Source organism: Thermobia domestica, chromosome 13 (genome assembly GCF_964235325.1).
Source record: "Thermobia domestica chromosome 13, izTheDome1.hap1.1, whole genome shotgun sequence".
Lineage (NCBI taxonomy): Eukaryota > Metazoa > Arthropoda > Insecta > Zygentoma > Lepismatidae > Thermobia > Thermobia domestica.
Window position 1 is genome coordinate 180,456,409 of NC_137466.1, and position 103,081 is coordinate 180,559,489.

Here is a 103,081-nt window from a genome sequence, read left to right on the forward strand (position 1 = left end):
TATATATATATATATATATATATATATATATATATATATATATATATATATATATATATATAAACAGAAATACATAACAAGACTACTATGCAAGCCCTTGTTTTCCGCTCTTGCTCAGGGTCGAAATTTTTGATGAATCGCTTGCATTTTTTCGCTCCCAATAATAATAATAATAATAATAATAATAATAATAATAATAATAATAATAATAATAATAATAATAATAATAATAATATTTTTCCAGCATTTCCTTGGAACACAATTGTGCTTGTTATTTCTAGGAGTATCGTTCTCATCTTTCTACGAGTTTAATGTACCATAGTTGTGAACAATGCTTGTGTGAACAATAGTTGTGTATGCTCCTACACAAATTCTGACTACGAAGAAGAAAAAGTGTGGCATCAGAGGTTATTATATAGCTTCATGGTTTAATGTGTGCTTCTGTTGTGTTAATCCGATAATGGACTCTAGAACTAAATGATGACATGCGATAGAAAAGTACAATCAATGGAACATAAACACGTTTACACCAAAAGCAAGTATGATTCAGATGCTGTTGCTACATGTAAGCAACAGGTGTAAACACTAATCTGTATTTTCTTTGTCTAGTTATTGTTGTTTCTTCCCTGTTATTTTTTTAGATTTATTTACATAGTTTATGCGTTGTTCAATGTGAACATATTGCAAAATATATTAAGATAAATACACAGTCACTTTGCTCTTCTTTACAGAAGCATTATACGTAGATCTTAACAGTGTATATGTGTATGTGTATGTCTAGTCATTTATTGTTCATTGTGTCTTGTTTTATAGCCTTTTCATAATGTATGCTCTAATGTAATAATATATTGAAGAGGTAACTTGTTTAAGAAAAAATAATTACAAAATTATTTTTAATGTGACATGATGGGCAATAAAAAATATTTAGATGTAAACTGTGTGTTACATTGCTTCGTTCATTGTAAAAGCTTGATGTATGTAAGCAGTTTCAGTGTAATACATGGTTACCAATTTTGAATTGTTTTCGGGGGTATATGAACTAATTCTCCGCAGAGGTAATCGATTTTGAATTTATGGTCGTGTCATTATGTATACAGTTACTTTTTCGAATTAAGTTTATGTATAACAAATTATTCATAATGAAGTCATTACGATATTCAATTGTCTAGAGACCTAGGAACAAATTGAAAAAATATTATTCGTGTTTAGGCTAAGATATTGTTTGATGACCAGCATAAGGTAAAACTACTCTTGCTAATTGTAAGTATAGTACAAGTTTTTATACACTAAAAAAATATTCAAAGTGAAATATCAATGGTCAACATTGTATTTCGTGTCGAGCAATATTCTGCTTTAAACAGGTTACAATAGTGACACTAAAATCTGTTGTAGTTAGTGAAGAATGTTCTGCATTAAAGAAATTCCATATTATGCAAGTTTAATTTTTAAATGTTTCTTATTTTTGATTTTCAAATATTGCATAAGAGCTTTCTATCAACAAGAAATAATATACAGTGACATGTTAATCACATCATCAATTTTATTAGTTCACTGACCAATTAAAAAAAATACTATAGTTCTTTATTAAAAATAATTTCTGCTGTATAGATAGTGATCAAATTAACACTTGGGACAACTTTCAGCCCTCACCCAGACCAAGTTTGTAGACAGCAGGTAACAGTTTAAGCGTGTAGTAATTAGGCCTGACGTTACAGAAATTTAGGAAATTATCTAAGCCCGTTTTGTACACATAAAAAACAAAAATGAATAGAAGTTACCAAAATATTAAAAATAAATAAATGTGTACCTCAGCGACGCACTGACGTGGAGAAAATCATGGAAAAAAATTTCGCTGAACAATGTTTGACTGAAACAAGCAACTGCTTTAATTGAATGTATCCAAATACTTCTAATGCAAGTAATAGTTCATATGAATAAGTTTTAATACAAATTTTCTTAATTTGATTAACTTATACTTACCTGCATCATGTAATGATCATGGATATAACGACTATCGACCAGAAATTCCAGTTCAAAATCAGTACTTGACAATAGCTTATTTTTAAGTTCAACATCATTGTTAACACTGTCTATTCATCATGCTTCTTCTTGTCTTGTCTTCTTCACTGTTAGCAGGGGTTGATAGACACACCAGACTTCAAAGTCCACGTGTGCTGAGAATGCAGATAAAGATTTTATATTACTTCTTTAAAAGAAGATGATTGAGGAAATAGCATTATTAATTTTATTGAATTATATTTCGTTTGATGTTACTAATTTTTTTTTCGCGACTGTATCCTTGCTTTCCTTAAAAAGAATGAATTGAAAATATTCTGTTTACAATAATTGATTTTTTAAATATAGATTTAGTCCTGCATTCAGTAAAAATTGTATCAAAATCTTGATTGAAGTCCAGTTACTACTAGCCAGAATATATTTATAGGAGAGAGGAGAGTAACCATGAATTTGTTGAAGTTGAGCAATCAATTTTGGCCTGGTAGATTGAAAAAAAAAATCACATTCGAAAATTAGGTGGTTGAGCGTGCCAATGCCTTTATCACACCAACAGTGATAGGCTTCTTTTTTCTGTATTTGAAATAATTTTGGAGTTAATAACGTGCCAAGTACTAGTCTATAATAAAGTAAAATTTCTCGTCTGGTCCAAATTTTTATGTATGGTTTTTGTGTACTAATAAACCTCGTGTTATCTTGAATATTATTCAGAATATCCCAATAAAGTTGTCCAGGAAGCTGTTGTTTTCTGTCTTTCCAGGTAGTTAGATCTGAATGGTACTTTGTCGTAATTGTATTCTATAGGTTATTTGGTGGTAACTTGAGATTAACGTATTGTCCTTCATTACATGCAGTTGTTTGTAATTAAGCCGTCAACAGTTAATCAGTTAAAATTTCGTTATGCTTTAATTCAATCAAGTAAATGTTTCATGAGTTTTTAATTGATAATCGTTTAAAACATTCGTAACTAATTAAAAGTGAAACTTTAAATATTTTCTTAAAAATTCATATGAAGTGAATAGTTCTGAGTTTTATGATATTTTAATCTTACTCTTTATTGATTATAAGTTTTGTTTGAAAACAGTAACTTCTCATGATAATAGAGTAATCTTCGCATGTCCTTAACTTTATCTATTGATTTTTTTCATTGACCTTTACAACTCTAAATAATTTTCATTGTATAGTAGAGAAAATTGTCGTTTTAATCTTTGAAGTTAAATTTAGTTTTAACGATACTTTTCTTTCCGACATTAAGTTTTAACTTTATCAGTTATATTTTTGTAGGCTTAATCTTTACCGGTATTTTTAATATGTTAAAATACTTATTATGCTACTGATACTATGCTACTGATAAATTTACTAATTCCTATTTCTAATTTCTTCAATCACTAGTCAAACAAAAAATTATCTTGAATATTTAATTGTAAAAATGATTTTGGCGAATTTATAAAAATAAACTATCTTTGGTATGCACAAAAAGATGCACAAGTAGTCTGTAGAATTCCACATTAATGTATGAATAAACTAAAATTTTAAAACATTTTGTTTAGAGCTCTCTCGCGTGCAGTGTACCACACATATTTTTTTGGGGGGGGGGCTACTGGCCACTGGCCAAAATAATACGTCTATAATATAATAATAAATAGAATAATGCCGTGTGAAAATAATATGTGCCCCTTCGAATACTAAGTGTGCCCCCCGGAACACTTTTTTCTGAAAGAAACACTGCTCATGTCTAAGCGATTAGCGTAGACGCCTTTGAGAGGGGAGACCCGGGTTTGGTTCTCGGTGGAGGTCACGTTAGGCTTGTAGGTCCACATCTTAGCTGAAAGGGACACTAAACTCAAAATTGTATCACATCAAAACAAAACTAGACGATGATGTTTTCTGAGTATGATTTGGAACCAGTTTATATTTAATACTGTAAGGTTCGCTCGATCATTAAGAATTCCTACACCCCCTCTCTCAGATGCTCGGTCATTGAAAGGCACCTATCCAACACACCTTAAGACGCCTAGTCATTGGACCCCTTTTACTTCATCAACAAACCTCCAAATAATTAGAGGCACTTGTACTTATTTGTAATATTTTGTATTCAAGAGAAAATTTTTATAATAAAAGGTGACAGCAAAGTCCAAACTCCCGTGTATCATCTTTTAGCTTTGCCTTAAAAGACAGAAAACTTTACAATACATACTTAAAATTGTTATTATTGATTTTAACTAATGAATGCATGTCTTTCATATAATGCAAGGTAATTTCAATGCTTGGCTGTGTGTTATCATTAGGAATAGGTAAAAAGCAATATATACATTCTAGTACTCAAGAGTGTATTTTCCAAATGTACAGCAGTGTATAAATAAATAGTCGGTTAGAGAAAAAACAAACAAACAAAAAAAAAAAAAAACGATCAATTATTATGGACAACGAAAATGTCTTTTAGTGCCATAAAATGAGTTTTTGTTGGTTTAATCAAAAACTACGGATAATTTATCCTTGAGCATTTCATTTTGTTGTTTGATGCAATCTATAAATTGATATTATATGAAAGTCAATAACAATGGATATGTTTGATTCCGTTCGGATCAGCCCAGTTAAATTCGTACGATATTCAGCGCCCTTAATTTGTTTTAGGGAAAATTATAATGAAAACCTATTGATTTAATATTAAATAAATACGTTATTATTATGTTTATGGCTTATTTATTTAATTGAATATCCTCAAACAAAAAGAGTACCTCAAGGATCAATATGCGTTCAAATATGTGTACAGTCAGCTACAAAAAAGGTTCTTTCCGTTTGATGAAATTATTTTTGTAAATAACTTCAGAATGGAAGGACAATTTGAGTACAGTTTTCAATAAATAAAAAGGAATGTAATTCTCTGTTCCAAAAATACCAATCATACCACCGTTATTCCCAAAATATATATATATATATATATATATTTTTTTTTACCAAATGGAAAGAACTTTTGTCGCTGACTGTATAAGTTTAAACGATCATAATGTCACAACTATTCTATTAGTTGGTTGTTACCAATTACGTAGATTAATGGAGAGCAAGAAATTCTTGATAATTTTATTATTTTTAATTTAACGTCACACACCTGAGCATTAAACTAAAGAAGATGGATGGTTAATGGAAGTGAATCATTATGAAATAATTTATGAGATGAAAATGTGGGAGGAACAGGCCCGTATCCACGGGGGGCTAGGGGGCTGGGCGCCCCTAAACTCTGGCTGACCCCTAAGAAAGTTTCACGGTAGGCTTGCAAATGAACTAAGTATTATATGATGATGAATTATAATATGATTGGGACGGCCCCCCCTAACTTCTACCGGCCTCCCCTAAATTTTTGGGCTGGCTACGGGCCTGGGGAGGAAACGAGAAAACCCCTTAAAACTTACTGAAAAGATGTTGTTAACCAGAAGTCCACATAACCTCGGTTCGAACCAGAAACTGCTCGCACCAGAGATGAACGCTCTTCCACACTGAGAAAAGAAATTGTAGGTGGCGTATTTAAAAAAGGTAGTGTACATGCGTAATTCCTGTAGTTTTTGGACTTAACGTACAGCTGACGTAATAACTGAAAACGTTTGTTTTATAATACTTTCTGTATAAGTGTTCCATCTGTACGTACTTTCCGTATGAAACAATATAGGTGGTCAGGATCTCACATACAAATGTATGTATATAACATATAGCTGAGGAATGTAACGTAAGTATATGCATGTGATATACGGAAAACTGTTAGATGCCAGACATCCTGCAATGGTATGATGTAACATCTAAGAACAGTGTGTATGTAGCATATGAATAACGTATGCTCCATACTGATTTCTGTAGTAAACAAGAGGATTCCGTATAATTCTACAATATACCGCTGTCCGGAGAACGGATTTTTCTCAGTGCACTCAGCCTCCATTTTTGATACTTATCAAGCAATTTAAATGAATTTAATTTTGTCTAAAGCGATATATGGAATTTAATTATATCTATATTACAGTAATTATGCTGTAATATCAAGATGCATTGACTGATACTATATATTTTTCAGTCAGTGAAATTTTCCATACAACATCATATACCCATGATTGCAAACGTAAATTAAACATGGTAGAGCAAAGTATTTTAAGAAGCTTATTGAAACGTTGGCTATGAAATATGTTTACGAGCTCGTAAATTTTAAACGAATTTTCTCACGTTCTAAGAAACAAATGAAACAACACGGTTCTTTCCGTCAGTGAAGATTTTTGTTTCTTTGCTAAATGTGAAGAAATGTCATTAATTTTGTTACAGACATAGATATTGGGCATCCTTGTTAATTTTTAACCGTCAAAGCTCTATTTGTCTATGTGTGTATCTGAGGAATCTATTTAGCATTATTCTGTTTCTTGTTTCCTTTTATGTCTCAGTTACTTTGTTTGCAAGTGCAGACAATGAGAAATCCATAACAAATTGTTATTACTAGTTGAAAAGTAGTGAAAAATTAGCCTCAATCTGACTAAAATCTTAGCTAGTTACTCACAGACTTTTACGAGAGATAGAGACAACGTATAATGAAAATAATGTTAGGTCAATAATTTAATGCTAAGGAAGTTTTAATGTCATTAACATAACTATTCTCAACATAATGAATATAAATATTGTGCTTGAATACGAGATACGAGATTTAAAAACAACCTGAAAAAGTAATATGTAAAGACACTTATGTTGTGATTCATTGGCAGACCTTAGTACAAATTAGTAGACTTTAGTAGTGATTCATTGGCTTAGTAGAGCTCAAAGAAGAAGTCACTCCGAAAGTTCGTGTATCTATAGATAAATTTATTTATTTCTAGACACAACAGACTACATAATCCAATTACAGTGTCCGTTACATGCATTAAGCATACACATTCATACATTCATATTATAATACACTTACAATGCGGTTGCAATATAATCTACTATTATATTTTATTACATTACAAAGCACTATTGTAAGTTGAGTTATGCTGTTAATATTAATATCCAAATCTATTCTGTATTTTGTTAACCTATTGCAGGTTGTACTCAATCTCTATTATGATGACCTCTTGTTTGTATTCGTGTGTAATATGCTGCAGTAAAAGAAACTGAAATCTTCAAGACGAGTTATATTTCTAGAAGTGCGTATTTAAATTATTGAAGTAAATTGGTGCAGTCAATTTTATTCAATAACTTATATACAAATAGAAACAAATATCATGCATTATTCGTCGCTGTTCTAGACTTAATGTATTGAAGTTTAAATTTAGAGATTGACTATCGTATGTTTTCGGATATATTTGTGTTTCCCTATATACCACTATCTTATTCTGAACTTTTTCCTATAATTTATGCTTGTTTTTGGGTGAGGGTTCCATGTGGTGCCTGCGTATTCAACCTTGGTACAAAAGTAGTGCTCATATAGCTTTTGGATAACGGTAATACTGGTAAACTCTTTACTAATCTTGATAATAATTCCAAAATTTCTGTATACCTGGTCAATCATGTGGTTTATGTGATTCTTAAATGTTAAATTTCTATCATAGGTCTACACCACCCCTAAATCCTTGACAGTACCCGGGGTTGGTAAAGTAATGCCATTCATCTTATACGAAAATTTCTGAGAGATTTTGCGATTCGTAAAGGACATCACATTTCATTTGTTAATATTAACATTTATGATGTTCTCTTTGCACAATCCCATTAGTTCATTGAAGTCATTCTGAAGCATTTTACACTCTTTTAATATTTCTATTGTCATATATATTTTTAACATGATCTGCAAATATCAGCGTGTGAGAGTTTTCGAGGTAGATCATTGACAAACAGTAGGAACAACAATGGTCCTAAGTTTGACCCCCTGTGGCACCCCTGATAGTTGTACATACGCTGGAGACATACAACCTTTGTACACGACGAATTGTTTTCTATTTTCCAAGTAAGATTTAAATAGATCAATAAGTTCGCTTCTGAAGCTGACTGTAATTTACACTGTCGAACGCTTTCGCGAAATCTATGAATATTACATCTACTTGTCCCTCCAAGTCTAGTTTTTTACTTTTGACCTGCTGCAAGGCAGGTTCTCTAGGTACAGTTTCCTTTGTTCGTTGTACCCGCAGCACACCAAGTGTTGGCAATACTGCGCAAGATTCTCATTAACAACTAGTGTCTGTTCTTGAACATCTCTGAAAAATAAATATTTTTAGCCCTTTGGAATATTTTGTTGTTCTTTTTAAAATTATATTGAATGTATTACTTTCATTTATTTCTCACCTTCATTGTTACATTGCCTTAAAAGTTCCGTGGGATACCGGTTGAGAATCACTACTATAGACTAATGGTAGATTAAAGTCGAAGAACGGATGGATGACTGAATCGATACCCCTTTTATATGAAATGTTGGAATGTGTTCCACATTCATTTCATATTTCCTTGTTTGAGTGTTTTTCGTTTCTATCTGGTAGAACAAAACATGTTTTGGGCATGTCTCAATAATCCGAATTAGAAAACAGCCCTGATGTAATCCATTCAATTCAGAGTGTTGGTATTTTCGTATTTAAGTTAGACTTAAAATACTTTCGCAAATTTACGAAATACAAAATTAAAATAATTGTGGTGTTTTGATTTTGATATACGAGTTACCAACAAATGGTCAATTTTGCTGTGTAGCTTCAAATTACAAAGAGAATAGTCTAATACAGGGTTTCTCAGCCTGTGGTACTCAAGATACAGCTAGTCTGTGCGAAAATATCCTCTTGTTTGAGGTAAAAAGCTGAAGTGTGATCAAATCGAACTGAAGTGCCATAATCAGAAATAAATGTGTATTCATTTATTTTAGTTTCAAACTTTGGTATATTTTAATAAACAATCGATTATAAGACTTAACTTGATTTTTCAATATGTGTCTGTATTAAAATAACAACAATAACAACTAAATCTTAGTTTCTTATTTACAAAGTACAGGTAAGTCAATACTTCTCTAATTTTGACCCTGGGACAAAGAAATCGTTCTTTTCAAAATAATTTTAACGACTGGTACATTAATCTCTATTATAATAAATATATTAAATATGGTGTTATTATTATTATTATTATTATTATTATTATTATTATTATTATTATTATTATTATTATTATTATTATTATTATTATTATTAAATATTCTGCCTGTTGGCAGGTTCTGGGACTAATGAGTTTTTCTTTCTTAATTTTCAGTTTAGGTTTGGAAATGTTTCTTCCGTGTTTCTCGATTTTCAGGTTCCTCTTTTAACTCCTAACATTTTCTTCTATTTTTCAGATCATCGATCACTTGTGTTCTTCTTCGTCTTATTGCCCTTGCATTCCTTCTATGGTGGTATAAAGAAGACAATTTCTTCGCAAGATGTGTCCAATCCAATTGGCGTTTCTACGAAGGATGATGGTTAGAAGCGCCCTGTTCTCTCCTATCCTTTTTAAAAACATCTTCGTTTGTTACTCTTTCTGTCCATTTAATGTTCTCCATCTTCTTCCAACACCACATTTCGAAGCTCTCTAAATATTTCTTCTCTAACTTCCGTAAGTCCAAGTCTCTGAACTATAAAGTCCAATCTTAGTTCAATGTTAAGGCTTCTGGTTAAGAGTGATCCTTTCTTGGTGAATGCTTCTTTCGCTATGGCAATTTTACACCTTATCCCTTTGGTGAAGTACGTGTTTTTCGTCAAAATACTTCCCAGATGTTTCAAATGATCGACTTCTTCAAGTTCTCTTTCTTCTACTCTGACCTGTAAAGAGGGCATTTGCACAGGATATTCTCACGACCTTCGATTTTTTAATGTTGATTTTCATTCCATATAGTTTCCCAGTGTCAACTATTTTGTCAATCATTTCTCGTAGTCTTTCTTAGGTTCTAGCTATAATAACCGTATCATCTGCATACCTGATCTTGTAATATGGTGGTACGTCAATAGAAAATGTTGAGAACCCCTGGTCTAATACAATAAGTAGGTTATGTATTTGGTTCATTTATGAATATTAATTTTACAGTACAGATATAACAAGCAAGCGTGATTTCGTTGAATACAATATTGAAATCACGTGATAATATGATCACTTAACAACAGTACTTAGACACGATATTAAAACGAAGACGGTAATAATGAGAGAGAAAAAATAGCTCAAATAAGAAATACAATATTACCCAAACAACCAAAGATTCTTGAAGAAAAATAAAATTAATACTACCTCTAAAACAAATGTAATAAGCCATGTAAGAGGGTTCATATTAAGCTTTTTTACGAGGGTAAAAATTTATCCAGATATATAACATGAAATGGAGGAAATATATCCCTAGCAACGAAGAAATTCTTCTTTGACGAGAGGAGGAAATAATCCCCCAACTCCTGTTGATTTGAACCCTGTAAGCCACCTTCTAATGGCCTATACACAAGTTATTGCTAGTTATAGAATAATAGCCAGGCAATTCTGTGCCTGTTATATAGCTATTACTTTTATTTTATTGAAGCTTTCCTGTTGATTTTTGCGTGATTAGTTTTTACCAAAGTAGACTACTAGGTCAAACGGATATAGGTTATAAACAAAAGAAATTACAAAAACTACGCACGAAACCAATATTGATTAATCGATGAAAGAATGGAGAAGAAGAAGAAGAAGAAGAAGAAGAAGAAAACGATGTAATACACATTGATTGTCTTGTTTGGAAGCCAAGGCTATTGGATGGGTGACTAATTAGCTTTTTTTTTTATTTATGGTTCTTCCTGTCACTTCTTTCATTAAGAGGAAAATAAAACTTCCGCTGCTTATATGAAGGTTCTCTTATTAATATTGGGTACTTATTTCACGGCCTTAAATAATTTTCTTATTCTGGTAATTAATTGTTACAATCTCCTACCGTACAAGTAAAAATTACTTCCGTAGGGTAAAGAACATACTACTCTAACAAAATTACAATATAGATTAACATTTAACGTTTAACGTTTAACAAAAAAAAAAAAAAAAAAAAAAAAAAACTTGAGAACTGTACAAATGATTGAGCTGAAAAAGTGATTTATTATTATTATTATTATTATTATTATTATTATTATTATTATTATTATTATTATTATTATTATTGTTATTGTTGTTATTATTATTATTATTATTATTATTATTATTATTATTATTTAAAACGTCTTCGTTTGTTGCTCTCTCTGTTCATTTTATCTTCCTTATTTTCCTCCAACAGCACATTTCGAAGCTCTCTAAATATTTCCTTTCTAAGTTCCGTAATGTCCAAGTCTCTGAACCATACAGTCCAATGCTCCATACATAGCACTTGACCAACTTCTTTACTACTTCAATATTGAGATTGCTAGTTAAGAGTGATCTTTTCTTGTTGAATGCACCTTTGGCTATGGTAATTCTTGGCCTGATCTCTTTGGTGCAGTAAGCGTCTTTCGTCAAAATACGTACTTCCCATTTACTTGAAATGATCGACCTCTTCAAGGTCTCTTTGTTGAGCTACTCTCATGATTTTCGATTTTTTGATGTTGATTTATGTTTCCCAGTGATATATAGTTTCCCAGTGTCAATTATTTTGTCAGTTAGGATATCTCCTGTAACCCTTCTTTGGTTCTAGCTATAATAACCGTATGATATGCATACCTCATCTTAACAAGATCATCAAAGTGATATATATTAGTGTATGAAGATTCAGGAGTATTTTCAAGAAAATTGATTAAAAAAAAAAACGTAATCCTAATAATTCATTCTATATATTAAGGTAAAACTGATGCTGCAGTACTGTATATTCTCATTAGATGCTTCATTATGATGCTAGCAGGAGGACACTACATAATATGATAAATTGGATAAAACCCAAAATTATCAGCAACTTTTGAACTTTAATTTCTGTTAAAATAAAATACCGGTATTATATATATATATAACTCTATGGCCTATGGAACCCGGAGGTTCAATGCCGCGTTCACAAAAGCTCTCGACTGACTTCTATCCTTAGCTAACTGCATCCAGTTTGTACTTTGTATTCCAGTCTCTGCGAGACCCATCTTAATATTGTCCTCCCTTCTACGCCTAGGTCTTCCTAATGGTCGTTTTCCGATTGGTCTTCCAGTCAAGACTTTGAAAGCGTTTCTACTTTCTTCCATTCTAGCTACATGACCTGCCCATCTAAGCCTCCTAGACTTGACGACCCTAACAATGTTGGATAAACCGTATAAATTATGTAGTTCCTCGTTATGAAGTTTCCGCCATTCCCCATTCCCGTTCCTCTTGGGTCCGAATATTCGTCTCAGGATCTTGTTCTCAAATACTTCCAGTCTATGTTCTTCCCTCAGAGTAAGCGACCATGTTTCGCAACCATACAGAACAACAGGCATGATTATCGTTTGTATATTTTAAGCTTCAAATTCCTCGACAGAATTCGCGGCGACAAGAGATTTTGAACCGAATAGTAACACGAATTCCCTGCTTTCACTCGACATTTAATTTCTTTGTGAATATGATTTTCGTATATTAACATTGATCCTAGATATTTGAAACTATCTACTTTATCAAAAGTATTATTTAATATTTTAACACATCCATAATTTGCCGTATTACGGTCCCGACGCACTTCCATGTATTTAGTTTTCTCTGCATTTGCTTCTAAACTCATGTCCCTGCAAGCGTTTAATAAGATCTCTGCATTTCTTTCTATTGTTCTCCTATCATCCCCTATTAAATTTACATCATCAGCATATGCCATAACCTGGTGAGTACCGTTCAACTCTAGGCCCTGGTTGCTATCTTTGATTTTCCTTATAGCGTATTCAAGAACAAAGTTAAATAATAATGGCGACAACGCATCTCCTTGTTTCAGGCCATTTTCGACGTGAAAGCTCGTGGACAAAATTTTTCCTACCCTGACTTTACTTTGGGATTCATTTAAACATATCTTAATTAATCTAATTAGCTTCTTATATATATATATATATATATATATATATATATATATATATATATATATATATATATATATATATATATATATATATATATATATATATATATATATATATATATATATATGCGTTTTTTATTTATTTTTTTCACTTCGCTTTTCGGAATAGCAATTGTGAAACCAACTAAAATTTTCGTCGCAATTTATAACTTTCGTAGAACACCTTGTTAGAACTTACTATTCCTTCCGATTTCAATACTGATTTCCGTAGAGAAAAAACGGTGAGAGATCTGGAGATGCATTTTTCAGCCTCACAAGGCTATATTTTTTCGTCCTCCTTTAACCACGTATTCAGTCCGGAAGTGGTTCAAATTAACGGTTTCTGGTTTTTAAATCTTTATCGCCATAGAACAAAAACAGTAAGGCATGGCGAGTTATGACTTTTTAATATGGATTCATCAGCGTCCGAGGAATAGGTTCTATGTTTGATCTTATTAATCAAATGCAACCAGTAATTATACATGTACTACTTCGAGTCTTAGTATTGAATTTCCATAGTTTGGAACTCTACTGGAGTTTCACACTATTATATGAAACTCACTTATTATCGGAAATAGGAATAGTCATTGACGGACGACAAAATGTTTAATATTTCAGACTTCCGTCCTACTTGATTTTGTTCATTGTTCCTTCAATTTTTACCTTGTCTCCGATAAAATTGTGTTCGAAACAATTCTGCTCTATTACAGAACTCGTAACCGTGCTTGCCAGAGAGTGATACACAAGAAGGATTTTTCCCCCTCCAGGCATTCGGGGAACAAAATATGTCGGTTTGTTCTTAAAAAAAAAAAAAAAAAAAAAAATCAAACTTAAATTCATCAATCTAGACTACTTTTTCTAGTGGTGAAGATTCCAATTTTCATGTCTTTTCGACCCATCATTTTTTGTCGTTTACCTTTCTTAGTAGAGACTCTTTTTTTCAAAGTTGTCACTCTATCTTGGAGATCAGCATCTAAATGTTCTCTGTAAATACTGCTATCGGATTTAGTCTTTACAAGATGGAGCAGGTACGGAACGCCATCAACTTCGATTATATTTACACGCGGTAATGTGTCGAAGAAGAAAAAAGAAAAAAAGAAAAGAAAAGTATTCAATGACGACGCGAGATTCGCTTTCTCGGGGGTCAAGGGGCAGGTATGTTACTTGATTTACCAAAAAAGATTATACTGTATTACTTGTTTCACATTAAAATAAATCATGTCTGAGGAACAGGGTTAGCATCCGGGGTGAAACCCCCTCTTTGGCGTCGTCAGTGTTCAGCATGGGTATAGCAGTGTGGATATTTTGTGCACTGATGCTTCTAAGCTACAAATAGGTAAAAGCTGCAGTTTTGAAGACCATAGCTCATTATGCATTCTTTAGTGAAAAGACTAAATTATATGTAAATCCAATTGTATTAATAAAACATTTCCTTCGTTTTACAGTAAAATGTTGCAGTCGAGTATTTGGCAGTTTGGTTTTCTTATTTTAATTTTGTTACTTGCTGTACCTTCAAATGCTGTACTTTGTGAATGTAAAAGAGCCTTGCAGAGGATATGTGGAACTGATGGAAGAACATATAGGAACTTCTGTGTTTTCAAATGTGTTCGAGCGAAGAAACGAGGTAGGTAGAATTGTTAAGTTTTTGAAAAGAAATACATAATTTTAGATGTAATACAGAATGTATTTCTTTTAACTTCTTTTAAATAATAATAATAATAATAATAATAATAATAATAATAATAATAATAATAATAATAATAATAATAATAATAATAAATATTTTATTCTCTCTGGATTTCGGAAACACTCCTTCCATCTTTTCTTAAAAGGCCCCATCACGTCGAAGTTAAAATATCGCTAATTTTACAGTAATTACGTGATATCTTCAAAGAGATAAAAGATAATCGAAATGCGGAACAACAGCGCCCTAGACAATATTATTTTACATGAGATAACGTTATCACGACTCACTTATTTGCTTTCGATTTCCAGCCATTTAGAAAATCAGCGTTTATTTTCGCGTTTCTAAATGGCTGCAAATAGAAAGCTACTAGGTGACTCGCGATAACGGTACCTCATGCAAAATAATATTGTCTAGGGTGTTCTTGTTCCAAATTTCAATTATCTTTTATCTATTTGAAGATATCACTTAATTACTGTAAAATTAGCGGTATTTTAATTTCACAGTGATTAGGCCTCTTAAGGATGTTGCTTACCTTTGCCATGTTTGCTTCTTTGTCCATTGATTTATATGGATTATTTAAAAATAAATTGCAATGTTAGTGGTTGGGTCTTCCTGATTTTTCCTTTAAATATAGTTAAAATCTCTTGGTTTATGAAAATTAATTTGTATTCTATATAAGCTAGTTGATTCGCCCGAGAAATAGGTAGTAGTAGTCTCGTCTCGTCTTAGTTCTGGGAAATATTTTCTCGTCTTATTTTGTAAATTTATGCCCTATTTTTTTCTTAATTTCATCTCGAAGTTATCAAGAATTCTTTAGCATTACGAGAGGTCCATGAAGGATGTGATCAACATTTAAATCATATTTATTATTGGAGTGTATTGTATAATGATTTACGTACCTTTTAACGTTGATTGTTTGTACAGCAACTTTATTAATTTGTATTTTTTTATACTATAAATTATGTAACACGAAAACAGTATTTAAAATCTAAGACTTGGGTGAACTAGATTTGCCAACAAGACTCGTGAAATTCCTAATTTCGTCTCGATTCTTATATCGAGAAACGAGACGAGAACTGCCTATACAGTATACGCCGTACGTATCGAACATAGTTCTTTCGGTTAAATGAGAACTCATGAAAATATATCAAAGTAAAAGGTACACTCATATAGGATTTCCGAAACTGTACACCACGTCGCTTTGACAAAGGCACAGCGAAATATTTGGATTTTCACAGAAACGGTACTGAAGCTCTACTGTTTTCGAGCTCGGCTATGTTTTACACTTAAAAAGTATTATCATATTCGTGCATTTAAAATACGTTCAATTTGGTATGCATATAGAGATTATATATCCTACATATTAGATATGCCTATATTCTGATTTGGAGCGCCGTCGAAAAATTGTGAAACATTAAGAGCGCCGTAAATCGAAATGCATTAATCTATTAAATGTGCATTTGTACCGAATAATACTCTACGTTATTATTCCAGTTGTAGCGGGTATTTTAATGTGAATGTTTGTCATTTGTCTTATGAAACACTTCCAATGAATAATTTCTTGATTTTATGGAAATGAACATCATTTACCATGCTTTCGTGGTTAGGAAGTTAAGAACTTTAAATTAATATGAAATGGTATGCTGCAGCTTTAAGACTAAACATGACCTACGTAAATAAATTTTGATTCAATAAACGATTCAAAATATGAAGTCTAAATAAAATGACTATTCTCAGTACAGAGACTAAAGTATCTTGCAAGTGTATATATATATATATAAAGTTATTCATAACAAAGTCAGATTAAAGTTTAGAAAGCTAGATTCTTTGTTCACGCCGAAGCACCACAACATAACGAGGATCCTTTTCGTTACGCCAAAACCCAGGCTGAAAACTTGGAATTAAACGACCTTTTCATTCTTTTTCTGTTTTTCATGCTTCCATTGATTACCTCTTCACACTGTTCCATGTCGAAGCCTGCTCTTCTTCCTTTTTTTCTTTGAAACAATTGTGCAGCCCACGTTAAGTTAAATTTATATTGCAACCAAGTTCCGTTTCGGTTTTATATATAACTAGTTGGAATGATCATTCGTCGCACGGGGAAAATAGAATTATAGAAAATATTTGAACCTCCTCCCTCTTTAATATGCTCTTTTCAATGAATGTATAATTATAAAAACCTGTAAGGCAGGCTTTAGGATTTTTATTTTGAGTAGGCTCGCTCCCTTGCTTATGGATACATATACACTTTTGATTGATTAATGACAGTAGGAAATTGTTTTTACAATAGTGGTTCATGCTATTTGTTAAAGAATTATCTAACACTAATATAAATAGTGGAAAATATATTTACTCTTTATTGTATCTTTTAGGGTTTATATATTTTTCAAAATTTTTGGGTAGGCCCGTACCTACGCAGCCTACCCGCTAAAGCCGCCACTGGTATAAGGTACTCTACTTCTGGCATACATTTTGAACTCCTTACTCCGTTAGGATACGCCTGTTAATTAACGTGTCATGATAAAAGCTTTGAGGGAAGAATTAACTATGTTCCAAGATCCATTCCAAATGGATAAGCCGTTCTCCATGATGTGATCAGAAACGACAGGCAATATCTATTAGAATGTCACGAAAAAAATACAGAAAATTGGATCTTTCACCTTTTAAAACATGAATTTTGGAAAGAGCTAGGCCACGTGTCCACTAATTTATAATATGGAGCTTATATACATATTATCATCTTCTTAACTTGAGGCGTTCATGAGCTACTCTATTTTCTCATTAATTTTGAGCCTTATACTCCTTTAGGGCACACCCTTTAAGCAAAATTATAATTAAAACATAATTCGAGATAGATACTAAGTATCTTCTCAAATTCATTTTAAATTGTTAAGTCATTTTCCGGCGATGTAATCACAAACATCAGACATCACTTTCATGCGGAGGAATAAAAAATAATACAAAATGTCACTTTCTTCTTAAAATGGGAATTTTTAGAAAAGCTGGGACACATGACCGGTTATGAGAAATTTATATGCCCAGTTTCATTTCCCTAACTTCAGGGATTTATATGGTAGTCTATTCTAGGCAAAACATTTCAATTCCCTTTACACCTCTTAGCATACTTAGGCTAGTATTAAAAAAATCCTTTCTTATTAATTCCTGTTGTAAGGAAATGAGTTTTCTGTCCAAATGTCACGTTTCTAGGCATATTAATATGCCATGAAGTTTCACTGAATCACTTTCACTCTAGATAATCATACATATTTCCCCCTTTCCCTTCCAGGAATGGAATTTTCGAAACGCTTAAATATGTTTCCTTTATTTTTAATTAAGAGTTTATATAAGTTTGATGTGTCAAGTGCATAAATTTACCATTAAAATAGTTTGATGTGTGAAGTGCAAAAAACCAATAACCTTAGCAATGATCTACTTCACATTTCGTTACTCTACTAATATTATTTACTATTTCCAATGCGCTCTAATATTTGAGTAAAATACCGTGTTTATGCATGGAAGACACTTTCGTATTTTTGGCACACGTTTGGACGCTGTGTCCTCCTGTAGAAGAGGAAGTATTGAACAGTACCGCAAACGTTCCGACATGTTTTTAAGTAGGCAAATTGCCTGCGTAGTTTAACAGCCGATAGCGCAAGTAGCGACATCTATTAGCGTCAGGAGGTAGCAGCATATATTAGCTCGACTGCCCTAGCAACAGAGACAACTTGCAAACCGCTTGATGTAAGCTTGAATTGCAAGTTAGCCATGCTTGCATCCAGCTTGATTGCAAAATGTGCAAGCATGCCGCAAGCTGGATTCCAGTAACGAAGTTACATGGGGCCAACCTTGCATAAGTCAAGTCAATAGCCAGTGAATGGGCAGTGATGCTATGACGCTCTACGAAAAGTCTAGAGCATCGCTTGCAATTAGATTAAAAGGCAGAATGTATGAAAGCATGCGTTTTAAGCACGCGCCAATTGCCCGAAAGCTTTCTTGCTTCGGGGCTATTAGCGTGACACACGGATTGAGTGATATTAGGATATTTGCATAAGAGACTTCATATTTTAACAGTATCCAAAGGACTTACACACTGTTTGATTTTTTTTTTTTTTTTTTTTTTTTTACGTCAGTGCTAATGATAGCACTTGTATCATGTATCATAGACATTTGTGCCACGTGAAAATTTTTTTATTCAACTCTTGGTGTGTATACATAAAATCTTACTTATGTATATACTGTGTATCAATATTGTGCTCACACTAGAGGGTCAATCTTTTATATTGTGATTTGCCTTTACAATTTTTAGCTATTGTATTCTCGAGAATAATTTAATACAAACAATTTGAAGAGAGCCGAAATTGTTTTTGGAAACATTTACCACAAACATAGTAACATTTTATGAAAACATTGCTTTGTATTCTGTCATTTCCTAACCTTGGATAATAATTATAATAATTACGAATGTGTATATACTTTTGGTAGTTCGTACACATCTTTGTGGAGGGAAAGACTATTCAAACACTTAAACAGAAATTTCCATCGTTGTACAGAAAATAAACATTACACAAGAAAATAGTATGTACAGTATTTTCTTCTTCTGTTTCAATGGTCTTTTTCACTTGCGCTTCACGTGTTCAGTTGAAACACTTGTTTTCCTTGTATGATTTTCTCACTGGAGCGAAAATTGGAAGGAAATGGGGTAGTACTGCATTCAAAGATGTAAAAGTTAGCTTCTACCCTATAAAATTTCCCTACCAGTGTAAAAAGCCTGTAATTACCTGCCATTTTAGAGTTAGAGTAAAGATACAGTTTGTGCCCATACATTTTCTATTAACCTCTTAAAGTTTATTTCGCAATGTATGGCTCGTGTTCAAAATTCTGAACAGAAAATTAGTGAAATGTCAAAAAAAAAAAAAAAAAAAAAAAAAAAAAAAAAAAAACGAGGAAAAGCTCTATTATTATTATTATTATTATTATTATTATTATTATTATTATTATTATTATTATTATTATTACAGTTCCTCTTCTCTTGTTTCATTCAGTAAAATCTTTAATTAAATTAGACGGAATGAAGTTTGACTGGTAGAGTGTTTTTTTTTCTTTTGTGCGATGTCTCCTTCCTGTAAACCTTTGCCCCAGTTAGAATACGTTTGTTTTGTCTTGGCACGCTTTCCGCCTAAAGGATGGATCTAACTGCAGCACGTTGTTACTACGCTGCAGTTAATTTGCGAGTTACAATACGCTAAGAAACAGCAAAACACCACACCACTCACAAATCACTGTAACACACTTGTTCGCGTGTGGCAATTAACGGGATGATCTACCTTTTCTCGGCACAAAAATTTTTATATTGGACCTTATGGGGAGAACATGGCTACCGAATTTCCTCAGTTTTTAAGGAACTAGGTATTTCTAATGGGAAAGAAACATTTTGCAGCATTCTACAGAAGTTTATTAACAGGTTGAAATACTTAAATTGTATATTTGTCTGCTAGTTTAGCAGAAATAAATCATTAAAAAATAAATAAATTAGTTTCTTTTTATACAAATTATAATATGTCTAACTTTGGAACCAATTATGGTAGAAAGATCAACTTTTTTTTTGTTTTATTCCTTGAGAAGAAACGACTCAAATAGTTTTAATCACAACCATATCTGATACGCCAATTAAAAAGTAGTATTTTAATATAAGTATTAAAGTCCACCTGTCAAAGTTTGACGAGGGTAAGTCACGCCCCACTCTAAGCTTGGCCGCGGAAAGGGCGGGGATTGGTGAAATGGAGGGGGAAGGGGGTGGATGTCTGAATGAAACAGGTTCTCGACCAGTTTCTGAGATTACCTGTCAGCTGCCAAATACTGTTAGCTTTATAGAGTTTGTCTTACAATGGTTCCATACTAAGAGACTGGACGATGTGGTGTGAAGTATCTTCTTTTCCCCGTTACCTCTGGAAGTTCATCAAGATGCATTCTAGAGTGCGCAGGAAGAACAATATATATCAGAAAACGCTGTTATTTTGGGATTTTCCCCCTTCCGGACAAATATAGCATACAGTAGTGGCGAAGGGAAGGGGGGCAGAGGGGTGCCCCCACAGGATTCCGACAATGTAAAGTCCTGGCCCCCATATATAGGTGTCCGTAAAAAAAAAGTCCCCTAAGTTTTTTTTAATAATGTCTTGGGAATATATTTCAAATTTGAGGTGTTTTCCTGGTAGCCGTCATTTTCCAATATGGCCGCCGTCCTACGTAAATCTCTATCTCTCTCTCTCTCTGTATATATATATATATATATATAAAGAGAGAGATCGTGAACCAAGGCACTTAGAAAGATAATTTTGGCGTCAAACTATAGGTTTTTGAGGCCGATGAATTTAAATATGGCATTGTTTATTGCCACTTAGAAACCTTACAACCTGGCAACACTGTTGTCTAACGATTAACTGTACAAAGTTACAATTGTATATACACGCATTACTCTAGGATGTAGCGTACTTCCTCAGGACTAAGCGAAACCTACTTTTTCTGGTAGCTTTCATCACGACAAGACATATTTTACATGGTAACATGAGAGAACATTTGTCTAAATCCAATATGGCAGCTAATATGATGGCTAATTACTAGGCAACCAAGTAATGGACTTATTCAAATGCCTGTCAGTCCTAATTGGCCTAGAGCCTAGAGAATGGGAGAAAGAGGCAGGATACGGTCTCATTAAAGAAGCGTCTCCTGAGGGAGCGAGGGAAATTTAAAATACTCCAAATTTTCTAGTAATGCATTCACATTGAAGGCTACGTCTTTGAAAATAATGTTGACAAATTACAAGAATTCTTTGAATATGTTCTATCGACTTTTTTTTCTGTAATAGACTATTGTACGTGGTAATAAATAGCTACAATAATATTCCAGGAACTTTTTGACTGTCCCCCCGTATAATCTTTATTTTCTAGTAATGCATTCACATTGAAGGCTACGTCTTTGAAAATAATGTTGACAAATTACAAGAATTCTTTGAATATGTTCTATCGACTTTTTTCTGTAATAGACTATTGTACTTGGTAATAAATAGCTACAATAATATTCCAGGAACTTTTTGACTGTCCCCCCGTATAATCTTTATTTTCTAGTAATGCATTCACATTGAAGGCTACGTCTTTGAAAATAATGTTGACAAATTACAAGAATTCTTTGAATATGTTCTATCGACTTTTTTCTGTAATAGACTATTGTACGTGGTAATAAATAGCTACAATAATATTCCAGGAACTTTTTGACTGTCCCCCCGTATAATCTTTATTTTCTAGTAATGCATTCACATTGAAGGCTACGTCTTTGAAAATAATGTTGACAAATTACAAGAATTCTTTGAATAACTTCTATCGACTTTTTTCTGTAATAGAATATTGTACATGATTCTAACACAATTACTCAACTATTGACACTTGTAATATCCTACATTTATAGGGTAGCACTGCAAACCTTTGATCACGAAATTAGTTTGAGGTTTCTCATTTAAACAAGCGCCTCTTTTAGGGTCTCTTATCTTTTACATTCTTGAGTTTCTTGAAGGACCTGCAGCTCTAGGTTTCTGCTCTATTATCTTCTCCACCAAATTCAAAATAGAGGTTCTTCTACTCTTATGTTTTCCTGTGACAACTCTCTACAATATCCAGGAATTTACAGCTGTTGTATCCGTACGTGCACTAAGAATCGTCTTGAACCTACCCGAATGAAGCATTCTGGTCGTTTTGGTTGAGTATGTCAACATCATGTTATGTTGCACAACAGCTCTCCTTCCTTTTTTCCTTCAAATGACAGAGTTATGATACATTTCAACGTAGAGTATTAAGGACTAGCATCAGGGGCGGATCCAGGACGGACTTCTGGGGGGGCGGTGGGTTGTAATACTGCTACTTAGAGGTACTTTTAAGAGCTCCAAACTCTGGGATGAGTTTTATTTATATATATAAAATAAGAAAGTTTCCTCTTCTGGGGAAGGGGGCGATCGCCCCCTGGATCCGCCACTGACTAGCATATATACGGTATATAGCTAGTCGTGACAAAAAGTATAGACCAACTCAAATTTTCAGAATCCTGCGATATACTTCCGCAATGATTTTTATAGAGGTAGTTGGTGACTACTTCAAATTATATGCCCGTAACTAAAGCCCCTCTATAAAAAAATTGTTGCGTGAGTACCTCAGGATTCTGAAACATGTATTTTTGGATAGGGCACCTGTTAATTCCTAAGTGGAGTCTTGACCCGACTACGGTAGGTCCGATAATTATTTCTTGTGAAAATGTCATATATTACCTTTTACATACCGTGACGACAGTAAGATTTCTGTGATTCGGCCAATCCCTGTTCCTACTTGCAAATGCCTGATTTATAGCATTTACGCTATTAGTAAGCGCTAATGAGGTCAATAAGAGTTGAATTAGATTTTTGCTAGGGGCGCATTGTTATAGCATGTTTTCTAACGCACAAAGGGATGTTCTGAATGGGGGCAGCTATGTGTATGTTTAGCCAATAGAGTTATTGGTATCTTCGTGGCTTTGCACTCCAAATAATAATAATAATAATAATAATAATAATAATAATAATAATAATAATAATAATAATAATAATAATAATAATAATAATAATAATAATAATAATATAACTTTTGCCTCCTGAAAATAACCAGATGGTAAAGTTATGGTCGATACATTTTTAGAATTCGAAGGCATTTTAGAATGCTTGTCTATCATCTGACTATCAGAAATAATTGATCACCATTTTCTCTACATATCTATAATTTTCTTACAGGGTAGAAACACCTCCTCGGACGAGAGAGAGAAAAAAAAAGAGAGAGAAAGTGGTCGAACTTGGGCTATTGAACGTGAGGACAGGATGTTTACATTCGCATTGACACCTGCTGTGAAAACGGTCTGTGTACATAGCTGAAAGAGATTTGTGAAGACCCTTCCCTTCATATCTCTCAGGACGAAAACAAAAGAAAAGGGTGGGCGCGGATGCCTTACCCTCGTCAAACTTCTTGACAGGTGGACTTTAATACTTATATTAAAATACTATTTTTTAATTGGCGTATCAGATATGGTTGTGATTAAAACTATTAGAGTCGTTTCTTCTCAAGGAATAAAACAAAAAAAAAGTTGATCTTTCTACCATAATTGGTTCCAAAGTTAGACATATTTTAATATGTATAAAAGGAAACTAATTTATTTATTTTTTAATAATTTATTTCTGCTAAACTAGCAGACAAATATACAATTTAAGTATTTCAACCCGTCAATAAACTTCTGTAGAATGCTGCAAAATTTTCTTTCCCATTACAGATACCTAGTTCCTTAGAAACTGAAGAAATTCGGTAGCCATGTTCTCCCCGTAAGGTCCAGTATAAAAAAATTTGTGCCGAGAAAAGGTAGATCATCCCCTTAAGCACTTCAAATACCCGCCAAATAGCAATGACCTCATTTGATGGGCTGGCTGACAATTAACATCACCTACACGACAAAGCCAATAAGACGTCTATTGGATTAAAACGTTAACGTGAGTGGTAGCAGAAAATACTTTAAAAGCCAACCAAGTGCGCTGGCGGGAAGCGTGCTAAGATAAAACAAACGTGCTCTAGCTGCGTTCGGCTCCTCAGATCACTGTTCTCCACTTGTTTCTATTTTGTATGATTTCCACTGTGGTGTATTACATTTTACCATATCATTCTTCACAAAATCTCTCCACGTTTTCTTTTTTATCGGCCTCGAGTTCGCTTCCCATTGAGTTCTATGACATCCACTCGGCGTGCTACGTGTCCCTAAGGTCTTCTTATATCTCCAAACCATCGAAGTCACCTTCCTTGCAGTTTTCCTACTACTAATCTAACCTTTACTATTCCTCAAATCACTTCATTCTTAATTTTGACCTTCCTCATCACTCCACACATCCACTGCAGCATCTTCATTTTCGCAACTTACTTGTACAACTTCTGTCCCTCTCTCTTCTTCGTAGTACAACATTTCGCTTCCTATAACATGACAGGTTTCACTAACGTTTTGTAAAAATTACTTTTAATTATTGGTACCCCTACAACCACACAATACGGAGTCCAGTTTACGAGGTCACTGAGACGAACAGTGACATATTCGATGCCACTTAAATCCAAATTCAGCCTTTTAAGTCCAAAATGAAACATGTTCTTCCCTTGCGAAGAACAGGTATTCTGCTAGTTGATATATATAATTTGCTTTCGAAAAAAGAGTAAGGCGGTCTATAGAGCAGTGGCGGATTTAGAAGGTAAAAACTGGGGGGGGGGGAAGCCAGTACCCAGACTATGATAGGTATATATAAACTTTCAAAAATATATAAATAATAGCTTAAATTATTTTGTTACTGGAAAAACTGGGGGCCTAGGCCCCCCGGCCCTGGCCTAGATCTGCCACTGCCATAGAGGTTTATGATAAAAATGATTTCCACTTGAAAAAAGTTTGAAAAGCGCTGCTATAGAGTTAATCTTAAGATGTTAAACTAAATATTTGATTTGATTTTCCTTTCCAAAATTACTTCCTTTTTTTTCAAATTATCATTAATTATTGATACATTACAATACCATACTACAAGTACCATATTAATTAAACTACATTGGTCTTTGTCCACTTCATTAATTCTTTTTTTTTTTTTTTTTCTAGGTCTGAGAGTAGCCTACATGGGACCTTGTTGATAAAGAAAATGACAGCTTCGATATTTATGAAATCAACATCTGTAGATAATATTAAAGACCATGGCTTTTATATATGAGTTGAACTTACATTAACCAATTTCTCTCTTACTGTTAGTAGTGACACGAAGTTGGAAAAGAAATGTGTATAAAGTTATTGTTCGCATACACAAAACAATGAATTTTACATGTAACTCTCCTATGTATAAATTATATTCTTAGCTGAAATTGATATATTATTTAATTGTAAACATCCTGGCCAAATAACTTGTCTCATGTGTTAGTACTTCTACACTTAGCTCGGAATGCAGCTTCAACGCGTCGAGGAAATGATGCAATAACGTCATGATATCTGTCGAGTGAGATATTGTCCCATGCCTGATGAACTGCTGCATGCAAATTCTGGGTAACCGGTCAAGAAGGTGTAGATGGTTTTTCAATTCATTCCGCAAGTTTTCAATCGGGCTCATGTTCGGGATGTTTCCACGCAAATACAAATGTCCAAACAGTCCACTGTTATCCGTAAACTACTGTTGAACAACCTTCGATCGTTCTGGCGTTCCGTTGTCGTCCTGGTAGATCCCATCACTATCCGGAAATCAGTCTTCCGTTAAGGACTTGACAACACCCTCCACATGTTCCAGTACTCTTCGCCAATTCTGTGACTTTTAAGGGTAACTAAGGGGCCCACACCATTCAATCCAGACGCTCCACAGGAAAGCACACTGCCGCCACCAGCTTCCACAACAGGATCAATGCAATCTGAAATGAAGAGCTTCGTGCTCTTCTTGTCGCACTCCTCGTCTCCTATCACAGTGTTCTAAACACAAGATTGTAAACAGTGTAAATCTGCTCTCATCGCTCCACAACACCTGTTTCCTTATTTCCACATCCCATTCACAATAGTCTTTCGCCCAGATGTGGCGTCGCTTTTCATTTGTCATGATCAAATACGATTTGCTTGTGGGGCAGCGACTTGCAAGCCCCATAGCTCTTAGTTCCCATCGCATTGTACTTTCGGAAATTGCTGTACCTCGGTTCTAATTAAATGTCTTCATGATCTGGAAAGTTTCGTGCGTCTGCTTTCACGATTAGCCTTCACCAGTCTCTTTACATGATGGCGATCAGGAAGCTAGTTTGAGGGAAATTTCCCTCGGTGTAGGCAGATTTAGCAAAGAATTTTTTTAAAGATGGTTAAAGGGAGATTTTACGAATATCAGATAAAATGTAGGGAAATTTAGCTTTTCAACAAATGTTATGTTACTAAGCACCAGGCAGGTAGCCAGCCCAAAAATGTAGGGTGGGGGCTGAAGTTAGGAGGGCCCGATCCAATCATATTATAGTTCATCACTATATTATAGTTCATTTGCAAGTCTACCGTGAAAATTTTTAGGGGGCCAGCAAAAATTTGGGAGGAAGCTTCCCTAGACCCGCCTGGATACGGGCCTGCTAAGCACTGCAGCAGTATGACGAAAAACGGTGACATTCTTCCCAGAATCACACACACAAAGTTACAAACTTATTTTTTGGCAGAAATGTATCGCGTTATTGAAAAATGTTGTTGCTAAGGTACGAGTAAATGAAACAGTACAAATTCTCAAAAACACTAAATTCTCTATTCTCGTCGACCAGAGTACAGACGTATGTTTATAAAAATATCTGTGTGTTTTGGTGAGATACGTTTCTCCCCTTAATGAACGCGTCAGAACAGAACCTTTGGAATTAATCCTTTACGTGTAGCTGATTTTTCTGCAAGTTTTATACAATGCCTTCAAAGAATGCTTAAAACCCAAAGACATTCCTATGAATAATATATTAGACATTACAATTGATGGAGCTAGTGTAATGATAGGAACAAAAAAATCTTTTTTTCATGAAGCTTCAAGAGGATGTTGAAAAGGTTTTGTGAATGAAATATATTTGCCATTCTGCAGCATTAGCTGGGAGCAAGACATGTTCAAAATTGCCGAGATCACCAGAAGAACTCCTTCGAGGGATTTCAAATTACGTGTAGGGTATTGCTAACAATATTAACATCACAAATGTATGTAATTCGCAATAATGCTCTCTTTAAACAATGATTTACACGTAAAATAGGGAAATTTTATCTTAAAAAGGGAATTTTTGAGCATTGTTGAGGGATATTTTAACTTGAGGATCTAGCATCATTGACCAGGATCCAACTGGATTTTGGGCCATGGTCACGATATATTGCTTAGTTTTTCCTCCATCATGTAAACCTTATGTAGTCTTGATGTCGTTGATATGCTTAACTCGGGAGTTATGTCCGACACTTTCCTTCCACATTGTTTCACAGCGGCAATCTGGCTTCTTTTCAAGTCATCTATTATTAAATAATAATAATAATAATTTCATGGGTGCTATTCTGCCGCGGCTGAATATGGTTCAAAAAAAATTCAACCTGTAGCCCAACACACAGCGTATGCACCGAATGGAAAAAATGAAATCAATGGTAGGATGAAGATAGTGAGAAAACTCCGAGAAAATCCACGCACAGAGTTTGTCCACCAAAGTTCACTTGGTATGAGCGGGAATCGAACCAGGGACCTCACGCACCAGAGTTAAATGCTCTACCACTGAGGCACCGTGGCACCGAGTGGAGTCCCAGTGAAATACCATCGCAACATCGCTACTACCACCTATCGCTACGCACACAGCTGGACGAATGACTTGCTTTGAACACGTTCATTGAATTCGTGCGCTATGAGACAAGTTATTTGTCCAGGGTGTTTATAAGTTTATGAAGAATAAGGAAAGTGTTTTGCTATGTATGTGAAACTTACCTAACAAATATACCTATGTCTTAAGATACTAATGTGTAATTTTTATGTGTCTAACTTCTAGAAGTTTGAAAGTATAATGTTTGAAATGAATGAATGTCGAACTGTGCTCATCCCTTTTCAGAAACAGCAATAAGTTGATTGTGCACCCGAAGTGTTGACCTCTTTCTGTCTAATAAGAACTCTCGTGCTGTGACCATGAACAAGTGTTGAGCATGTCACCATGACCCAGAGACTAAAGTTATAAACCCACTATAGCGATGAGATTTTAGAATTAAATCATTAGCTAAGTTTTCTTCCCATAGATTGTAGCGATGAGATTTTACAATAAGATCATTAGCTAATTTTTCTTCCCATAGATTGTAGCGATGAGATTTTAGAATAAGATCATTAGCTAATTTTTTCTTTCCATAGATTGTAGCGATGAGATTTTAGAATAAGATCATTAGCTAATTTTTCTTCCCATAGATTGTAGAGATGAGATTTTTAAAATTAAATCATTAGCTAAGTTTTCTTCGCATAGATTGTAGCGATGAGATTTTAGAATAAGATCATTAGCTAATTTTTCTTTCCATAGATTGTAGCGATGAAATTTTAGAATTAAATCATTAGCTAAGTTTTCTTCCCTTATCTTGTAGCAATAAAATTATAACTTTTTATTTTTGAAAATGTGACTTCCCTCATGAACTGCCAATGACTGAACTACTTAATCTAAGATATAGGTATTTAAAGAACAGTACTTAAGTAACGTTTTTCCAGAGTGAAAGTATTAATACATTGTTTAGGCATTATATAATAATCTGTGTTATACTTAATTTAACAATATGGCATAGATAACTTTGGAGCATAGATAACTTCTTGAGCATTCCTATAGAAACTTGATTCCAATCAAAATTTTTTGTATGTTATGGAGCTTTAATTATTTTTTTCTTTAACAAAATTGCATATTTTGGTTTAAAATTAAATTTCAAGTGTGTATATACAGATTCCTATAAGTTAAGTTTATTCTGTCAACATGGCTTGCCTGTGGGATTGGTTGAAATCAAATATTCCATTTCCTTCTAGCAAAAGAGATTCCAGCCAAAATTCGGCCCAAAGTTCGGACAATGCTACAACAGAAGAAAAGTTTAATATTTCTGATTTACCAGTAGATATCATCAAAAAGGTTTTAACTTACGTCGAATTCGAAGATGTAAATAAATTGCGAAAAATGTATCCTTCTTCCAAAGAAATACTGGCAACAATTATTGATATTGAGTTTCAGAAGTTCGAACGGCTTATTCAATTTCAGTTGCAATGTGTACAAGATCAGCTTAATTGCAAACAACTATTATTTGGTGAAAGTATAAGTGTACACCGTAGGGAAAATTTGTTGCAGCTACTACAATCAGATTATCGTATAATGAAAGCATTGTGTTGGAAATATATTGAGTACGATGTGTGCTTGCATTACGCTACTCAAATATTGGACGAATTTAGTAACATTATGAACTTGATTAGTAATGAAAAATACAGCTGGGAGCATCTTGGTTTGAACGTTGTCGATCACCTTCTTGAATTGGAACAAAAATTTGTGATGTGTCTGCGAGAGATACCGCGTAAAAATCTTATCCATGAATTAGTTGATGTACTAAGTTGCTTTGATGATTGTAAAATTATTGACCATGAGGTTTTTACCAGGTCTAGATGTCATGTATCTAAAATATTTACTGTAGAAGGAGCATTTATACTTTGGTACAAATCGATTCAAAGTCCAATTGTGTGTGATCTAGCAGGGTTGAAAAGTGCTTTAGAAGTGTTAACTTTTGTTGTACTTAATACTAACAGAACACGATTGATGATCAAATGGGACAAGTTTGTGAAAAATGCCACTCATAAATATGACGACTCTAATGTGATTTTTCGAATTTTTACTTCCCAAGAAAAACATGTAAGTGGTTATATAGAATACCCTTCTAAAGAGGATATAGCTGCCAGAGACATTTTTCTAGAAGTTACTGTTCAAGTGGAACCACCTACGAGTGCTTCTGATTCAAACCCAAATTTCAACTTATATTTGCAAAACATAAATAATGCCTCACTACCAGATGGTTGGAATTTCGTCGTTAATATGCAAAGCTATGGCATTTGTTCGAAGGGTTTGCGTACAAAGCACCTCATTTATGTGAGATCTCATCCAAAACTTACGAGAAAGCACAAATTACCTTTGTACTCAGAATTAGAAGAACTCAATCAACAATTTAAGTCAGTTGGAGTCTTGATTAAGTCCAATTTAAATATAGATGACGCAGATAACCAACCACCGGCTAAACGTCAACGTGTACAAACGCCTACAGCTGATTCAGGCAACTTCGATATATTAGCAGTCCAACAATTGCAGCCTGTCGAAGCCTCAGAGTATGAGTCAGGTATCACGTTGCAAATTATTAAAACAGCATCTTACGGAATAGTCTTTCACCTGATTGCACCTAAACTGAAATAAGAGATTCTTTGATGTCACAAACGGTTAAATTGAGATTTAATTTCCTGTTGTCTCACAAGTGACTATTGGTTTCAATAAATCTTATGTATTTATGTTCTTCTCAATATTTCTTGACATAAATAAGCAAAATACTGTACCGTGAGTAGATGATACATAAATACATACAGAGGGGGAAGAAAATGTCTTATTCTTCCCCCTCTTCTAAATCTTTTCTCTCACAAGTAAACCTTACGTTTGGGTGAACCGAGTAGCTGACTGAGACACATATGAGAAAGTAGTACTAAATGTGGTCAGTATTTCAGTGAAGTTGCAGGTGCGAAGCTCCAGGGGTTTAGGAGATACAGCTACCAGAGCATCACATGGAAGTACAGAATAGTCTTCATACAGTTGGAGGTAAAAGCTCTACAAGACCTCTTGTAACGACAAAAGGTGAATAACAAATATATGGGTACATATTAGGACTAGGGGGAAGTCATATAGTAAGGGTATACCTGACGGCGGCCATCTTGAAATCCGCCATTTTAAATTAAGGTTAAGTTTTAAAAATAGGAATAGGGTCATGTGATACATGATTTAAGACGCAAATTTAATCAGAAGAACAATGGTGACGTTGATTTTGATTTACGCGCAATTGGTAAAAAGTTACAGGGAAATTAAATATTGTTGCAGCATATGTATTAGTCCTTTACCCACCTTGTAAATTTTGTGTTAATGATAATAATTAAATAAAAAGCAGGTGGATAAATATTAGGTCTATGGTAAGAGTTGCCTTGATGGTGGCCATGTTCAAATCAGCCATTTTGAATCAGACAAAAGTTTTAAACAAAACGCATAACATTGACACCTTATTAATAGCAAATTTTACCATAACTCCAACGGTATAACCATTTTTGCTTTATCACTAACCAGCACAAAATTAAATGGAACGCTCCTTATGACTACTGCTTTGACGGAATTGTTAACGACAAATGTGTCAAGTATAACTCGATTCCCTTTGTCAGGTGTGCTCACTGTGAGCAGAGCATTTGTGCAAGTCATGCACTCTTTTCTGAACTATATATTGAATGTACTAATTGAGGACTTTTCTGGAAGAAAAACCCAAGTTCAATTAAGACTCAATTCCACTTTGGTCATTTTTCCTTAAATTAGCAACTTGTTTATGCGACAACAAATGCTGGTTAATGATAAAGCAAAAATGGTTATACCGTTGAATTTATGGTAAAATTTGCTATTAATAAGGTGTCAATGTTATGCGTTTTGTTTAAAACTTTTGTCTGATTCAAAATGGCTGATTTGAACATGGCCACCATCAAGGCAACTCTTACCATAGACCTAATATTTATCCACCTGCTTTTTATTTAATTATTATCATTAACACAAAATTTACAAGGTGGGTAAAGGACTAATACATATGCTGCAACAATATTTAATTTCCCTGTAACTTTTTACCAATTGCGCGTAAATCAAAATTAACGTCACCATTGTTCTTCTGATTAAATTTGCGTCTTGAATCATGTATCACATGGCCCTATTCCTATTTTAAAAACTTAACCTTAATTTAAAATGGCGGATTTCAAGATGGCCGCCGTCAGATATACCCTTACTATATGACTTCTCCCTAGTCCTAATATGTACCCATACATTTGTTATTCACCTTTTGTCATTACAAGAGGTCTTATAGAGCTTTTACCTCCAACTGCATGAAGACTATTCTGTACTTCCATGTGATGTTCTGGTAGCTGTATCTCCTAAACCCCTGGAGCTTCGCATCTACAACTTCACTGAAATACTGACCACATTTAGTACTACTTTTTCATATGTGTCTCAGTCAGCTACTCGATTCACCCAAACGTAAGGTTTACTTGTCAGTTAGCTGGAGTCAACTTTTCGGATCGCTGTCCTTCAAATCAAACTTTTATTGTTACAGATTAAGGGAAGAAAATCTTTGTAATGTACTAGTTTTTGTGCACAAGCTTTTCCCCTCAGTTTGCTGCAATAAAATTCTAATTCTCAGCCATGTGACTTCCATTAAAAGTCGCCTCTGTACGATATAAGCCGTAAGTAACTTGCAGACAGCCCACTTCATTCAAAAATTCTCGCAGCATTTAGTGGGATGCTGCTATCAATGCATGTTCTGACGTGCACTTTTATTTCTGGAATACCTGTAGGAACAGAAGGAACAAAATCATTATCCTTGACATAATCTAGCAAAAAATCTCATGTCAGAGCTTAAGAACTAGTAGGCGAGTAGAAGAGCTTCTGGTTATCCTCAGATCCACGCCTGATCCATCATTGCGCTGAACACTGCTTCAGAAATGGGGTGGGAATCCGCCCTATATCCTGTTTACATTTTGACCCGCCGCCATATTGCATAGGGTTATCGTAGAGAATTGAGACTTCCTCCATTTTCTTTCTTTTCACAACAGCTTTCAAACGATGCGTTATTTAACCTCCCTTGCCATTTGAAACTTTTGAGTTGGACCCTGCGTTGGACCCTGGGGCAAAACTTTTTACAACAAAAAGTGTCCCTTGAAAATGATGGTATACGTGTTCGACGTGTTTTCCATTTACACAACCGTTTTCGAACAAATGACTCGGTTCAAACTGTTCTGCATTTTTTTTTTTTTTTTTTTTTTGTAGCTTTTACATTACAAAATATGTTGTAACTCACGATATCCCGCCCAGTGGCACATATAACTTTGGGATTCGTCTAATTATAACATATCTAATGTCAACACAATTGTCCCGTTCGGATCTCAGCTGAGCCACTTAGTGACTTTCCCTTGTCAGTAGCTAGTATTACTATTAATAGAAGTTTTTCCGCAACCTACTGGACAAAAAAAGGGAGGGTGTAAAAATAAACATTTTTCTTTGTTGTTTCGTTTTCGTTTAGATAAAAATATTTAAAGAAAATTTGTTAATAGAGAAGAGTAGAAAAGAAAAGTCAGAAAAGACTAGTGTTGCCACGAGACGAGACGAGACGAGACTTCAGGCTGTCTCAACTCGCCTCGTGTCTCGTCTCGAAAAAATGTGCTCGTCCCGTCTTGTGTCTCGTCTCGTGAGGTTCTATCCGCCCCGTCTCGTCTCGTCTCGTTTGTCTCGTTTTGTCTCGTCTTGTCTAGTAAAAAATATAGCAGCATACCATGGGAACGAAAGTAAACTGTAGCAGGCTGCACCATGCTAATCAAGATACAACTAAGTTACAATTATTACCCAGAACACACAAGACAAGAAATGTCACGGTAGCTACACCGTGAAGCCTTCACCTCTGGTGTATGTGGTAGTCGGTTCGATCTCGGTTAGTGCCATGTGAGCTTTGTGGTGGACAAACATTGAATGTGTGTGGGAACCGCGGTGGCTCAGTGGTAGAGCGTTCACCTCTGGTGCTTGGGGTCTCGGGTTCGATTCCAGCCCCGCCAAGTGAACTTTGTGGTGGACAAACACCGTGTGCGTGGGTTTTCTCGCCGTTCTCCCGTTTCCTCCCACTTTCTTCATTCCACCATTTCATTCATTACTCATCAACACTGTCTCCTTTAGCCTAACCGGCATAAACGTGGGACGTAAAACTCAAAGATTTCATTTCATTTCATTTTTCGAATGTGTGTGTTTTCTCGAACCACTTTCTTCATTCCACTAATTTTCCCATCATCCATTCGGCCAAAGTTGCCTAAAGGTCTTAAAAATAAATTCAAATAAGCTCACAAGGCAAGGACAAATAGTTTACAAAATAATATATCTCTGCTTCTCGACCCTGGCTTTTTTTTTTTTTTTTTTTTTTACATTCTGAAACATTGAAATTTGTTTCACCAGTTTCAGTACACGAATATACAGTAAATTGCTCATAGGTACGTCGAAGATGAAGACACTAATGTCAAATAATGTTTACACGACAAGCAAAGTTCGATGTAAAGGTGTCACCATCCCCGACACTATCGTATACTATCAGCCTACTTGCTTTATAGTGTCTGTATATATATATATATATACAGAGAGATATATATATATATAGAGAGAGAGAGAGTGAGAGAGAGAGATGGAAAGATATATAGATAAATAGAGATAGATATGTGTGTACACTTTGATTTCATATATTCCAGCCTTTAGGTTTCACAGTGTGAACCCATACCAATTCAAAAACTACTTTCCGTTTTAGCATGTTTAGATTTGTTGCAATTAGTTCTTTTTAAAAAAAGCTCGGAATCAAATAATTTTATTGAGTAATGGAAAGTATTTGATTGAAATTTTATATGTTACTGCACAGTAAGCTCTACTTAAAGTGCCATAGTAATGGGAGCTGAACGACACATCGGACGAAAGAATGCTTGGGGCCAGTCTTCACCTCCATGGTTCAAATCTGTTCCCATAACCGCCGGGTGTGTGCTACTATGTGGTGGTTGCCCCGTTTGTGTAACAAACTCATGACAGTACACCCAGATTAGCTAGTGGTCTAAAAAAAAGTTGATTTTTGGGTGGTCATTTTGGATTAAACTTTTTTATATTGTCGTGATCTATTCGCAATCATACAACGTACATCTTCATACCAAGCCGAGAGGTCTGCGGCGATAGACCATTGAAGGCCCCGGGTTGAGTCCCGGAAGGGACATGTGTATGGATTTTGACAGCATTTGTTTTTTCGTATTGTATCAGGGGGGAATCGTACGGGATAAAAGGATTTCAGTCTGAAAAAATATCCTCCCGAGGATACTTTCATGGGAGTAAGGAATTAGTAAAAATATAGGATACATTTTATAGCAGATTTAAAAATATGGTTTGGGTATCCTATTTCTTTTCTGTTAATTATGTTCTTCAATGTTCGAATTTTGATCATTCTCATAATATTTTCTGCTTTCAACGGAGTTCCATGAATATTATACCAAATGTTCTTTACACTCTGCAAGAAACCATTTCTGAAGATAATCCAGGTCCTAATGAATATTATTCACTAGGAAAGGGTAGTATTCCCCTCCTCTCAACATGGAAGCAGAGGGCAATTTCGCACTCTCGTTAGATCAAACATTTCCGCGTAACAAAACGAAGGTCCCCTTGTAAAACGTCTTTACCTAAAGTGTTATTATTAGTATCATAAATTTGCTGAAAGCAAACAATTTGAAGGGTTCGTCAATAATATCTTTGCTTTCTTTGTCCTTCGCCCGCCTTCCAAACGAAGAGGTGAATTTTACATGACTGCTGTATAATAAGCGAGCGATTGGTAAAATGGTAAAAGTGTGTTTTTATGTGTGTGTGTGTGTGTGTGTGTGTGTGTGTGTGTGTGTGTGTGAAAGAGAGAGAGAGAGAGAGAGAGAGAGAAGACACAATTTTAGTTGCAAGATGACATACTTCTATCGGTTCATATAGCAAAAAGAATGCCGCCACCAGAGAATAAAGACAAGTGTAGTCAGTTCTGTTCTCTTCCGCCATCTCAGCCAGAACTTTCCACTACAGCCTGTAATGAGTGTAGACCTTACCCAGTTTTCAAATTGACTAGATGGTGGTGGTAGTTCGGTTTCTTGACCTTGTAAAAATCTTCCCTGTCTTTGATTTTGTTTGTCATCATTCCAGCCAGAAATGAAAAAAATGAGAATTCCTCAGTTTACAGCAAGGGGAATATGGGACAAGACATTAAGGAAGATATTCCTGGAAGCTCATGTATCACGATTGTTTTATTCAATAGACAGAGGACACTTTTCTATGAAGGCTTTTCAACATGTTTTCTCACAAAGGAGATTTTCCTTTTGCAATCTATATGACTACTGGCAATTTCAATCTTGGCCATTCCCGCCAGCGTTTTCATTTTCAAGACACGAGACGAGACGAGATATTTCACGAGACGTCCCGTCTCGTCTCGTTTTCGAGACGGGACAAGTAGTCTGTCTCGTCTCGTGGCAACACTAGAAAAGACTTTTAGCGTATGAGCATGTTACAACAATCTTTGATCATTTCAGTACAGCCGTCTCTTCTCCCCCCCAAAACACACTTAGAATAGCTGATCTGCAAAGGCGTTTTCACATCTTCTTGACCGATTTATTATTATTATTATTATTATAACACCGTGTATAAACATGAAAGATAGGTGGTTTTTATCTGAATACTAAAAACTAGTTGACTGCTGACCTCGGTAATCGTGAAGTCTAGGAAGCAAGGACATTGTTCACGAGGTTCTGGCTTAGAGTTCCGGAAGAGCAAGTATTCGGGCTCGAACCAAAAATCGTTAAAAGTTAGAGGTCGCCGGTTACACATGTTCAAAACTGCTTGGTCCGAGTTTAGGGTTCTCAACGGCTCGAACGGCTAAGCTCACAGCTCATTCCCTATCGAGCTGAGCCAACAGCTCACCCACCCAACCGACACGAGCAGAAACAAATCGAGCTGATGGCTCACCCCAACCGAGCCGGCTCGAGACGATGGCTCACCTGAGCCGAGTCGTTGCCTCATCTCAACCAAATCGGCTCGAGCTGCTCGCTCAGTTGAACCGAGCTAAGCCGGTTAACATACCTACACGGGGTGGGCTTCTGCTTCGGCTCAAAACTTTCATGGTGCAGGTCTCAGACTTGGTGGTGAGAACTACAGTATATAAAATTATGTTAGTGCTCATGACATTTGAGGCTGTCTCGTTATAAAAATCTATTGTCGTCTTGTTAATCGAGAAGAGGCGAGATGCAAGCAGTGTCTCACGTCGTGAGCAACACTAAAAATATTCCACATTACTGCTTACATTTCTCATAGCTTTTGCTTTCCAGTCTAATCAGGCAATGATTTGAAAACGGGTTAAAACGAGCTAAACGAGTCAGTCATTTTTCAAACTCGACTCGACTCGAAACTCGACCTCAAAACAGTGACTTGGTTCGGAACTCGACTCGATAAAATTACCTTTGAATCGACTCGAAATCCCTAATCTTAAATTAATCTCCAATACTGAAGGTAATCTTTTTCTTACCTCTGATTAATATAGGTTAAGTGGTTCGGTAAATATTCTCCAAAATGCAGATTTCCATCAAGATTTTTCTTCTTGTTGTCTCATACACATATCCAGGTTGTTATGCAACCGATACGCGCAGAGCGCCAGTGAGAGTTATCTATAAGCAAGAATATTCTATAACTTCTAAGATATAACTATCTGATAATATAAGAACCGATTTTTCATTAGTATTAAATGAAGAAACACTGATTCGTAGGGCAACCATAAAGCTTAGAAAAGCATAACAGAATATTTCACTCATGGTTGGTACCTTATTTGTATAGTTCTGACAGTTACTTATGTGTATGCAAGTTTGATATCTTTAAGAGCATAATAAAGCATAGTGTTCCAAAATAAAGCATAAAGTATAATGCTTGATTCATTCATTTAAGAACTGTGTTCTCCATTCCTTTCTACAAAAGAAAAGTTTATTTAAAATGACTTGGTAAAAATAATGCTTCAAAGATAGAAACCAAAAGTAGACACAAAAACAAGCGAAAAAAATGTATTACACCGAAGTCAAAAGTGGCGTTCTTTCCGAGTTATGAACGCAGGAAAGTGCAGAAAATTGAATTCTGAGCATAAACAGCGCAAACACTGATAGCGTTAGAAGAAACAGTATGGTGAATTTCAGAGGAAACACACTTGTGTTGTCAAGAAATACCAAGTTCAAGAGAATGGGGAAAGTAGATGCATAATTTCACAAAGTAAGTTAAGATCTCATAGATGATTCTGGATTGAATGGGGCAAGGTTTAATTAAATCTTCCGCAATTTCCCGAATATCTTCAATGTGACTTTTTTTTTTTTTTTTTTTTAAATACAAGTATGATTTCGTCTGAAATTTCACCATACTGTTTCTTCTAGCACTATTAGTCTTTGCGCTATTAATGATCGGAGTTCAATTTTCTGCACTTTCCTGCGATCATAATTCGGAAAGAACGCCACTTTCGACTTCGGTGTAATAAACTTTTTTTATTATTATTATTTTGCCTGTTTTCATGTCGACTTTCAACCCTTGTAATAAGAATTATAAAACACATTATATATATATATATATATATATATATATATATATATATATATATATATATATATATATATATATAGTGTGTGTGTGTGTGTGTGTATGTATGTATGTGGGTGAGAGAGCGAGAGAGAGAGAGAAAAGATGGAGCGTATACCCACCTAAAAAATTAGCATTACATCACTGCACATGACCCCTTTCCCGTATATTTTTCTTACACTATAGTACTCGCGCCGAGTCGTGAAGCTTGGGCTCTAAACCAATCATAGAAATATTTTGCTTGAGCTCTAACACATCGGAAAACTTCGGTACAATTCGTGGAGCCGCTTCCCGAGCGCACACTCGGGGAAACGTCAAACAGCTGAAATTCACCAACAATGTTGCCAAACTTTGAAGATATAGTAAACGAGTATATAAAAAAGGCATTTAAAAATTACCAATAATAACACTGCACAACAATAACTACTTCTAAAATTGTAACAATAGCACAAATAGTAACAACGAAAATATAACGCAACAAAAAAGAATTAACAAAACGGAACTTGACGCCAATCCGACAACACTGTACTCTCGGGAGATGTTTTGTGTGTAGCGCGAGAGACGACACTGACAAAATTTGATGGGTGGGGGTTGACGATCGGAACATTTTTAACATCATTTTTAGCAATTGAATTTACCAAATCGGAATGGTCCCTTGTTAGTTCCTTCTCAAACGTACTAACATTATAAGTTATTGTAATGTATGTTTTAACGTAACAGTTAAAACAAAATAAACCATAAAGTAACATTCACTTTCAAAGTATTAATTTTACGTGTGGTTAGTAAGGGACAAATCTAGGAAATAGCTTCTTGTCGATTTTCTTTTTCGTTTTCAAATTGGGCTATAACTTGCTTAGATTTGCAAGTTTCACTTACTAAACAGACTCAGGATTGAGTAATTTGAAAACATAATACTAGCATGTAAGTGTATGTGTACACAAGTAAATGCTTTCTCTCTCTCTCTCATTTTTTTTCTTTTGATCAAAAGATCCAATACATTTCAATCAAAAAATTTCTTGTAGGTCTTATATCAGGAGAACTACATATAGTGTAGCCGTGTAGCCAAACCCAAAACTATTACTTAACTCAGTATGATGTCCTTATTCCGAAAAAAAAAAGGGCCGTTTAAAAATTTTGTGTCCCCTGATCCAAAAACTAAATATTGACCAAGATCGGAATCTTTTGAACCATTCTTTTTATCATACCTAAAATTCTTGTATACATTTGAAATGATAAGACTGAAATGTTTAAGGAGTAATATTTAAATAAAGGGATGACTCAGGGAACGAATTGCTTGTGCCATTCAAATATATTTAAGTTCTAGTTCTTCTGCAAATATTACTAAATACATTCCAAACACGATAAAAGCTTAAAGTATGATCAGTGTGATCTTGAATGAAGAGAACGTTTTGGTAGAAAATCACGGAAGACAAAACATAGTGATTAGAATTCATGCGAGCCCCGTTCCATACCCCTCTTCCAATGGTACGCATCTTCCATCTCTAACCTTCCTTAAATCTGCAATGACAAAAAGAAAAGCCACAATCAAATTACTTATGTTAAATAAAATTTATTTTTTAAAAAATCATGTGTACCATTTCCATTATTATTATTATTACTATTACTACTACTATTATTATTATTATTATTATTATTATTATTATTATTATTATTATTATTATTATTAATGGTAAAAGTTTCCATTGTAGAAGCGAACAATACTCCCTCTTCCTTCTCACAAATTTCAACTCCAAACTATACTACTAAGTCTGTAAACGTTAGGCCTATGTTTTATAAAAATTGAAGTTTTTCTTTTTTTCTTTTTTTTTTACGAAATTGTCACGAAAATATTTTATTTACAACCGGAAGGAGGATTCCCTCCCTCAATTAATGATCAATTTCCAATCCAAACAGTAAAAAGGATTGGAAATCTTCAGAAGAAAGTTTACCGGTAGTTTGTATTCGAACAAAATTGAATGATTTTATTTTATTAAAAGCTATTTATTAACATAATTTTATAAATCATAGAGTGTTTATGTGTGATGTGTAGCGGGTTAAATTGACTCCTCAGTTTTGACCGACTTCAAGAAGTGGCGGTTGTTTGAGGGCCTCTATAAGCATACACATCATACTGTGTCAAAATTGATTAATTTTTATATAAGTTATGGTTAAACGTATGTTTTAGACCAGGAGAGAGCTCACTCTCGTTCCCAGCTGATTTTAAATCCAAGTAATTATATAGCTGAACGGAATCAATAATGAGAGAGTGAATTTACCCCCCCCCCCTTTCCTGTTTCTAGATAAAGTATTTCCGTCAGAATTTTGTAACTACCTCGAATTTTGTGGAACATGTGTGTTTTGCTTGATATTAAGACTTAGTCGCATAATTTGGTGTTGGAATTAGTGAATTAATGAAATTGAAAGGGTGGATCACTCGCTTCAACAATAAACAGCATGACTAGTTTTTACATGGATTTTTGTATTGGAAAATTATCTTGTATGTACACATGCAAATTTGCAACGTGGGATGAATTTTTCCATCTCTTACCTCTTATTCTTGATGGATTGCAACCCCAAACAATAGGGTTATTTATGCATGTTGAAGAAACACACAGAATTTAGTTAAAATAGAGTGAATTTTATGAGAGTTGCCGTAGAAGAGAAGCATGGACAGACCGAGAGATAGCCAGATGAACAGACACAAAATGTCATTCGAACCGAATGGTAGAAGCTTCGTTAACGTTCGCTTCAATTACCCTTCAGTTATAAAACTGCGAGAAATTGTAACTACAACTACCAAAAACTATTGCTGTAATATACCAGAAACAGACGAAGATTTTTTTAAAAACAAATTCCCACAACTACGCCATTTTAAGCGGTATAGCAATCTCTACTTAAACCATCTATGTGATACTTATCTAATCACTTTTCGAAATAAAACATTTTGAGGAAAGTTACATTTTCAATTCTTCGTAACTTGGTTCCCACTAATTCGAAATATTTTATATCATTGTCATTTGGCACCAAGATGCTTCCGATGTGCGTTGGTACGCTCTTCTCACTTGCGTTAGACATACCGAAGATACCTTGCGATCGAGGTTTAAGTCGCGGTCGCTACCACGATAATGGCACAAACACATGGATTCAAATGGGTAAGCGCATGCCGGAGAGAGATGTACGCTACATCGCGACCTAGAGGTCGATCGTGATTATGAAGTGGTCCCGATTATAAACAACCGAGTTTCTTTTTACATCGATGTTAAGCGGAATCATCGCTGTGGCTTGTGTGCTCATTAGTTCTCCCTGAAGCGCTGCACGGAATAAAGTCTTCATTTGTTCAGAATTTCGTCTGCAGAGGATTATGTCTATGCTCGGGAGGTTTTACTGCACTTTAAATTTGACTATGAAAGACATATTAGTAGAACTAATGAGGAATGTTCCAAAAATATGGGATAAGAGACACAAACATCATAGTAGGCACGTTTTAAATGACGAATGGAAGAAAATAGCAATTCAAATGGGAATGTCAGATAAGTTATTCATATTTATTTGAGAATTATATTGTAGCTTATTATTATATAAGGCAGTGGCAGTTAGAGGGAGAGGGCTTTCGGGCTGAAGTCCCTAAATTCCGGAATTTCTAAAGAAAAAAGGAGCTAGTGTTAATCATATCTATACTTAAAAACTTCACGCCCCCCCCCCAATTCCGAGATTAATAAAAAAGAATATCTTCTAAATTCGTTACTGAAATAAGGTAAAGAAATACCTGTAAAGACAGGCACGTATTCATAGAGAGGCAACGTCGAATAATGGAGTTCCAGTGACGAAACTTCATTTGATGAAGTGAATACCCCCTCCACCTCGAAACCTGAAGACACAGGCCTACCTGTTTTTTTTTTATTGTACTGGGAAATGATTTCCCGCCTGAATGCTGAAAGAGGGTATTTCTTCACAGAAACATGAAAAAAAGATTTATTGATAGAGATGACAAGAGATAAGACTCAAATATTTTTGCGAAGCATGAGACGAGACTTTGGCATTTCTCATGTATCGTCTCGAGTCCATCCCTATTTATAAACTATTTGGTTATTTAATTTCAAAATGTGGTTTCACGGGGTGTTTTATGCACCTACGGAATAATTTCAAATGCGTCACAGTCTCACAGTAATGTTTCTCCTCGAACTGAGAACTTACAGCGAGGATGCAACCTCTTCGCTATGTGCGCTCTTCATCCATCGCGACCTAGACACCGAGGTAGCGATCGCGACTTAAACCTCGAACTCGATCGCGAGGTATTTTCGGTATGTCTTTACCCTTATTACTTTTGTAGAGACCTTCAAAATGTGGGTATTTACATATGTTTGTAACACTATAGCGTCCTTAGTTTGTAACATTGAATACTAAATATGGTTGAACATGTGGAGTTGAAATATGTAATAACCTAACGTTGTACCACTTAAAAAATGTATCTTAATGTTGGATTCGCAACACTGATAACCATATGATATTGCAGAGTATGTTGAACATTCTCCCCTGTCAATGATTGTATGTTACAAAATTTCATCGATTTTTGTTGACTAGTTTGAAAATTATGAGAACGTTTCAAAATTAATGCTTTACCCTGTATATTACTGACCTATGTTTTATATTTACATACATACATATGTGCATATTATAACAAAATACTTTGGATTGAGTAATAATTACCTGTACCTTGGGCAGAAAGTGCTCATACATGTGCACTATACTTAGTAGAATGTTAATTTCATATTAACAAAAGAAGAATGTTTTTAAGATATGTAAAATATTATTATGGGATAGTTGTTGCTATGTACATGTTTATGGATACCTAGTCAGCAAGTTTGTGTGCTTGACAGTTTTAAGGAAAAGATATTATAAAGTATATCAACTAATAAACCATTTTTAACACAGTTCACCGACTTTATGATTCTAATAGTAAAGGTGAGAATAATCGTATATAATTATTGAGGATAATTTTTACACGCAAAGAAATACTACCACTCGAAATTTGTATATCTTACTAAGCCGAACTAGGTTAACGACTACTCTTAGTAAGTCGTTGTAATATCAGTCACATCGTTTGTACGAAATTACTTGACCCATCCATTGTAACATCTCTTTTATTTTCTTTTATGAAAAATATAATGATTTTTAGGCTTGAGTTAGAAGTTATGCGATTAACTTAAGTAGCCTTCTTTCTGAGTAATAAGTGTTGAATGTTCTAAAATATATGATACAACCAGTGGCATATTTACGATTTTGTTTCGGGAGGGGCTTTGCTAACCTTTGGGGGGGGCTTTGCCTAAAAATGTGAAAATTCTGCAAGATATTTCATATACTTTACTATAGTAAATAAGGTTTCGGGGGGGTTAAACCCGGAAGCCCCCTAAATACGCCACTGGATACAACATAATGTTCACATATCAATAGAGAGGCCCTAATCTATTTTTGTTTACTACCAAAGTGAAGCAATACTATTTTATGATCAGAGATTACAAGAATGCGCATTCCACCATCTTGGATTACTGAAATTAATTTAACTCTTATTTAAATACTGGTACGACTTATCATGCAAAAGACCAATATGGCCTGTATTGAATGAGCTTTATATTTTTGTCACTTGATTTCAGTTATTAAACCAATATTTTGAAAAGAAATTGTTTTAATTATCTGGATTAAATTTCTTCATTTTTACATACTTATTCATTTACTAAGACATTTTACTAAGATCAAAACAATGTATACTGTTAATTACAACAAAAGTATGATTTCAAATTGATGTTTTTAATTTTTCTTTTAGAAACTAACTAAATTACATTAATTTTCCTTCTACCGAGATTCACCTAATGTACGGATTTTATGAATTAACCTGATGGGTATTCAGATTGAATATTAAGTACGAATTCTGACAAGAGGTACTGAAGTAACGCTAATAGAAAATGGAATTGGAAACACATCATGTTTCTAAATAATACAGATGATAAGCGAAAGTAAACGATGAAGATAGAGTTGGAGCAATGAGAGACTTAGAGCAAATGGGTCAACCTATACAAAGTACACAAATCCAATTATATACCATTAGCGTCGCATAACCTGGCTCCACTGCACTAGGAATAAACACGCTACAACTGGGCCACCGTGAAGTATCTTTATCCTTTAAAAGTAAACTTAAAATTTAAATCATTAAAATCTTAATATTAGAAGTACTTGAAGAGTTGGAAGAATACTGTTTTGTTAATGTTTTAAAACTGTAATGTTCTTTCCTGCACTTTATTTTCAATAAATCACGGAGACAAACTATTATCGTCAGAATAATGCTCTCGCACTTTCCCTGGGCCTCGTATCTGACTGTGCCAAATGTTATAAAATAAGCCAACGTAATATACACCCTGTTTCAAAAAGAATATACGTATTTCGAATGCATATATTTATTAAACTTTAAGACGTACGAATATGAAATTTTACACACATATTTATGAACCTCTCAAGTTCAAATTACAGTTCCAAGTTCAAAGTACAGATGTTCAATATGTCCTCCATCAGCGATACGAACAATATCACATCGATACTCAAATTCCTCCCATACTCGGGCAAGCATGTGCTGCGTCACTGATGTTATGGCAGTATGGATCCGGTTCTTCAACTCTTCCAGGTTCTGTGGGAATGGTGGTACATAAACGTTGTCTTTAACGAGACCCCACAGGAAGAAGTCACAGGGTGCTAAATCCGGTGACTGTGGAGGCCAGCTGAGACATGCTAAGTCGCCAGCTCCTTGACGACCAATCCAACGAATCGGTAGAGTTTCATTCAGATATTCAATCACTTGGCGACTCCAATGAGGGGGTGCCCCGTCTTGTTGAAAAATGAAGTTGTCTTAGTGCAGCCTCGGAAACAACCAGTTTTGTAACATAGCGAGATACTGCTGACTGTTAACCGTGTTTCCATTAAAGAAGAATGGGCCGTAAACAGATGATCGGGATATCGCACAAAACACATTGACTTTGGGCGAATCTCGTACATGTTCAATGACTGCATGTGGGTTCTGTAGGCCCCAAAATCGAACATTTTGTTTATTTACCTGACCACTAACACGGAAAGTCGCTTCATCACTGAACACGATGCGTTGTGCAAAAGTGTTATCATTGTCAATAGCATCCAGAATCTCGTTACAAAATGCCACACGTTTGCGTTTGTCATCAGGACGCGGAGTTGTAACAGCTGTAACTTGTACGGCTTCATAACCAACCGACGTCTCAAAACACGCCAAATTGTTGTTGTCGGCACTTGTAACTCCTGACTGGCACGATGAGTTGATTTTGAAGGACTACGTTGGAAAGCAGTTTGAATTCGTGCAACATTTTTTTCAGGAACACGAGGGCGGCCAGGACTCTTTCCTTTACATACACATCCTGTATCTACAAAACTGTCGACACCATTTGCGAATGTTCCACCCATTCGGAGGATCAATTTGGTACCTCAACCTGAAACGTCTTTGCACTGTAATCACGAAATTGCACTTTGCAAACTCGAGAACAAAATGATTTCTGCTGCGTAGTAGTCATTTTAAACATATGACGGTTATCAAGCAAAAACAGAAGACAACTGACATCTAGCGGCTATTAATTTAAACTAGACTATGTATTCGTTTCTCCAATAGCCGAGTCGAGGCGCAGCGATCGATAGTTTGGACAAAATAATTCTTCGTTATACGTATATTCTTTTTGAAACAGGGAGTATATTTTTAAGAATTATGGTGGAGAACCTGAGAAAAAGTTGTGGAGGATAGACGATTGAGGAACGCAAAATTTGTGTTACTGGCATCATATTGCAAATTTACAAAATCAATACCTGGTACACTATAGTGTAATACAGTACAAATTTTATCTCAAACTGAAACGCAATTTTTCAATTTACGTTGACGCAAAGAAATATGTAACGGAGTCACAGATAAGTGAGGGCATGGTGGTACAGTGGTAGAGCGCTTACCTCTGATGGTGGGGTTCCCGGTTCGATTGCCATGCAAAATAAGTTCGTAGTGGACAACATCGTGTCCGTGGGTTTTCTCGGGGTACTCCCGATTCCTCCCACTTTCTCATTCCACCAATTCTCCTATCATTATTCACTTACCCTATCATTCTCCCTTATCATAAAGGACATAACCGTGGGACGTTAAACTGAAAGATTTCATTTCATTTCATTTCCTTCTTGATAAAGGATGACAGTGATTCTCCATTTTACTTACCAGGCTGGCTATTTCTAATCACACAGTTTAGTAGGCATTCATTGCTGTAAGTCTCTCCGTTAGATGCACATACTGGTTGAAATGGTGCTGGGTAAGGGCAGTCACATTGTCCAATGAATTCCTGAGCTAAGGTTGCAGATGCCAATAACATCAAACATATCAGTAGCTTCAACGAATGTTTCATCATTCTGTAAAAGAACAATTAGCAAATTAAATAACTGACTTATACTTAAATAAGTAATGTGTATGTAAGATTATTTCAGCAAGTGATCTTTTATAGAAATTACTGGAAAATTTCTGAATTTTCCCAAACGAATATCTATATTTATCAAAAGAAGAAATAAATGCTCTTCTTTTGATCAATGACTCATTTCCCAAACTTACAAGTTTAAAAGCATTCTTTATAACTTGTCAAATATTACGAAACAGAAACTAATAATAAAGTTATTTGAAAATACACGTGAAGTTACTTGTAATTTGTTACTACAGTTGTAATTTTGTGATACATACAACTGTAAAAATATTTTAAGTTTCTTGGCCATTGTAGAATGCAAACCTTGTACACAGGCTCCTATTAAGGTTAGTGTAAAGGGACAAGTTTTGCCGATAGATGTCACTACAATCTTCGCATCTCTCCCGTGTAATTTTTACCTTTCACGAAAATTTACAATTTCTTTTACAAATTTCAACGTAGAGACTTCAAATTTTTAGAGAAGGAATTTCATAACCTATTAAAGGGAACAATCCGTGCCGATTTTTTATTTAGAAATTTCTTCATTGTTGAAACAGTTCCATTGTTAAAGGTTCGGATATCCGTTTCAACAATCAAGCCATTTCAACAGTGAAGAAAATTCTAAATAAAAGATCGGCACGGATTGTTCCCTTTAATAGGTTATGAAGTCCCTTCTCTAAAAATTTGAAGTCTCTACGTTGAAATTTGTAAAAGAAATTGTAAATTTTCGTGAAAGGTAAAAAATACATGGAAGAGATACAGAGATTGTACTGCCATCTATCGACAAAACTTGTCCCTTTAAACCAACCTTAAGGTGAACTATTTAGACAATTCTTACCAGACCTTTTAAAAATAAATAAATAAATAAAACAAAATAAAAAATAAAAGCTTTGATATTGGTAAGAAATACATAATACCAATTAGGTTTGTGGTGTAAATCAAGTGCAATAAAATTATGGAAGGGAAAGCTACGTATAAAACGTATTAATAAAATGCTGTTAATACGATTAGTTTCTTGTAAAAGAGGGGGCACGGTGGCTCAGTGATAGAGCGTGGTAGAGCGTTTATCTCTGGTCCATGGGTCCCTGGTTCGATTTCCGGCCAAGTAAGTTCATGGTGAACAACATTGTGTCCGTGGATTTTCTCGAGGTACTCTCGTTTCTCCTCCACTTTCTCATTCCACCAATTCTTCCATCATCATTCCTTAGCCTAAAGTGGATAATCCTGGGACGTTAAAATGAAATATTTCATTTCGTTTTCTTGTAAAAGATAATAAAGCAAACTTGAAAAACTTAAACTATTAAGCTGGTCTCATAAAACAATTTAAGAAAACTTCAAGGAGACCTTGAAGCAGTGGCGGCGGTTGGACGTTAGAAGTGGGGAGGGGCAAGACATGATCTGAACAATTGTATATCAATGTTAGATTTCCTGATTGTTTCTAACACTGTTTCATGAAAGATTGTATAACTAATAGGAATCTAATAGGATACTATCTTTTTTCACTTAAAATGACGTATATCGTATTTCTATTTTATTAAGTAAATTCATAAGAGCAGTACAGGTAGGTACTAGCCCTTTATACTCTTAAACAACGAAAGTGTAAAAAGAGATTTGAGTTCTTGCTCATGAACATCTTAAAATTCTGTCTGAAAAATTGTGTGATCAGATTATTTAATAAATTTGCAAAATAAATAAATAGAAGGGATAATATTAATCATAATAGTAATGAATAATGACGCTTGTTTTGCACAAGTTATATTGAAACTGGGAATTAATGAACAATTTATACTTTTAATTCCACACATGCCATTAAATGAATGTTTTTAGTCTTAGAAAATGAAATACAGTAAGTACTGCAAGCATATGCTATGACATTTAAAGAAATATGCAATTGCAATATTAATTGCTTTGTATTGCAATTAAAACGCAATTCCTGTAGCTTTCTTAACTCTATGGGAAGACAAATAACCAATACGTACTCACGCAACGGCAAATATCATATGGCACCATTTTTTCTATGAAACAGTAATACATACAAAACCATTACCAGGGTGTCCACATTCTGGAAAATAAGTGAAAGTCAGAGAAAGGTCAGGGAAGTAAAAATGTATCAGGTGAAGTCAGGATAATGGCAGATTGGTCAGGGAAAGTCAGGAGAAAATCGGTTTAGGTGCATTGTTCAATTATTGAATTTATGAAATAGGGTTGATTCTTTACTGTTACTGGATGCAAAATGTGATGTTCTCAATGGTGATATTGAGGGAGTCAGTGTTCTCTGATATAGTCGTTGAAACTAATTTTCTGGGAAAAACACATCTAACTACATCCTGGTATATTTACTCAAAAGGGTAGACGCTGTTCTAGAAGAATTGCATGGTGCCAAGAGAAGATCTGGACAAATGCCTGAGAACGCGAAGAAATAGTATCTCCAGCTCACAGTGAAAGCTCAGACTGAAGATTTTAAGGAACACTCGAATGAATTCATAGCCAATGATAGAGATGGTATTGGACGTGATGAGTTTTTTACTTAGTCTTAGGAAATGGGAAGAACTTTGTTGACTTATGATCAGTTATGAAATGTTTTATCTTCTTTCACGGAAACGCAGTTTTTGAAAGTGGTTTCACAATAAATAAAATTCTCATTGTTGACAACTTACAAGAAGAATCTCTGGTGGCTCAACGGATCATATATGATTCTGTAATCAGAATAGGTGTATCAGCAGGATTAATTATTACAAGAAGTATGATAAATTCAGTGAGAAGTTCAATGAGACAATAGGTGTATTTGGAAGAGAAAAGAAAAAAATAATCCTGGAGACGAGAAGAGGAGAGAGAAACGGGAGATTCAGCAACAACTAAAGGAGCTGGAGGAAGAAAAGAAAATTAACCTGCGAAGACAAGGACATTCAGATCAATGAGAAGAAAACTATGCGAGAAAATATGAAAACAAATTTCTAAATTTGTTGCATTTAACAACTGCACCAGCAAAAGTATGTGTTACATAATGTGTTTTCTTTTTTTAAAATAATCAGTAAAATCATGTATGAACTGTTTATTGCTATAGGCAATATTATAATGCTGTGTAATTGGTATTATAATGTGTAAGCATATAATGGGTAATTTTTTCATATCTTAAGTATTCTGTATGCTGCACACTTTCGTTTGTAACCTTACATTTTGTGTAATATGTAGGCCTAATCAATATCGGCCTAATGCACATGTTTGTAAATTTACATTTCTTTGGAAAGAAAATTGGAAAAAAAGAAAGAAACAGAAGCGGAAGAGAACAAGGCCAACTATGGGGAGTGTGGAGGCTGGGTTTCTTTTTTCTTCTATATTTTTAAGTTATTCAGGGGTCAGGGAAATCTGCAACTTTTGTCATGGAAAGTCAGGGAAAAGTCAGAGATCTTTTCTCCAAATTGTATGGACACCCTGTTTACATTTCCAAATGAAATTATATAAATTAGGGCACTTCAAAAAAGTGGGGGGCAACTGCCCCCTCTTGCTCCCCCTAATCGCCGCCCATGCCTTGAAGGTTACTTTACTTCTAAATTTGTAGATTATAATGGTCAGATATAAGATAGATATGGTACAATAAATTTTTGAAAATCATGATTTGAGACAATAGTACAACTTTCTCGTAAGTCCAAATTATCTTCTTAGCAACTTTGGTAAGAGTATACACTATACAGGAAATTCTCAAACGTTAATCAATATCATTAACAGATTATACAGTGTTTTCAAAGCGGAAGGAACTTCGACGTTTTTATCTGACATTACTTCAAATGATTATTTTAGAACGGTTCGTTTATCAAATTAATTGTTGAGCCCATTAAAATACATCAAATGTATCTTTTATGTACTTATCTTTAATAAATAAAATGGAGAAGTGTACATATACTGTTTACACAAATTTCTAATATGTCTGCTTAACCCACTCAATAAATCTATTTATTTTCGGTTGTCCTGACAACGACATTCCAAAATCCTATTATTTAAAAACATTTGAATATCTTTTTATAGACATTTTATCCAACTTATTTCTTTTTCTTTCTCTTTTTCTAATAGTAGAATCAGCCTAGTACATATTTAAAATACCTTACGGCCCAAAATTACAAGTTAATAATTGTTACAAGTAAAAATATACAACATACCGTTGTAATATATCCCGACCAGAAATGTCTGCATTGTAGTGAAACAAATGCTATATGAAAGTGTTACCAACTTTTAGTGATGTACCAGAAAATAGGCTGTACAATCTCTGACTTACAGATGCTAATAGTATTAATATAGACAAGGACGAACTTAAATAGTATGTGTGGAGGAGTGCTGGATTTGGAAAATCTGAGAAGGTGATATGCTTCAGGGGTAAAAGTGAGGGGGAATGCGGGAGGACGCTCCCCCACTTGCAAAGAATATCTATGGCGTCCCTCCAGTTCCTAAAAAAAAAATATAATGGGCAAAGATAGGCAAGAGGGGCGGTGAGACGTCATGCGTCCTCTTACCTTTTCAGATCTACTTTTACCCCTGGCTTCATTACAATTCAGAGTAAGCACATCTCCTTGTTTTCACAGGACGTTAAAAAAGGAATCAGAAGTAGTGGTATCAGCAGCGCATATCTATTTTCAACATTGTGGGGGACGGGTAAGACCGTTCCCGCAATTATTTAAGCCATGTTCAAAATATTTATGAAGTTGAAAAACAATGGTGTGGAGGATCAGGGGAGCAGAGTTGTCTTCAGCGTTGGGAAGCGGCAGATTTGAGGCTTATTCTGGGGAAGGAGATATCAATTTCATCTCAGTTTGCTTTGTAGCAATCGGACACAATTCATCACATTTCTCCCCAAAAAACACATTTCGGCACGGATTATTGGGGGGACAGTCCATCCAGTTCCAAAATTGGAGAAGGCATGCCCCCCTCATACCCCCGGGATTTGGGCCAGTGAGTAGTATGCTAATCATAACCCTCCTAAAGGGAAGCATACCCACGCATACTTCCACTTCAATCACTGGTGTGGGGATGCAACTCACTCAAAATGTATTCGACAAATTCTGGTTTCTGGACAATGAAACGTTAGAAAATGGAATGCAAACGAACACTGCGCTTTTACGTTTAATCAGAATCAATTTGATATTGATCAAGAATAATATATCGTTTCGTTATCGTTATAAATATACAGATGTGTTAAATTTATTGTCAATTCATCAAGTACATATATATGTTATGAAATGTTCTTTTTGTTAATATACACTGTGAAACAGTTAATTAAGCAAATCCATATGTTTGTTGGGATTTAAAGGATCATCTCAAAAATTAATTATGTATTGAAACAGAGGATCATAATACAAACTATATTCGATACTTAAACATGAATAAGAAATTTTTGTTTTCATTCGTCAAATATATCAACATCAAGTCGTTTTGCTGCACCAGAGACGGAAATACAATACTAAAATTAATTAAGTTTATTATGTCATGTTGGCACCGTCTGTCACTGTCAGACGAAGGTTCAGTATTTGTACTTAGCAATGCTGAGTTAACATTGTTAATATTTAAGCAGCCAAATATCTTAGAAGGAAAATCTGAAGACGTAAGTAGAAATAGACAAATCTTTTTTCTCAATTTTCAGGACACTCATGAAGAGGTAGCATATTAGTATTAGCCGTGTTGAAGAAGCATTTTTTTTTTTTTTTTCAAAAATAAATGTCGAACAGATTTAAAATTCGATGCTTTTGCAGGCCTATTGGAATTGGAACATACTCAGTGCAGTGATCAGTACGTGAGTGAAGTATTATTATCAAGAGTAATGCGTAAAGTTAAAAATATGAAAAATTATAAACGTACTACGACTGGCAAATAGCCTTTGTCGCTTTGTTCTTACAGCCCCAACGTAAATCGCATCTAATGGATATCCATGTGTTTTCTCGGGATACTCCTGTTTTCTCCCACATTCTTATATCACCAATCTTTCATCATCATCATCATCATTATCATCATTCACTTACCTTAATCACTTCTTTACCCTTAGCCTAAGAGCATAAACGTGGAATGAAAGAGGATTCAACAAATTAAAAGTGACATACGTACGACACGAACGAATAATCGACTGGATCTCCTTATGACGCTGTGTACCGAGAAGAATATTGTAGATAGTCTTTGTTGTAGATAGTCAGATTGTTCACAGTTGTTAAAATAAACGTATAATTTACTTCATTTTATTTGCATGTTCGCTACAATATATTGTATACATATATATTTAAGTGTAAGAACAAATATTATATATTTGTTAAGTGTAAAATATAAAATTTCGTACGGTAAGTAAATCCTTGTTTGGATCATAATGTTTATTCAACTAAGAACATTTCTTTATCTACAATTGTATCATGTGAAATTCATTTTTTATGACAAAAAAGTAGTTATTGTTATCATTAACTTAAAGAATATACTAGCTACGAGTTAAAAAATGAACACAATTTCCCAGAAAGAAATACCTTATTATTATTAAAGTTTTATTGTAATTTTAGCAATTTTCATTTTCATTCGCAGCATTCAAGTATGAGAGAGACAGAATAACGTTCTGTACACGTTTCATATCTTGGCAATAAATGAATAATAATCTTCAGTAAGAGGATATTTTACAAATCAAAAGTTTATAGTAAATTGAAAACAGAGTTGTAATTGCAGCGATTTTTTTTATATACTGAATCCTGATGTATGTATTAATATTTTACATTAGCAATGTCTCAGAAATGAATTACAAATCGCAAGAATAACCACGTCCAACTTAGTTTGCAACAAATTTCAAATTTCCAACGCTCTTTCCTAAGATCTTTTTTTAAAAGTCCTTCAAATGTGAATTATATTATGTAAAGGGATTAAATTTTCGTAAAGGTCTGCATATTAGTATACTAACAATCATTTGTTCTCACACGTGTCAGTGCATTCTTTTTGGGGGGTAGGAGGAACTTATTGTATCAAGAATTATCATATAAAGAATTAGTCAAAAATGAAAAATAAATACATTGGTATTAGGAAAAGTGTATTGCACTTGTATAAATCTATATAATAAAAATTTGAAAACTCATTCTGTAATATAAAATTATGAATTATTGATGGTACAAGTTATAAGATTGTTGTAACTGCAGGCAAGCGGAAAATACTCCAGAAAGTCTGAACTGGGGATCGAACCCGGGGTCTTTCTATTATACAAGACAAAATATTTGATATTGCATCTCGTTAGTTGGTATACGAGTATACATTAACCCACTTTACCTTATAAGCCTCTGAATATAAATGAAAGTAGTTTCCTGAAAGACACTTTTACCTCAAATTTAATAAGTTCTGTATTCACGTCAGAGGTCTGCACGGGCTAGGGCCGAGCATGCGGACTTGAGCCCGACCCAGCCCGCGGGCCGAACTCGGGCCTACAAAGTATATATCACTTCGGACCCGCGACGGGCTCGGGCCGTAGATTTTTAAATATACAACCATATTTCTCGGGCCTAACTTTGTATTACTTCGGGTGTACTGTACCAGATATTTATTGGACGTTTGGACCGTTTTTTCCGGAGAACTTTTAAACCACTGCAAAATTAAACTTCTAATTGCTGTAAATAAAACTATAATTTTGCGTAATTTAGCGTAATTGAAGTTTCTGTAATTCGGGTTTATTTAATTATTACACGAGCTCGGCCCGGGCTCAGGCCTAAATGCTAAAACATATTTCGGACTCTGGTCGGGCCTCACATTACAAATTAACGGGCCGGGCAGGGCCCGGGCTAAAAATTCCGGCCCATGCAGACCTCTAATTCACGTTCTATATGATATGACAAGTCAGCGTTGACATAAAATAAAATTTTCTTCAAGCAAGTTTGTAAATAATTTTCCCAAACAACTTCTCTACAATCACATCAAAATGTTTCATACACACAAAGATTATGCGAATGAATAGTAAAGTAACCGCCAAAGAATCAAACTAGAAAGAGAGAGTCAAATGAAAATCACTAACATACATCGGTTTCTATTATTTGAAAACACAAGTCTCTACTGGGTTGGCAACAGTGAATTATCTATGTCATTTGTGAGCCTAACCATGCTTCAATGCCATCTGCTAGCGAAAGGCTGAACTACGTCCGGCTGTGACCCCTGTCTCTAGTAGCTCGTGACTCCCCAGTTTGCCTCATGACGCTAGGTGGACTTATTGGGAAGTACCGGCCGGGAATCGAACCCGGGACCACGCGGACATGAGTCCAACGCTCTAACCACTTGACTACGATGCTCCCCTAATAAATATCACACAAAACCTAAAATTAAGTTTATTTTAGCTTGAGCAGCTCATTCAACAGCAAGAATATGTGAGATGTTGATCTACTGCTAAGCATAGAGTTCGAACCATATGAAATGGAGCTTCCACTGGAAATCAAACCAATCTCACACACCAAAGGTAGTACGCTATCCACATAGCCACGAGCAGTGGCGGCGATTGGACGTTAAAAGTGGGGGGGCAAGACATGATTTGAATATTTGTATATCAATGTTAATATACAAATTTCCCTGGTTGAAACTATATACATTAATAGGTCATTTCAGAAAAGTGGGGGGCAACTGCCCCCCTTTGCCCCCCCTAATCGCCGCCCATGGCCACGAGGGAGTTCCCCAACTTAAGCGAATCCCAACACTAAGTAATTTTTAAATAAAGACAAATACGATTATTACATAAAAGTTTCCCTTTCTCCCTTAGGAGTAGAATTTTCGGAAACACAGAAACATGTATTCTTTCATGGTTAATTAAGAGTTTATATACTGAATTTTACGCCCTCAACTTAAGCGAGTCCTCACCTTTTTTATTTTATTAAAAAGGAAAATGGAAACTTCAGTATCATAGAAATTTGCCCCTTAACACGTTCGCTGCGGTAGTGTAAAACCGAGTTTCGATCTAAGTGATATACGGGTCACCGTGTGTTTCGTTGAAGGTTTGTCCGTGGATGCTAGTCATGTTAAAAATCTTTACAAACGGAAATACCAGAAAAATACAATTAGTCTAGGCTCTGTCCATAAGAGCTGTAGACAACTCGGGGATAACAGCAGATCTCTTCAGAACCTGTTAGAGGGTGATCAATTAATGAAAAAAATCGAAGGTAACACTCCCGTAACCGGGGCCTTCATTGTGAAATTCAATATTCAAAATGGCGCCCGCGCGCAAGTACCAAATTATATTTGAACTGAAATATCTTCTCACAGAAACAAGTTAGAAATATCGTTCTTGTTCCAAATTAAAGATAATTAATAGTAGAAGAAAACTGGATACATTGTTTACATGTTGCCGCCATATTTAAAAATAACGGTTATTTCGGCCAAAATTAGTTTTTCTCGTTTCTCTTTCTTCATTTCATGACAAATAACTATGAAATTATTAAAAATATGAAAACTAATTAAAGGAGCATAATCTTAGCTTTCTATCGTTACTAATATATTTAGTAGATCTTTAAAAATGACGGAGCTATTCAAATTTAAGTGGCGCAGGATGTAGCGGTTTCTGAATTGTTTAATAAATTACCGGAAAAACACTCACTACGCGCAAAACTTTCAAAGCTATTAGTTTTCAATAAATTAAAACAGTCAATTCATTTTATCAGTAAATTAAAGGTGATAGGTTGCTGTGTCGTAGGAAATGAAATAATAATGTTATTGCATTTGTCAAATATTATTATTAACATGTTTGTTCATATAATATGTAGCTAATGTTGCAGAATCTAATATGGACAATGGAATAATAAAAATCCATAGTTTGCACCAATATCCTAAACAATGACTATAGAAAACCTGTTTGGCATCTCCCTATTCCGAGACACATCTTCCTCTGCATCCATATTAGACGTAAATACCTGCATCATTTGCCAGAATCGTGACAAATCTTCAGGTAAAACAATGTCGTCTTTCCAAGGGAGAGATGATGTTATAGCTGCGGCTGAAATTCGCAAGGATGGTTTTATGAAAAGACTTAAGGATCTTCACTGAGGTGCATAATTTGTGTATTATTGTAATGACGCATAATACATGTTATATTCAAACAAGAATGTGTTGTTACGGAAGAAAAAGAAAAGAGAACGTAGTGAAACCGAGGAGCAGGATCAACGTTCAATAACATCTCAATCTGAGCCAATGGCAAAGAAAATGAGAGTAGATAATCCAGTTTGACAATTACCATTTTCAAAGAAGAAAGCAAGAAATGTTTTATGTGTAGTATGTGGGAAAGAGAAACATAACGGAACTAAACAAAAGTACAGAATATGTGAATCAAATCGTTCAACTACATTTTTATCCACAACCATGTTCTTTAAAGAAGACGGGTTTACTAGAACTTGTGACATGCTCGAGAAACTATTGGATAAGGTTTGTGGATTGACATTGTCGGAAATTCGGGACTTCATTAATGAAAACAATGAATTGACTTTTAATAATAACGAAGTTAAACTTTGGAGAAAAAGTAAGGTTTTCGAAGTCTTCGAAATGAAATAAACTGATTCTAGGTTTCAACTCATTATTTAGTGCCGAAGAAGTAGCTGGCAAGCTGAGATCGATTAACATACTTACGAGTGAAACGAAAGAAGTAGAAATGACTCTCCTTCACACAGATTTCGGTATTGAAGGAGAATTTGGGGACAGTCAGCAACTTCATAAGTATTGACCAACAGCTAGAATTCCTCAACCTCTTTTGGATTTCCTAGAAGAAGTGCTACAAGTGGTCAAGCTGAACATCATATCTGGGACACAAGCGATGATCTATATATCACTGACGAAGACAGTGAAAATGATCTTGAAGAATTTTCCGACCAACAAAATCCAAATTTTCAGAATTTATTGAAGTCAATCTTTCAGACTTTATTCTATAATGTATATCGTAGTAGGAAAGCAACCCCCATGTGGCACATTCAATTCTCTATCGTAGTAGGAATCTCTTTTCATAGAAAATTTTTGGGTCCAAAGTAACCGAGAGTATTCTAAAGGATACTATCTACGTTAGGGCAGTGAGTGGTATGTTTATAATTGCAGATATGTTTATGCCAAAGGGAAGGCTTTCCTGAAAGAAGGTGAATATTATAGTCTATCATCCAGCAGTTCGTTGACACTATGACTATTATGAAAGAAAGACAAGCTTAACGTGCTCCTATCAGTTCATGGAGTTGGTCATTAATTCAGATGAAATATCGAAGTTTCGCAGAACTTTTCAGAGAAACTCAGCTCAATCTCAGAGCAGTGACGCTGCCTTGAACAGTTTCTATGTCTTTTATTTTTGCTAAGAAGCGTTATAAGAGCTGACCGAGGAGATTGGCCGCTGCATCTATATATTGTACAGCAGTTGCTTCTGGTATTCATGACATTCAATCGAATCAATTGCCTGCGGTGTGCATCCCTCTATCTTGAACAAATTAGGAATTTGAAGACTCAACACCCGTAAATAAATGCTCAGTTCATGAATGGTCACTTCGTAGTCAGAAGAACTAACAATGAATTTAGCGCAGTTGGTGCTGATATGATACTTGAACAGATTATAAATAGATCTAAGAAATCATCGGAAGGAATTATGGATCAGACGCGAAGAAAGAACTATATTACTGATGCCAAACCTTCAGTCAGATTCTTGGTACATCACAAACAGACCATGAGTTCCTTGGTAACGTACGTGATGAAGTTCGTAATTCTGTTAACAGAATGGTAGAATTTTATGGAGCCCAGGGAAATCCCATACAAAGTTCACAGTCCTGTGAAGTTGTACCATTTGATGTCGCATGAAGATAATACCACATTCTAATGCAGAAGAAATCCTGAATTACCTGACACGTGACCATGAAGCTTTTGTGGCATTCCGAAACGAGCGATTTTTGTACAGAACAACTCCGTTGTCGAAGACCATTCACAGACGAAAGCTTCCACTATTTCGTCAAGCAAATAAAATAGTCTACTTTGTTTACTTTGCAAAAGTTGTTGGGACCGTCTGAGTACGTTTTCGAAGGACATTCACCAATGAATACAGCAATTATTGCTGATGTTATGAACAAACTTCGTAAAACTCGAGTGAAAGGTTTACAAACATTTGCTGATCTGTTTGATGTATTCTTCAGGAGCTGCAGCAATGTTTGAACACGCACCTGCAAGGATTTTATGTTTGATAACTATCTAACCACCTCGGTTAAAAATGTGGAAAGACAGCAAACGGTAACCGCCTCACCTATACTACTAACTAATCTGTCACGTACCACAGTCCTACCGGTGCAAATGGAGAGACTTTGGGCTTTCTCGGAAAACAAAATTGAAATTCAAGAAGCAAAGTTTATCCTCTTTGAAATGTATGTGAGTGGATTACTGCTTGAAAATGGTGCTACTCCTGCTATATCTGTTACTGCCTCTTCAATTGTCCCCAAAACTACATGAGTGTTTCATGTTAGGTGTCAGTAATATTACATTATGCTCTGAAAATAAATATGTAAATATTTTCTAAAGCACAGCTAAAGTCATATTCGTAAAAATTTTGAAACTTTGTAGAACATCTTAGCTAAATATTACTAGCTCTCACAAGCACACATGATATTACCATCAAATTAAAGTAAATTCTCATGACATCAAAGGAACTCTATATAACGGAAGGTTGTTAGACTCTCCCTCTCGAACGAGTAACTGGTTCAGGCGAACTGATTAAAACGCCAGTCACAACAAGAGGAGCTCACCTAGATTGTTTTTGGTGAAGAATAGGCTGTATAAGCATATACGCTTAACGAGGCCAAAACTGAGAAAACATTCGGGCGAGCATTTAACAACTATGAAAGGCGTGTCCTCGTAGTTGTTAATCTTTTTCTCTTTCCAGGAAGAACACAGCGAACCACGTAGAGTGTCGAGAAGTTTATTCTTGTATATTTACAGGTGTAGCAGAGAGAATATACGGCCCTTTTTAGAGCCACAGCAGATCGTCAGCAACAGAGGAGCCGAGCAGTGAGGACCAGGGACTTGTCTGCCCAGAACTGAAGCTTTTTCCTCTTTCTTCTTTTCGTTACAGGTGCAGTTCAGCGAGTGGCCCTTTTCAGAGCCAGCAGAGATTGTAAGTATCCACGATAAGCCACATTCAGGCGCCCAACTGCAGAAATTGCTTTTTGAAGGTTGTGTTAGGGTCCGCAACGAAAGCATTCGGTGACAAATCCTAAGATTGCTGTAGCAGGGATCTCCCGAAACAACCCTCATTAAGCAAGGACTGCAGGGAAGTCGTCATTTAGAGCACTTGGGCATTGTGCCCACATCATACTAAATAGCGTTACAGGCCTAGCGCCTGCCCACAATTAGTGAAAATCCATTGAAATTGTACTGTGCTGACAGAGTTACGGTCCTTCACAGGGCCATAGTCCTCAGAGCACACTCTTTCCATTGGCGACAATGGTTAAGAGACGGACGAGGAGGACAAAGCGGGATGTTGAGTCCCCCTCCCCCAGCAGTGAACCGGAGGCATCTCCCTCTAAGAGCAAAGGAGAAGAAAAATCTCCAAAGAGGCTCGAAGTTCACTCAGCCCCATCATCTATAGACTCAGACAACGAAAGCTGTCAATCAAATAAGTCATACTCTGATGCTGTGAAAGCAGTTCCAGAAGGCATAGATAACACACTATTACTCAGTAAGGGGTCACTTGAAACAACACCTCAAGCAAATAGAGATTCAGACAGCTCTTTGGCCACACCCAAGAGAAAGCGATACCCTCCCATAACAATTAAATCATTAACAGATTACTTATACATTAGTAGAACCTATGGTGAAATAGAAGCCCGCTGTACCCGGGGAGAGGAATACAAAATCACACCTCTAAATGAGATCACAAACACTAGCATCCTCAACTACTTAGAGAAAAAGAAGATTGAGTTTTACACTAACTGTCTCTACAGGCCAATCAAGGTGGTGATTAGAGGGCTCCCCCGGGAACTTGCCTCCGATGACATCCAGGATCATCTTAGACAGGTATTAGACTCCCCTACCCTCACTGTCTCACAGATGAGAAAAACAACGAGCGCTGGAAAAGAGGCTTTGCCCCTTTTTCTTTGCACGGTCCTGGATGGGGAAACTAAACAGCGACTCATGAAGGTCCCTCATATCTTCCACATTCGAGTAAGAGTTGAGGAGTACGTTCAAAAGAGTGTAGTGGTGCAGTGCCATCGTTGTCAAAGATTTGATCACGGCAGCACGAACTGCAGGCTAGCGCCTCGCTGCGTCAAGTGCGCAGGGAATCACCTGACACCTGATTGCAAGAAAACCCGCGAACAAAAGCCTAAGTGTGCTAATTGTTCAGGAGAGCATCCGGCCAGTTACAGGGGCTGCACAGTTTACAAAAAGATTGTGGAATCGAGGCAAAGAGGAGCGACATCCAAAACTAACGCAGACAATCTTGAAAAACGAGCAAACGCAACGCACAACATAAACAGGAAGACAACACAACCAACACACACAACAAGACCTGCGTTGCTACCTACCCCCAAGCCTGGACTGCTTCCCACTCCACAACCTACATCTTTACCTTCACGTACCTTAAGGGGCACTCCCCAACAGTCACCTATCATAACCAGAAACTCACGTACAGCTCCATCTGGGGTTGTGCGAGAACCTATCCCTGAGGGTACCCAAGGTAGCAGCAGAAACTTACGCAAAGACAAAAACTCAGAACATACACAACAACAAATACACTTTAACACAGACAGTGATACATTTTCACCCACTGAAGCCACCACAGACCCAGAACAGAGGAGGAAAAACATTAGAATACGACAACAGCGCGCCAAAGCCATAAAAGATAACGCAGACAACGCATTTCGGTCACTGCAACCAAGTTTAGATTCACTTACGTTAATGCTTCATGATTTCAGTGTTCACGATGACAGGCGTAAAACGCTGTTTTACGTTCAACGTCTGTTAGAGTTTTACGCTGAGAACAAGCATGAATTCTTTTTAAACGTCATAAACTTCATAATCAGAGTCGCCCAAACCGCTGATGGGGCACCGCGTTAGGAAACAAACAAAAATATTAGCTTGGAATGCGCAGGGCATCTCCGAAAAGAAGGACGAATTGGAAAGCTACATAAATGAAAATAGCATCTCTATAGCTTTTGTGTCAGAAACACTGCTTTCAACGCATCACAAATTGTATATTCAAGGGCACCGTATTCTCAGACATGATCAATCAAATACAAATGCAGGAAGAGGAATCTTGGTAGTGGTAAAGTCCGACTATAAACACGAGTACGTACCCATTCCCCAATTAAAAACAATGGAAGCCATTGCAATTAAAATATTCGTTAAAAATACTCCGGTTGTATTAGTTGGCATATATCAATCACCAATACAATCATAAACACAAACGATGTCACGCTTCTTTCCCGCCTGGGAAACAGAGTTTTACTAATTGGAGACTGGAACAGCAAGCATTCTGTTTTCAAATCAAAAGAGCTAACGAAAATGGCAAAAAGTTACAAAATTATCTTGAAACATCAAGCATTGAAATACTCACGCAAAATGAACCAACTTACTATCCTCATAATTGCAACAGTAATCCAGATATCTTGGACTACGCATTATACAGGAATATTCAATTACCGCTCTCAATAATTGCTGATGATGATCTCCTTTCAGATCACACAGCAATTATTGTCACAGTAAACTCAGAACAAGACAAAGAACCACCACTAAAGAGACTAAATTATAAGAATGCTGACTGGACCAGGTTCCAACAATTAATATTAGAAGGACTAAATACAAAGATTGAAATACAAACAAAAGGAGATATAGATACTGCCGTAAATTTCCTCACCACACTTATTAAAACTACTTCAGAAAAAACTATACCCTCTACAACTAATAAGATAGATTTAAAAACACTACCCCCGAAAATTTTAGATATGATAAAAACGCGGAACCGACTTCACAAAAAATATAACAAAACTCGAGACCCACTTTATAAAGCGATCGTAAATAGATATAGAGTATGCATAAAAGAAGAAATATCCGCGTATAAAAACCGCATCTTTGAAAATAAAATCTCAAAAATGTCACTGAAAGACGGAAGCGTCTGGAAACATACAAAAATTTAACTACAAAAAACATTAACACGCCATGTATACATGGAAAAAACGGATTAGTCTACTCCTCAGAAGAAAAAGCTGAAGCTTTGGCTGACTTCCTGGAGGGCTCATTCAAACCAAATCATGAACTAGAAGATCGTAGGCACGATGTAAAAGTTGAACGAACAGTAAGTGAATTCTTAAAAACACCCCCATTAGACAAAATTAGGAAAACTAACACTACAGAGTTAAATTGCATCATAAAACGGCTTCGGCCACTAAAAGCACCGGGTCCTGATCAAATACAGAATATAGTTTTAAAAACCTCCCTAACGAATGCGTATCATACTTAAGTTACATCATTAACAACATAATGAAACTTAGCTATTTTCCTAATGCATGGAAAATAGCCAAGGTGATAAGCATTCCTAAGCCCAATAAGGATGCTAAATTTCCTCAGAACCATAGACCTATAAGTCTTCTGAACACAATGGCCAAAGTAGCCGAAAGCATAGTGTTCAGAAGACTCAGAAGCTTTCTCTCAACACATAATATAATCACACCTGAGCAATTCGGATTTAGAGCACAACATTCCACGACACACCAATTAGTGCGCGTAATAGAATTTATCACAGACAAATATAATAAAAGACAAATAACAGGCGCGGCCCTGCTAGATGTGGAGAAAGCATTCGATAGGTGTTGGTTCCCGGAATCATATATAAAATGATACAATATAAGATTCCTGACTATCTAATTCACTTTGTGCAATCATATCTTAAGAATAGAAAATTTTTCGTTGAACACGAACGGAAAACCACAAAGGAAAAAGATATTAAAGCAGGAGTCCCTCAGGGATCCATGTTAGGACCACTTCTGTTTCTAATATATGTTAATGATATACCAAAAACTACCAAAACACAGATAGCAATGTATGCAGATGACACAATCGTGTATGCATCATCATTCTTGCCAGATCAAGTCACAAAATACATACAGAATCACCTGAACGAACTCAAACCATGTTTAAGCGTTGGAAAATTAAAGTCAATGCTGAAAAGTGTGAAGCCATACAGTTTACTAAGAAATACAAACGAAAACCAAACAACCAACTAACTCTATATAACACACCAATAGAATGGAAAGATAAAGTTAAATATTTGGGAGTAATACTAGATAAAAGGCTTACCCTTAGGTACCACATGAACTCCCAAAGAAACAAGGCTAGTGCTAGACTGCGAACCCTAGCCGGACTTTTCCGCTCACCTGCCCTCAATACGCAGAGCAAAGTTATATTATATAAAATGTTAGTTAGACCAATAGTCACATACGCTGCGCCAGCATGGGCTTTCTCCGCACCCTGTTATACGCGGGCTCTGCAGAGACTTCAGAACAACGCTGTGCGCATAATAACAAATTTACCCCGATATCTGCCTGTTCTACGCCTACAGCAGCGCCTAGGGCTGACTCTGATTGAAGATCATATACTGTATTTAGTAAGGAACTTCTATCAGACTGCGAAAACAATAGACAACGACCTTGTGAGTTCTCTGGGTAGCTACACGATTCCAGAAAGCTACTACAAATACAAGCGCCCGCTTCATGCGCTGAAATAGAACCAAACGCAAGACACTTTCGAGAATCTTAAGAGAGAGAGAAAAAAAAATGTAAATATGTAAATAAAAAGGTATGACGAGGCCTGTTAGGCAGAAACGTAACTACTACATCTCACTTAAATTATTGATATATCACTAGTATGAACAAAATTGACAAGTCCAATAGGATACTGATATCAACCATATCTCACTACATAATCGTATACATGTATATATCTTAGTCTCATTTTAGATTGACGCAGTCCAAGGGTGAAGAAGACAACAGACTTGCATGAAAAAAAAAATTAACAAAAATCCCACTAACAAAACTTCTCCACCAAACTACAGACAACTTAACACAATAGTATAACTCACACTTGACTCTTTACGATAGGGAACCAATACAGACAGTAAAGATGCTTTTACATGGATTTTACCACCCCTTCATAGTGTGGTTTTGCCATGTAAATACTTGAGCACGAGCATGACCGATAAAGGGGGTTTTCCTGGACTCCATGTGTTTCCGGGTTTTTCCTCCTACTACCCAAGCCAACTGTGAGGCGAAAAATCTTCACGGGCTTTCCTATCTTCTATTTTACCCTTCTTTCTTTCTCTAATACACACTGTCCGGTAAATGTCTTTGGATAAAAACCGTGACGCGACACAACACTCGACATGCTGCTTTAGATCTCTAACTGCATGTAGGAGGTGCACGTAGATATAGGTTGGTGCATCACTCAAGGGGGCGAGCTTTCTTGCTAAGGGGCCCTCTTTATTCTCTAATTTATTTCCGTATTTCCGTATCAAAGTCTGCAAAATAAAACAATATAATAATTACATTAGCTACATATTATATGAACAAACATATTAATAATAATATTTGACAAATGCAATAACATTATTATTTCATTTCCTACGACACAGCAACCTATCACCTTTAATTTACTGATAAAATTACTGACTGTTTTAATTTATTGAAAACTAACAGCTTTGAAAGTTTTGCGCGTAGTGAGTGTTTTTCCGGTAATTTATTAAACAGTTCAAAAACCGCTACACCCTGCGCCACTTAAATTTAAATAGCTCCGTCATTTTTTAAGATCTACTAAAGATATTAGTAACGATAGAAAGCTAAGATTATGCTCCTTTAATTAGTTTTCATATTTTTAATAATTTCATAGTTATTTGTCATGAAATGAAGAAAGAGAAACGAGAAAAACTAATTTTGGCCGAAATAACCGTTATTTTTAAATATGGCGGCAACATGTAAACAATATATCCAGTTTTCTTACTTCTACTATTAATTATCTTTAATTTGGAACAAGAACGATATTTCTAACTTGTTTCTGTGAGAAGATATTTCAGTTCAAATATAATTTGGTACTTGCGCGCGGGCGCCATTTTGAATATTGAATTTCACAATGAAGGCCCCGGCTGCGGAAGTGTTACCTTCGATTTTTTTCATTAATTGATCACCCACAAACAGGTTCTGAAGAGATCTGCTGTCATCCCCGACTTTTCTAAGCTCTTATGAACAGAGCCTGGATTAAATGGCACAGCACAGAAAGGAAATATCCCACGAGCCACCGGTGACTTGTAACGCAGCGAACGTATTAGCAACAGAATTTCCGAAAACGATAACAATCCATATTCCCTTATCAGGCTTCCAAACTATCCTATGCATAAATGTCGGAACTCGTATAAAACAGCTGCATCCGTCCGTCTGTGAACAGTTATCGGTGCTAAAACTATAATAGATATCAGAGGCCACGGTGTCTCAGTGGTAGAGCGTTCACCTCTGGTTCAAACCCTGCTCCCGCCAAGTGAACTTTGTGGTGGACAAACACCGCGTGTGTGGGTTTCCTCGGCGTTCTCCCACTTTCTTCATTCCACCATTTCATTCATTCCTAATAATCACCGTCTTCTTTAGCCTAGCCGGCATAATCGTGGGACGTAATATTTCATTTAATTTTTGTGAGATATCGAAAATCTTTTTTTTATTTGCAATCAATTCAGCAGTCCAAGAACAGGTTACATCTTTTTCATTTACCTTTTAGTCAAACCGGAAGTGGTAGAAATTAAGAACTTCCTGTTTCAACTTTTACCGCCATAGAACAAAAACGGCAACAGAAAGCGAGAATTGGTTTCCTGGAATCGATTCAGTATCTCAAAGGAGGATAGAGTCCTCATTTGTATCTTTCAACTAGAACCGGAAATAGTAGAAATTTACAACTTCCAGTTTTAACGTTTATCGTGATAGAATTAAAACAATAGCAGATAACGAAAGCGATTTTATACAATCGATTGTGCGTCACATTAAGCTGTAAGTCTACGTCTCATACCGCCTCGCTGTTGAACGGCACGCTAAACTCAAAATCCAAATCCTGTTACTTGTAGATTCTTTTACATGTCTAAGCGTGTGTGTTTCCACATGGGGAAGTTAACAACACCAAATGTCTCATTGAAATTTTAAAAATGCCTCATTGAAATTTTACGGTAAAAAAAAAAAAAAAATTCAGGCATTTGAACATATTTGCAAGGAAAATTTTTTAAAATGTGTAACGTTTACGTAAATAATTTTAATGAAAATCGTCCCACAGGAGTAGAGATCCGAACCATTAACCGAATTAGCGTCTGTTTAACACTGTGTGAAAGATTAAGAGAGAGAGAGAAATTTAATAAATCACTAAATTTACAGTCCTGGGAAAAGAGGTATTTCATTCCATGTATTTTGGAGAATTGACTTGAATAATTTTTCAACACAAATTATTATTGAGGTCTTAATACGTGAATTCCAGAATGTTCAAGATTAAATTTCACTTATAGGTTTGAGTCAATTCCAATTGTGCAATTTAACAGTTTTTACTACATTTCTTGTTATCATTATCATCATTATAGATATTTTGCCATTTTTATTAAATCTCTCGCCGCAACGGAGAAGCTTTCATGCTATACATCTTCAGCTAACTTCTTCGTCTTCACTTATGATTTTTCTGAATGTGTAATTAGGGCCGCAGTGACTCAGTGGTAGAGCGTTAACATCTGGTGCTTGGGGTCCCGTGTTCGATCCCAGCCTCCGCCAAGTGAACTTTGTGGTGGACAAATACGATGGTGTGCGTGGGTTTCCTCGGGGTTCTCCCATTTCATCCCATTTTCTTCATTCCACCATTTCATTCATTACTCATCATCATCATCTCATTTGGCATAACCGGCATAACCGTGGGACGTAATTCAAACATTTCATTTCATTTCATTTCTGAATGTGTAATTTTATTTCTTGTGAGGATTTTTTTTCCATTTGTAACTCTACTGAGTCAAGTACATGAAAGTAAGTCATTTCACTCTCAAATAGAACGTAAATTTTATTTGATAATATAATTATTAAAATAATAATAGAACATACTATAATCAATTACCCGTTTCGCTGGGTTAAATTAAGAAAAAATAGTGATATGTTCCGTTACTCAGTTACTTTCTACTATTACTTAAGCGCTCTCATATAAGTCATCTTCGATGATTTTTATATTTCTCTTCCCTCATCTCCCCCACGTGGCGTGCCTGAATTTAGATTTAAACGGCATTGAAAATGTCACTGTTGTTCACAGCTACCCCTAAAGCTATGGATTCGACACTGATATTGGTAATTTCGATAATTTTTATATATCTCTCCCTGCCCGTCCCCTAAGTTGCAGGTCTGAATTTGGATTTAAACGGTATCAGAAGTATCACTGATCATCTCACAACCCCGAAAACTTTGGATTTGGCACTAATATAGATCATTTTCGATGATTATATATATATATATATATATATATATATATATATATATATATATATATATATATATATATCCCCCTACCTCTCCCCATGTTGCGAGACATGGCATTGGAAGTGTCACTGTTTATCTCAGCGATCCCGAAAATCGTGGATTCGATACTGATATTGGTCATTTTCGAACATTTTTATATACCTCCTTCCTCCCCCTCCCTCAAGTTGCAGTGCTGAATTTGGATTTAATCAGCATCAGAAGTGTTACTGTGCATCTCAGCGACCCCGAAAACTATAGATTCGACACTAATATCGGCCATGTTCGATCGTTTATAAATGTTCCTCTCTTCCCCTCCCCTAAGTTGCACTGTCAAAGTGATATGACAAAACCATCTGAGGTCTGAACCTCATCTATGCTGAAAATTTGATCGAGATCGGTCGGCTGGTTCAAGAGTTAAGACATATATATATATAGGGTAACTTCGGCAAATAACACCAGTCGGGTAATAACGCCATTTAAAACTTCCCACTTTGCTAGCATGAACATATCGTTCATTAGGTGACCACTTACGGGTGTGTGACAAAAAGTGATGCCTGTCGCCTCTGTAGACACAACGACTAGAGGCAAACCACTTGTCAATAGAGAGAAAGCAATGAGCAAGTGTTGACGTGGCAGCCGCGGAGCAGAGGAAACAGCTCCCAAATTTTTAGTGCGTCAAATGAGGTAGGCGAATTGTTTGCGTAAAAGTAAGGTTTTACTCTTACTAAAGGTAGACGTCGATAGAGCCATACTTGCATAATAGTAGGATATAGATGATATATGCAGGACCGATATTCTTAGTATGGAAAGAATGGTTAAAACAAAATCTATTGCTTCTGAAATAACGCCGCTATCGCGTCGGGAAATAACGTCACTCCATCTAATCGCTAATCGAAACTAATACTTGTGTTAAAAGTTTGTTTCTTTATCGAAGTGGCTATGAAATGTGAGACTTCTGATGTTTTGTTCATTTTCTTTTCCAGATGGCAAGGAAATATCAAAACATACGGGCCAGGTAATCTGAAAATTATTTACGTCAAGCTATCACGGACATCGAACAGAGTATGAAAATTGAAAGGGCTGCATGTGGATTTAACATTTCTCGCAGAACGTTAAGAGACTGGGCGCCCATTCGAAAACGTGGTCGGAGCTTTGTATTGTCACAGGAACTGGAAGAAGAATTAAAACAGAGAGTAATTCGTTTACAAACAGTTGGATTTGGTTTAACTGGAAAAGATGTTCGTGAGGCCGCGTATAGAATATGTGAAGAGAACGCTATGACTAACCCATTTCGTAGTGGAAGAGCCGGAAAAGACTGGTTTTATGCTTTCATGGCAAGACTGGTAAGGTAACCGAATATCGTGTGCAGAAAGACGGAAAATTTAAGCTATGGTAAACTCATGCGTTTCAACAGAACCATAGTGAACGAATTGCATACGCTATTGGAAAATACACTTGATGCTTTGAACTTACATGACAATCCTTAATTTATTTACATTGTAGATGAAACTGGGCTACAAACTAACGTACAACAGCAGCCTAAAAATTCTGGCAAAGAAATGGAGCAAGTGAGTACATAATGCCACACATGGCGAAAAAAGTGAAACTGTGAGTGTTATTGAGTGCACCAATTCATCAGGTTCAAATTGGATCCCTCCAATGTTGTTATACAAGGGAAAGTATGAAAAAAAAAGAGTTTGGTGATGATCTTCCTCCAGGTAACACATATGCAATAACACCTAAAGGCTATGTTACAAAGGAAGAATTCTGTATATTTTTGGAACATTTCAATAGTCACCGGATCCCTGGCCGAGCTCTGCTTATTGTAGATGTTCATGGCAGTCATCTTGATATTACCATTTTAAATGCTGCTGAGACCATGGATATTCAACTCTGTGCTTGCCTGCACATTGCATCCACGAACTTCAACCGATCGACAAGAGCTTCTTCAAATAGTTAAAAGTGTACTGCTCTGAAGCAGTTTACTATTATCGACGAACACATCCCGGAAGAACACTTGGAAAGCTACAGTTTCCAAAACTGTTTTTACAGGCATAATGCCGTTCAGCAACACCTCAGAACATAATTTCAGGCTTCAGCGTTACAGCACATCCTTTTAACAGAATTGCTATACCCGGTGTCACTTTTGCCCCAAATAATGTCTCAGAGCAAGAGCAACCTCCATCTCTTCTTCAACACTACCTTGTGACCACTCCATTCACGAGCTTCTGCCTACACATAAAGTAACTAGGATAAAATCTCATCCCAGGAGCGTTCTCTTACTGCCAGAGGAATATTTGCAACCTTTTGTTCGCAACAGATGGCCCTTCCACTTCTTGCAGCATGAAGAAACAAGCATCCTCTAGAAAGAAGAAGGATGGAGACATGTTCCGTAGAGACTGTGGAAGATATTACTATATTCCCAGGAGTCCAAAAGCGTGGATTCAGTGTATTGAATGCAAGATTTGGTTTTACGAATCATGTGATTCTGGCAGCATTATTGAATGTGGCTTGTGAACATTGTGTGACACTGGTTGTGCATTGTTGTTTGGCTCCGACGAGTAGTGCTCCATATCACTGCAGCTATCATGTTAAGAGGTTCCCAGTCATCACTAGAGTTACCGGTTAACGACATGTACTATGACTATGAGTTTTGTGTACTAGCGAAGCAGGTAACACGTTGCCAAGAACATTGTTTAGTTGTGTTCAAAATGTATTTCGTTATGATTCTAACACCTTTCCGTTGTTTTAAAGCAAGTGGCGTTATTTTCCGACACGTCTGGTAATAACGCCATCTCATACTCACTCCGGTTCTCAGTGCATTATGGTCGACATTGTGTGTGTAGGATCTTTGTTTTCTTGTTGTATTATAGCGGAAGGTTCACTACATCTTCTATGTAATTTGCACGGTTCTAGATATAAACACACTTGAGTACCAGAACAATATGTTGAATTGGTGGCGTTATTTGCCGAAGTTACCATATCTATATCTATATCTATATCTATATTTATATCTATATCTATCTATCTATCTATCTATCTATATATATATATCTATATATATATATATATATATATATATATATATATATATATATATATATATATATATATATATATATATATATCAACTTCCTCTCTCTCTCCCCGAAGTTCTACCGTGAAAATGATATGATGAAAACTATCCCAGGACCGAATCTCATCTATGTTCAAAATTGATCGAGATCGGTCTGGCGGTTCAAGAGATTAAGAGTCACAAATATAGTCACTTTCAATTTTATAATATACATGTATTTCAATTCTTAATTCTGACTGCCTTTTGTATACGTACAACTAATGTTACGGTACATTACGTTCCATCTTAATATTGAGCTAATACTTACGTCTTCCTAATGAATATATATATATATTAAAACACAGTTACTTAGACATATGACAGAGAGATCAAAGAGAATTATTCAGTTAACTGTGCACTCGATATTTCTTTGAAGTTTTGGAAATATCTAGAGCATATTGGTGGTTTTATATAAAGCAAATGTTATTAATATAAGACTATGACAAAGAAATGCATAAAATATTACTGTAGCTTTATTCATACAAAACCCAATTATACACTTATTCTGTTTGATGTATTTGTTAAATGTTGAATTAAGCAGAAAAAAAAAACCACCTGAAAATTAATTCGGTACTTACATGAAGAAAGGGAAACAAGAAACGGAAATGGAAAACAAAATTGACAATAGCAAGAATAAATAGCAAGAACTAACTATCTGTCAACAACTATTGAAACAGTGAAAAACAGCTGAAGTAAACACTGGCTTTTGTTTATTCGTTGAGACTTTTATGGCTAATATGAAAAAAAACTTAGTTCAATTACAATAGGCTATATTTTTTGCTCTTTTATTCATTTTTTGCACTGGGCCATTAAGAGATCTCTTCAATTCACCGTTCTTGCCATCGTAAAAAGTGGAAAACTGCACTTAATTTATGGGAAATAGCCTGAGTCTCATTTTCCAATGCGTGATGTTTTTGATTATTCACATATTAAGAAACGGCTGTTTTTCTAACTGCTATAATTAGCACGTACAAAGATTACTCGTAAATCTTGTTAACAGTACTGCTTAACAACAACATAATTTGTATACTAACGTCAAAAAGAAAATCCCTTTTGATTGATCTAAGGAATAATTGCGTAAATTATTGAATCAATTTGAGTTTTCTTCAACTGATTTAAAACATGAAATACTGAGCTTGGGAATAAGTGCCCAGAACATAGAAAGCTTTCAGATTTGACAGTATTTTGTTTTTTTTAAATAAATCCACATCTGGTTGTTTAAACCTAAATAACTATACAAAATTTCGTACTGATCAGGCGGGAAACTTCCAAAACTTTTAGAACAAAGAAACGCGATTTTTCTGAAAGCTAAAATCATTAGACACATGTATAAGGAAATCAGCGAATTTAAGAAAGGCTATCAACCTCGTGCTTATATATTAAAGAAAGCTGACGGAACAGTACTCAAGAATACACATAGCATCTTAAATAGATGGAAAGATTTCTTTGACGATTTTCTTAACACGCAGCCAAAAACTAATATGCGTGAAGAAAGGGAGATACGCGTCGCAAAACCGTATATTCCAGAACCCAACCAAATAGAAGTAGAGACAGCTATAAAGAAATTAAAGAAGCACAAATCTCCGGATGTAGACGAAATTCCGGCTGAGTTAATTTTAGCTGGAGGCTAAAAATTGTGGAACAAGATACACAAACTTATTCTCCTTATCTGGAACAAGGAAGAATTGCCACAAGAGTGGAAAGACTCAATCATTGTTCCAATTCACAAGAAAGGCGACAAAACCGACTGAAATAATTATCGAGGCATCTCTCTTCTGTCAACATCCTATAAAATCTTTTCAAATATTCTATTAGCAAGATTGACCCCATACGCAGATCAAATTATTGGAGATTATCAGTGCGGATTTAGAGGAAATCGATCAACTATCGACCAAATATTTACCATTCGCCAAATACTCGAAAAGAAGTGGGAATACAATACCCATCGATTTTAGAAAGGCTTGCGACTCTGTTACAAGAGAAACATTATACAACGTCCTTCAGAATTTGGAATACCGAAAAAGCTAATTAGATTAATTAGGGTATGTTTAAATGAATCCCAAAGTAAAGTCCGGTTAGGAAAATCTTTGTCCACGAGATTTCACTTCGAGAATGGCGTGGAACAAGGAGATGCATTGTCGCCATTATTACTCAACTTGTCCTGGAACAAGGCGTCTCTGGTAAGGTAAAATTGGGGGGGGGGACGACTAGAAGGCTACTAGACGCAACTGAATTTAAGTCAAAATTATGAGTAAATGGTAATTAACTTGAATTATGAGTTAACTGCATTCTCATAATTCCTTTACTAATACAATCGATAGGTTAAGCATGACGTTTATCAGCCAGTATTTTTGTTCATTTGTTTCCGATGGGTTCCAAAGTCGTGAACGGCATATAGAACTTACAATGATTATATTTTACATTGACTTATAAATATCATAACGAAAGAGTCACATTTAAAAAAAAAATCTGAAAGAGAGAACTTTGAACTCCAAATAGATAAAAGATAAGTAAGAGAAGAAAATTTATTTGCATAAAAATAAAGTAGAACATCCACCAGCCTATACTTTAAGTACGAACCAGACGTATTGTTTGGAACAGAAAATGTGAATTTTAAATCCTTGCACTTAGGTCTAGTGCAGTGGTGATAAAATCACCATAATCTTCTTCCAATACTACCACAAATTTAAATTTACATATAATATGGTTTTTAGGTAACCCCTTTACCTTTACATAGGAATTATACTCTTAATACTATCCACTAATTTATTCTTTCTCCTTTCTAATTTATTCCTTGTTTTCCTTCTACCATACTTCCTACATGTCATTCGGAATATAATTTATTCTCCAATTATGCCTTAATATCTTCTTAAGAACTCCACTTATATTCTTTTTACTCATTATTCCCAGTATACCTCATTAGTTCATTGTTCCAAATTTTACGTTCACCTCAAAGTACAAATTTCCAGAACTCGAGTATTTTGTGTTTTCTTCTCGTAATGCAACGTTTCTGCTTTTTACAATGCAATACCCTTCATCCCAGTCCTTTCAGTGACTCACACAGTATGTTTTTAATCACAATCTTCTTAAGGATTTTTCACCATTTTCCCCGACGTTTCTATTTAAAGTTTGCATTTTATAACTACGTTACTGATACTACGTAGTATTGTAATAGGCATCTAATCTACTGGCTTGCTCAGACGTCTATCACGGCATCAATCATCTATACACTACTGATTTAATCTGTTTCATATTTATTTTCATCTCATATTATTTTCAGAGCCTTTTCTTATGTTCTCTGGCATCATGTTAATTTTCGATTCAGATTCTGCGGTAATGACCTTGTTTCCCCAAACAAACTCTTATTCGAGACTCTTCTAGATAGTACTCGTACATGATGTTACTGAGAGATGAAATTTTTATCATATACTTCTTCCCATTTCGTCATCCTATATTATTTGCAGTATTCCAACTTTAAATACTTGATTCATACGATTTTTTCGAAACTTCGATCCTTTATCCTAAGTTTTGTTAATACCTGTATTCGTGTTACTTGCTGGAATTCTATGCTCTGTAATATATATCAGGAGGGAGCGGATCTAGGCCGGGACCGGCGGGGCTGGGTTCCCAGGTTTTTGAGTGACAAAAATAATTTAAGTTATTATTTATATATTTTTGAGAGTATAGTATACTCATAATATAATTACCATAGTCTGGGTTTGGGCTGCCTTCCCCCAGTTTTTCCTTTCAGATCCGCCTCCGGAGACTGCAGCGGCAAGGCAAATGAAATATTATGTGCACTGAGAAAAAAAAATGTAGGTGGCATACTTAAAAACGTAGGTTACATTCGTAATTCCTGTAGTTTCTGGACTTAACGTACAACCGTATATAACATCCTGCAGCAAAGGTATAGCTGAAAAAGTATGTATTATACGTACTGTCTGCACAAGTGCAATGACGTCATTCGTGTGACGTTATCTGCAGTAACAAGTATATACGGAGGTAATATCTAGCTTTGTGACGTCAGGGTCGTATGTAGCATGTGGGTTAATAATGACGACATACACTGACTATCAGGACGGAGCATGATTTCAAGAAGTATGCAATATACGTTCTGTACGTATGTTTCTTGCGTTCAACCCCGAGACAGCATCTATATTGTACTTGTGCCCCATACGTACGACTAGATACAGTATACGTATTGTACGTATGTATTATACAGATTTTCCTTATGTCGCACACAGCTTGTCCAGATACAGCATACAGAATATCCGTATGCACCATACAGAGTGCATATATGTAGCTTACAGACTGTCTGCATGCAGCATATAGATTATACGTATGTCGCGTACAGGTTGGCCATATGTAATGTATAGATTGGATGTATATAGCTAATAGGTTGTCCATATGAAATATACAGATTTTACCTGTATCGAATACGTATTGCCTTCTTGTAATGTATGGATCGGACATATGCAGGATCTAGAGTGTACGTATAGTGCACCATTATTAAAGTGCTGCAACATACTGCAAAGTGCATGATACATTCTTACTGTAATGTTGTCAAATATTGTTTTACTCTGTATGAAAACAAAAATAGCTTAAAATATGGTTGATCTCCTTTGTGCCAATAATAATAAAATTAACAATACTACACTTTTCAAATCTTAGTTTGGAGCAGTGAAACTGTCCAAAGAAATGCATTTACCTGCAGGGTGTCCTATAAGTTTGGGCTTCCTGCTAATTCGTTGGAAAGCTACTGCAAAGTCAAGTGTTGAAAAGTGACACAAGCGTTAATTTTAAAATTATGGGCACAAAGCAGGGGCGGATCCAGGACGGACTTCTGGGGGGGGGCGGTCGGCGGTAATACTGCTACTTTTAAGAGCTCCAAACTTGTTATGGATGGGTTTATTTATATATAAAATAAGAAAGTTTCCTCTTGTGGGGGGGGGGGCGATCGCCCCCCTCTGGATCCGCCCCTGGCACAAAGGAGGTTATCCATATATTAAACTATTTTCGTTTCCATACAGAGTAAATCAATATGTGATATATTACTGTAAGAATTTATCATATGGTTTGCAGTTAGTTAGTTGCAGCACTTCAATAATAATGCAAAATGCACAGCCTTATACAATCCTATATTCAAACTCAAACAAGATTTACGTACAATCATTTATTAAGCTCTTATCATCCACTGCTTGTACGATATAAAGATTATTTTACCTCATTCTTTTCCTTAATAGTATCTTCTACTAAAGTGCAGTTGTTACCACAAGAGGCCTGAATAGAATTTTCCAGAAATAACTTCTCTGTACATTTTAATTAACAGGTATGTCTTTTTTTTTTAATGTCGCAATAATTAAAAGTGTGGTGTCAGCCGGAAACGTATTCGCTTACAATATGATTCCTACTCAGTACTCGCCATTAAAAATGCAACACCAAGAAGGAGACTGGGTAGATGCGCCAAAGTTCCCAGGCCGATACCTAATAGTAAGTGCAGAATACTCTTAAACGTCCGCTGTATTCGCTGTGTGACAGCGGAGGCGTTGTGCAGCCATCGACTAAACATATTTATTCTTCCCTGCTATAGACATTCTGCAAATTTGGACTTTCCTGGATGCATCCTTCTTAGTGCAACATTTTACGGAAAGAGCAATTTAACAGTCTCATACATTGCTTAAAGAAAGAGCAATGATTCTCAGAATTACTCGGAAGATATATATACACAATAATTTAAAACGGTTATTTCAAACTTTGCAATTCAAAGCACGAAAAGAACTATAGATAAAGGAACACTGATTTTAGCCAAATAGTAATTAGTAAACTCAATCACACTCAGTACCATTAGTTGCTTGGTGTTATCCGTAAGTCAGAGATCACGGTATCTCATTTCGTGTAGATTTTTGCATTTGTTTAACGCTAAAAATGTATTTTATCGCTAATTGAACCCAGTACCATATATATACCGACAGGACGTACCTTAGTCACAAGGTGACATGAGTGAAACACTAAACTATTCGATTGACACCTGCGGCCTTGTCAACACTAGAGAAAGTTAGAAAGTGATTAAGTAAATACGGAACATAGTTCATACAAAGTATAGCGATGTATGAAGTCTCTGTTTCATACAACTTGGATAAAGGATACATCTGAAATAGCAACAAAGAAATATATAATGATTTCTCTGGATAATTTGGATTAGCCCAGAATTCGAACACACACACGCTGGTAAGTCCAACATTTTTTTTTTACTTCTTTCTTCGGATTCCCAATAAAGTTGACTACTGAAAAGCTGAGTTATAGATTCTGTATTAAAACAACACCTTCGCTAGACATGTTCAGTATACACATTGTCTTACATACAGAACAATACATTAGTTATTAATGCATGTCTGAAATAATAGTGCTTCGTATAGAATTTTACTTCATCCAATCGCAATAGCACAAAGATAAAAAATATTGCGAGGGATAATGTTCTTATTACAGAGAAAAAGAATTAAAATGACTTAACATTAACAATCATTTTCTTTAAACAGAGATAATATTTTATTATAATTTATGGAAGAAAGAAATAATTTGTAGTACAGTATCTTTATTAGGGTTATATATTCGTACAAAATAATGTAAGTACAACTGAGTCTGTCTTCAGAAAGGGCGTACTTTTAGCCACAACCTACACTGCTTCTTTTGACTGTCTTTCAAGCAGAATCCTGGTTTGATGCACGAAATACCTGCAACAAAAATCAGAAAATATTTAAAATGTTATATTCAGTGTGCTTAATTTGGTTGTACTTAACAATACAAAGTATCTTAACATTTTTGAGATTAAATGGACAAAATCTGTTCGGTCAGGTATGGACTTTTGGGTTGCACGTAGAAAAACTATGAAGTGTTTATTGATGCTGAACAACAACTCAAAATGTATTACCATTCAAAAGTAAGTGGGTACCTCAATGGTGTTCGGGCTACCATGGGGTACCTAATGTCTGTATTTTTTAGATATATGAAAATATATGTCTCTAAAATGTAAGGAACTGACATCTGTTTACCGAAAACCTCAACTCGATAAGCCTTATGGATATCGAGATATGGGAAAATAAAGAGCGACACTACAGAACTGTGGAGTTTGCGTACTAGATGGTGCAGTTTCGGAAACGTAATTACGAGGGCTTACAACAACCTCAAAAGTAGTTTCAATTAAATACACTACACACACGCCCTGATGGGGGTTTTCGGGTACCATGATATTCGCAGAACTCTCATTTCTAAATATTCTAAAATATGTCTTAATAACGTTTTAAAGAACGTTAGAGGTGTGTGTTTACCGAAACCGCAAGTCGGTACGCCTAACAGTTACCGAAATATGGTGAAATAAAAAGCGACACCATAGGTACGTGGAGCTTGCATATTAGACAGTACAATTTAGAAAATTAATTAAAATATGACTATCAAGATATTGTCAAATAAAGGGAGGATCCATATAGTTATGGGGTTTTCGTGTTAGGTGGTAAAATTTCCGAAACCGGTCATGTAAAGTTAATAAGCATCAGTAGCAATTTCATCTTAAAATAATTAGGTATTTCCATGGAGTTTAAGAACATCATGGGGTCTACCAAGATTAAATTTTAAAAGTTTTGTAAAATATATTTTGACATCTGTAAAGAGTATTAGAAATATGTATTTACCTAAAAGTTCCAGCTAGTACATCTAGCAGCTAGAGAGACACCATACAATAAAAGCGTATTAGATCTTGAAATTTCAGAAAACAATTATTGATCCTAACAAAAGTTAAATAAGATGGTACTTTTATGGGTTAAGTGAGTACCTCAGACTCGTCAGTACAATTTCGATCGAAAGATTATTTCAGCTCTAAATTTTCTTTGGACAATTCCAAGCGTTCATCGGGCTCTGAAATAAAGTGAACATTTTTTGTCAATATCTAATATAGCAAGCGAGATATAAGGAATTATGCATTTTATGACGTCGTAAAAATAGAGACCCACATGGATTTGTACTTTTGAGTATTTGCTGTAAGAAGAAGAAATTTCAGAAAACAACCGTATATACCTTAATAGACAATTAAATGGGCGAGGGCACGATGGCTTAGGGGTAGAGTGCTTACCTCTAGTGTATTGGGTTCTTGGTTCGATCCACGGTCAAGTCAGTTTGTAGTGCACATCGTATTCGTGGGTTTTCTCGGGGTACTCTCTTTCCTCCCAACTTTGCATTCCATCAATTCTGTCAACAACATTCACTTGCTTTAATCATAATCTCCCTGAGACTAAAATGCATAATCGTGGGTCGCTACACTGAAATATTTCCTTTTATTTAATTTTAAAATTAAATAGGGAGTTAAGTATGATCGTATCTCTACAGGTTAAGTGAATACTCCAATAGTTTCTGCAAAAAAAGATTAGTTAAATACCCTACCACTAAGCTACTGTGTCCCCGCCCACTGAATTGTCTATTAAGGTATATACAGTAGTTTTCTGAATTTTTTTCTTATAGGAAAGAGCCAAAAGTACAAATCCGTAAAGATATGTATTTTTACGTCATAAAATATATAATTCCTTATATCTTGGTTACTATCTTAGATATTGACAGCGAATTTTCATTCTTTTGCACAGCTCGATGAACCCTTGGAATTGCCTGAAGAAAACCTAGGACTGAACTAATCTTTCGATCGAAATTGTACTGAGGTACTCATTTAACCCATAGAAGTACCATCTTATTTAATTTTGTTGCCACCAATAATTGTTTCCGAAATTTCAAGATCTCGTACGCTTTTATTTCACAGTGTTTCTCCAGATGTTAGATGTACTAGCTGGAAGTTTTGGGTAAACACATATTTCAAATACTGTTTACAAATGTCAGATTATATTTTCAAAAGCTTTTAAAATTTAATTTTGGTAGACTCCATGATGTTCTAACACTCCATGAAGATATCTAATTACTTTAAGATGAAATTGCTACTGGTGTTTATTAACTTTCCATGACCGATTTCGGAAATTTTAGCATCTAACACGAAAACCCCTTAACTGTGTTGGTCCTCCCTTTATTTGACAACATCTTGATAGCCGTTAGTCATATTTTAATTCAATTTCCGAATTGTAGCGTCAAGTATGCAAGCCCCACATACCTATAGTTTATTTTCCCATACCTCGGTATCCATAAGGCTTACCGAGTTGCAGTTTTCAGTAAAAAAAAAAAAATCAGTTCTTTACATTTTAGAGACATGTATTTCCATATATCTAAAACGCAGAAATTAAGTACCGCATTGGAACTCCATTGGAGTACTCACTTACTTTTGCATAGCAGGGTAAAAACGCCAGTGGTTCTCACTTTAAGGTTGAAAACATACTATTTTGTCTCTTCTCTGAGTATCGTGAATCTGTCGGAGCTGTACCATAGTTGGAAAGACTCACTGATCCTTCCTATAATGACCATGTAGTTAGAATTAAAAAAGGAGTAGCCGTTGGAGGAAAAACAATATTTTAAAATCCTTGCACCAGTAGTCGTCACCTTAAAATCAAAATGTTCCAGTAGTAGTCAGGATTTTCTACCAGTGTTCGTCACTCAAATAACTTGACATAATTTATTCAAAAACGCACTGTGTATCAGTTTAGGGTTAAGAATACAATATAAAGTAGTAAGCTTAATAACTTTGCATCACTTTTAGCACTCAAGAAATAAAATAAAAACGTTTTTACATACTTTTTAAAGCAATTTCAGAGAGAAAAATGTTAACTGAATTCAAAAGTTAACTGTATATCACTTCCACGTTAAGAGTACAATATTAAATACTATGTTTAATAACTATACGTCACTTTAAACTCTCAAGAATGAAAATAAACGTTTGTACATACATTTTAAAAACAATCTGAGAAACAAAATAAGTTAACTGAATTCAAAATTTAATTATACATCACCTTAAGCTTGAGAATGCACTATAAAATACAGAGATTAATAAAAAATGAAATCTTTAAGTTTAACGTCCCACGATTATGCCGGTTAGGCTACAGGAGACGGAGATAATGAGAAATGAGTGAAATGGTGGAATGAAGAAAGTGGGAGGAAACGGGGAACCCCGAGAAAACCCACGAGCACGGTGTTTGTCCACTACAAAGTCCACACGGCGCGAGTTGGGATCGAACCAGGGACCCCAAACACCGGAGGTTAACACTCTACCACTGAGCCACCGCGCCCCCCTGAGATTAATAATAATGCATTACTGAAGAATGAAAACAAAAATGTTTTAGCTACCTATATTGTATTTACATGTTACCGGTATTTCTCATTAACTTTTTTTTTTTTGATACCTCATGATCAAGTGTAGGGATGCGCAAGAGAAAAGATTTGAGATTGTCTCCTCTCGAAAAGGTGCCGCGAAAGTTATGTCTCGTCTCGAAAACTGGATCCGTTTCTATTGGAAGAGCTCTATCTCGTCTCGAATTTCGTAACAAAAATTCTGTCTCGTCTTGTCTCGTGCGCATCCCTAATCAGGTCCATAGCCAAAAACTTCATTTCGGAGGGGGTTCGATAGGGCTTTGGGATATCCGAATTTAGATATAGATAATCGATATTGACAAACTATCTAAACTTGTTCGAAATATCAAAAAATACAGCAATATCGAAATATAAACAATATCAAAAATCGAAAATATAGAAATATGAAAGAGATCAAAAATATGGATATATCGATCAAAAATGGATATATGATCTTGGAATACGATTTGATGGAATAATGAGGGAGAAAAATAATCATTGATTAAATATTAAATTGAAAAGAAATAAGAGCCTGACGCTCAAATACTTATCTATCCGGCACCCATCTTGATCCCCATAAAATATCATGAAGTGCTTGATTGATTCTAAACCCAATAATAGTAATAGTAATTTAACAACAAACACAGAATATATAATTTACGCACCTTGAAATGTAGAAATTAATGATTGTAATCCCCAGCTTTCCAATAGACGTTTGATTTCTCCAAATGAAGATTCGGATATCTTGTTTCTTCTCAAGCAATAATGGGTTACAATAATCAGTTGCAGTCCAAAGCCAAGTCACTAAGTTAAGCATGAAAATAAAGAATTCATTAGTTAGATGCATACAAAATCCTACGCATATAAATCCGAATCTACTTGTATTAAATTGTAAATTTAAACAAACTAAATTATACTACTTTGGAAAGCGTCTCCAAATATAATGTTTTCATTCTAAAGTGAAGGAATTTTTAAAATCGGATGACCCGTTTGCGCTGTACACTCGCTATGCGTCCAATGTGAAATGAAAATGCAACATTGCCATTTACCTGGACCCACAACGGAAGTGAGTGAAGTTACTGTCTTTTACGCTAACATGTCGATGGCCAGCCCCCGTTTCAAACAGTAACTTCATTCACTTATGTTGTGGGTCCAGGTAAATGACAACGTTGCATTTTCATTTAAAATTGGGTGCATAAAGAGTATACAGCACAAACATCTCGTCCGATTTTTTTTAAAAAGTGTTCACTTTAGATTGAAAACGTCATATTTCGAGATGTTTTTCCTCTTACATTTTGTTGTAACTCTGATAATAACAGAGTTATCCTATGTCAGGGAACGTTTGAGACATCCTGTATACATCATAAGAAGTTCCTTTCTAAATTCTACACGGATGTGGTTTCATTGAATGTGAGGTGGGTGATACACATTAGGCCTTTTGGGAGTACGTCACACGAACGACCGTAATTTTGTGTTCAAAATTTTTATGAATTGATGGGATATGTGATACATATGGCCACGGACTAGAATTTTCTCAGTATGTCAAATATGCAATCAGATTTCATGCAGCTTAATTTGGTGAAAAGCTATTGCCAATTGAACGTTACATTTACCTCTTTCTTGCAGATGTTGAACCATGCCGTTAGCACGTGAGGAATGGATCGAAATAATCAAACTGTGGGGCTGGAGGAGTATATGTGCAGTGGTTGCCGATTGCAGTCATCCACAATGTGACTCTGTGTCACATGTTTCAGTGTCACAGTAATTAACTAAATTTGAGAAGACGGGGACATTCGTGAACATACATCGTAGCGGTTCAAACTCGCGGAACCTTTTTCCTTCCCCATTTTGAACCGGTACATGAAAATGCCATTTTCTCCATGTTTGCCTGCGCCGATTTTGAAAATTCCTTCACTAATCGATTTCTCTCGTCGAGTACTACAAGAAACAGTTAAAATCTCGCGGGCCCTTTTTTCTTCCCCATTTTGAACTGATACATGAAAATGCGATTTTCTTCATGCTTGCCTGCGCCGATTTTGACAATTCTTCACTAGTCGATTTCTCTCGTCGAGTACTACAAGAATCAGTTAAAATCTCGCGGTTCTTTTTCATTCCCCATTTTGAACCGGAACATAAAAACGAGATTTTCTCTATGTTTGCCTGCGCCGATTTTGAAAATTCCTTCACTAATCGATTTCTCTCGACGAGTACTACAAGAATCAGTTAAAATCTCGCGGAACCTTTTTTCTTCCCCATTTTGAACTGATACATGAAAATGCGATTTTCTTCATGCTTGCCTGCGCCGATTTTGACAATTCTTCACTAGTCGATTTCTCTCGTCGAGTACTACAAGAATCAGTTAAAATCTCGCGGTTCTTTTTCATTCCCCATTTTGAACCGGAACATAAAAACGAGATTTTCTCTATGTTTGCCTGCGCCGATTTTGAAAATTCCTTCACTAATCGATTTCTCTCGACGAGTACTACAAGAATCAGTTAAAATCTCGCGGAACCTTTTTCCTTCCCCATTTTGAACCGGTACATGAAAATGCCATTTTCTCCATGTTTGCCTGCGCCGATTTTGAAAATTCCTTCACTAATCGATTTCTCTCGTCGAGTACTACAAGAAACAGATAAAATCTCGCGGGCCCTTTTTTCTTCCCCATTTTGAACTGATACATGAAAATGCGATTTTCTTCATGCTTGCCTGCGCCGATTTTGACAATTCTTCACTAGTCAATTTCTCTCGTCGAGTATTACAAGAATCAGTTAAAATCTCGCGGTTCTTTTTCATTCCCCATTTTGAACCGGAACATAAAAACGAGATTTTCTCTATGTTTGCCTGCGCCGATTTTGAAAATTCCTTCACTAATCGATTTCTCTTGACGAGTACTACAAGAATCAGTTAAAATCTCGCGGAACCTTTTTCCTTCTCCATTTTGAACCGGTACATGAAAATGCCATTTTCTCCATGTTTGCCTGCGCCGATTTTGAAAATTCCTTCACTAATCGATTTCTCTCGTCGAGTACTACAAGAAACAGTTAAAATCTCGCGGGCCCTTTTTTCTTCCCCATTTTGAACTGATACATGAAAATGCGATTTTCTTCATGCTTGCCTGCGCCGATTTTGACAATTCTTCACTAGTCAATTTCTCTCGTCGAGTATTACAAGAATCAGTTAAAATCTCGCGGTTCTTTTTCATTCCCCATTTTGAACCGGAACATAAAAACGAGATTTTCTCTATGTTTGCCTGCGCCGATTTTGAAAATTCCTTCACTAATCGATTTCTCTCGACGAGTACTACAAGAATCAGTTAAAATCTCGCGGAACCTTTTTCCTTCTCCATTTTGAACCGGTACATGAAAATGCCATTTTCTCCATGTTTGCCTGCACCGATTTTGAAAATTCCTTCACTAATCGATTTCTCTCGTCGTGTACAAGAATCAATTAAAATCTCGCGGTCGTCTTTTCTTCCCCATTTTGAACCGGTACATGAAAATGCGATTTTCTGCATGTTTACCTGCGCCGATTTTGAAAATTCTTTCAGTAATTTATTTCTGTTGTCGAGTACTATAAGAATCAGTTAAAATCTCGCGGGCCCTTTTTTCTTCCCCAAGCCAATATTTTTGTATATTTTGAATGTATTCAAGTATGGAACAAAAGTATTATATAATTCCCTTAGTAGGTTTCTCAACTTCATATTTTTCAACTTAAATTTTATTTATTTTAATTATTTATTTTCTTGTGACTCAATATTTAATTGCAATCGTTCATTGGGGAGAAGGGTGGCCATTCTCAAATATATAAATATAGTATTCTTAAAATTTATGTGTTCTCGTACTATTAGTTTCTTCCACTAGACCTGGAAATTGAAAAATTAATACCTGGAAAACCTGGAAAATTCAGGGAAATTGAGTTCCATATTTATGTATGAACACTGCTATTTACAATTTTTTTTTCGAATAGGGAGAACTGTACAAAAGGGTGTTTTGGGAATGGTATAACAATAGGTTTCTGGGAGTGTTGTTCGAAATGAAATCTTTAAGTTTTACGTCCCACTATTATGCTGGCTAGGCTAAAGATAACGGGGTGTTGTTCGGTGGGGGTCAATGTTGCCAATTTTGGGTAAAGTCGCTAAATAAGGGGAATTCGACCTCAACGATAGCGTAGGTTGACCATAAAATTTTCAGTTAAAAACGGGACAGGTTCTTGCAACCCTAGACTTTTAGATCTACCTTTGTTCTTATCAGTGCCTTGATATCAGATTTCCTCCTCTCTCTCTTTGTTACAGAGCGGGTACTTATGAAAAAGGAAAGACACGTTGAAATTTGTTCAACACACAACCAACTGCTAAAACCTCTGCTGCCTTTCGAGCAGTACTGCGAACTATAGAGTATGTTTAATATAGGGAATTTCAGTTCAATTTTTGCCTCTTTGTTATTATTAATTATTAATACTTTTAAAAGGAGTAAAGATACTGGGTTTGTTATTTACTTCTTTCATTTACATAGAACGGGACGAATACTAATTTTTCCATCTACTGACGGGACGGCCGGGACACGCCACTAAAACGGGACTGTCCCGGTCAAAACGGGACGTATGGTCGCCCTACGATAGCGACAAAAAATATTTTTTTCCGATTGGAGACTTTTTTGGGTGATTTTTAAATGACGATTTACCTACTTACACATTTAGCGACTTTTTGCTCCAAACAAAATGTTCATCTGTAGAGAAGCATTATTAGTTCAAAACAGTTTTTACGTTCTTTTTTTCTGTTTGTTTGTTTTAATCAGCGCAACTGATGAACAGTTTGGAAATACAGCATACTCACTGCCCCACAATCCTGCATTGTTATGTTACCCTTGCCCTCTAACGAAGAACAACTACAAACTTGATGTCCTTTAGTTCGCAGAGTTTCCGTTGAGAAACACACGTAATACATCATTACCGATAGCAACAAGATTAGCTATAGATTGCGTGAATAAAGGCGAAGAAGATGTTTGTTATATTTGTCCTTTGGGGTCTTTTAATTATTCTGCACTTTTTCTTTTACAAAAAAATTGCTTAACGTAAGTACTGTAGTGTTAATTATTTCGGAACTATTTTGACCACAATATGAACAAAAGTACCCGAAACAACCTGAAATGATCCCTGAATTAAAGGATTGGTTGCGCCCTATTTACAAAGATGTGAGTAGAACCAGCGGCGCAAATCTGTCTTCAACATTGGGGGGGGGGTAAGACCGTTACCATACTTTTTTTGGCGATGTCCAAAATACTTATGAAGTTGAAAAACAATGTTGTGGAGGATCAGAGTTGTCTTCAGCGTTGGGAGGCTGCAGATTTGAGGCTTATTCTGGGGGACATCTATTTTATCTCACGTTCCTTTGTAGCAATCGGACAAAAATAATCAAATTTCTCCCAAAAAAAACACATTTCAAATCGGATTATTGGGGAGAAGTCCCCCTCAGTTCCAAGATTGGAGGGGACATGTATCCGTCATCCCCCCCCCCACGGATTTGCGCCAGTGAGTAGAACATATTGTTTAGTTTACATCTACAACTTTAAAACAATGCTTATAGACAATGAATTTCTCTATTATTTTTTATAGCGACTTTTCACCCAAAATTGGAGTCGTCATATCCCGTTTCGCAAACTTATTGCCAACATTTTGGAAACTGGTTGCGAAGAGAGCTACAATGGATGAGTCGAGTTATTTCGTCGCTTCCGCTGTGAACCTAAGTACAAGATTCCAAAGAGATTAAGAAAAAATGAAATGAAACCTTTGAGTTTTACGTCCCACAGTTATGCCGGTTAGGCTAAAGGAGACGCTGATGATAAGCAATGAATGAAATGGTGGAATGAAGAAAGTGGAAGGAAACGGGAGAACCCCGAGGAAACCCACGCACAAGGTGTTTGTCCATCACAAAGTTCATTTGACGGGGGCTGGGATCGAACCCGGGACCCCAAGTACCGGAGGTGAACGCTCTACCACTGAGCCACCGCAGCTCTTAAGAGATTAAGAGTCACAAACATAGTCACTTTCAATTTTGTAATATATATAGGTCTATATATTGCATCACTGACTAATAACTAAAATCCTTGGATTGTATATATAAAAGTCGCCCGCTGCCCGTAAAAAGCTTCATTCGAACTCGGAATCGAACAATTGCATCTGTAAAACAGTGCTGATTTGATTTTAACGTTCCTTTCAGCAGCAAGGCTGTATGAGACGTGGACCTACAGATTAACGTGGAATCCGAACCACATAAGCTCCGGCCGGGAATCGAAAAAATGAAATGAAATCTTTGAGTTTTATGTCCTACGGTTATGCCGGTTAGGCTAATGGAGACGGTGATGAGTAATGAATTAAATAGTGGAATGAAGAAAGTGGGAGGAAACGGGAGAACCCCGAGAAAACCCACGCACACGGTGTTTGTCCACCACAAGGTTCACTTGGCGGGGCTGGGATCGAACCCGGGACCCCAAGCACCAGAGGTGAACCTTCTACCACTGAGCCACCGCGGCCCCCGGCCGGGAATCGAACCCGGGTGTCCCACGCCAAAGGCGTGTTCACTAACCACTTAGCCACGAGGGAGCTCATCTATAAGGCAGTGTAAGCAAACAAAAAAACGCACACTGGATGTTTGCGCAACTGAGGATCAAAACATTCTCAATGGAGTATGAGAAATAGTTAACGCCAATCAAAGTGTGCTTTTGCTTATTTATTACTTCGTTGGTAATAGTATACAAGAGGACCTCATTATGTCCAGTGCACGTGCATACTTCCTACTGTTGCACTACGTATGAAAATGATTTTATTACATGTAGAAGTGGTAATAGAACACGCAAGAGACCCAGATCATGTTGTATTCACATTCCAATATGAAGTGTGAATACAACATGATCTGGGTCTCTTCCGTGTTCTATTACTACTTCTACATGTAATAAAATCATTTTTATACATAGTGCAACAGTAAGAAGCATCCACGTGCACGTGACATGCGATATGTGTTTCAAATGCCCCACATATACTCACACAAAATGTACAAGGGCACATTATTATTCTTCGCATACCATATAAAAAAAAACACATTCTTAGAAGAACATCTGTAAGTACAAGGGCCATTTTAAGAATGCAATAAAAATTAGGGAGGGAGTACCAAGCGAAAAAGCGCACATATAGCCCGAAGTACAAGGGCTATATTATTGTTAATCACGAAATATAAAGGTGTGGAAAAGTTAATGCCTACAATGACCTACTGAGCAACATAGAAATGCTTACCGCCAACGTGCTGAAATTTTAATACATGAAACTATCAATCAACAGAAAAAATCACTTATTATCTCCAATACAAGATCTGCAATACAAGATTTTAAAGCACAAATATAAAAAAAGATTAAGATCGCACATTTACTTCACGATCCACGCACTTTACTTACTTACACGTACAAATATCACCATTTTCATCTTCTTCCTACCGTACTGCCACCTGCAGAACACAAAGCACAAGCTCCGTCAATATACGCAGAACCAAAACAAAAAAAAAAACAAAACAAAAAAAAAATGGCACCCCCATGTAGGCGGAACCTCTGTGTAGAACTGCAGGACGTTATACGGCCCGCAAGAAAATCCCGAAAATGCAAATTACCAATAAGCGAAAGTAACAAAAAAAAAAACCGCGAGCTCAGAAAAACCTCTACGGAATGAGCCCAAACCTTCACGAAACAACCCTTGAAAACAACCCTTCAAAAATCGGTAATCAATCACGGTAGACCTGCTACTACTGCATACAACTCTCAAACAGTTGAAGAGAGTTCACCGAGCATCAAAATAAACAAGTTGTACGATCCCAAAAGTGAAATACATACGTTGTTCTTTATATTCGTACCACCACAAAAGTAAACGACACTCGCTTTTTTACCCCATTTTTAAGTTCCTAGATGTTCAGTGAATAATCTGTAAAAGACTGCACTTCGTGCGTCCTCGGGAAGTAACGAGGCACTGTCGTATACTATATCCCTTAATTCCTTCTAGAAATAGTGAAACTATACTATGAAGAAACACTAATAAACTAATAACAATTACGTTGTAAATTAACTAGGGAACATAACAAAGCAAAAATAAATAAAAATAAAAATAAATTAAATTAAAAAATAAAAATCTGACAAGTAAACTCTCCCTGACTACTTTTTTTTTCAGTGAGGCTGTAAAATATGTCAGTATCTTCGTAAAATATATATATTTCAATGTAAACAAGTTCTTTAAACAAAAGAAAGCTTTGTAGTAGAGCGCTTACCTCTGACGCGTTAGGTCCCTGGTTCGATTCCTGCTCCCGACAAATAGCCTTTTGGTGAACACTGTAGGTGTGGTTATTCTTAAGACTTTCCAGTTTCCTTACATTTTCTTGATTCCACCATTATCATGTATCTCATTGTCACCTTCTCTCTTACATTGATGTACAATCATGGGGGGTTAAACTAAAAGAAAAAAAAAATTGCAAATATCCTAGTAAAAATGAGTTTTCTAGACTACACAAGTGGCCCCGCGTAGGGTAGTCGCTAGCGCTCTCGCCTTCGGTGCGAACGGTTCCGGGTTCGATCCCGGGGGAGAACTCGGTCGAAAAAGTATCAAAAGATTTTAAGTCCAGCCATCCTGAATGAGGTTTCCTTGGGTTTTCCTCATTCACAGCAGGCAAATGCCGGAGTGGTACCTAACATATAGGTCCCAGGCCGTTTTCTTCCTTCCCCAATCCTTTCTTCCCTTCCTTTCCCCGGATAGTGTACTCGCCGAGGAAAGTCATCCCTCATATGGGGTAACAAGGCCATTGATGCCGAAAGCCCAGAAATCTAAATCCTAAATCTTCACTACACAAGGAAATTTCCGCGCTGAAAACGGTTTATTAGCAATTATGTTAAGCAGTCCTGTAGTAAATCTGCACCAAGTAATAAATCGTCACATATAAAATGGAATGAATAAACACATAACATTCATTTTGCTACCTTGAAACATAATATGTTTCAAAACATTAATATTCAAAGTTTTTTTCAAAATTCAGATTCACCCATTCCATTCTCCTCAATCATTTACGAGTTACAATAGTAAGAATTGTAGTCATAAACTACATTACTTACTTAGTACTATATTAAAGCAAGTTACACTAAAAGAATATATAATTAATGGAATATTTAACTAAAGTAATAGTTAACTATTGTACTTACCCAGGCTTTTGTTTCCTTCCTCTCTTCTGTTCCGTTTGTAAACAACCTCGTTTCGCAAGCAAAAGACGGTAGTTCAATGACGTCAGCCATGGCGAAAGAAAGAGTGTCTATAGGCGGTCTGGATCTTACACATAGATGGACGTATATAACGTATAGCTGAAGTATTTAACATACGTATACGTATGTAAAATACGGAAAATTGTTAGATGTCAGACATCCTGCAGCGACATGATGTAACATCTAAGCGGGTAAAAGGCAGTACCTCTGTAGTATATGGATAAAGTACGCTCCGTACAGATTTCCTTAGTAAACATAACGAATCCTTGTATTTGTACAATATACCGCTGTCCGGATAATGGATTTTTCTCAGTGTGATGATGTAACCTCTTTCCGTAGTCTGTCCTCCGTTGTCCTGCCAATGAGTATGTTTCGGGTACCTGGACTTACCTGAGTAGGACGTTGAAGGACATCTCCAAAAAGGGATTACTAAATTCTCTCCGAATTGCCCGCCGGTCTCAATAATAAGAAGAGCATTAGGCGCCGAGAGGTTCGGATGTCTCGTCTCGAAAACCTCACGGACGATCAGACGGTCACTCAGACCACAACGCACACAAACATTATTCATACGCACAACAGAAACACACGGAATTAAATGACACTATGCTTATTTATTAGAATACTATTTAAAAAATGAGAAAGAGAAACGATCACAATACTTAACACTGAATATGTATAATTATTTTCATTAATAAAATCACACTTTACTTTTTCACTGCGCTATAGCCCTTTGTCACTTTTATATATTAGGATTGAAGATTAAGATAATGATTTCACTAGATATACTTTTCTCACACCACTAACGTACTTGTGGATTGGCACTGGGGGAAAGTCGCCGGGATAATCCCACGAAATAAAATATAGTTGCTGCTACAAACAATCCTCAAATGTTTATCCTCAATAAAAATATGTAGTCTCCAAAGTGGAATGATAATGTTGGAGGGCGCTTTTATAACTTATACGCACAAGGTATGTAAACCTGGGGTTTACTGATTGGGGTTAGCCGTAAGAAAACGTCCTTCACTGGCCAATAGCTTGTGCCCCTTAGCACAACGTTATACTTCATTCCCGACGCGACGTGCATGGTTGCTGCCTCGAAACATGCAGTAACACTCCTAGAACTTAGAGGTTCGAGATACGAGCTGTATTGGTCCACTGATGAATGTTGGGAGTTCATTCTTAAAAGCGCTCAGGTTAAATCAATTGTATCGTTAATATTAGTTCACTGGCCACGACGCACAAGACATTGCGATAACTTGACTGTGGGAATATTTAGATAACGAACTGCTAAAGCGATGTGGCTGGTGCCATTCAGTCGTTTCTGTACCTGATGTGCTCTAGATTGCAGTATTTCCATAAATGATTGGAGAATACACTTAATTCAGTTCCAAATGACCATATGACAGTTTTTACATATTATTAAGTCAGGGAGAAACACTGGGAAGCTTCGTCGCTCACTGAAATTTTCTCACCACAAAATAACGTTTTATATATATATACGATCCACACTAGATTTTCTGGTACTTAACTAAAACCACATATCCGCCTTTCTTAAGGGAAATATTACTAGTATGTTGTACGTAACTTCGTAGTTTTGCCAATCCTACGAGGAAATGTAGCTTTTTAAATACATACATATATATTTCCTTGGAAGTAGCACACGTTAAATGGACATTTCAATCACACCAATACAATATTTATCAACACACATAAATTCACTTGTTCTGCTTTTCTGTACTTCTTCCACATAGATCAGCATTGGTTAATTTTATATCCTCAACAAAATATTGAATGGACACGTCCCCTCTGCCCCCTCCCCGCCAGAGACGCCCGTGTCCTGGAATACGCTATAAGGAAACTCAAAGATAGCAACCAGGGCCTACAGTTGAACAGTATTCACCAGGTTATGGCGTATGCTGATGATGTAAATTTAATAGGGGATGATAGGAGAACAATAGAAAGAAATGCAGAGATCTTATTAAACGCTTGCAGAGACATAGGTTTAGAAGTAAATGCAGAGAAAACTAAATACATGGAAGTGCGTCGGGACAGTAATACGGCAAATTATGGATGCGTTAAAATATTAAATAATACTTTTGATAAAGTAGATAGTTTCAAATATCTAGGATCAATATTAACAGACGAAAATCATATTCACGAAGAAATTAAATGTCGATTAAAAGCAGCGAATTCGTGTTATTATTCAGTTCAAAATCTCTTGTCATCGCGAATTCTGTCGAGGAATTTGAAGCTTAAAATGTATAAAACGATAATCATGCCTGTTGTTCTGTATGGTTGTGAATCATGGTCGCTTAGTCTGAGGGAAAAACATAGACTGAAAGTATTTGAGAACAACATCCTGAGACGAATATTCGGACCCAAGAGAAACGGGAATGAAGAATGGCGAAAAATTTATAACAAGGAAATACATAAATTATACAGTTTACCAAACATTGTTAGGGTCATCAAATCTAGGAGGCGGACAGGTCATGTAGCTAGGATGTAAGAAAGTAGAAACGCTTTCAAAGTCTTGACTGAAAGACCAATCGGAAAACGACCATTAGGAAAACCTAGGCGCAGATAGGAGGACAATATTAAGATGAATCTCGTAGAAATATTAATACAAAGTAAAAACTGGATTCAGTTAGCTAAGAATAGAAGTCAGTGGAGAGCTTTTGTGAACGTGGCATTGAACCTCCGGGTTCCATAGGCCATACAGTTAGTTAGTTATATTAAAATGGCATCGACGTTGAATATTGCCTTTTTCAACAAGACGGCGAACGGTTCGAACATGCATACACGTAACTAGAGGGGCCTAGAACAGTGCTGCCCCCCCTAGAATAGCTTTGGATCACAGATGAAACTTAGGTCTATGAAGAGTTTCTTCTATTCGCAGAAATAAGGGACCAGGATCCTTCCAACTAGCAACATATTCTAGTTACGCCAATGCGTTTGAGAAATGGATTATTGTAAAGAACGTAACGCTTTTGATAATCAACTACCCACAAGTTGAGGTAATTGATACTCAAATTACCTATTGCATTGCGATAAATTCAATTTCTAGGAAGACTAGTTTTCCTTAAATTTTCATGCCAAACCCCCCAGAACACAATGTGTTATATTATATAAAAATTACTATTTAGATATTTGTAAGAAATGCTTTGCTTTAAATTTATTTTAAACCGTTTTTAAGAAAATACGAGGTGAAGAAATATATAAAGGTAACCAAGGAAGTTCTGTCGCCTTTTGTGGAGGTCTCTGTTGAATTGGCCCTCACACCGTGAGTTGAATGCAAATGGAGATAAGCCGAAGGTCAGTTGTTGGTGTGGGGATATCCAACATACTACCTGGTTATGGCAATTCAGTTACGCCGTGAACTTGCGTAAGGACAGAGCGAACATGGGACCTCCACAGAGCATCATACGTGCGTCTATGCTGTGCAAGTTCAAACTGGGGTCAAACGCCGCTGCAGCGGGGCGGAAGATATGCCAGGCCTTTGCTGAGACTGTCCTGACTGCACGGACAGTGCTGCGGTGGTTTAACAAGTTTAAGGACTGTGACGAAACACTCGAAGACTAATCACGTGCCGGAATATCAACACAAGTACAAAATAAAGATCTTGAGACAGCAATTGAGGCGAACAGTGGCCAGACATGTGAGTAACTGGAACTACAATTCAGAAACCACTCAGCAGCATCTCCATCAATTTGGGAAGCACTATAAGTTGGGTCATTCGTTCCCACATGATTTGACTCCGGGCCAGAAGGCAATGCGAGCAGACACCTGTGTTTCTTTGCTGTCTTGTCTGAGGAAGGAGTTATTTCTGGATAGGGTGTTGACATGTGTGGGTCCTGAACGAAGCTCCAGGGTGCCGTCATCATTGGTTAGCATCCCATGAACCGGTTCCAAAACAGCTGAAACCAGTACTGCACCAGAAGAAGGTCCTCCTGTGTGGTTGGTGGACTGCTCGCGGCATCGTGCATTGGGAACTGCTACCAACTGTTCAGAGCATCAATGCAACTGTGTACTGTCACCAGTTGAGCCATGTTCAAGAAAAACTCAAAACTGCGGGACCAGCACTTCTGAATCGCAAAGTGCAACGCTACAGGATAACGCTAAGCCCCACGTGGCTAGGATTACCCGGGACACTTTTCTACGCCTTGGATGAGAAACACTATTTCATCCACCATACTCCCCCAGACATTTCACCGTCCGATTATCAGCTGTTCCATTTCTTGGGCAATCACCTTAGAGGTGCAAAAAGCATTTGATACTTTCTTCGCTTCACGGCCCACCAAATTTAATCGCGATGGAATTCATGGTCTTCCAGCACGTGGCAGAAGGTCGTCGATGCTGATGGGGACTATTTTTTTATCTTGTAGGTACGTCTTAGGTGACATATCGATGTTGGAAGGTGGAGGGTAAAAAAGCGACAGAACTTTCTTGGTTTCCTTTAAAGATAACAGCTAAGAAACGAATGATAGGTAGAGAGAATGTACATTTTTTTTTTTTTTTTTTTTTTTAGCGAAATGTTTTCACAAGTTCCTTGATAACTCTTCAACGACATCACAGATAAAATGCAGCGAGTAGAATTTAATGAATCGTAGCGAATGAAATGGAGCGAAACACTTACGGATTTAGAAAAGGTCGATACCAGGAACGATACAAAACAAGTGTTTAAACATTGGAACTCCGACTGAAGTTAGGACGTTCTTTGTGTGCCTGGGTGAAAATGAGATTGATAATCCATTGAGAAGCATCGAAGAATATATTTTTTAAAGACAGTGTTGTTGTTTAGTTTAAAGTCGCGTGATTAAGCAAGATGGGATGATGATAATGAATGAAATAGTAAAATTAAAAAAAAAAGCTTAGGGAAACCTTAGACCCTTAGAAAACCCCGCACAAGATGTTTGTCCACCCCACACACCGAAAGCAAGCGCTCTACTTCTGAGCTAACGCGCTCTCCATGACAGCATTGGTGTAAGTAATTTTGTTTTTCAGTTAGTAAAGGATAGGCAAATTAATATTATTGAGTGTTAGAATCAATCGATGCTATTATTGAACATTGCCCCAAAAATTTGCAAAATTTTGGAAGAAAATTGCTACCAAGAAATAGTACTACTGCAGCATTGGGTCTCTGGGTAGTTGTGAAGGTTGATAGGATTAAGAATGTATGATATCCGGAAAGTTATACATTACTATTCTGTTCCTTTTTTTTAATCCTTCGTACTCCGGTATTCTTTTATAACCTATTTTATTCATGTCTACTTTTTTTTTTTTTTTAACTTTCCAAGCGAGTATAGGGAAGAAGAAAGTATGCTGATCACGAACACAATCAAATTAGAAACTTCATCAGATGTATTCGTTTCATGGCCCTTATATGCCGAAAAAGTTATATTCGAATGTCTGAATGTCAATTCATCAGTTTATGCGTCCCGATGCAATATCGTTCATTGTGTCAAGCTCAATCCTACTTCCCAAAATAAGAGTGGTATACTGAAAGGTGAAAATTTAAAATTTTCTATTTTTCAAAAAAGGGCTCTAACGATATTATTTATATTTAATAAATCAATATATCATTAAGAACCCTATAATATGGTAAAAGTCGTTTTTCAAGGTAAAATCCAAAAGAGTAGTTTATTCTTGAGATTGGACGATAGTTTGATCATTTATATTTCATATATAAATATTTCATTAATAGCCCTACAATAAAGCGTAAGTCATTTCTCCTGAGTTTTATTCAGAGAATTTTCTCAACTACTTATCAGCATTTGTTCATATATCACGATCAAACATTAACAACAGTATAATATTCTCCTGGTGCTATTTTTACTGGGAAAATTTACGAAGGGTAGTCTACTTTTTGGATATATATATAATTTATCTGGCCATTTTGTTCACAGTTCATAAATATTTCATTAAGAACCCTATAACATGGGATAAACTATTTCTTCTGAAAACACCCCGAAGTAGTTCATTTGGGGGGGGTTCAGGCAGTTTTCTCAAAAACTACTCAGCCAATTTTATTCATATTTTATAAGCAACCCTTTAATGTGGAGTACGTATTTTTTAAAAAAATACTGAGTTCGCAAAGGGTGGTAGTTCATTCTTGGGATGAGTTTTCTCAAAAGATTTCCTCAAAAATTGCTGTTTGTTCTTGTTTTATATATAACCACAATAACAACCCCACAACACGACACATAACATTTCAACTCTATCCATTACGACTCAGGAACTCACTAAAGAAATAATAAACATTTCTGACCAGAGTATGTACACTTGTTTATTAAAAACTAAATTACAGTGACACTGTTAGCAGTTAATGTCTGATGAAGATAACGTTAAGTTGTTGAAACCGTTACACTGTAATTCAGTTTTTAATAAACAAGTGTATATACTCTGGTCAGAAGTGTTTATTATACCATTTCAAATCAATAGTGGCACTTTCTTCGAAGTTTCCTGAAAACATCTATTATATAATTATTCATATTTTATAAAGAAATGCTTTAGTAATCACTGGAACATGACTTGATTTACTTTAATATTCAGTTGCTTGAAAGTTTAGTGCGGTGATCTGTACATTTTATCTTATTCCTGTTTAAATATGCATTAATTAATTTCTCAAATGTTTTTATTAAAATAGTTGTAAATACTAATGAGTATTATGTTTACTTAGTCTAATCTAATCTAATGTTTCGTCATATTACAATCATTAAATTTGCTAGGGTAGTATTAATAACTCATTTACCTTGCCCAGGTTAGTTTAATAGTATTTGTGTGAAGGAAATTGCGGGGAAAGAAACATTTACAATATTGATTTAAAAAAACTGAGTCGCCACCCGAGTTTGTGTAACAACTTACAATCTTTCTTCATTTCAGGTATTGTTTATGATTCCAAATTTCTTCTCCCAGACAGTGCTTAAAATGAGCTGGTATGAGCCGGTTATGCATCCTAAAGTTAGAAAATCGGCCGGTATGGCATACCGGTAAAAATAAGTGATTAAAATTCTAATTTGCGTATAGGAAAAAACACATTTTACATATAGAAATCAGTATGACGTTAGCATTGAGTCAACAAATATGTTTATATTATCAAAGATTTCGTTGCTACTGCTTCGAAAGAAATAACAGTAATTTGATCTTGGGAATAATCAAAACAATGAAATATGAAACTGCATATTATGATCGCCATGTTGGACGGTAAAATCATCGGACAGGTCAACAGGGATAATGAATTTTGATTTTCTGGTCTTGTGAGTGGTGCAACTCAATACTTGGAGATTCAAAAGTGACTTCAAAATCTTCGTTCCGTCCATATTTCTGTTAGATTGCGATAAACCTGTTCATATATATAGTTTTGTGTGTAGTATATGATTGTTCTTAACATGGCGGCATATGTAGGTTCTTGTATAGTTAAGTAAGTTTTCACCATGTAATTTCTAAGAGGGACTCCCGTTCCAACTGAAATGTGTTGAATAATTTCCTAAAGGTTCTTTTCCCCTCATGAAAAGAATCTTTTTTTCCTTAATAGTTTCAATATGTCTTTCCAGGGGCATTGACAATAATCTTAAAATGGAAAATATGGGTTAGTTGATAGAAGGGCCACCTTGCTCTAACCCCTTTCGTCCCTTCTCAGTTCCCGAGCCGGTTTAGAATGGGTAAAATTAGTGATTTGTTCGGACTATATGTAGTGATTAATATGTATAGTGATATGTGTTAGTATATGTAATTTTAATTTACGTGTGATGTTACATGTATATGTCTAGTTTAGTATGTGGTTAGTGGGAGTGATCTATGTGTGAAAGTATGATTAATTTATTTAAGGACAGTGTATTGTTAACTTTTCATTATTCATCTCTTTCGGTCCATTTTAATAAGCAAATTAGTCCGTAATACAAATCTACCGTAGTTCTGCATTGTTATCTCATGATATACAGGGGATAGCTAGCTTTCATATAGTACAAATCGTGTTTGGTAGTACAAAGTTTATTTTTATACTACAACGCCATCTTAAGTCCCGTAAGCAAACTACTTATCGTTAGTGCTTTGTTCCCCGAGACTTCAGAAATCAGTTAGCTCAAAAATTACCCCTTTTTCGTGATTATTGAGAAATGTGTCGCAGTTCTGGTCCATACGAATAGATAAATAAAAAAAGTACATTGCCAACTATCTGTTTTGAAAAGCACAATACGTTATGCATTCTAGTAATTAAATAATTAATAAAAAAGAACTTTACGTTCGTTCTTAAACCGAAGTTTACATACATGACGCTATTCCGTCGTCGGATTGCAATTTCAAATTTTCTCCCTTCGCTGCGTTCAGTGATCAACCTCATTCTTGTTTTCGGAGTATAAACACATTTATCCAGGAACACAGTCAGTAATATTGAATTTTCCCTGAAATTTCCCTGTATATATGAATTTTAAACTCTGAAGTGCAGATATGGTGTGATTTGTGTAGGAAGAATTGAGTGTTGATTCATGTGAATTCACACGTATTGATCAGTGTGCGATAATTCATGTAGTGGATTGTTGATTTTAATATATAGAATGTGACTGCTTTGAACAGTCTTGGGCATAATTATAGAATAGGGTGTCAAGAAATGAATTTGTTATAAATGTGAATAAAAAATGAATAATAATAGGTAGTTCCCGAATCTCCAATGGCGTTGACTGGATACAGCGTGTAGTAAGATTTCCATAAAGCCATTGTCTGTGAAAATCTTATTTGGAGCATGGACTAGTCACGTACTTGGATATATTTATTTATTTAAGGTCACGCATTTACTAGGCCACTTTTTTGGTATATTGAAAAGTATATTTGGCTCTGAAGTTGACGATTGTCATAAGTAAAAATTCGACGACTTATCTTTGTAGTATGTAGAGTTCAAGCTTATTTCCTTTGGCGCGCTGCTTTTTTCTCTTCTCTAGCTATCTTTCCATTCTCTTCTCTAAGATTTTTCAACCTGCCCTCAAGTTTTTAATTTGACAAAATTTTACCATTTAACATTTGAACCTGAATATTCATCCCATCATTTGAACCTGAATATTCAATTGAGATGTTGTGAGATACAATTCGTGCAGGTATTCACTTTGGTCAGATATCAAGGGACAGTTTCCATCACAATTTGACCCACTGCAGTAGCGAGCGATTGTCCGGTGTGCAATTGAACTTTGTTTTCGTCTCCCTTACCGTTCTTTAATTGGAGTTCACCGTCATATTCTTCGTGGTCTCCACTTTTGTTTCTACCGAGTACAATAGAGATGAATTCTGTGTAGACGTTTGGGTCCATAAATATTGTTAACATTTTAAAGTTTCATCATCCGGATGACAAATTGTAAAATAACATTTCTATATTGTCCTTCAATTTACGTGCCTGCCTTGCATTTTAAATGTCCGCTATTTCAAAATTATTCAAGAATATACCATAATGCGCGGTTATTCATTTGTCATATAGTCGAATTTATTTTATTGTATGTAGTGTTGCAACCTAAGAATTTTATCGAGCGAGGTAATTAATTTAAAAGATTAGAGAATGAATAAATATGTTGAAATATAAATACGTAATGAATATAAGTGTAATATTGAAGAGAGGCGTATAATGTTGAATTACTTGGATAAATATATATAAATGGTTTTGTTACTGACCCCAAACGGTTAAGTTGGTTGCCATAATTTCGGAAAATTCGACAAATGTAAATTTAGAATATACCGCCCCGTGTTGAACATTATCCTTAATCTTTGGAACGTAGTTAACTTATATGTCTATGTATTAACATCTCTTATTGATGTATTAATTGCATGTGGCATGTAATTAAGTCAGGTTGTCGTAACCCTTAGTTAACATCCAATTCATCTTCAAGTCAGTAAACCTAGAATCTCCCATACATTTATTTTTCAATTCCATTCGTCATCTACAACCTTCGAACCTGAATAGTGTTTTCCGATTTAGTGATTGTGGTCTTGATATAGAAGTGCCTATAACCGAAATCTCTTTGAATTCATAAAATTTTCGTCTTCTCTACATTTTATTAATATTACTGCCAATGTGTTCATCCAACATGATATGATATGATGGTGATTTAAGAGTTAGTGAATTGGCGAGATAACAAATGAAGTAACGAAATGAGCGATGTTTTTACATTAAAATTAGTGACAAAACTTTGCTTTCTTAATTTATGAATTGGAAAAAATGCATAAACGAATAATTCTACAAACTGAATACGGATAATTCCCAAATGCATAGATATTATTTCGTGTGTGTACCTACATAAAGTTGTAACGTGCATGGACGCCAAAAGGGTGCATTATGGATACGCAACACAAAATATTATCTGAAACCACGAGAAAGGACTCGTGTAACTATTATATTATTTTTTTTTTACCTCATAGAAGATACAATTTGATGTGACATTCTTTTTCCAAAGCCTATATTTTATTTTATTTTTATTTTATTGTATACAATTTGATATGACATTTTTTCAAAACCTATATTTTATTTTATTTTTTCTTTTTTTTTTATCATCCTCTTTTTAACATTGAATCTATATTGATGTAATTTAACATTTCGTGAGTAATGATATAACTATATGTATACACATTTGTATGTCATTGACATTTACTTTGTGCTTATTCTTAATAGATGTGATAAATGTTGATAAACTATAGTTAGGTAATAGTTTCCTTCAAAGGTGATTTACTTATATCAATATATTGTCTTGTATGTGTGCTTGTGTGCGTGAATGAGTAATAACTTTAGTTTTAAGTGGTAGCCTTTAATCTCGATTTACGACGATAGTGTTTACAATATGTGGGTATTACTATAATATGTGTGTACTATTTCGTGGCCAAAGTCATGAATGATAACTAACTCTGAATTAATCTAAATAGGCTCTGGAAGGAAAGCCGAAATAACATAACTAGCTGGGATAACGACAGTCTTTTCAGGAATTTCACGAACTCCAAATTGTGGAAAGCATACGTATTATGTGTTTTTCTTCTTTCCGTGGCTAATTCAATCGTGTGTTCGAAGGGCCGCGGTGGCTCAGTGGTAGAGCGTTCACCTCTGGTGCTTGGGGTCCCGGGTTCGATCCCAACCCCCGCCAAGTGAACTTTGTGGTGGACAAACACCGTGTGCGTGGGTTTTCTCGGGGTTCTCCCGTTTCCTCCCACTTTCTTCATTCCACCATTTGATTCATTACTCATCATCACCGTCTCCTTTAGCCTAACCGGCATAACCGTGGGACGTAAAACTCAAAGATTTCATTTCATTTCATTTCAATCGTGTGTTCCATCTCCACTATGGATATTCAGTTACTGGATAAGAGTGGTTTAATTCTCAGAAATAACAGACAAACGATTAAATTAATACTTATCATCTGGGCTGGGTCATCAGGGTAACTCCCACTTGTGCAGTTTCCTGGATCCAGGTCAGAGCAGTATGAGAGAATGTGTGTCTCATCAAGATCAATTCAAAATTGATCATCGAGCAATAAAATTCGGGAACGAGCAATAAAATTCACTTTTTAATACTTAATTAAACCTTTTCACTATATTTTCATAATTATCCAGTATTTTCTTCATTTCTAATTTTTCTTTCTTTCTTTTCTTCTTCTTTTCTTCTATCTTCCTTCTCGACTTTCATATATCTCTTCTTCATTCTTTCTTACTTTTTCAATAAAACCGACGAGAGATCGTGACCGAAAGTTGTCGCTATAGACACGGTCAATAAATTCAGTTTATGTTCT

The 103,081-nt window shown here is 35.7% G+C and overlaps 2 protein-coding genes across 5 annotated transcripts; one reads left to right on the forward strand and one right to left on the reverse strand.

The window, feature by feature from the left end:
• Positions 1 to 961: 961 nt before the first annotated feature.
• LOC145667444 (leech-derived tryptase inhibitor C-like) lies at positions 962 to 25,636 on the forward strand. Its single transcript, XM_081734924.1, has 3 exons — positions 962 to 1,055; positions 14,446 to 14,624; positions 25,368 to 25,636. Exons 2-3 carry the CDS (start codon positions 14,450 to 14,452, stop codon positions 25,397 to 25,399), a joined length of 207 nt encoding a protein of 68 aa, XP_081591050.1. The 5' UTR covers positions 962 to 1,055; positions 14,446 to 14,449; the 3' UTR covers positions 25,400 to 25,636.
• Positions 25,637 to 39,992: 14,356 nt separating this feature from the next.
• LOC145667445 (thrombin inhibitor rhodniin-like) lies at positions 39,993 to 72,488 on the reverse strand. Of its 4 annotated transcripts, none has more exons than XM_081734926.1 (3): positions 72,369 to 72,488; positions 46,959 to 47,146; positions 39,993 to 40,213 (listed from the first exon to the last, which is right to left on the reverse strand). In XM_081734926.1, the coding sequence occupies exons 2-3, from the start codon at positions 47,143 to 47,145 to the stop codon at positions 40,146 to 40,148; spliced, it is 255 nt and encodes an 84-aa protein (XP_081591052.1). In that variant the 5' UTR covers position 47,146; positions 72,369 to 72,488; the 3' UTR covers positions 39,993 to 40,145. The 4 variants fall into 4 exon arrangements, with proteins under 4 accessions (XP_081591052.1, XP_081591051.1, XP_081591053.1 ...); XM_081734925.1 differs by lacking the exon at positions 72,369 to 72,488 and adding an exon at positions 72,059 to 72,161; XM_081734927.1 differs by lacking the exon at positions 72,369 to 72,488 and adding an exon at positions 53,278 to 53,414.
• Between the last annotated feature and the right edge of the window lie 30,593 nt (positions 72,489 to 103,081).

Excerpts from the sequence above, each read along its gene's own strand:
- LOC145667444 (XM_081734924.1), top strand. The coding sequence starts at position 14,450 with ATGTTGCAGTCGAGTATTTGGCAGTTTGGTTTTCTTATTTTAATTTTG. Across the intron at positions 14,625-25,367 it reads TGTTCGAGCGAAGAAACGAG|GTCTGAGAGTAGCCTACATG; the intron begins GTAGGTAGAATT and ends TTTTTTTTCTAG.
- LOC145667445 (XM_081734926.1), bottom strand. The coding sequence starts at position 47,145 with ATGATGAAACATTCGTTGAAGCTACTGATATGTTTGATGTTATTGGCA. Across the intron at positions 40,214-46,958 it reads GATTAGAAATAGCCAGCCTG|ATTTAAGGAAGGTTAGAGAT; the intron begins GTAAGTAAAATG and ends TTGTCATTGCAG.